The following is a 144,179-nucleotide window of genomic DNA, read 5'->3' as shown; positions in this document are numbered from 1 at the left end:
GGCATCACCCTTCCGTCTTCATAGTCTGTGTTTCTTGGAATTGGATTTATTGACATTTCTTTTGCTTCTGTCCATCTCATGTTTCCAAATCTTGATTTCCTTTTGCTTTTTTGTGCCTATGAAGTGGGATATTACAGCCAACAAAGACCACTCTCTCCCTTTAGATGGAGTCCAGAGTTCCAGCCTACATCTTATAAGTACTTATTAATACTAAAAAAACTGACCCACCCACATAAACTTCAAAGTACCTCAGTGTACATAACTTCAAGTTATCGGAGATCCAGGCTGTGTTGACCTTTTTCTGGCTGTGTTTTAGGATAATGAGCAATCCAGAGACCTGGGATATTGGCTTAACACTAGCAGAAGAGAACAAGTCTACCAGCCCACTTTCTGGAAAGATTGACTTGACCATATTGCCTGTTTTATTGGCGCTTCCTTATTCAATACAAGACCAGGGTAAGCTAAACGAACCTAAGAACTTAACATCTCAGCAATTACAACCTTGCAAAAAAGTCCAACATGGACCCACAACATTCTTAAATGGCATTTCAATAAACTAATTGAATAAACTAACAATGATTTTATAGATACATTTGATGGCACTACAATGAGGAGAGTATGTACTTTGAATGTCCTTCTGAAACTGTGGATGGTGTTGTGCTGACCTATTGCAACTCTTTTATCAGTTTCTCTTGGCCTCAAGTCCACAGATTCAAAATATTTTATGAGGACTGAGGGATAGCTTTTAACCATGGGACATAAGTTGTATAAAGTGAAAGAAAGAATCTAGGTTTTGCAATCTGGTCAACTTGGATTGAATTATGTCTGTGACCTTGGGAGGGTTACTGAGCACCCCTGGCTGATAAAATGGTGTAACAATAATAACCTTGTATGATTGATATGGGGTCATATAATTTAAAGGCTAAGAGAGAAAGCTAATTGGAAACTAGCAGGAAAACTAGTTGGTTCAAATCTTGGTTCTCCCATTTATTCAGTGTCCAGCCCTGAGTAAAGTAATTTCTTAAAGCCACAGTTTCTTAATGCATCTCAACTTCTTACTATATCAATGAGAATAATAAAAGCACTTACAGTTTTAGTTTGTGAAATTAGAATAAGGTAAAGTTGTTGGCAGAGTGTCTGGCATATGGGATATGCTTAATTTATTTATTTAGCTGTTAATTAACTTAGCAGTCACTGAGTTTTATGTAAGATGAAGCATATAAATGTCAGGAAGAGAGTAGGAAATAAAAAAATTTCTCCATTGTGAACTGAATCCATAACTTGCTCCAGAGACATTATGCGTTTCCTGATCTTTTGACATCTCCAATATTAGTGTAGGAAGAATTGGAATGGGTGACAACTGAGGCTATGAGAGTGGTCTAGACTGAGAGGCAATGGCGGTCAGAACCAGAACCACTTCAGAAATGGGTCAGAAGGTGGGAGCGTATAATACTCTACACACAAAATGCTCTTGAGTTACTGATTGATGGGGCGGGGAGGGGGACAAAGACAGTTTAAAAAAATTAAAACCCTAAAACTTTGGGTGACAGTAACAGTAAAAACAAGTGCCAGAATGAAAGGAAGAGATTTTGAGAGGCAAGAAGGCAAATCTGGGTTTGGATGGCTGAGACTTGACAAGACATCCAGGTGGCAAAGTCTAGTGCACAGTGAGAAATGGGGAGCTCAGGTTTTGCAGAGAAGTAGGGCAAAACAGAGAGATACAGGAAGTGCCCGTTTTGGTCCAATAGCAGAAATCAAGGAATTTGATGAGTTACAAGAAGGAGAGCAAAGAGCAAGAATAAGCCTGGATGACAGGCCCATGGGGAACACCTACTTTTAGGAAGGGACAAAGGAAGGAGGCCCAGAAAAGACTGTTACTAAGAAGAAGAAGAATTAGAAGTATTAGGAGAGTAGGAAGAGAGAACTCCAAGAAGATCAGTTATATAAAGGTTGTAGAGATGCTAAAATGGTTAAGAATTGAGTTAAGGCTTTGTAACTTGAACGTGAATACTTTCTTAAGAATGGTAGAAGGCATATGCCAGAGACAGTGGGGGTACTACAGGGTTGATGGGATGTGGCAAAGGCAGTGGCCATTCCGTATCTGCTCCCCCATCCATAGTGAGAGTTTGCATTGGTCACAGGGACAGGACTCCATTTTCAGGCTGGGTGTGTCCTAGGACTGCGTCTGGCAGCTGGGAATAACCATCTGACTCAGTTCTGTTCGGTGGGGTGGGAGATGTGAGATGTCCTATTTCCCCATTTGTGCACTCAGAGGGGACAGTCATACATTCCTTTGTCTGGTTCCCTTCCTAGTAGCTGTGTAACAGACATGGTGGACAGAGCTGCAGCAGCCACCTTGAGCCCACGGACTGAAGCTCCATGTCAAAGATGGCAATCTTATAAAAGACATTGGGTCCTTGATAGTCCTTGATAGTCAAATCATCCCTTGACTCCTTCATTTCAGATGATTGAGGGGAAATAAATTCCCACCTCATATTTACTATTCATGTCATGGTTAGAACAGCAGAAACCTGTATTCTAACTACTATACTGATTATAGACTCCAAAAGGCTATGATTTAGACACTTTCTTCTACTGTGGCTAAGATAAATATCAACATATTTGTGTAAAATCAGAAAGCAGATCTTTACTGGCTGGCCTGGGGGACATGGTATGGTGACCTGTTTCTATTTTCTGACTCTCTGTTATGGGTTGAATCATGGCCCCCCAAACAGTGTGTATCTTTAAAAAAATATGCCACATAAAGGGATACACACAAGGAGAACACAGCATGAACGCGAAGGCAGAGATTTGAGTGTTGTGTCTACAAGCCAAGGAATCCCAGAAGATTGCAAGTAAACCGCCAGAATCCAGTTGAGAGGCATGAAGCAGATTCCCCCTCACATCTCTCAGAACAAAGCAACCTGCTGACACTTTGATCTTGGACTTCTAGCCTCCAGGACAGTGAGCCAACAAATTAGTGTTGTTTAAACCATCTAACACCTGGCGTTTTGTTATGTCAGTCCTAGGAGACGAGTGCACTGGCCAATGGATTAGTTTGCACCCTATAGACACCTGTCAGATGAGATCCTTGGGTGCCTTCCAGTTTAGAAGACATAGTCATTATGTCTGTTCTTTACTCTTTGGGACAATATGGTCATTTTATGGCAACTGGTCTCATCTCTCATTGGTTGCCTGCGAGTGTCACCTGTCACCGTCACCATCAAAGACTATATAGTAAATTCTGAAACTAATTTACATATCATAAAAAGCCAAATGACTCAGCTATGATGCAGCTCTAACTCAAATTTGATGGAGAATAAACATTCCATATTTTTGGAAATTGATCTTTTATGGGTTGTGGATGAGACCATGAATATCTATTATATAAGATGACAGAATCAGGACAAATATAATTACGCATGTTTATTCTCACTTCTTATTGAACTACATTGGTTTTTTCCCCTCTCCAATTTATCATGCAAGTGTTATTAGCTCTGAAGCAAATGAAGGACATGTCAGTAGAGCGTCTTTCTGTTTACATGGTGGCAAAGCTAGCAAGGAATCATAACATACTTTAGGAATTTGGCAGTGCTAGTTTTAAATCAAGGCAGAAGATGATCTTTACCATGTATTAGAGAGGTGTTGCAAAAAGTAGTAGCCGTGAATTTTTATTCTCAATGAATAATTGACTTAATGTTTACGTAAATATTTCCTCTTTTAAGAAATGCTTTGAAGATTACTGAAGAGAAATCTCATGTTTGGAGGGATCTTATTTTCTTGGACTTAACAAAGTAGTATCTCAAAATCCACGTTTTACATAAAATCAACTGGGACCCGTTGGGAAGTTTCCTCCTGGTTGGGTGCCATGAAACCCACCCATAGGAGTCTGATAATCTCCACCATGGTAGGAACATCGTGAGAATGCCGTCATGATTACAAGCTCAGACTGTCATAGGGGCGCCTGGGTGGCTCAGGTGGTTAAGCATCTGACTTCGGCTCAGGTCATGATCTCACGGTTCATGGGTTCAGGCCCCGCATCAGACTCTATGCTGACAGCTCAGAGACTGGAACCTGCTTCAGATTCTGTCTTTCCCTTTCTCTCTCCCCTTCCCGCATTTGCACTGTCTCTCTCTCTCTCTTTAAAAAATAAATAAACATTAAAAAATTTTTTAAAAAAGGTTAGACTGTCATTGAACGTTTTGAGACTTTAGGACAAAATATTATGGAAAATTTGAAACGTACAAATACAGAGAATAGTACATTAATACCCCATATATTTCAGCATTTGGCTTCAGAAATTATAAACAGCTTGCTCTTTGTGTTTTATTTCTCCCTTCACATTTTGCTGGGTGGGACTGGGGTCGAGCTGGACTATTTTCCTTATAAAATTTTAGCATATTTCTCCAACAAATATATTTTTTTCATTTACTTAACCAGAAGGTCACTCTCCTATCTTAACAAAGTTGACAATAACCTCTTAATTTCAGCTAATAGTCCGTGGTCAAATGTTCCTGACTGTCTAAAAAATACCTTTTTAGGGGTGCCTGGGTGGCTCAGTCAGTTAAGCAGCAGACTTCAGCTCAGGTCATGATCTCATGGTTTGCGGGTTCAAACCCCGTGTCGGGCTCTATGCTGACAGCTCAGAGCCTGGAGCCTGCTTCGGATTCTGTTATCTCCCTCTCTCTCTGCCCCTCCCTTGCCTGCATGCTCTCTCTCCCTCAGAAATAAGCATTATAAAAAAGAATGAAAAATCCCTTTTTATAGTGGGTTTGTTTAATCAGGGCCCAAGCAAGTTCTGCACATAGCATTTATTAATCTCTTCAGTCACACTTAATATATAACCTCTCTCTTCATACCATACTCTTTTTCAAGCTGTTTAAGAAACCATGGTATCTAATAGATTTTCCTACATTATGACCTTTCGCATCTTTATGATGTGTTTTAGCTTATTCCTCTACCCTTCCTGTTTCCTGGAAACATTAGCTCTAAATGCTTGACTAGATTCAAATTAATTTTTTTTTTCTTTAGGCAAGAATACTTTTTCGGGTGGGCTCTTTAATTCCTAGTTCCTAAAACAGGAGATATATAATGTCTGGGTGTCTCATTCAAGTTAGGATTGACCTGACTTTCAGGAGTCGTCAGGCTGATCCATTCATTATAAAAGTCCCTGTCAACCTTTGAGCTTTGGGTTTCCACAGGCAAAAATCATTGCTAATCAGATCCATTATTTCTTTAGGGATTACAAAATAGTAGTTTTCTTTTTTTTTGATAACTTTATTGAGATATAATTGACAAGTAAACTTGTAATATATTAAAAATGTCTAACGTGATGATTTGGTGTATGTATATATTCTGAAAAGATTCCCAGCATTGAGTTCATTAACACACATCGCCTCACATATGTACTTTTTTTTTTCTTTTTTGGTGAGGACACAAGTTCTACTCTTAGCAAATTTCGACCATGCCACACAGTACCATCAACTATAGTCACCATGTTTTTCACTAGATCCTCAGACCTTGTGTATAACTTATAATCACCATTCTACTCCCTGTTTCTGTGTTTGACTTTTTTTTTTTTTTAAGACTCCATGTTGGGGTGCCCAGATGGCTCAGTTGGTTAAGTGTCCAACTTTGACTCAGGTCATGATCTCATGGTTCGTGGGTTTGAGCCCCACGTCGGGTTCTGTGCTTATGGCTCAGAGCCTGGAGCCTGCTTCAGATTCTGTGTCTCTCTCTCGCTGCCCCTCCCCCCACTTGAACCCTGTCTCTCTGTCTCTCAAAAATGAATAAACATTACAAATTAAAAAAAAAAAAAGATTCCATGTAGAAGTGATACCGTATGGTATTTGTCTTTGGCCTATTTCACTTAAAATAATGCCCTCCAGGTCCATTCATGTTGTTGTCAATGGCAGGATTTCCTTCTTTCTCATGGTTGAACAATATCCCATTGTATATTTAAACCACATCTTTTCATCCATTCATCCATTGATGGACACTTCAATATTCTTCCATATCTTGGCTGTTGTGAATAAGACAATAAATATGAGAGGTCACCTATCTTTGTGATATCATCTTTTCATTTCTTTTAGATATATACTCAGAAGTATGATTGCTGGATCACACAGTAGGTCCATGTTTGATCTGTTGAGGAACTTCCATACTGTTTTCCATAGTGGCCACACTAGTTTACATTCCCACTACGAGTGTGTAAGGATTCCCTTTTCCGCACATCCTTGTTACCACATTCTCTCTTGTCTTTTTGAGGCTAGCCATTCTGACTGGTGTGAGGTGATATCTTTTTGTGGTTTTGATTTGCATTTCCTTGATAATTAGTGATGTTGAACCTCTTTTCATGTACCTGTTGGCCATTTACATGTCTTCTTTGGAAAAAGATCGACTCGATTCCTCTACCCATTTTTAAATTAAATTGTTTTCGTTTTTGTTATTGTTGATAAGTTGTATAAGTGTTTATATATTTTGGATTATTAACCCTTCATCAGATATATGGTTTGTAAATATTTTCTCCCATTCAGTACGTTGCCCTTTCATTTTCTTGATAGTTTCTTTTGCTGTATAGGAGCAGTTTGATGCAATTCCACATATTTATTCTCATTTTTGTGCCTTTGCGTTTGGGTTCAGATCCAAAAAAATCATTGCCAAGACTGATGTCAAAGAGCTTATTGCCAATATGTTGCATTTTTATACACCAATAATGAAGCAGTAGAAAGAAAATTTAGGAAAATAATCCCATTTACAATTGCACCAAAAATAATACGATACCTAGGAATAAACATAACCAAAGAGGTGAAAGATGTATGCTCTGAAAAATATAAAACACTGATGAAAGAAATTGAAGATAACACAAAGAAATGGAAAAAAATCCCATGCTCATGGCTTAGAACAAATATTGTTAACATGTCTGTACTACTCAAAACAATCTACACATTTAATGCAATCCCTATCAAAATACCACCAGCGTTTTTCACAGAACTAGAGCAAGCCATTCTAAAATTTGTGTGAAACCACAAAAGAGCATGAATAGCCAAAAAAAAAAAAAAAATCCTGAAAAAGAAAAGCTAGTTTAGAGGCATCACAATTCCAGACTTCAAGTTATACTACAAATCTATAGTGATCGAAACAGTATGGTACTGGCACAAAAATAGACACACAGATCAATGGAATAGAATAGAAAACACAGAAATGGCCCCACAACTATATGGTCAATTAATCTTCAACAAAGCAGAAAAGCAGTGGGAAGAGGACAACCTCTTCAACAAATGGTTGAAGAATGCAGAAGAATGAAACTGGACCCCTTTCTTACACCAAACACAAAACAAAACCAAAATGGATTAAAGACCTGAATGTGAGACCTAAAACCATAAAAATCCTAGGAAAGAACCCAAGCAGTAACTTCTTTGACATTGGTCATAGCAACTTCTTTCTAGATAGGTCTCCTAGGGCAAGGGAAGTAAAAGCAAAAAGAAACTACTGGAACTTCGTCAAAATAAAAAGCTTTTGCACAGTGAAAGAAATAATCAACAACACTCAAAGGCCACCTGAGGAATGGGAGAAGGGCTTTCAAATAATGTATCTGATAAAGGGTTAGTACCCAAAATATATAAGCAACCTATAAAACAGAACACCTCCCCAAGTGAATAATCCAATTAAAAAATGGGCAGAAGACACGAACAGACATTTCTCCAAAAAAAGGCATTCAGATGGGCAACAGATACGTGACAAGATGTTCATTGTCACTTACCCTCAGGGAAATGCAAATCAAAACCACAATGAGATACCACCTCATACCTGTCAGAATGGCTAAAGTCAACAACACACGAAAAAACAGGTGTTGGTGAGGATGGAGAGGAAAAGGAACCCTCGTGCACTGTCGGTGGGAAGGCAAACTGGTGTAGCCACTCTGGAAAACAGGATGGCGGTTCCTCAAACAGTTAAAAATAGAACCCACCCTACAATCCAGCAATTGCACTACTAGGTATTTATCCAAAAAATACAAAACACTAATTCAAAGGCATACATGCACCCTGATGTTTATAGTAGCATTATTTACAATAGCCAAGATATGGAAGCAGCCCAAGTGTCCATCAATCGAGAATGGATAAAGAAGATGTGGTGTATATACACAAGGGAACATTATTCAGCCATCAAAACGAATGAAATCTTGCCATTTGCAACAACATGGATGGACCTAGGGCGTATTACGCTAAGCGAATTCAGTCAGTCAGAGAAAGACAAATACCATAGGATTTCACTCATACGTGGAATTGAAGAAATAAAACAAATGAGCACAGGGAACCAAAGAGAGGGGCAAACCACAAAACAGACTCTCAACTACAGAGAAGAAACTGATGGTTACCAGATTCCAGGAACCAGGTTACCAGAGTTCAGGGGGATGGGGGAAACGGGTGATGGGGATGAAGGAGAGCACCTGTCGTGATGAGCACCGGGTGATGTAGGGAAGTGTGGAATCACTATTTTGTACACCTGAAACTACTACTACACTGTATGTTAACTGGAATTAAAAAAAAAAAAAGACCTATGAAGTAATTATGGGAAAACACAAACATCTGCTGGTGGTTAATGCTGGATACATAGGTATCCATTATGTTATTATTGTTTTCATTTTTTCTAGATGTTTGCGGTACTTCACTGACATTTGTAAGAAGAGCGCAACAGGCGGAGGTTAGCGTGACCGTGAGGATGGGGGGAGGGAAGGAGGGACTCAAAGTAAGACTTCAGATTTGGGTGGCAGTGCACTTGCCACGTGAGAATCAGGGATGAGCTGGTGGATGACAGCAGCACTTCTGGGTCCATAATATTTATTTATTTATTTTTTGAGAGCGAGAAAGAGAGAGTAAGACAGCGTACGAGTGGGGGAGAGGCAGAGAGAATCTCAACCGGGCTCCGCGCTCAGTGCCGAGCCCAACGTGGGGCTCGATCCCACGACCCCGGGATCATGGCCCGAGCTGAAATCAAGAGCCGGACCCTCAACAGACTGAACCACCCAGGTGCCCCGTTGAGCGCATGATATTTAAAATTCTGGCTGGGTTTCATCGACCGGTGCCCCAAAGCCCACTGGAAATGCTCATTCTGACATTATCGGTAGTTTGGAGAAGAAAAGTAGCAGGATGTTGTTTAAGGGTTTCACCTCAGCTTTTCCTGAAGCACTTTTAGAGCGACAGATTAGAAGCTGAAAAACCCGGGGGTTGGGGGTGGGGGGGAAGAACATAGAAAAACCATAGAAAATTCCCGAAAAAGCAATGTTAAGGACGGGACCTGCCATTGAACTCGCAATTGGTACCTGATTGTCTTCAAAGCCAAGGGGTAAAAAGCCTTGGCACGTGCAGGTAGTGGCTGTGGGGCAAGAACATCTGGAGGACTGGGCCATTCTGGGCCAACAGAGCAGGATTTCCTGGACAGTAGGTCCGCAGTGCCACCTACTGGGGAAGACAGGAAACGGTGCAAAGCCCGTAAAAATATGTCCCACGACACACGGAGGAAATCTTTTGTTTTTTACTTAAGACCACATAATTTAACCAGATAATTTAGCTGCACTTACCTGATGATATATGTTTTTGTTTTTGTTTTTGTTTTTTTTGCGACAGAAATCACGAGTGGAGGAGGGGCAGAGAGACAAGGGCAGAGAGAGAGAGAATCCCAAGCAGGCTCTTCACTGCCCTGACGCAGGGCTTGAACTCATGAAACGTGAGATCGTGACCTAGGCCGAAATCAAGAGTCAGACACTCAATTGACTGAGCCACCCAGACGCCCCTTACCTTATGATATTTTAATAGGTGAAGGCTTTTGAGAAGCTTTTACACCATTTGTAATCTAATATGAACAAGAATCATGAGTAGGTGGTCAACACATGTTGAATCATGGTTTAATTTTTGTAAATTATTATTTTAAGTGATAGAGTTGAAGATTAAGAACCCCAAACCCCCAACCCCAAAGTGTACTTCTGATGCCCTTCTAATCACAAGAATGTTGGTTTTAGGAGGTAAGCAAGTCTGGGAGGGAGAAGAAAAAGGCAAGCGACGTTTGGCAAGGGTCTCTTGGGTTTTGCTCCAAAGTGCTGTTCCCAGGACTGTTTCTATCAGTGTCAGGAAAGAGTCCCATGATCTGGTAAGTTTGGGAACTACTGTGTACTAATCCCTTTCTCACTGACTCACAGGGCACATTAGAATAGTAGAGGTTTTTAGATTCTCTGAAGGCAAGAACTCTGTTTAATGCTAATTCAATGTTTCCTAAACTTAGTAGAACACGACTTCTTTATTTTAAAGCATTTCCGATTTGGGGCTCTCACGTGCCAGATACAGTGCTAGGTGCTTGGTATACATTAGCTGATTTACACCTCATTACAGCCTGTGATTTGACAGAGAGGAAGATGCTGAGAGCCGAGGGGACTTTTGCAGTGCACATTTTTAGCGGCAGTGCAGGAACTGAAACCCAGGCCTGCCTGACACCTGAGCGGAGGCTGTCCCCAACGTTGCCACATGGCCTCCTGACACAACATTGTGGTTTCACATGGCCGAGGGCAGGCTCTTCTGCTTGGCAAGGGGTGGGGTGGTCACAAGAGCCCCCATTTTCAGCTGGCCTTTCTCTGGGGTGAGCACTTGAAACGGTCCTCTTGGAGAAGCAAATGATTTGCTTCTCCTGGACATTAGACATCGCAGCCTGCCTGTGACAAACGTGCTTTGTCACTCCTCACGAACTCAGCCGGCTCTTTCCAAAGCTGGCCTCATTTTGCAGGATACCTGGTGAGAAAGGATGTCTCTAGGGGATTGGTAGTTTGCACACCATGCATCGGCTCTGGTTCCTTCCCAGGGCTGTACCGGGCTTGGGTTTTGTAGCCCTGAAAGCAGAATTTATAGCTGAATTCTCCGAGATTCAGAGTTCAAAGACATCTCCTGCGGGGATCATGGATTTTGTACGTTACCAACAAGGCACGGTTGGGAGAGAACAGACAGTTCCAGAAGGTCACCTGTCCAGAAGCTATTTTGAGGCAGACTATTTTGGGTGCTTTATATATGAAAGTTGAATGAGAGCAGGCCTTTCAATCTCTGTGTCCTCACACGTGCAGAGGAAGCAAACGTACCTCGTTCCTCAGGCTGGACTGAGTCCCAAAGGGGATCTCAAAGGCCTTCATTCTCTCATTCCAAATTGTTGTCAGCCCATGATACTCAACAAACACCACCGCATAAAACACAGCTGACCGTTTGTCGACGTGGTAGAGGAAACCTCTGTGTCTGACCCATGTTTTAGAAAATATTTTGGGTCCCCTCCCCCTGACTTCAAATGGTAGATTCAAAAGAAGGCGAATTTAGGAAGTTTGAGGACACAGGGGGAAATCTCAGACTTTTTACGTGGATCAGAAATATGATTACGACATGGGGCGCCTGGGTGGCTTAGTCGGTTGAGTGTCTGACTTCGGCTCGGGTCGTGATCTCATGGTTTGTGGGTTCGAGCCCCGCGTCGGGCTCTGTGCTGACAGCTCAGAGCCTGGAGCCTGCCTCGGGTTCTGTGTCTCCCTTGCTCTCTGCCCCTTCACCACTCATGCTCTGTCTCTCTCTCTCTCAAAAAAAAAAAAAAAAAAGAAATATGATCATTGCATTGGACGTCCATACACTGGACGACAGAGTAGTGAACTGCCCTGGGAGCCCCCACACCAAGGTCAAAGCTCCAGGGCTGGAGGGCAAGCCTCCCCAGGTCTCTTTGCGTGAGGAGACCAGGCGCTCAGAGGAAGAGAAAATTAACTCTTGGACTTTGGCTTCTCCACAGGACCCCTCTCAGTTTTAGGGGAGCCATGTAATTTTTTTTAACGTTTATTTTTGAGAGAGACAGAGCACGAGCAGGGGAGGGGCAGAGAGAGAGGGAGGCCCAGGGCCTGACGTGGGGCTCGAACGCACAAACCTCGAGACCCTGACCTGAGCTGACGTCGGACGCTCAACCGACTGAGCCACCCAGGCGCCCCAGGGGAGTCATTGAAACACCAAACCTAAGCCTCCTCCTTACTCTGCTTGTAGAGACGCAATAAGATATTTGAGTAGTAGAGAGCGTATTCTAGTAACCATTTCATGACTCCGTGTGGTTGAGGACTCCTTGGCTGCCCCCCGATGTTGCTGGTTACTAAGGGAAACGCAGCTCCCTGGCTTCTGGTGTGTGAGCGCAGTCCGTTGGCCTCTGTCGCTCTGGGACCTGCCACCCTCGCATATCCTAGCGCGTGCAGCTCTGTGACCGCCTCTCCTATGTCAGCCCTGGCCTGTGGGGGAGAGCCACGAGTACATTCTTTACGGCGTGTGCTCTGGGCCGTCCGCTGCCGGGGCTTTTGGACGCACAGTCTCTCCAGCGGGCATGCTGCCTGTCTGTACCTTTTAATTTCCTCTACCATTTTTCAGGGCAACTCAGGCATTTCTGCTTCAATCAGAGCGGGCCATCATTTTCTCCAGGCCCTCAAGAGTCACCTGTTACGTGCACGGGGATATTATCCAGTCAAAAAACCAAAAAAAAAGCAGAGAATCCTGCTCTTTGCCACAACATGGATGGGGCTGGAGGGTTTTATGCTAAGTGAGATGAGCCAGACAAGAGAAAGACAAACGCTGCTAGATCTCATTTCCGTGTGGAATCCACACACACACAGAAAGGGACTTACGGACACAGAGAGCAGACTGGCGGTTGCAAGGGCTGGAGGGTGGGGGCTGGGCTGAATGAGTGGATGTGGTGGAAAGGCACAGGGTTCCACTCGGGAGAGAGGTAAGCGTCGAGCGCGGCATGGTGACCCTGGTTAGCCACACCGTGTCGCAGATTTCAAAGGTGCCAAGAGGTTTGATCTTCAAGGTTCTCGCTGCGAGAAAAACATTGGAAGGATGGGAGGCGATGGATGCGAAACCAGGCTTCCCGTGCGATCCTGTCACGATGTCAACAAGCACCAATTCATGGCGTGGGCCTTAAAGTAATGCAATGTGGCGTGTCAAGAAAAATGTCGTCGGAATCAGGCAGAAAAATGCCCCGGCCCGGCCCCAAAGACGGCTGTGTCCTCATCCCTGGAGCCCGCGTGTTACCTTACTCTGCAAAAGGAACTTGGCAGCTGTGACCAAGGACCTTAATGTAATTAAGATCAAGGATGGGGGAGCGGGCCTCAGCTATCCAGGTGTACCTCCGTGTAATCACAAGCGTCCCTATTAGGGAAAGACGGAAGGGGGCGGCCAGGGAGCGAGACTGAAGGTACCGTACGAGGAGGGGGGGCCACAAGCCAAAGAAGGCCAGCAGCCTCTAGAAGCTGGAGAAGACGAGGAAGCAGACTTCCGCCCTGTCTCCAGAAGGAACACAGCTTTGCCAACATCTGGATTTTAGCAAGATCCGTTTTGGCCTCCTGACCTCCACAGCTGCAAGACCCGAAATGTGTGTTGTTTTAAGCCACTAGAGCTCGTGATAATTTGCAGCAGCAGAGAACGAATACGGCCTGTGCCGGTGAGTGTGCCCCTTCCTGAGGGATCAATCCAACCCCACGGGTCCCCCTTCGTGTCTGCCTCTGTCTGCCGGGTCATTTTTGCCATGCCTGCTGGGGATATAACTTCTTTCCTCTCTTATCAGCCCCAGCATGCGTGAAGCATGAGTTAGGCTGGAGTGGACGTCCCTGTTGGCCAGGCAGTCAGGAGACGGGGTGGAGCACTGCCTTAGGGGGACATCTGTTGCCTTGTGGACAAACTTCCCCCAGCGTCTTCCCATCCTGGGGAGATGCTAGTTCTCCTGCGGAGGGGCGGGCCGCTTCGGCAAGCTTTTGGTGGGGGTGGTGGGGTGTCTGCAGAGCCAAGATCCTTGGGGGCATCCATTCCATATTCCAGGGTCCCGTATTTTCCCGGCCAGAGCCATGGTTTTAGCTTAACTGTCCTATTTTGGCTGAGTATTTATTTATTTTTTTTAAATTTTTTTCTTAATGTTTTTATTTATTTTGAGACAGAGAGAGACAGAGCATGAACAGGGGAGGGGCAGAGAGAGAGGGAGACACAGAATCCGAAGCGGGCTCCAGGCTCTGAGCCATCAGCACAGAGCCCGATGCGGGGCTCGAACTCACGAACCGCAGGATCATGACCTGAGCCGAAGTCGGACGCTCAACTGACTGAGCCACCCAGGCGCCCCTTGGCTGAGTATTTAAATGTGAATATGGAGGGGCGCCTGGGTGGCGCAGTCGGTTAAGCGTCCGACTTCAGCCAGGTCACGATCTCGCGGTCCGTGAGTTCGAGCCCCGCGTCGGGCTCTGGGCTGATGGCTCAGAGCCTGGAGCCTGTTTCCGATTCTGTGTCTCCCTCTCTCTCTGCCCCTCCCCCGTTCATGCTCTGTCTCTCTCTGTCCCAAAAATAAATAAACATTGAAAAAAAAAATTTTTAAATGTGAATATGGATAGGCGCTGGAGTCCTGCAGCTTTCGCTATCAGGTTCTGAATATGGCCCTCTGCTGTTTGGCTTTTCCGCTGCAAGATAGAAGCCACCCGCAGAGGCCCTCGGGTTCTCTCACTGAGCCTGGAGCCCTTTCACACCACCCGTGCGGCCTTAATACAGCCTGGGAATGACTAAGCCACTCCCCTCGTCTTTGCAAGAGTTTTTCCCAAACACCCGAGTCCTTGTATGTTGAAGGCGTTCCCTTCCGCCAGGGCTTTTCCCCCGCTTATCCCCGGTGGCATCTTTAGGGATTAGGCTGCCAGCGGTGCAAAGGACTCCGTTGCATTAAGGATGGGGTTGTCCCTGCCGGCGAGATCATGAGAGAGCCGTCCTGAAACCTGACCACATAGCCTCTTTTCTCAGACACTTCTGGTGTCACCTGTGTCATCCGAGAGGCAGATGGCCAAAGATTAGACAGGCAAGAGGTCATCCCTTGAGGATGCAGGGAGGGCGCGGAAGCAGGTTGGAGAAGCTTCAGGCTGCAGGGCGGATCTGGCATTGGTGAAGGGAGAGTAGCTGAGGATTCACAGACCCAGTGCCTTCCTGAGAAAGTCTAGGTAGGGCTGATGGGGGATCTCCGAGCAAAGCTTGCTTGATAGGTGACATCCACGCTAGGCAGGGACGGTCCTGTCCCAGTGCCCCTGCTGTGCTCACTGTGAGGGTGACACCCAGAGAAAGTGTGGCTTGCTGTCAACTATGTGGTAGACCCAACTGTGGCGGGTCCTCCCTTAAAGGAGGTGTGAGTGGCACCCCTCCGTGGCCTTGGAACGGTCGATAACGTCAGTTCCTGAGTGAAGCTGCGAACATTTGAAACTTGACAGAGTCGCTTATTAGCTATGGGATCAATTTCCGTAAGCCCTCGTTGTCATGTCCGAAATCGTGAGTTCATAAGAACTATCTCATGGGCGAGCTGTGAGGCTGGAGTGGGTGACTACGTGTGAAATGGGTCGGACACCAGTGGGCACACAGAGGGGACATCAGAAACGGTAGCTGAACAAATCAACAAACCAGGACGGTGGCTGGAGAACCTGTTTTCCCATTTGAGCCTACCTATTGTGCTAGGAAATGCTGTAGGGTGTGCACCCTTTCCTCTTGATACACGTGACAAATGATTAGTAAGAGGCCCCTAGGCACCCCCATAACACTTGGCTGACCTTGGGATGCCACCTTCACTCAGGAGTGTTCTGTGAATTCTCTGCAAGCCTCGCAAGCTTGACAGGTGTGGTTACCGCATGGTCCCTTTCACCGCGTTCCCCTTGTGTCCGGGAACTCGGATTCTAATGGGGAGACACAACCATAGGAGGAATAATCACAATGCAAGGCAAGATGGAGAGAATGAGCAAAGGGGGAATGAAACAGGCCGAGGTAGTAAGAGGAAGGCATTCTCCCAATGACGGGATCAGGGAGTCCTTTAAAGGGGAGACTTTATTGTATTTGAGTTGCACCCTAAAGCGGGACGTAACTTTCGAAAAGTGGGAATAGCTAAAAAGATAAGAGGGATGGGAAGGGACGTAGACGTGGGGGAGACACTCGAGCCAGAAGATGTCGCTGGTGGAGAAGCAGAAGAAGCTTGTCCTGGGGGTTTTGAAGAGGTGAGTCCTAGAGCCGGTGCAGCGTGGGAGCAAAGAAAATAGGACAGAAGACACCTTTCGCCAAGATCACTGTGGACTTTCTATCTGAATGCCCTTCAAAGTCACTGGGGAGATACAACAAATGAATTCCTTAGAAGCTGTTTCTTGAATGGCTGTGAGAGTGAATTGAAGAGTTGGGTTTTATCAGGGAAGAACAGGCAAGGGGGTGCTGGACATAGTTCTTGTCTGGAAACGGTTCCCCCGTTTGTAGCATAAACTACAGATGGAAGGTGGGAGAATCCCTGGCCAGATGGGAGATGCCATCCGCCTCCTCCGATGAACTATGTTCATGGGTTTAGGATGCGGCAAACCCAAGCCGGTTTTCAAGATAAGCTATCTTACTGCACAGAAAATGTTCACTGTCCTCATTTTCGAAGTTAAATCTTGCTAAATTAGATTCCACATTTCTTTACTTGGTTAAGCATAGGACTGTAAGAATAATTTAATCGTGAATGCCTCAGGATCGTCATGGCAGGCATTAATTATGATGCTGGGCTGTATGGAGTAAAACATTTAGAGTTTAAAGTGTGTCAGACTGGGTCACCTGGGTGGCTCCATCAGAGTTAAGCGTCTGACTCTTGATTTTGGCTCCTAAGCAGGCTCCAGGCTCCGAGCTATCAACACAGAGCCCGACGCAGGGCTCGAACTCACGGACCACAAGATCATGACCGGAGCTGAAGTCGGATGCTCAACCAACTGAGACAGGTGCCCCCCCAAATTAATATTATTAATTCTTCTTTTGCCTCCTTTCTGCTGCCGAGTCTTGATAAAGGGCATTTCTATTATGGTCAGTTAATTATGGAAAGATTAATTGGTGGATCTTCTGTAAGATGTGGCTTCTAGCCTCAGCCCTGTCCCCAAGTAGTTATTTTATTTTTGGCATCATGTAACTTCCTCACCCTAATTTCCACCCGACGGAGAACACTTGTTACGTCCGATTCCCTTTCTTCAATTGAAGTCTGTTCAGCAAGACAAAGGGCCTCCAGGTCAGAATTCCCCAGGCTGGTCCAAAGTGTCTAAGTGTCATTAGCCAAGGTGACCACTGGATGTCACACTTGATCTAAGTTGCCACACACACACAACGTCCCGTGCACGTTGGCTTGGACACTCTCAGGCTTTTAGGAGTTGAGTAGACCTTAGCGATCTTTGAAACCACAGTCAGTGGCCGGCGGCTGGCAAGTTTTATTTCGCGTACGCTTTATTGTTTTTCAGCTTCAATGGAACTTGAATTCGTTAAGACTCTGTCCTATTCTCCAGAGTCCTCCTTGGGCCCTAAACTCACTTGGGTTATTACCCAGCAGATTCCTCAAGGCAATAAAGGGGGGAGCACCCGGTCTCACTTTACAGGGAAGGTGACTGACCCCCAAGACACCTTCACAGTTTGACCGAGGACACAGGTTAAATTCATAGTAAACGTGGGACGGGAACTGCTGTCACTCGACTCCCAGGTTGGCCTCTGGCATTGAGCCTGGCGCTTGAGAGATATATCAAGATTATGCACCTTTAGGATATTTTTATAGTGCAGAAGCAGATGAGATCATTATGTAGCTGAAGCTCTCTCCTAACCTCCGTCCAATCCACAAGCTTCAGAAAACTTTGGCTGTCACATTGGCATTCTATCGGATGTTTTCTCTCGTGCATTTTATTGGGGGTTGGGGCTGTGGTTGGACATTGGAACGTGTTTCCCAGGGCACTTAGCAGAGATACATCAGGCTAACAATAAAGTCCACAGCCTCTAACAGGAAACCAGTAAGACAAGTCAAGGGTCACGATTTATCCCAGCTCTTATCGGAAAAAGCAAGCCAACAGACCTCACTCTGAGTACTAATAAGTTACAATGTAACCGCACACACACGTTTAGATTTTCATAACTACCAGAGGGAGGATAGGCTAATGTTGCTCACATTCTACCCATTGCCTTTGGAAAGAGCAGGTCAGAGAGGGTCACGATCCCTCAAAGTTCGACTTCCCCGGTCGTGTTCTCGTTAGAAGAGCAGAAGGTTATTTCTGGGATTGTCTCAGCAGAACTGCAAGCCTGCAGGACTACTGAGATAAGAGTAAATCAGGCTTGCCCTGAAAATGTTTCACCGCCCAGGGCACCTGTCCCTGGATTCTGCTAAGTGTGGGGAGGTTATGGTCCCTTCCGTGGGGACCAGAAATACGGACGGTGGGCCATGCCTGTGTCTTCAGTTGGTGGGAGTTTTGAAGGTTCATAAGAAAGCACGCTGGCAGTCTCTTTAAAGTCTGGTTTGCAGAATCTCGATGTCAAGGAGTAAAGAGCGTACTGTAGCCTTTAGAAGGGGAACAAATATTAAAGAGCATCACGTCCAATCACTTCAGATCACAGATCATACTCACAAAGCCAACCACTGCAGCCAAGATGATGAACACAGCCATCCCCCTTCAACGTTTTCTGCTGCTGTCTGGCCACCCATCCGTCTTCTCTCCCCCAGGCAGCCACAGATCTGCTTTCTCTCACTGTACAAGGGTCTCCATATTCTGGAACCTTACATAAATGGAAGCACACAGCGTGTACTCTCTTTTCGTTTGGCTTCCTTCACATGGCATACTTCCTTCGAGATGCCTCTGTCATAACACTTATCAATAATTCATCCTACTTACTGCTGGGCAACATTCCTTGTATAAATGAACCATAATTTCTTTATCCATTTATTCACCTTGTTAATAAATGGGTTTTTTCCAGTTATCAGCTACTACAAATAAAGCTGCTATGAACATTCACGTTTAGGTCTTCCTATGGGTATAGGCTTTTGTTTCTCTTGGGTCAATACCTAGGGAGAGAGGGGCGCCTCGGTGGCTCAGTCAGTTAAGCGTCCCAACTCCTGATTTCTGCTCAGGTCATGATCTCACGGTTCATGAGTTTGAACCCCATGTCGGGCACTGTGCTGACAGCGTGGAGCCTGCTTGGGATTCTCTCTCTCCCTCTCTCTCTCTGCCCCTCCCCTGTTTGTGCTCTCTTTCTCTCTCACAATAAACAAATAAACGTTAGAGAAATACCTAGGTATAGAATAGCTAGATCATATGATAGGCATGTATTTAACTTAAAAAAAAAACAGCTTTATGGAGTTATATTGGATATATAGTACACTGGGCATATTTAAATGACAAAGTTTGATAAGTTTCAGCATATTTATATACCTGTGAAAGCATCACCACATTTAAGATAGTAAACGTATCGATCACTCAGAAACATTTCCTGGTGCTCCTTTGTAATCCTCCTTCCCTTCCCAACCTCAAACCCAGGCAACCTCTGACGTGTTTTCTGTCAAAAGAGAGTAGTTTGGGGGCGCCTGGGTGGTGCAGTCGGTTAAGCGTCCGACTTCAGCCAGGTCACGATCTCGCGGTCCGTGAGTTCGAGCCCCGCGTCAGGCTCTGGGCTGATGGCTCAGAGCCTGGAGCCTGTTTCCGATTCTGTGTCTCCCTCTCTCTCTGCCCCTCCCCCGTTCATGCTCTGTCTCTCTCTGTCCCAAAAATAAATAAACGTTGAAAAAAAAAAAAAGAGAGTAGTTTGTATTTTCTAGAATTTTAGAGAATGAAGGAATATGGTGTGTGCCATTCTGTGTTTGGCATCTTTCATCCAATGTAATTATTTTTAAATTCATCCATGTTGTAGCAAATAAATAGTTCATTCCTTTTTTAAAAAAAAAATATTTTGAGAGAGCAAGAGAGTGAGCAGGGGAGGGATAGAGAGAGAGGGAGAGAGAATCCCATGCAGGCTCCACCTTGTCAGCACAGAACCCGATGCGGGGCTTACAAACCGTGAGACCATGGCCTGAGCCAAAATCCAGAGTCGGGTGGCTTAACAGACTGAGCCACCTGGGCACCCCATCATTCCTCTTTCTTGATAAGTCACATTCCATTAAATGGGTGGGTTTTTGGCTGTGACAGAGAAAGCCGGTAGGAACAGTCATGTACAAGTTTTTGAATGAAAAGAAGCTTTCATTTATCTCTGGCGGGTCATTTGGTGAGTGTGCATTCCAACTCTTGCACATGCTTTCCACACTTGGTATGGTCTGTCTTTTTTTTTTTAAATTTTTTAAAATGTTTTTATTTATCTTTGAGACAGAGCATGAGCAGGGGAGGGGCAGAGAAAGAGGGAGACACAGAATCCAAAGCAGGCTCCAGGCTCTGAGCTGGCAGCACAGAGCCCAACGTGGGGCTCGAACTCACGGACTGTGAGATCATGACCTGAGCCGAAGTCGGACGATTAACCGACTGAGCCACCCAGGTGCCCCGGGATGGTCTGTCCTTAATCTCAGCTATTCTCCTACATGTACGGAGCTCTCTCTCATGGTCTTTGCATTTCCCTGATGGGGAAATGATATTGAGTATCGATAATGATATTGAGTATTTTTAAATGTGTTTATTTGCCATCTGTACATGCTTTGGTCAAGTGTCCATTAACGTCTTTTGCTTATTTTTTATCAGATTGTTTTCTTTGTGTTAAGTTTTGAGAATTCTTTACATATTCTGGACACATGTTCTTTGTAAGATACCTGCTTTGCAAAGATTTTTCTCCTCGTCTATGGCTTATTTCACCTTCTCTTGTAGACCAGAAGTTTTTGATTTTGAGATTCAATTTATCAATTTGTTCTTTTATGGACTATGCTTTTGGTATTGTATCTAAGAAATATTTGCTTATCCTAGGGTCACAAAAATTTCCCTTATTATTTATTGCCAGAAATATTTTTATTTTTTAATGTTGACTTATTTTTGAGACAGAGCCAGAGCACAAGCAGGAGAAGAGCTGAGAGAGAGGGAGACACAGAACTTGAAGCAGGCTCCAGGTTCTAAGCTGTCAGCACAGAGCCTGATGTAGGGCTTGAACTCGCAGAGTGTGAGATCATGACCTGAGCCAAAGTCGGACGTTTCACTAACTGAGCCACCCAGGTGCCCCATGAGCATAAGGTTTTAAAGTTTCTTTGTCTAAAAATATTCCTTCCTTTTCAATTCTCTAGACGAGTTTATATAGAATTGATATTTCTTCCTTAAATATCTGGCAGAATTCATCAGTATAGCCATTGAGACATGATGTTTTCTTTGTGGGGATGTTTTTATCTACAAGCTTAATTTGTTTAAAAGCCATTGGACTATTCATGCTATCTATTTCTTCTTGATTAGACTTTGGCAATTTGTGTCTGTCAAGGAACTTACTCATTTTGTAAACTGCTCAATTTCTTTTAATATATTTGTTCATAATTTTCCTTTGTTATCTTTTTAATATCTATAGAATGTGTGGTGTATTAGTAACTTGTTGTCTTTTCTCCTCTTTTTCTGATCAGTTTGGCTAGAGGCTTACTAATCTTACTAATCTTTGATTTATCAAAGAAATAACTTTTGGTTTCATTGATTTTCTTTGTTGTTTTCCTGGGTTTTATTACATTGATTTTCATGCTCATCTTTATTATTTCTTTTCTTCTGCATGTTTTCATTTGCCCTCTTTTTCTATATTAAAAAAAAAGATTTGAGACTTTCTTTCTAATATATATAGTGCTATAAGTACTCCTTTGTGGTATCCCGGATATTTTGATATACTGAGTTTTCCTTTACGTTCAGTTCAACATATGTTCTAAATTTTTTCTTTGACTGAGCCAACCAGGCACCCTTTTCCAGATAGTGTTTCTGTTACCGGTTTTCAGTTTGATTCTATTGTGATCAGAATATACTCTGTATGGCTAGGATTCTTTTAAGTTCTCTGAGATTTCTTTTACGGCCCCAAATAAGGTCTATCTTGGTAAATATTCTGTGTACATTTGAAAGGAATATTTGCTTCATAAATTATTGAGAATAGTATTCCCATCTCCAACCATAATCAGGCATTTTTTTATTCTCCTTTTAATTCCCTCAGTTTTTGCTTCATGTATTTTGAAGTTCTATTATTAAGTGTACAAACATTTAAGATTGTTCTGTCTTCTTCAAATTAGCTCCTTTATCATTAGGAAATAGACTTCTTTATTCCTGGCCATGATCTTTAACATGTCTTTTTGAGTTTTATTGTTGTTGTTGTTGTTGTTTTCTGAGTACGTGTAGCCTGGGGTGAAAGTGGAATTTATGTCCATTAATACACACATTTAGCAATTTCCCTTCCCCGCTCTACTTTCTGAGATTTCTCTTATGTTCTGTCTCCTGGGACTCCTTTGCCTCATCTCTTTGGCTAACAGGATGTGTTTCTCTCAGAGTTCTGTCTTCCTGTGTTCTCATGCAGCTCTGCATGGCTGGGTCTGCTCTCTGGGTGAAGTGGCAAGGGAAAAGAGTGAAAATGAGGATTCTTTCCACACTCTTCCTCCTCTGCCTGGATACTAGAATCTTCTCTGGGGTCTCTGTGCTGCTGCCACTGCCGCTGCCCCCTTGCAAGGAGGTCAGGGGTGGGCAAGACAGGGAGAGAGAAAAGGAGGCTAAAAAAGGAAAAAATAAAGTCAGTCCTCCACCCTCCCCCGCCCTGCTGGGTTCTTCCTTTCTTGGGCCTCTGGTCAGAAAAGGAGATTTCTCTTGGACGTTTTAGTGTTCATACTTGTAAAATTTCATTACCCTGAGGTTAAATCCTAAGAGATAAAGGAGAAAAAAAACCCCACCAGGAAAGCTCACTATCATTATGGATCGATCTTCAAGTTTTGACTTTTCACCTCAAGCTGCCTGCTAGAATTTTCTATTGCCATCAGCGGGAGAAATCGACTGCAGTTGGATTGCTTGTTTGTACAGCACCAGAAGGCTGTGCGCCTGATTTTTACTTGTTCCTTAGAGAAGGGAACCCAGACATTTCCATCAGCATCCTGTGTCCTGTGTGTAGAGTTTTGTAATGATAATGGCTTCTATTTATTTGGTTCTTACCATGCCAAACACTGTGATGAGTATCCTAATGTACATTATCTCAAAAAATTCGGATCATAACCCTATGAAAGAGATATTGTAGCTTCTCTTTAATGGATGAGGAAAGCGAATCAAGTGGATTAAGTTTTTCCCATGTTCCCAACAGTTGGTAGTTGGCAGAGCAGACTCCATTCTGACTGGCTCCAAAGCCCGTGCTCTTAGCCATTCTGCAAGTTCGCATGGGATTAAAAAGAACAATTGGGGCTATGTGGAACTGGACTCTGAACGGCAGAGCAGCCGGTCTCAGTACACAAACGCAAGCATGAAAGAAAAAAAAAATTATTTTTCTGTAACCTAACTTGATTTTTTCCTGAGCTTCCATCTCCGGGGGGGCAGGTACAAGCAAAAACTCGCCCACATTCGTCCTTCCGTTGTTGAGATTGTGCAACAATCATTGGTGTCCTACAGAGTAGTGGGGATGAATCCAGATTCCCTGCGTTCTTAGTTTTTCAGATCTCTTTCTTCTCTCTCTCCCTGTCCGCATTCTATTTGGGGGATGAGAGCATGCCTTCTTCCCCTCGCTTTTCCACGGTACTCTGTCTCTACCATAAATCACGTTCTCCCGGTCTTTCGCTTCCTCCCCAAACCCTGTAAATTCTTTGAATTGCTAAGGCATTTGGAAGACCAGAGCCAGAAAGGCTTGTGTGGACTCTGTTTGATGTTTGGCCAGATACTTTCATTGAAGCAGTGATAGATGGGCTTGCTGAGGAAAGAGGAAAATACAGTGAGAATAGAAGTAAGTTGATATCTTTCCTTCTCTTTCCATGCCTTCCCTTCCCCTTCTTCATTTCCTCTCTCCCTCCTTCCCTCCCTCCCTTCTCTCCCTCCTCCCGTCCCTCCCTCCTCTTCTGCTTCCCTGGGTCCTTCACTCTCTCGCTTCATCCCTCCCTCCCTCCCTTCCTTCCTTTCTTCTTCCCACCCCATCAGCATTTGTGAGCACCTCCTGCGAGGTATGTACAACTTCCTTGGCTTTTATTCTCCTCAGCATCGAGCATATGCTCCTGCATACTGACAACAGCAAGTTATTCATAAGCTCAAAAATTGGGTTGGTTTCGCAGGGTGATGCATGCCAACGTTGAACGACTCTATTATACACCTGAAACTAGTCTAACACTGTATCTTAACTAACTGGAATTAAAATAAAAACTTAAAAAAATTGGGTTGGTTCCTCTGACTTTGCATAAGAGCCTCGGTGACTCTGCTGATAAACACATTGGCATTTGCTGTAACTTTATAGCTTTTTTGCTGTTGTAGCCGTTATCTGCTGTTCACAGCAGATTATCCTGAAGCTTAGCAAATTTAAAATACATTTATTATCTCATGACTCCTGTGGGGTGGACATCTGGGTGTAACGTAGCTCGGTCCTGGGCTTCAAGACTCTCTCCTCATCTGTGATCGCTATGCTAGGCCCAGCTGTGGTCCGTCAGGGCTCCACTGAGGCAGGACCTGCTTCCAAAGCCCAGTCATGCCGTTGTGGGCAGCCCTTGGTTCACAGCCTGTCGGCTGCAGGCTGCCTCCAGTTCCCTGCCCCACGGCCCTTTCCATAGCACGGCTCCTGGCGTGGCAGCTGGCTTGACCGGAGTGAGCGAACGAGACCCAGAGAGAGGCCAGTGAGATGGGGAGCATCATCTGTTACAACCTGATCTTAGAAGAGATGCCCCGCATTCTAGTCATCAGAGGCAGTCACGGCCAGCTCCGGCCTGTCTTTACAGAAGAAGATTATACAATGGTGTGAAGATGGGACCCGTGGAACCATCCCCACCACAGATGCACCTTCAACGGGTTATGAGACTTTGAGAAATTCTGAGCTAAACGAACAGTTCCCCTTTCGTTTGGGAAGGGAGGGGTTCCAAGCCCAGTGCCAGATGATCTCATGTGCCATACTTCGTTTCACCCTCGCACCTTTCCTGTGTTGTAAATACTTGTGGCAAGCTCTGTTGGTTCTCCTCAGCGTTCATCATTCCATTCTTTCATAGAAAAATACCTCTTTATGGTGGCCCAGATAAGGACTACATTTCACATCCTCTCATGTGCCTAAGCTCTGCCCAATGGGACGTAAGCCAGCGTGAAGCGTGGCAACTTCCAGTGCATCTCCTTAAGGGAAAGCTGCTTAGCTGTCCTTTCCTCTCTTTGTTTCTATCTTCTTCTTTCCTTCTACCGGGATGTACGTGCCATCATCTTAGACCATGAGATGGAGATCCTACAAGTAAGGAGACAAGAAGAAAGACTTTCTGTTCGTAACCCTGTGAAGGCTTCTGCCAGCTTTGTACTACTTTTGGGACTTTTGGGGCCAGTGACAACAAGTTGTTGCCTTATTTAAACTGCTGCCATTTTGGATACTGTCACTGGCAGCCAAACCCAGTCCCAGCTAATTTGGAATTTGGTACTTAGAAGGGGGGTGCTACCTGTAACAAAAGTCAAAATACGCGGTGTTGGCTTAGGGCAGGGTTGGCAAACTTGTCCTAAAGGGACAGATGGTAACTATTTTAGGCTCAGTGGGCCACCTAGGGTCTTGTCACAGATTTTCCCTTTATATTTAAGCAACCTTTTAAAGTGTAAAAAATGTCTTGGCTCAGTCCTTTAAAAAGATAACAACCGTTCTTAGCTCAAGGACCAACAACAACAACAACAAAAAACCAGGTAGCTGGATCTGGCCTTTGAAGGATAGTTTGTGACCTCTGTTCTTTTCCATTAGGGATCAGCACCTGCCCCCAGGGCAAATGTCGACCTCAGAGCCCACTGACCTTTCTGGAGTCACGTTTTCTTATCATTTGTAGTTTCTGGGTATTTCTCTTGTTTTCTTTATTGATCGGAAAGTAATGCACTTCATTGTTGAAAGTTCCCTTTACCCTCAGAAGATGCAGCGGAGGGAACTTTTATCAGAGATGCAAATGTAAGGAGATCACCAAAAGGATACCTGCTTTTATAGGTCATGACTGTTTAGGTATTGACTCAAGAAGAATAAAGCTGTAGTTTTCAGGAAAGAGAAAATAAATCGGCGACTCAGGCTGGTACTTATTAAAACTTTATGAGGTTACGTGAAAATTCAATCGAAATCATCTTGTCATCTTGAAGGTACACTAGTCATCACAATACTGCATTACTTCTTAGTTCCTGTCATTCACGACTGTAAGGCACCGGCTCTGTTGCATTTACATCTTCGAAGCCAGTGATCACTGTCCTGATGAATGGATGTTGTCATTTCACTTAGTATATTCAGATAGATCCGGGTCCTATAGGATATGGTACTCAAAGTACAAAAACAAGCGCTCTATGCACATTCTTTAATACTGTTTCTGTTTCTCCTTTTCTTTGGTACCTCAGCTAACTAACGTCACATAAATCAGGTCGATGGTACCAAAAAGGAAAAGAAGCAAGAGATTGTGTAACACCTGGAAACTAGAAACACAGCTTGCTGACGGCATTCTCTTTGTTGGGAGGAGGTAACGATATCTGGCTGTCATGCAGTCAGAGAAATGAGAAAGCAAGAACTCGGGAAGGAATAGAAACAAAAATACCAATAATTGCACTAAATATTTAAATTTTTTTTTTCCAACGTTTATTTATTTTTGGGACAGAGAGAGACAGAGCATGAACGGGGGAGGGGCAGAGAGAGAGGGAGACACAGAATCGGAAACAGGCTCCAGGCTCTGAGCCATCAGCCCAGAGCCTGACGCGGGGCTCGAACTCCCGGACCGCGAGATCGTGACCTGGCTGAAGTCGGATGCTTACCCGACTGCGCCACCCAGGCGCCCCTGCACTAAATATTTAAACCAGTGATAATGATGGATTGATGTAAAGAGACTCATCTGCGGCTCTTGTCCCAAGATCCCCCAAATCTCTTAGGAATTACAGGAAAAAGTGCCAAATTTCAAAATAAAATTGCCGTTTGAAAAGAGCATGTATCCTGCATTGCAAATCATCTCTTGCAAACCATATAGGTGTAGCTCAGGCTTGTTCAAAAGGTTTTTGAATTGTCTAAACACGAGTATGTTTAGAATCCAGAAATAGTTAATAACAAACTGTTTTCAAGTGAATAACAAAGTCTGTCTACCTGTTCTTTAACATCAGAAATCAGTGGGTGAACTTGGCAATTCCACGTTTCAAAGCATGTGTTTTTGTTTTGTTTTGTGTTTTATAAAACTGCCTGTGTCATGTGCTGGTGAGGATGTACAGCAACTAGAACTCTTTTGGTTTTTTTTTTTAAGATTCTATTTTTAAGTAATTTCTACACCCAAAGTGGGGCTTGAACTCACAACCCTGAGATCAAGAAGCATGTGTTTCACTGACTAAGATAGCCAGGTGCCCTTGTTGACGTCTGTTTTAAATCTTCTGCACTGCTAACGAAGATTGTTGCCTCTTGTTTTTTGCACTATCTTTGATATTTCTCCCGGGAAAGAGCTTTGAAAACTCATTTTACTTAAATCGCAATTATAACAGGTCAAGGGTGAAAGTCATCTTTGCCAAGGCTTGCAGCACCCACCTTGTATTTGACACTAATGGCTGAAACTTAAAATTGAGAACAGGGTTGATTTAATTTGGGGGATTCCAACTAAGTGAAAAAAGCTACCAACTGGTGAACTTCAGTGCAATTACACTCAGTTTGTAAACATGCAGAGGATGCGTCACGGGACCGTGTACTGTGCTGTGGAAATACACACACACCCATTCATAGTTTCCGGCAGAGGAGAAGGTGCATAATAAATACAGACGAATCATCCATTCTGTGAAATACAGGCCTGTGGTTTATAGCAATAGAGATTATAATTTGTTTAATTCTTACTATCAGCGAAGAAAATGAGAGAGTAAAAGGAAGTTCTATAAAAAGGAAAGTATCTGTCACTATTCTTCTCCATTAAGAAATATTCAACACTTTATATGAGATTATATGAGGATAGTTCATGAGCAACAGTAATGTCGACGTGAGAGGCAGATATTTGAGCAAATCTGTAAAACATGGAAGGGAAAAAGCAGCGTGCCTTTTACGAGGAAGGCTGACGTTGGAAGTCCTTCCTGGTTTGCAGCATAAGGAGTTTGGTTTAAGGAAGAAAGGAACCGCCAAATCCTCCAAAACCCTCCCAATGCCCTACCTTTCATCTTGTTCCCTGTCCCATCTGGCCCCAGTGGCAGAGCTCAGGACCCAGAGCCCAGGGGCTTGGGGAGGACGACCAGGACCAGAAAGGGGTTGGTGGTGGGGTCACTGGGTGGGGAGTGGATTGAGGGTAATCATAAATGAGAGGACGACACGTTTCTCTCGCTTTCTCTCTGCTTCTACCTCCGTCAGAAAGAAGTCAGTTGGGCATTTTCCTTTAACGTGCACCTGTTCTGGAGAGGATAAAGCCAATTCTATAAGATTAAAAAAAAAAAAAAAGGAACGACAAGAAAAGAAAAGGAGCCAACAAGATGAGGTCACTGTATAATTTGTTGTCTAAACTGGGACACATTTGTGAGTCTGAAGGGTTATTGTTAATATTGATAAACAGGGCTGTCCTGGCAAACAGAACATACTGTCATCCCAGAGGGACATAGTTAACCCCGAGTGGGGTTGATGTTCTTCAGTCTCCAAGAAGTCTCTGAAGGCAGCTTATTTTCTTTAAAGTGCTGTTTCTTGGCACCTCCCCTTCCCTTAGACAAAGTAAGGAGAATGCGAGGAATATTCTTCTTGATTTCTCTCCCCAAATGGGAGAACAGTGGGAGGAGGGAGGTATAGAAGGGTTCTAGATCTCATTCCAGGCATGTTCGAATGAATGGGGGCTTCTGGTTTCCAGGCAAATGAGTGAATTATTTTTCACTTCCGGATTGTTTACCAGTTTCTTTTCACTATTAGCTGAAGTATAAGGCTTTCTTTTTCTCTTTTCTACAAAACTGAGGTGACCTGGGAATGCCTAAAGTTCACATTCTCCCATCAGTGAGTGTATGTGTTCAAGATACGCACTGTTCTCCCTATTAAACTCACACATTCTACTTCCTGTAGAAATATTGTAAGAAAAACCTGGCTTGTAAAATGGACATTCTCTGTAGAATTTTCTGTAGAATTCGGTACAAAATTCTGTATGAATTTTCTGTTGAAAAAAGTTTTTGTATGTTCTACTCCATAAGCAAAGCGATCTGGCATGGAGGTCAGAAAGTCTCATTTCTCTGATGGTTTTACTCATTAGAGCAGGACATGCTTGGCTTTGTCCTAACATTGGCAAAGACAAACATCGATCCTGGTGGATACATGACATTTTCTATAACTATGTTCTTATAAAGCTTGAAGCATTTTCAAGACGTCACTAGAATGAAGTAGAATTTCAACATCATATTTGGTGATCAGTTCAACAAAAAGCAGTAGGTAACTATTCCATGTCAGGTAGGAATATTGGGTCCCTAGTTTCTCTGTCTTCCAAGAAGTACATTGAAACTCCCAAATTTTGCCGTTAATGTTTTCTTGTAAAAGTATTTACCACAAAGTTTACTGTAAGTGTCATACTTGAAGCTCGGTTTTGTCTTGGACAGAGGTATTTATATATAGGTAAAAATGTATCCCCAAGATGTAAAAAGATATAAGTTGTTTCGTCTCCTGGGTGTTTCTGTACGAATGAAGTCAAGGAGGTGATGAATGACCATGACCTTGTGTGAACCCTGGGGCACACTGCTCACTGTTAGTTGTAAGTTATTTGGGGGAAATCTTGGCTGGTCCTGGAGCTATGCAACATTACTATATTTTATCAAACTTTGTAGCTTTGGATACAAAGACAATTTACTCCAAATACTGTCTTTACTGACTCTTCTTCTTGAAAAGCCACCCTGGAGAATCTCCCTGTCCCCATGGATTCAAACTGTGACCCAGTTGTCCAAGGCAGAACTAGAAAACAGTCATTTAAAACATATTGTGAAAATGGACATAAATCAAAAATTACGTTGAGGCAATATTTATGAAAAGCTAATCAATGTGAATGGGAGGTTGCGTTTACAAAAACTTTTAAGTAAAACTAAACCTAATTTCCTGCATAATGATTACATAGCCATAATAGCTATTAAATTACATAGCTATTAATACATAGCTATAATTTGACCTCCATTCACCATTAGAAAGTCCAGGACCTGTGGTTTGTTAGATATTTTTTGAAGTCAATGTTTTTTTTAACATGAGGTAGCTTTCTAGCAGCATTTTGGGTGCTTTTATGCCAACACAGTGTGGTCTGGCATGATACCAGGTTTGGGCACAGGTGGGAGGCAAGAACTGGCTATGTAGGAAAACTGTATCTTGCTACAGGTAAAGATGGTCTTCTAGTTACAGTAATGGGGTGGGAGAGAAATATAGCAATTGGAGAATAAGCAGCACTCTTATGGGAAAGAGAATAGATATCTAATCTCACTACTGTACCATTTCTCGTGAGTAACGGTGGTTAATTTTAATTTTCACTAAGCTATTAAGTACCAAAACTTAGAAACTCAATTCTAATTTACTAGATGCTCCTAAATGATTGGTTTGGTACTCTGTTACCATTTGGTTGGTTTACTCATGTTAGTTTCTTCTGTGAAGAGTCTTTTCTAGGAAATAAGAAAGCAAGAAGTAACAAAAAATAGATTTGATGCACAAGGTACAATAGGTATTAAACAGGTGCTAATTTCTGACGTCCAAAAACATCAACATCATGTGAAGTAAACCTGTGGTCCCACACTTGATTTTTAAACATCTCATTTTTTTAAAGTTCCAAACTCATTATAGCTGGAGCTGTTCTACATGACTCAATTTGGGCAAAGTCAATACACATGGCACTACAGACACATTGATACCTTCTACGAATAGGTTCTAATGGAATTCAAAGTATTCTCTCGATTTTACTAGAATGAAGTAAAATTTCAGCAAAAAGTAAAACCATAGTTATTGCTTGAATACAATCCATCCTTACGAGGTAAATGTACGAATACCTGTGTTTCCTTGGTGTTCAAGTGGCAATTCTCAATACTTTGCTATTTTTGTATGTTTAGGCTTCTCTTCTTAGCCGTTAAAAAACTCATTATGATTTCACCCAGAATAATGATTTTTCTCATAAAAAGATTCCTGTGGTTAACTGTTCATTTTGATTAAATTTAAAACTCCTCTGGATGAAACCTTCTATTTTGCATTGACGAGACATGTAGAAGGAATCTTTTCTATTTTCAGAGATTTTAAAGAACATTAAAACTTTTGCTCTTGGAGTTTGGAATGCTTTTTTGGACTCAGTGGGAATTTGCCTGCCCCAATGTAATTATTCTTTTTGAGTATAAAAGCAGGTCTGTCCAGGAATGTAGATTTGGACCTCAAAATTGCTTATGGAGGAATTTTTCACTTCCTCATTTTTAAAACTAGTTTGGTCCAAAAGTTAGTTTGAAGCCAGTATGAATTATATTCAAATTTGTACTTTTTATGAGACGAATATGTGTAAAAATATGATTTGGCTATTTAGAGAAATTTTTCTTGCATTTTTCTATTTAATGAAAAAGAAATAAAAAAGGAAGACATTAAGGGTTGAAGACATGGTTGAAATGGAAAGATTATGGCCATTCCCAAAGTTAGTTGCACATTGAAATCACCTGAGATTTTTAAAAAGTACCGAGAATATCACCCCGTGGTATCCTTTTGTTTTTTTTCCCAACGTTTATTTTATTTTTGGGACAGAGAGAAACAGAGCATGAACGGGGGAGGGGCAGAGAGAGAGGGAGACACAGAATCGGAAACAGGCTCCAGGCTCTGAGGCATCAGCCCAGAGCCTGACGTGGGGCTCGAACTCACGGACCGCGAGATCGTGACCTGGCTGAAGTCGGACGCTTAACCGACTGCGCCACCCAGGCGCCCCACCCCGTGGTATTCTAATGTAATCCATATGAGGCGCCATCTTGGTAAAGGCATTCTGAAAAGCCTTCTGGGTGTTTCTGATGTGCAGTTAAGTTTGGGAGCCACTATCCTAGGGAATATGAGGATCAAAATGTAAAGTTGAAAGCACCGGGTCTTTCAGAGTGAGCTTAGCCTTGAGGCCTTTGATACCTGATTAGAATTAACAGAACTGAAAGGTTACGAGGACTTTTAACTCTTATTGGAATTTAGCTGATTTTGATTGGAATCTGGGCTGATTTTGGATCCCAGGATCCCATTCAAGAGTTGACCAATGGTTCTGTTCTATGTTTTCATGTGTATGTCTTCCTTTGAGTCCTGTAGAATTTTTACCAGGGCCAAAGGATTTTTTTAAATGGCAATTCTGGTACTGTAGGTCTTAAACCACTAATGAGACTGAAACAGTAGTGATAGGTGTTTGGAGTTCAGAGCTGGGTTATTTCTATTTTGATACAGACGCAGTCATTTACATGTATGGCAAGAAAGTAGAGCTTTCTGCTCCCTCCATCCTGGTTTTTTGTAGCACCCGTATCCCTAGAAGATGTTCCTGGAGAGAGGCCTGAAGCCCTCGAGGATTTTGGTAAACAGCACCCTGGCTGGGTGTCTAAGAATCAGCTTCTGATCAATCGGCAGTGGTGGGTGTAAGGTTTCTGTGCTGAGTTTGAGACCAAAGGGCTCAGACACGGTAAAGCTGTCCGATACTTGTTGAAAACAGAAGGGAGGAAAGGTAGAGGATTTGTGGGCAGATTTCATGCGAGTGGGTGAGACAGTCCAAGGCTGACCCCACGTCAATATAACAGTCTCTGAATGCCGGACGGTGGACTGGATGCTGCAAAAAGTCCAAAGAAATGAGAGTGGATCTTCACTCCTCTGTTTGAAAAGACTTCACAGCCCCTTTGCTGAGTATGAAAAAGCATCACAAGTGATGATCGGTAGATCTGATGCGCCTTTTTATGGTATTAGGCACGAGCCACGTGAGACAGATATGAAAACAAATCAATGTGAACAAGCGAAAAGTTTACAAGGAGAAGTCCTTTAACGCTGGGGTGATTACTGTGTTGGGGACCATTGGCAAGGATGGGGGTTCCAGGGAAGGAGAGGTGCGGGCCGATGAGTTTAGTAAACAGTGGGCCCGGGTTCATTTTATCGTTACCTGCAGCACATCACGCTTACTTCTAGGAGGTCCCCAGGGGTCAAGGGGGCCACGAAGATGCTGACCTAGGACAGACTGACCCGGGGCATTTTTTGGATGGAAGTGATGCTGACCCCATCAGACCTTGGGCAGTCTTTCACGGACCCCAGCCTGAGGACATACCCCACGTGGCGGGCAATGCGAACGCCTTTCAAAGAGCGTCCTCCCCCGCCCCCACCCTGCCTGTTTGTGACTCTCTGTGTCACGGAAGCAGCTGTGAGCCCAGGTTAAGACTCTGGAATTCACATGGCTTTCTTTGTTGTTTCTGGCCCAGGTCTGCTGACCCCTGAACGCTTGCTGGTTAATAGGTCTCTCTTTACACTGTCAGGGTTCAGAAACCCATCACCAGGTCCCTCAGGAGCCTGGGAGAAACGACTGTTGGGACAATGGTTCTTTAGCTTTCTGTTAGACAAAAGTCTGCTTGACATTTGATTTCACTGGGAATACAGCCTCCTATCATGATTCTACAATTAGTATACACTAACCAGTCTCGGGCAAGGCATCGCTTTAGGAAAAGTATTACTTGTGATCGTAAGGAAACTGAGTGAGAGGTTTATTTCTTCCGGATAGAGTTGTATGTGTCTTATTCTTAAGTTAAAAGAAAGATATCTTCAGAAGGCTCCATATCCATCCCCTCGGGCAGTCACTGCAAAAGTGGGGTAGACCTCATACGTCGTATACGCTGCTAAGTCTTGTCCAAGGGTCACCGCTTGCTTGAGCTGGGCCGCGGACACAGGCGCAGTTGCGTTAGGGACAGCGTATCCTGGAGAAGGAGGCAGAGAGAGCTTCAGCAAAGGCATCTGGGTGTCCTCCCTTTTGGTTAACTGTCTTCTTTTTGGGATATGAAAGTTTGACGTCGCTTAAAGCCAAAAGTTTAATACGTCCCTCTAAAAAAGTGAACTCCTGGGGCACCCGGGTGGCTCAGTCGGTTACGCGTCCGACTTGGGCTCCGGTCTTGACCTCGCGGTGTGTGAGCTCAAGTCCCGCGCCAGGCTGTCTGCTGTCAGCCCAGAGCCTGCTTTGGATCCTCTGTCCCCTTTCCCTCTGCCCCTCTCCCACTCTCTCTCTCTCTCACAAATCCACATTAAAAGAAATTAAAAAGGGAACTCAGGAGACATAATATCTAGACTCAGTGACTTAGGGGACAGTGTTCCTCGAAGCGAGGTCAACTATGTGTGCCCGATCCACTTCATGCTTGCAGAATCGGAAACACCAGAGATGGAGTCCGAGAAACAGAAACTTAACAGGGTGCTGAGTTAATTACACTTGAGACTTGGGTCTTTATCAGAGGGTCGCAAAATTTACAAAGGAGGAGAGGTGATTGAGAGGTCGGCAGGGCTGGAGGAGTGGGGGCTCTCTGGGTCTGATTTTGTGCCCCCACCCCCATCTGAGTGAAATGTTAAAAACTCATTGCTTTTGTCCAAGAAGGACGTATAGGGAGTAGGTAGACCGGTGGAAAAAATACTGAGCGTTTTCGCGTATTTCTACGTAAGACCGTGAAAGCAAATATGTGGGCTGTTTACATTTAGACCCGACCGTGAAGGGCAAAGATCATCTTGCCTCACCAACAAGCTGTCTGGAGGCCACGATGCTTGTCCTCACCCTCAGACAACTAAGGGGTTTGAGTGGTGAGGAGGCCATCACGGGCAGTCACATTAATATCACTTCTGGCTGATTGACATCCACGTTTAGAGAAAACAGCTATTACCTAAAAGCAGTGTTTCTCTGTTAACGTTTTAGATCAAAATTAAACCGTTTCTGAGAAGACCCAAAAAGTGTGCAGGTGACAAGAAAAAGGGAAAAATATACTTAAGCAACAAACGGGGACCTGAAAAAAAAAAAAAAGAAAAGAAAAAGAAAAAGCCCATTTGGTTTATGTGCCGTGGCCGTCATCCCAACCCCAGACACATTGATTTCTTTCTGGTGGCTTCTCAGGAAGTGGTGGCAGGAAACTGGCTGGACTGTTTTTTTAAAAATTAAATCCACTCCTTGGCTTGAACACTTTGGCCAGTAATGCTGACTAAGGCACGACTGAAGTTCGGTCTGTTTTCCAACGAGATGAGAAATGTGTTACCGATTACTTCCCTGACTTTGGAAATAGTATTTCTAAATAAGTGAGTAAGAAATACACATGTGTGAAGAGAGCGTGTGCATGTGTGCGTGCGTGTGTGTGGTGTAGGTTCTATTTTAGGGATTTTGAACTGTCTTCTTCAACTTGGCTAATTTCCCAAGTGCAAGAGTATTTGGAATTTAAACAGATTCTTCCCTTGTGACCCATTATTCTTTGCTTGACTCCACAGCAAAGTTATAAGAGAGGCTCTCAGATTCTCAGGCATCCCCAAGACAACTCTCATGCCCTAAATATTTTTTACTTCTTGTGGGAGCAAACAGAAGTGAGGACAAGAGCAAACGTTCTTAGGTAAAAGCAAATCTTTTGCAATGTGCAACTGGAAAATTCTGACAGTGGCTCATTTGTTTTTACAGTACATTATTTAAGTGGCTTTGGGGTGCAGCTGTCCACAAGACAGGGGCTGAGCCTTCTCCCAGAACCGAGAAGCCGTGGCACAGGACCCCCAGGAGACTGACATATCAACACCCTGTTGTGTGGGAAGCGAGCACGGGCCTGATGGCCCCAGCGCAGGCCAGGGGACCTGCCCTGTGCATTAGCAGCTGTGGTCTTGGCAATCTCGTGGAGAGATCTTCTCCACGTTCTACAGAACAAAGCTGGCATTGAGGTTACATTCACCGGTTGCAACCTTGCTTGCCAGAATGGAAAACACATTCGCAACTTTTGAGAAACAAAAGAAAATCAGAATGGGCCCAGGTGTTATGTTAGTGAGCAACAGACAGTTCTCACGCCTGTATGTGCCCAATATACAAATGAATGAATGGATTGACAGAAATGCCCTATTTCTGGGTCCAGTCAGATCTCTTAATTTGTCTTAAGGGAGGTATGCCAATGCAGTGACTCATGACCAATTTCTTCAAAAGAAATGAACTTTTATTTGCTAAAACTGAATGGAGTTACTCAACCTAACTGTTAAGGAAAAATTTCCAGAACAAATTTGTCGTCTGGTTTCTTTGAATCTCTAGAGGGTTCACTTTTTAATTGTTAGCATTGGTTGTAGGTACATAATAAATGGGGAAAAGTCTTTTAAATGTGACCCTGGAGGCGTGTCGATCTACAGACAGGCTTTATTCTGAGCAAACAGTGCACTCCAGACCAAAATTATAGAGCAGATTTGGGGCGCCTGGGTGGCGCAGTCGGTTAAGCGTCCGACTTCAGCCAGGTCACGATCTCGCGGTCCGTGAGTTCGAGCCCCGCGTCGGGCTCTGGGCTGATGGCTCGGAGCCTGGAGCCTGTTTCCGATTCTGTGTCTCCCTCTCTCTCTGCCCCTCCCCCGTTCATGCTCTGTCTCTCTCTGTCCCAAAAAAATAAATAAACGTTGAAAAAAAAATTAAAAAAAAAATTATAGAGCAGATAAAATGAGGGCTGATTATCCACATATTGAAAGGATCTCGATCTGTCTCTGACTCTCTCTTGCACACAGAGTTTTTGACTTAAAATAACTTAAGAAATGCATGGTCTACACGATTCTTCCAGAAAGCAAAGCAATGAAAGTCAAGTTGAGTTGAAGATGAGAAAAGTGCAGATACTCCAAGGGCTCCTTAAAAGCCAGTTGACCTTGGCCAAATTACTTCATCATCCCTGTCCTTGGTTCCTTCAGCTCACAATGGGCATTATGCCACAACCTACCTCTGGCGGGGTCCTGAGCGTCACTGATAGAACATACAGCATGCGGAGCATTTAGGTAAGCACCTGGTGTGCCCTGAGCGTTCGAGTGAACATCAGCTCTTAATAGGCCATTCCAACCTCTCTCACTAAAAGTGAAAACCCAAGCCGACCAGATGCAGAGGCTGGCTCTTTCGAGATCATGCTGCTACTCAAGCTGAGCTGAGCCTCGCCCCCGCTCCTCCCCCCCTCCCCCCACTCCTCTCTGTCCTACCTGGATGGTCCACTCACCTGGAGAGCGTCTTTGGTCACAGATGGTGTAAGTCAGATTTCTTGTGGGTGGGGGTCATAAAGAGCTCTAAGGGTCCATGGTCCCAAGGGAGGGTTTCCCAAACACGCTGGGTGGGCTGCCGTGTCCGGCACAATTTTCCGTACCTGGGAAAGCAGCGGCGGCCGTGGGGGCGGTGGGGGCCTCGGCCCCGTCGGTGGGGATGCCCAGGGTGTGGAGGGTGTGCTCTGCCGCGTAGGTCTTGGCTTCGTCCACGTAGGCACTTAGCTTCGGAGGCGTGAAGGGGTGGCTGCAAGACATATCCAGTCGGGGCAGGCATTTAAATTTGGGGTGCTGAGGGCTGAGATGGGAGCAAAGCTCTGTCACTGTTAGTGTTTGCAGATGAGCGGGTAGTGGGGTTTTGTGTGCGTGGTTTTCATTCTCTTTGCATTTAAGACTTGTACGTGTGTGTGTGTGCAGGGAGATTTGTGACCTGACCCAGGACCTCAGCGGTGGGTACGACATTCCTGGGGCACACGCCTAATGCACCACATGGCTGTTCTACTGCGCACGTGAACCAGGAAAGTTCCTAAAACGTGCAGAGACGCGGGCTTGAGGCGGGGATACCCACTCCCAGAGAGGATCTTTGATCCAAAATTTAAGGGACCACGCGCCGTGTCATGATGTACAACGTGGCAATTTCCCGTGGTTCAGCCTGAACGCTGCACAGGTAAAAGAGGGGCGATAGTTTTCATTTCCGTTACATTTTACATCTGAAGTTCTTCATTGGTGGATGAGGCTATGCAGTCTTCATTGTCTGTTTGAAACGTGGGGCCTTTGAGAGGCTGGCACCTCTATCCCCCTACACGACTGGACGTTTGTGTTTAATGAAAATTGAGTAGGCAGTACACTGAAATATTTAGCTTATATACATAGTGACAACGTAGGGGCACCTGAGTTGCCTAGTGGGTTCAGCATCCAAATCTTGACGTCGGCTCAGGTCGTGATCTCACAGTTCGTGGGATCAAGCCCCGTGTCAGGCTCTGTGCTGACCGCATGGAGCCTACTTGGGATTCTCTCGCTCTCTCTCTCTCTCTCTCTCTCTCCCCCTCTCTCCCCCTCTCTTTCTGCCCCTCTCCTGCTCACGCACACCTTCTGTCTCTCTCAAAATAAATAAACGTTTTCAAAAAAAGATAGTGACAAAATACACTCAATTTACTGGAGACTCGTACTCTAAAAATCTTAGAAAATTAGGAATTTGGAGATGTTACGCACATGGCAGGATTCTGGCTGGCCAGGGCAGGAATGGTTATTTTGTATAAGAATAGTTGCCGTTGATCTTGTCCAATGGCTGAGTGCAGCTGATATACCGGTTGTCCCCAGTTATTTTTCTGACAAATTTCTTCTAATATCTATGAGAGTTAAAACAAAAAAAAAAGTGATTTTCCTTCCAATTGTCGTATTTGCACTATTTCCTCAGCTTTCAGGGTTTTAAACTCTAATCTTCAGTGTTGAAGCTAATGTAAGAAAATATAAAACGCCACATGGTTTAATGACTCATACAATTTAAGACGAACTCAACTTGAACTCCATTTAAAATGTTACATCTATTAATTCACGAAAATCGTTTTCACGCCATTTATTCTAATATGTTTTTAGTTCAGTCCATTAGCCATAACTTTTTCTTCTTCTTTTTTTTACCCATAGCTTAATTCTATGATTTGTTGGATGTATTTATTCCATTAAAGAAAAACTGACATTTCAGCACTGTGCGGCTGGATTTCCTCACTACCCTCAATCCTTCTGTCTACAGTGGTTTAGAGAAAATAACCTAAGAATATATTCCTACTTCATGTCGTTTGTCGTAGGGTTTTAACTTTACATTTTCGTAAAAATCAAGGTAAAAAGTTTAATGGGTTACTAGTTACTGGGATTACAACTGCTGACTGTATGGGACAGTCCTTGTCTCTCTGCTCCTGGTGGGCGTTCGTGACTCCACCGTGGAACTGTTAAGGCTCCAACTCTGTTGGTTTGGGTTGGCACAGCCTTTAGTGTCTAAGCTGTAGTTGTAGAGATTCAGAGACAAATTAAAGAACTTTCGTTAGTTGCTAGAGATGGTTCCTTACATATTACTATAAACCACGACCAACTTCTGATCTGGGTTGAATACAAGAAGGAGAGATTGTCCCTCACGCTATGAGCTATAGCTCATAGAACTATGACATGGAATTTATAACAATTACTATTTTTTATTTTCTTAAAAGATTTCCAAGTATCTTAGTTCTTTAATAAGGTGCCTTATTTTAAATTTTAACCCAAGATAGATTGGATGACAAGCTTTAGTGTTTTCTGAGCAAGGCTTCATCATGATTTTATTACAATTAATTTTATTACAATTAATTGGCTTATGTGTCAGCTGTCTCTTACTGGATTGCCATATGAGTTTTGATGGCAAAGACCGTATTATATTCTTTTTTCCATCCCCAGCACCTAACGCAATACGTGGTGCGTGATACATGGCCAATAAATGGCTTTTGAATAAACAAATGGTTGCTGTTTACCACTCTGATAGGCATCTTTATTTTTAACGGCCTGGGTAAGGATAGCAGCAACCTTAGATGAACTAATGTGGATGTGTAAGACAACCATCAATCCTGCAAAAATAGTACTCAGGATGAGCTGTTAGAAAACCAAGTTTCCTACTTGCTTGCAATCATAAGGCCTACTTCCATTAACTTGGGGGCTTATACCTTTGGGCCTGGAGTAGGAATGTTTCCTTTAGGGTCAGACTGTACCTCTGAACAACCGGTTACTGGTTCCTTAGCCAGTGTCTCTACAGGGAGACCATCAGAGGTACTGTACACCCACGGGCTAAGGGTTAACACATCCTGTTTTGTTTTATTTTTACCCCTGTTATTCATTTTCCATACTGGAACAGCTTGTATAACTTTTAATTTTCCAATAATAAAAACCACAGCCTCAAGCAGAAACATGGAGCTGTGGAATGAGAGCATTAAAAATTCCCCATAATCACCGCCCAACTATAATTATTGTAGAAGACTTAATTGGATAGGAGTGATGGCATCTCATAGTTAATATGGGTAATGATATCACCATCGGTAGCGTGGTTTTACCTCTTAAACATAGTGTTTCTGGGGCGTCTGGGTGGCTCAGTAGGTTAAGTGTCCAACTTTGGCTCAGGTCACGATCTCACGGTTTGTGGGTTCGAGTCCGCATCGGGCTCTGTGCTGACAGCTCAGAGCTTGGAACCTGCTTTGGATTCTGTGTCTCCTTCTCTCCCTGCCCCTCTCCCACTCACCTCTGTCTCTCTCTCTCTCTCTCTCTCTCTCTCTCTCTGTCTCAAAAATAAATAAACATTAAAGAACCCCACAGTGTTTCCAATAAAGGATGTCCTTTATTGGCACATAAGAGTGGTCTATTCATTCCCTGTCACGAATACTCTCCATTAGCCTACTCCCACACAGTAGGCATTTATCTTGAGTCAGGGTCTTTGCTGCACTTTATTTGCATTTAAGGTATTGGTTAATAATTCTTAGTAGGATCTTCGTTTTCCAGTTGTTCAGATTATTTAGGGTGTCAAACTTCATTTTTAAGAAGAAGAGTGAAATGGGACAGTGACACTCAACGGCGGGGCATTCTCTCATTGTGTCGATTGGCCGCTTTATCTATGTAAACAAAACAAAACGAGCAGTGGCCCAAGTAGGGATCAAGTCAAATCATTTGACGAAAGGTGTACGAAGGTCTTTGGCCTAACTTAAGGAAACTATCTCCGGAATAACATTACCTACCTGGGGAGCAAGTTTAATTCCCTGGGGTTTTAAAGTGACAGGATTCATTGGGGTGAGCTCCATCCCAGGTAAAAGGTCGTAGAGTTTGTCTTCTCTCTTGTCTCCCTTGACCTGGTATCCACGACCCAGGCCTGTGTAGGTCAAATAGCCACGGCCACCTAGTCTTCTTACTCCCGCAGCCCCTACAGGTACATTCATGTAAATTTCTAGGAATGTAAGAAGGCATTAAACTGAATCAAACCACCAGAAAATCACCCTGAATCTTACTGAAATGGAAAAGTTAGCCCAAGTCCCATTGATTACCGCCCTGACGATGCACAGAAAACTCTAGGATTCTGATGTAATGAAACTCAACAAAAGGTAGGGGTCGCCACAGGTGTGTTTTTGTGTGTTTTCTTTTTGACTGGGGAAGAAAGCAATCTTATCAAAGCCATCATCACTAAGTACACGAGCAACTTTAAAACTTTGGTACAGAGAAAAATTTTGCAACTTCTGTCTGCAGTTAACCTTTTGTTTATATTTTTCTATAGGCTAATAAATGTTGGGAAGGCATTTATTTCAAGATCCCAGCGTGTTATGACCACATGTATTAAAATAAGAGTTGCATTTTTATCTTCGATCAGGAAATCAGAAATGAATTCTAGCTTCCCCAATAGTTCCGTCCCCAGTGATCAGTCGGGAAATGGAACATTGAGAAAACAGGTTTTTAAGTTCGCTATTTTCTGTTTCATGGCCTGTCAATGTGAGGCTTAAATTCCCATTGAGTTTCATTAATAGATTCCTTTTGATTTTTTGTTTTGCTGTGTTGCCACTTTGATTTCCTACTGATGGCATAAAGTTGATAAAAAAAATTAAATTGATTACCCTTCATCCATGAATCTCATTCATTGATTTCCTTTCTTGTTATAAGGTATTTTTTTTCCCTTGGAGTGGAGTTTGTTTTTTTCCTACATTACAACTGGTTGCCAATTTATATTTAACGTATGCATTATTTAATAATAGGATTTCAGATTACAAATTTGTAATATTTTAATGACATAATTTGCCACCACATAGATAGATTATACCGGAGGAAAACCTGATGATTTCCTTAGCATTATAATCTTGGGTAGAGTGATTTTATGATGATTATGGAAATTTTAAGGCTGTTGAAGACTAGGGATCTTAGGATGGCCAACTCAGTTTTCCTGAAAAATAGTAAAACACAGTAAGAGGATAGTTTCCACAGTAATCTGACATGCCCCTTTGCTTCTAACTAAAACCCAAGGATGGGATTTAAATACACAGTTTGTTGTCAAGTTGCCCAGAATGGTTTCATATTTGCAAGACAGAACTGGGATTCTTTTGGCATTAACTACATCCTAGCAGGACCATTCTGAAGGATCCCATTAGGCAGAGACAAACTAGTTGACTAGAAATTTAAAAAAATGCTTTCCTTTTCATCTCTCTTGCTTGAACTGAGCCCAGAACACTGCTTGAACATTTGGAACTCTTATAGGATTACATAGGAAAGATTTATCGTTTAGTAGTCAGTCTTTTTTCTATTTGGACCTTATTATTTAGTTCCCCATATCCTGGAGAAATAAGTTGATTTCCTCACTAGTGTGGCTTTTTAGAAGGCATAGCACATAATCCTGGGGGGAGGTCAAATGAAAGCATGTCATGTGTCTCTTAGAACATGTTTATGATAATTTGATTTATATACGAATAGGCCCCTGAGTCGCCCTCAAAGGCACATGTGCCTTGACGTGTTTTTGCTATTTGACATAACTGGTTTTCATTGGCCCATCCTAGCTTTCATTTGTAAATTTTCTAATGAGTCACAAATGACTGCAATATGGTGGTGGTCCAATGATGAGGGAGAAGCTAACTATTTACTCTGTACAAACTTTATGCACCCATGCGAAGACCAAATGTATGCATTAGACTCCTTTGTGCTATGTCCTGACCAAGTTTTTCCAATAACCAGTTGTAATGTGAAAAAAGATTTTTATGAGAGGACAACTATTGATATAATAATATTTGATTTTTCATGAACAATTTTCCAGTCCTTTTCTCCCGGTGGACCCATCCAATTTGTCTAAGGCTATTGCAATACAAATCATTTGAAATTGTAGAGTTATTCCAGGGCAAGAGCTGATGAGCATTACCTCTAACAGAAGGGGCTCGGATAATGGCCCTGTTGCCAAGATGTCCTTTAGTGGCTGGGAAATGAAGGCTGGGAATTGCTGTATAGGCCTGAGGGGCATAGAAGACAGGAGCTCCAAGGTAGGTTGTGGTGGGATCGTAAACATGGCCCAAAGAGTAGGTGTAATCTCCTTGCAGCATGGCGCCCCTTCCGCCCGTGCCTCGGGTGTACCTAACGTAACTGTCCTTGTCCACTGGTTTGGCTAGGGTCACTTCAATGGGGGATCCATCTAGCACCTGTTGTAGAGAGCAAAGAAGAAACAACATCAGAAGATATAAAGGCAACCCAGTGCGGCTGAGCCCTAGTCTCCTGAGCGTTAGTCAATTTGCTGCTCTGTTCGCTGTTTCGCTTACACATACCTTGTCTCTTTATCGGTTCACGTTTGTGGGTCAGTTGAGTTTTCCTGAGTCGTTTTGTTGGTACATTGCACATAATATGCACCAGGTTTCACAGTGACAAACTGACCACTGTCTTCTGACATACAGGTTATAAATTATGTGAATACAGTCATTGCAACAGAGAGTTATGTGATATTTTTATGAGATATATATGTTTTAAATTACATGTTATGTAATTCTAAGAAATTTTAGGTTAATAATGGGTGGAACATAATCTTTACTACTTAGCACAGCACAAAGAAGGTGAAAGGAAACCAATAAAGAAATCTTATCAGTTGTTAGCATGTTGGCATGGGCAGCCTAGTCAGGTCGTTCCAGCTGCCAGCCAGCTAAATAGCTCACTTCTTCCTCTTTTTTTAATGTTTTGTTTGTTTTTGAGAGAGAGAGAGAGCTAGAGCATGACCGGGGAGGGGCAGAGAAAGGGGGACAGAGGATCCAAAGCGGGCTCTGCGCTGATACGCTGATCGTATGAGCCTGACGTGGGGCTTGAACTCATGAAACGTGACATCATGACCTGAGGTGAAGTCAGACACTCAGTTCATCCCCTTTCTCTCTAAATAGGTTTCCTTTCCTGGCTTCCCCTACAGTATCATCCTGATCCCCCATATTGAAAACCAGCCAATGGCTCCTGCTCACTCCGACATCCAATCAGTTCCTGGATGTTTTCAATTCATGCCCCATAGCCCTACGTGGAGATTTCTCCTACTTTCCTTTCCCGCCCTCCTTCAAGCCCTTATTCAAAATAAGAGAGAGAGAATGGGGGAGGGAAGGGCAGCGAAAGGAGAGAGAGAGAGAGAGAGAGGGAGAACCTTCAGCAGGCTCCATTGTCAGCGTGGAGCCCAATGTGGGACTTGATCCCATGACCCCGGGATCATGACCTGAGCTGAAATCAAGAGTTGGATGCTCAACTGATTGAGCCACCCAGGTGCCCCAAGACATAACATCTTTAAAAAATATACCTAGCTTATCTAGCTGTAAAATTTGGGAACAATTTGAGCCTTTTTCCATCGTAATTATTTCAATGTAATTATTAGCGTTTAATTTATGACTGTCTCTTCTCAGCACTCATCATGTATCCTCAGGAATGTTCTCAAATGGAGAAACTGACCTATGAATTGTTTTCAGAGTAATAACAGCTTTACGGCACTAAATGTGATCGTCGATAAAGATGAGGTGGTGATTTGCTTCATGGACGTGTATTTAAATCCGCATGAATTTCTGCTTTGCAGTTTTTGCATTTTGGAGTCAGTACTTTGTCTCCTCCAGGACTCAAGCATGTCTGTGGACCCCAGATCGGCCCCTAAGCCCAGCCCCCCGTGACCGATGAACCTGCTCTGGGAGGTACTCCCTTAGCTGCTGGCCGTGTCCTTCGGACAAACACCCCTGCTTCCTTCTCCCAAGGAGACCTGCTCTGTCCAGTCCTCTCTCTCTGAGGTTTCCTGTGATGTCTCCCGCCCCTTGTCGCCTTGACCCCAGGGGTGCGGTGACCCTCAGCTCCTCCACTCTTCTGCTTCCCCTTCCCTGCACTCACACTTCTGTACTTAGCCCCTTTGCCAGCTGGCTGCTGTGAGGACTGACTGGTGCAAAGCCCGACAGGTGACGCAGCCCTGCGTGCATCATGTTCTAACTGAATCGCTCTGCTTTCGCCTTCCTTAGTCACTTCTTGCGCTTTCCAAATTCTGTGCCTCGGAAACCGCCTCTCCATTTCCATGTGTTTTGATTTGGGAAATCTGCCCAATTTTTATGGCTTCTTATAGTTACCTTCTTCCCATCTCCACAAAGATTTTCTGATTCTGAATGGCTCATTCCTCCTTCCTTTGGATATACTCACCACTTTTTATGTGTGTATATATATGTGTGTGTGTGTGTGTGTGTATATATATACATATATACACATACATATATATATACACACATACACATACATATATATACATATATATACACATATACATATATATATGCATATATACACATCTATATAATATATATATGAAACTTATTTGGCTGAACTATGAAAGATGTGTGTGTACTTATCTTATATACATATACATATATATACACATACATGTGTATACATACATGTGTATACATATATATACATACACATATGTATACACATATACATATACACATATACATATATATACACATATACATATACACATACATATATATACACACATACACATATTTACACACATATATAATATATATATGAAACTTCTTTGGCTGAACTATGAAAGATGTGTGTGTACTTATTCCTCTGGTAGACTTTTAGCTTGCTGACAAGTATCTTTGGGGTTTTTTTTTGTATCCCAGACATTATTTAGCAAGATAAGTGGTCTATAGAAACGTTTTAGTGTTTTTTTTAAAATATTTTAAAAATTTTATTTATTTTTGAGAGAGAGAGAGAGAGAGAGAGTGTGAGCAGGGGACGGAAAGAGAGAGGGGGAGACACAGAATCCAAAGCAGGCTCCAGGCACTGAGCTGTCAGCACAGAGCCCGACGCAGGGCTTGAACTCACAAACTGCGAGATCATGACCTGAGCTGGAGTTGGACACTCAACTGGCTGAGCCACCCAGGTGCCCCAAAGGGTTTTAATGTTTTTTGCATTGATAAGTAAATATTATATTGGTTTCTATTTACAAGTCAGGAGAAAGGACTTAGAAACTAGCTTTTTCCTGGACCTTATTCTTGGCCAGGTGAAGAGACCCAAAGCCTTCCAGAGTAGGGAGATCAAAACTCTGAAGGCGGACTGACAGCAGTGACCTTGACATCTTTTCTGGTCATCAGCCTCCAAAATACTGCACTACTGAGGTGATAATCTCTCAAAGTAATGACAGAAAGTTGCACCTGAGAAAAACACCTTGAAATAACCTACACCAATACTCCAATCCCCCACTTGGGAAGGAAGTTGAGGGGCAGTGACTTGTTCAAATCAGCCCAAATTAGAGACAGGGCCGGACACAGGAGCCACATCTCCATGGTGTTTTCCGTCGCTGACTCTTCTGTTCATCTTCAATGGATCGAGGCAGTCACGTTAGAGGTAGAGAAAGCCTGAGTGACACAGACTTGTGGGATCGTTCTTTTGAACAAAATTTCCATACCAAACTTGGGTGGGACTTGTGTGTGTGTGTGTGTGTGTATGTGTGTGTGCACGCACATTGTCCTATATTACCTTTCCATTTAAAGCTTTCATTGCCTCAACTGCATCCTCTCGACTGCTGAAATGCACAAAAGCATAGTCGCGGATTTTCTTTACCCTCTCTACAGCACCTGTAAACAGAGAGAAAGTAGCCCCATTAGCAACCTTGAGACAACACCAAGAATGGTACATTTTAGCATTTGGCTTCCAAGAGTATTTGATTTTTTTTTGAGACTTATTATTTAGGTTAAGTTCTCCTTGAGAATGTTTGCTATGTCCAGGTTTACAATTGTACACATTCAGTAGAAGCTTTTGTTTGTAATTTTTTTATATCACCTATATTCTTCCATATTATTATAGATTTGTGTTTTCCACTTCCTAGATTATAAGACCTTTAAGAGTAGAAGCATTGTCTTATTTTATCTCTATATAATGTAAACAATAGTAACTTATACTTGGTAAAATATTTTTTCAATTGTTTTGAACTATTGGTCATCCTATAAATATATATTTAGGCGATTACCTTATAAAATTTTATGGCTTTTCCCCTAGACAAATATTTTATTTCTTTTGATTTATGTAGTACAACTTTAGAATTAGGAGAGACTTTAGCAATGCTTTACTTTAAGCTTTTAGAGATTCACTTGACCTTGGGTGCCTGGGTGGCTCAGTCAGTTAAGTGTCCAACTCTTGGTTTTGGCTCAGATCACGATCTTGCAGTTTGTGGGTTCGAGCCCCGCATCAGGCTTTGTGCTGACAGTGTTGAGCCTGCTTGGGATTCTCTCTCTCTGTCTCTCTGTTCCCTTCCCCCCTTGCTCTCTGTCTCTCAAAATAAATAAACTTAAAAATATTAAAAAAAATAAAAATTCACTTGACCTTAATTTATTTTTAACTTAAAGATTAGGAATCTAAGGTTCCAACAAGGAAGGTGAGCTTGTAAGGGTTCACACAGCTAGGAACTGGAACTCTGATCTCTTAACTGCTTCTCTGATAGTCTTTTGATTAAAAAAAAAAAGGTAGTTTCTGAAAGAACATTTGAAAACCAAGATAGTTCTTTCCCTGCTGTTCATAATATCTACATGTTGGAAGCAATGTAGATATCCAAGAATTCTCCCTTGAGGAACATCTTTTATAGAAGCACTCCTATATGCAAAAGGATCATATATGAGGACGTTAGCTCTCACTGTTGTGGTAGCGAAAATAAAACAACTTAAAGTCCATTCTCCTGAGAGTGATTAAATCTGGTACATTCACATCAAATGAAATAAGTCTTTAGGGGCACCTGGGCGGCTCAGTTGGTTAAGCGTCCAGCTCTTGGTTTCGGCTCAGGTCGTGATCCCACAGTTTGCAGGATGGAGCCCACATCCCACTGTCTGTGCTGACGGTGTGGAGGCTGCTTGGGATTCTCTGTCTCTCCCTTTCTCTCTGCCCCTCCCCCAACCCTCTCTCTCAAACAAAAAAAAAAAAAAAAAAAAAGAAATGAGTCTTTAAAGAGAAAAGATAGACCTATGTATGCTTACACGGAAAGATTTAAGACCTGTGAAATTCAAAAATTTGTAAAATAGTAAGTATAATTTTGTAACATTTATGTTTTCAAAATCCCAACCCATATATATGTACAGAGAAATATGGATACACACACACACACACATACACACACAGAGAAAGAGAGCTGGAAACCAAACTGTTAATTCAGGTTATGTAAGGAATGGGGAGAAAATTTGCAGAGAATAAAGGGGACTTTCACATGTTAATTTATATTCTTTGGTATTTTACAAACATGTGCAATGTTTATTTCTATTGTTTGTGTAATAAAAAAATAACAAATCAACCTGACCTATTTTAATGTAGAGAGACTGCTGCAGGTCCTAATGGCAACATGAAAATAAAAAAGAAAGAAACGTTTTACCAACACGGTTGAACCTTATATTTTACCTTGATTATGAAAATGTTGTTAGAGAATATTGTTGCCTACTCAGTTTTAAAAATAGAAGTTTCGGGGCACCTGGGTGGCTCAGTCAGTTAAGCGTGTGACTTCGGCTCAGGCCATGATCTTGCGGTTCGTGAGTTCGAGTCCCGCGTCCGGCTCTGTGCTGACAGCTCAGAGTCTGGAGCCCGCTTCACAGTCTGTGTCTCCCTCTCTCTTCCCCTTCCCCACTTGCACTCTGTCTCTCAAAAATAAATAAACATTAAAAAAAATTTTAAATAGAAGTTTCACCTAGAGTGAAGGTAAAATGGAAACTTCTTTGACATTAACTTGTTAGTAGTTTAGCGTGACGACTGTCCTCTTTTAGTGACACTCACGTGGGTGTGTCTTGAGAGATACAGTTTCTTCTCCTCTCCTTAAGTTCCCAGACATCACACAGGATGGGACACTTTCCCAGGGGGGCCCAGAAGAGGACACGAGGGTTCTCCTTTTGTCGCCTCCCTATCAAAGCTCAGTCATCTATCCTATCAGATTCAAGGTCACAAAGACAGTTAGACGTTTTACTCTGCCACGTGGTTCAACGGCTATATGTTATCTTCTTTTGGAACAATGGTAGGGCTGTATTGTCAGGATGATGTAAAACCATCATGGCCCTCTCTCTTCCCTCTGCATCCAGCCCTTGACTTCTTCTGGCAAAGGGTGTAGAGAGCAGAATTGTCCGGCTCGGCGGAGAACGTACATAAAGGCAATTGAGACCACGAAGCATGGGACACGTAATTCCCTGAATTTCCAGCACACTGTCTTCATTCCTCCAGGGTCGGGGAGGGTAATTTTCATGACGTAGCCCCATGGCTTGTCCTGGTGACTGAGAAGTCAAAGGTGGGCCGATAAGGACCTGTGTCTTTCCAGTCTTTGCTCTACGTTCTCCAGTTCTGTCCTTCATCTGGGCTCCACTAGACTGGTAGCCCCCCGAGAACAAGACCTCCTTTGGGGCCACCTCGGTACTGTCTTCACCTAGGTCCTACCTCCTCCCTTGTGTACAGAGGATGCTCTATAAATAGACATGGGACGAACGAATATTACTAGTCAATTCGCACACCAACTTCCGTCGTTCCTATTAGGTGGCATTTCAGATGACAATGAATCTAAATGTCCTCAAATTCTGTTCGTAGACAAGGAAACAGACTGGCATTTTTGAGCAATACTGTTCAGCTGCACCTGATTTTGGAAATGTTACTGTATGAAAATATAGCTCCATGAAACAAATTTGAGCGTGTGAGCTTGGTTTTCTCTACAATGGTATTGACCACCTGGCTTATTATCGTATGCCCCTTCTTTAGTGTAGAGGAGTTTGTTTACTGATTGATCATCATCTGGCAGAGGGTGGAGGAAAACAAAATGCCCGTGGTCATCGTCAGCAATGGTGAAAAGACTCTGAAGTCCTAATACGGGGAATTAGAAAAATAGTACTCTGAAGAGCAGCACATCAAGTACCTGAAGAGAAACACACCTGGGATCCCAAGGAAGATTATCAGAGGGGTGTGGTTCTCCAAGTGTGGTCTTCTGACCAGCAAGTATCAGCCTAGGTCCACCCTGGACCCATGACTCAGCAACCATGGGGCGGGGGAGTGGGGATGGGGTGAGGTGGCCAGCAGTCTGTTTTCACAAGCCCCTCCTGCGGATTCTGATGCTAAACTGTTTTAGAGAAATCAGATTTTGTAGAATGACTATAATTGGAATTTCCGCGCATACCCTTAGGCTACGCTGGGGAAGAACATACATTTTCAGCCCCAGTTCCTGTTCTGATTGTCATTGATCTCTCTGAGTGGCAGTACAATATTTCCAGGCTAATCAGGGTTAAAACAAGACGGTCAAATATTTGCCAGGAATATTCGGGCTTTTCCGAGGGACCCAAACTTTAAATAGGATTTTTAAAGCATTATTTTCCTGTTTCTCCCCATATATTTTCCGAGAGAAGTATAAACACACCCTTTCCACTGGAAAATAAACCAGTTCAGCTCTGACTTTTTATTCCTAATACAGCAGATGTCTGCTAGTTATCCATCCCGTATAATTCATATTCTCTTGTGGAGTGCCAAGAAGCCGCCACACATCATTATAGAGCCCTGAGTTGTGCCATCAGAGGGAGAGAGGTGGAGAGGGAGAGAGCGCTAGCATTTATTATCTTCATTATAACTAGTAGGACAAAAAAGCAAACAAAAAAAGGTCGTGTTTTAATTAGATCAAAAAATACCATGTACAGCTATCATCACCGTCCATTTCTAGAACCGTCTTATGAACCCCGACTGAAACGCTGTGTCTATGAAATAATTATTTCTGAATCCTTTGTCCCCTGTCCCTGGGTAACCACCATTCTGCACTCTGTCTCTACGAATGTGACGACTTTAGGTACCTCATATAACTGGCATCAGACGGCGTACGACCTTTTGACTGTCTTGTTTCACTGGGATAAGGTCTCCGAGGTTCATTCAAGTTGCGCGTTTCAACACTCCCGTACGGTTTAGGTCTGAGTGTTGTTCCACTGCTGGTAATCGTATGTTCGTTAGTACCCAGCATGTAGTTTTCCACAGAGGCGGCACCAGTTTTGTATTTCCAGCTACAGGGCACATGGTTCTAATTGCCCCACAAACTCCCCGACGTTTCTGTGTCTTCTTCTTCTTGTTCGATTACTACTGCTACTCTTGCTATCTTGGGAGGCAGGAAATGGCTTTGGATTACATTTTCCCGGTGCATAGCGAGGGATGTTGAGCATCTTTTAATGGGCTTATGGGCTATGTGTATGTGGTAATTGGACAATAGCGTTTTGTGGACAAATATATAGTTGAAGTTTTACTTGTCTTAATTTTTAGCTGTTGACTTATTGGCGCACTTGATATACTTGGGATGTCGACCCTTTATCGGCTATATTGTTTGCGGGTGTCTTCTCTTATTCTGTGGGTTGCTTTTGCAGTGTTGAAAGTGTCCCTTGATGCACTTTTTAATTTGCGTATAGTTCATTTAATCTATTTTTCTTTGTTGCTTCTACTTTTAATACCATCCAAGAATTTATTGCCAAATCCAATGTCCATGAAGCTTTGCCCTGTATGTTCCTCTAGTGTTTTTATAATACTAGCTTTGTTTTGATCAGTCTCTGATCCCTTTTGATTTAACTTTATACCTCATATCAATCCAGTCCAAGTGTGTTATTTGCATGTGGACGTGCCATTCTCTCAATACAATTTATTGAAAAGATTGGGAAAAAAAGTATTGAATAAAAATAAGAAGGTCGGAAGTCAACACAAAGCGGGAGCCGCATCTACACACGCACGTCTCATTGCTCTGCCCACAAATGCGTCAACTTTCGTATCTCAGCTCACGCTTTACTCCTCTTAAACACGAGTCTCTCTGCGCCACAAGGGCGGGCTGTCATTGCTGTTATTCTTCTGGAGTATCTTGAACTCCTCCCACACACACCTCACACCTGTTCACTCCTCCCACAGTGCCTGGCACATAGGAGCTACTGAAGTAATGACAGTTGAATGAATGAGTGAATGAATGCAGTAAGGATGGGGCATGGAGGTCACAGAGTTGCGAAGAACATGGTCTTGGCCAGACCTGGACTCTAATCTGGGATTTGCCCCTTGCTAGTTGTATGACCCTGAGCATGCTACTTAACAGCTCTGGGTTCTGGTTTTCTCATTTTTACGATGGGAGTGACAGAGTAACCTATATCCTGGAGTCATGGTGCCGAATAAATGACACGTGCTGGGAAAGTGCCCGTGGCAATGCCTGGAGCATAAGTGAGCAGTCAGCAGCCAACCACTTGCAGTCTCTATGTTAGTATTGGACTCACAGCTGGTGGTATGGGGCCACACCATTATACTAGAATGGCAGGAAGTGGACAGAATTCCTGAAGGCTGGCAAACGAAGAATCTGGTGAATCTTTCAAAAGCGAGAAGTGGCATCCTTACTAATTATCTTCAGAACAAATCATCAGCTTATTCTATTACACCTGACATGGCACCCAGAGTTGGCAACAGGAACACACGAGGGGAACGTTCTCCAGCCGACTTAACATGATAGCACCATGGCTCATGCTTATCAACAAAGTAGAGAATTACTACCTGGAGACAGAAACATTTTAATTTATGGAAAGGTGTTCCCACAGTGATAAACTTAGCCAGAACGTGTCCCAAAACATGCTAATTCCACAAGATGATTAGCCAAAAAAACGAGATCTGTACTCCAAAAATTTGGGAAATGAGGCATCCTATATCTCTTCCTTTGGATACTTTCAAAGCATATTAGAAGGTTAAGGACTCTGATAAGTCCCACAATGAAAAAAAAATCTGTTTGATGTTGGTGAAGTTGTTGTTTACAAATTTATTTGACCATGGGTCTCTTTTATCAGAAGCATCTACTAACAGTCCATAGAATTAATGTTCCACAGAGCTGGCTTTGGGAAATGATTATTTGGACATTGTTTGGTGAGATGTTTTACTGTCTCACTGTTATAGTTCCCATATGAGAAAAAAGTGATAAGGATTGAATCTCATGGTTCAGTTCCTTCTTCCTCCTCTTCACCCAAATGAGTCTCCTGGAATTAATTCTTACCTCCCTCCTTATGTACCTAAAGTCACAATCATGTTGCATTAGACCAGTGGTCTTTCACTGGGGGCAATTTTTCCCTCCAGGGTAAATGTCTGGAGACATTTTTGATTATTACATCTTGCGACTGGCATCTAGTGGATAGAGGTGTGGGATGCTGTTAAAATTCCTATAATGTGCAGGACAGAGTCCCATGACCAAGAATTATATGGCCTAAACCATCAAGAGTACTGAGGCCGAGAAGCCCTGCCTCAGATCCAGAGTTATGGCCATGCATTCATCAACACAGTCAATAGTTAGTGAGTGTCTACTATGACCTGGCACAGAGATAAGGGCTAAGGAGACAATAGAAGCTAAAAAACTCTCTTGGAATTTATAGTTTAGTGAAGGCAATGTGTGTTAATTAAGGCATCACACAGATAATTGTAAAATTATAATGTTGATCAATGTTATGGACCACATGTCCCTATTTTCTGATCCAAGGTTGAAATATGGTGTTTGTAGTCCTCATGCAGTTATGAGAGTGCCACACGAAGCCTGCCCTGTTTAAAGTTATGAGAAGTCATCTCAAGCCTAAGTGTTTTCAGAGCACATTTCAAAACAGTCATCTTGTATGGTATGTCCCACCTGGTTTAATATTGTTGAATTCTTTCTCAATCATCTCTTCAGAAGTAGACAGCATCAGGTTTCTCACATACAGGATTTTCACCGAAGACATTGTGTCTTCGTCAACTTCTACTTCTGGTTCTGCCCAGTCTACTGCGATAGGATGTCCCCATAACTGAATTCTTCCTGTTCAAAAGGATCACAGGTATGATTAGTTATATAGAAACCGGGACAATGCCATCTCGGTTCACTGAGATGGCCTTTTAACTTCAGCGGATGCTTATGGTCTTGACTGAACACGAAGACAAATATTAAAAGAGGTGGATACTGATTTCAAGAAACATTCCAAATAAATGGAAGAGCTGACTAGAAGGGACTTCTGTGTGACAGATGGTTTATAGTGATAATTGCATACAAAGGGAACCGGGATGTGGTTTGAAATGGTGCAGAAATGAGGCCACGATGGGCAGGTTTGGGTCTTTGAACAGCTCTCACGGGGAAAGTAAGTCTTTGAAAGTGAGATGGCAGAAGAAGAGAAGGGAAACAATGGATTTAGGGCTTGGACATAGAGTCTGACTTCATGAAGCATTAAGGTCATTAGGGAGTATGTCTGCTGCTTCTAGAATCTGCGTGACCAGGCGCCACCACCGAGCAGTCTAAAAACCCGTGCTGTGTGGGCAGGAGTGAGCAGGGCTCAGGCAACCCTGGTTTGCTCTCTGTCCCTTATGCTTGGTCAGGGCTCCAATCATCTGTGTTCATGCCTAGTTCTCTGGCTGCACATGGGCAACTTGGGAATTGGCAGAAACATTCTTGATCCCGATTGAGAAGACAAAGAGTAATGGAAGGGTCTATGATGAGAAACTGAACTCTTTTTAAAGGGGTAGTTGTTCCCCATGACTACGTATATTTTTGTATTTCTACAGTTGCAATTTATTGAGTGTCTTGCACTATATACTGTGTTTTCCATATGCTACCTTGGTTCCCGCTCACAGTAACTCTCTGGGGGAGGGGAGTGACTGTCTCGATTTTACAGAAGAGGAAATGAGCTTTAGAGGGATGACTAACTTGCCCAGACCCACTTCACTTCTTCATGGCTCCTTTGTGTTTTGGGGTTACCCAGCCCTGGACCCCTACACAGGGCAGAGCCCAGCTGAAGTGATGGGGGGTCAACTCAACTTCTAAATTTGATTGGAAGTCTTGTGTGTTTTTTATTAGTTGTTTTGGAACAAGCTACAGCCTGGAAGCAATAAAAAGCTTGAGAGAACACAATCAGAAATTCTCAGTGTTGGTAAGGGTTCAGTTGTTCAATTATTATTCCACATGGGAGGCAATTATTTTCAATCAAAAGGCATCTTTTTATTCTTTGGAAAGCAGTTAGTGAAACCATCTGTGGCACTGACTCCCTGAAACCCAAACAAAAAAGAGATACATTTACATGAGTTAGCTAATCCCAGAGGGGCTGGTTCTTGTGGGACCCCAGTGGCTAGCTATCTGCCCTGCATCCCAGGGGATAGTTTTATTCATCCCTCTCTTCCCTCTTCTTCCCTCTGCTCCCTTCTATTCCTTCCCCTTCCTTTTCCTTTCACTCCTTTTGCTTTGTTTTCCTTCCCTTTCTTTGCTTTACATAGTCCTTGCTGACTGTCCTAGCCCAAGATCCCCCTGGTTTCTGCAGCTGAGGGCTTCTCAGCGTTGGCCTCAGACTGTAAGGGCTTTGAGAAATACCCAACCTGAGTCCCACTCATTGTTGAGCTGGACCCAATTCCTTTCCACTTGCAACACTGGACTGTTAAGTTTTCAGAATTGTGTGAGCCAGTGGATGTCATCTTGGTAGTTTGAAATCAGCCACAGTGGGACTGTTAATACCATGGGAATCTACACATACTACAAGGCAGGACTTTGGATTTTCTCTGGGAGTTGCCTGTTAAAGATTGACCAGCTCAGGGGCGCCTGGGTGGCTCAGTTGGTTGAGCATCTGACTCTTGATTTCAGCTTGGGTTATGATTTCACGATTCATGAGATCAAGCCCTGCATTGGCTTCCACCCTGTTAATGCTATTAGCTTGGGACTCTCTCTCTCCCTCCCTCTCTCTCTCTCTCTCTCTCTCTCTGCCCCTCCTCTGCTTACACTCTTTCTCTCTCTCTCAAAATAAATAAACCTAAGTTTAAAAAAAAAGATTGACCAGCTCATCACTGACCCCAGGACTCTCCTTCCCAAATTTGATATGAGTGGTCCGGGTTTCAGGATTCTTAAAATCACCTCAGTTAATTCAGCCAAAGTTGAGAACACTGCTCTAGCCTTCCTGTCCTGGAACTACAGTCTGCCTTCAGCTGGCCTGAAAATCTGCAGAAGGCTGAAGTGGACAGAAATGAGAGGAGGTACGGTAAGCAGTGATCTCAAACATCCCCCTGCAAGTCAGTGTTGCAGAGGGATTTGGAAACATGTCCTCTGAAGCCAGACAAGTTCAAACATCAGATCGCCATCCTGGCTAGGACACCACCTTCCTAACCATCAATCTCTTCATTTATAAAATTGTGATAATCAAAGTCACTACCCAGTGCTGTTGTGAAAATAAAAGATGATACACATAAGGGACTTTTTTGTTTGGTCTCTTTTCTTGTGTGTCTAGTTTCCTCAGAGTGTGCACTCTTTGAGTGAAATAGTTAGGTTTGATTTTTTTTTTTAAGAATTTCCTTCAGAAGAGAGCAAAGCATATTGTAGAGTCTTAGTAAATGCTCCCATGCTGAGCATGGTTTCCACGTGTACTTGTTGACTTCCCATACAGGTGATGGCCAGAACCCTTCCTTGTAGGATTTAGCACTGGATCGTGAAACTAGCTCCACTACAAGATCATCTGGAAAACTGAAAACACCAGTGCCCCAGAGAAGCAGATTCAGCTGAGGAGAGATTGATTTGGTTTCTGGTACTGTTTAAAAGCGTCCTCAGGTTATTCAGATCTGCGGTCCATGAGGGACAGTCATTGACTTAGATTGCAGGTTCTCAGACTCATGGTCTCGGAAGCATAGCATCTTGGGAACTTGTTACGAAGGCAAATTGGCAGACGCCATACCTGACCTTCTGACTCCGGAACCCTGGAGGTGGGGCCTGGTTAGCTGCACTTTGACAAACCCTCCAGGTGGTCCCCGTGCAGGCTGACGCTAGGGCTTTCCTCAGAGTATCCTTTGAATGTTCTGCTGGCCTCTCAGTTGGATGCAATGACTTTGTTTGACACACGCCTCCGCAAACTTGCAATGTCCAGAGAGGGCTGCTGCTGTCGCCTGGGAAGGTAGGTGGCGGGAAGGCAATACATCGTGTTTGACAGCAATTTTCTGTCTGTCTCTAAGTCTGAATCAACGAAGAAGGAAAAGCTTCTTGTGGTCCTTTCTTATCACGTTTAGTAAAGATCTCCTTCTTTCAGACTAGGCCCTCCAGAGGATGGTCAGTGACTGAAATCCTCTGTTGTTGACTGTATGGTGAGGTAATAGGTAGAGTGTCCAAAGGGGCAGTAGACTGCGCAGGTAGAGAGAAGCACTTTCATGGGTCGATATGCTCTTTTCTTTGAGGACGGGAAGTTGAGGAGATATTCTAGTTCTTTAGGAACACTGGCTCCTGAAAACTATCTTTCTCCCATTTTGGACCGTCTTTCACTGCTGTGCTCCCCAACCCCCTTGGGACAGAGTGGCACCATTCAGTCTCTCCACACATAGAGATCAAATTCCTACTATTGGCAAGAATTGTAGAAAAGATGACCTGATATTTGGAAACAGTGACCTGAGGGTAATGTTCAGGATGGAGTAGGCAGATGGTGGGGTACGTCCAGAAGAACAGAGCAGGAAGAATAATCTCGAGTGTTTGAAAACAGTCTATGTTTGGGAATAAATGTTTTGAGACTCTACGGGTAGTCTGAGGTCAGTATGGATACAAGGAACTTTTTCGTGGCAGAACTGTTGAACAGAGAAGAGTTGAAGAAGACACCAGAGATGAAGTTCAGGTCACCAAAAGGCTAAGGGTGCCTCATGAGGAGGGCCTGCGATTCTCTGTGCCTGGGTGGCCCAGGTCTGACCATCGGGTGGTGACGGAGTAGTGAAAGGAAGCATCGACATTAAAAATGCCCATCTCTCTAAAGGACTCAGCAAATTTGGGGGCTGTTTCCTATCTTTTCCCTTATAAGCTGCCTCCATGAAAATATGGATAAAAAGTCTTCCCCAAGATCAGAAGCCGTCTTCCAATTTTGCAAACTTCTAGAGGGTGAATGCTCTCATTGAGTTAATACTTGTTTATGTTCTGAAGTATAGTTGATACCCATGTTACCCTAGTGCCAGGGGCAAAACATAGTGACCGGACAACTCTACGTGTTGACGTTGCGCTCACCACAAGTGTCGCTATCATGGCCCCATACAATACCATTGACTACAACGTCGTTACAGTACCATTGACTACATTCCGACTCTGTACCTTTCGTCCCTGTGACTTCATCATGGCTTGTTTGTAAGGATGTGTATGTGGACAATGTAAATCTAGGTGGTGGTGGTTTTGTCTTTAATTCTCATGGCTTTTCCATGGTGTTCAAGAGAAGAGTTGATTCCAATGTGTCCACTCTGGCATTCTTGAAATCCTCTCATTTTAGTATTGATTCCTCTTAATACCTTACTTTGTGTAGATTTTGGTGACTATTTTAGAATGAGCAGAGGACTTTCAACAATTTACCCTAAGCTGATCTGACTGAGGGAGGGCCTTGTTGGAGTCTTTTAATCTCTGGAATTGGTGGCTGTTGCCCAAACAGGACCCACCCTGTGGTTGTAGCACCTACTAGGTACCTTTCTGTGGAGGGCTGTTATTTCTACCCCACCCCCCAGCCCCACATTAGACACTGAGGAGTCACGGTATGAGTTCATGTCACTTAATTGCCATCAGGCTAATGTGTCGCTTGTAGGCTTATTCTACATTGTAATGGACAACCTCCTCCATTTCTAGTAAGCCTGACAACAGCATCTGTATAGAAAAATAACGTATATATTCACTTTTGAGAAGATTCCTCACTTTAACACCTTGTTACAGGGCTGCTGCAGCTCCTAGCTCTGGAAGTACCCAGGGCAAGTGCATTAGACTAAGGGCATGTTTTCCAGAACCCATTCTGTGAAAACTTCAGGGAGCTTAGTCTACGGTAACATAGATAAGAAGGGGAAGGGAGTTAGGATAGCGCAGAAGCAAAGCTCCAGAGCAAGCCAACCACACCCAGCAGATACCTCCTCTGCAGGGCACACAGCAGCCTGAGGCAGAGCAGAGGAACCTTCTCTTTGGGGAGGGGATGCCAACCTGGCAGCAGCTTCCTTCGGGCCATGGCAGCTGTCCGATGACTCTCGTACTCCACAAAGGCAAAGCCCCGGTTTCTGGTTTTATCTGCGGCGCTCGGGTAGACAATGACGTCGACGACTCCCTCGGTGACCTTTTTCATCTCCGCTAAGATCTCTTCTCGCTTTTTGGTCTTGGGGATCCCCCCGACAAACAACCGGCAGTTGTCCACACTGGCACACACCCCTAAGAGACGCCCATTTCTGCAAAAATAATGAATGAATGAATGAATGAATGGCATTCTGCTTGGCAAGAATCTGTGTGATTGAGGTTTAAGAAGTTGAAGACACGAGGGGCCCCTGGGTGGCTCAGTCGGTTAAGCATCCGACTTCAGCTCATGTCATGATCTCACAATTTGTGGGTTTAAGCCCCATGTTGGGCTCTGTGCTGACAGCTCAGAGCCTGGAGCCTGTGTCGGATTCTGTGTCTCCCATTCTCTCTCTCTCTCTGCCCTTCTCCTGCTCATGCTCTGTCTCTCAAAAATAAATAAATGTTAAAAAAAATTTTTTTAAATATAAATAGCTCTTTAAAAGCTAAGTCCACCTTGGGGTGCCTGGGTGGCTTAGTCGGTTGAGCGTCCAACTTCGGCTCAGGTCATGATCTCGCGGTCTGTGAGTTGGAGCCCCGCGTCGGGCTCTGTGCTGACGGCTCGGGGCCTGGAGCCTGCTTCCGATTCTGTGTCTCCCTCTCTCTCTGCCCCTCCCCCATTTGTGCTCGCTCTCTCTCTCCCTCTCTCAAAAATAAATAATCATTAAAATTTTTTTCCAAAAAAAAAAAAAAAAAAAAAAGAAGAAGTTGAAGACATGTGAGCATGGACCTGATAAGTCCTGCAGATGTGACATGTTTGGTCTTCATAGTGTTTTCTCACCACCCAGGATAATTCCCAATACTGGGGCTGCTGCACCTTGGCCCACGTTGCTCACACTGCCTGCCTGGGTGGGGATGGTCATGAACTTGCAAACCTGGCTGCTCCCTGTCCTCGCCAGCCCAACGGGGAAGCTATTCTGACACGCCTTAGAAATTTTCACATAGCATCTTACTTGGCCTATGCTAAACCTGTGATATGGGCAGAACAGGTGCTGTTTCCATTTTCCAGATGAAAAACTCGAGGCTCCTAGAAATTAAGTGGTTTGCTTAAGATGGTAGAGATCTTAAGGGAGGAAATTGGCCTCTGGACTCTCCGTTCAGTTCCTCTTTCTTCTCTATGGTGTTGCTGATTAGCAAGTTAATGTTCATCTCCACTGGCAGAGTGCAGATTAAGCTTTTCTGGGGGGGACATTTGGGGAAATGTGTCAGAAATCTTTTGTATATGATTTGGGGGCACATAGTGCCCCTTCTGGGAGTGTCTTTAGGGAAGAGTTGAACACCAACATTTTTGTGTAAGGATATTCACTGCTATTACTTAAAATAGTCCCCAGATTGGAAATAATCAAAATATCCCAGCGTCCAGGACCGGTGTAAGGCCTCTTGGCTGAGACGATAGCGACTCTGAGGTTGGACGTTTCCTCCTTGTGCACCATAACAGGCTTGTCACCCTGGGTTCTTCCTCACTAAATCCTAATGACCACCGTTAGGCCATCTAAAAATGCCTCTTCATCTTTCTAAATGTCCCTTTGGGTGAATGCTTCTGCTCCTGGCTGAGAATCACTGGTGAACAAGAGACGGGCATTTATACCGTAGAATGCTTGAAAGTCATTATGGGTAGTAATGTAGAAGGGTATTTATTGGTTAAAAAAACGGCTCACAATATGCTGCTGGCTTCAAAATAGATGGCAAAATACATATATGAGGAGACCATTTTGATGGACACGGTTCTGAAAACCTAGGAAGGCAATAAAGAGCCAACATAGTGATTATCTCGGGGCAACGGGATTACGGAGGAATGGTTTGCACGTTAATGTTTTTTTTTTTTTTTTTTTTTTTTTTTTTTTTTTTTTTTTTGGCTTTTGCTATTTGTTTTTTTTTTCTTTTCTTTTTTTTTTTTTTTAAATTTTTTTTTTCAACGTTTATTTATTTTTGGGACAGAGAGAGACAAAGCATGAACGGGAGAGGGGCAGAGAGAGAGGGAGACACAGAATCGGAAACAGGCTCCAGGCTCTGAGCCATCAGCCCATAGCCTGACGCGGGGCTCGAACTCACGGACCGCGAGATCGTGACCTGGCTGAAGTCGGACGCTTAACCGACTGCGCCACCCAGGCGCCCCGACTTTTGCTATTTGTTGTATATCAGGCTGTGTGACTTTTCTAATAACAGGAAGTTATTAAAAATGGGTAAAGTTCCATTAACAGAAATGACTTGTGCATCATGAGCAGAGGCGCTCAGCTGGGTGAGTGGGGGGTGTTGCTCTGCTTTCTGGGAGCTGGTGGTGTTGAGTCCTGTGCAGGTGCTGTCACCGGGACGGGGGCCCTGCCCTGCTGTCCTCCATGCTTTGCTGAAGAGCTGAGGACCCAGTATCAGAGGTGTGACAGGTCCATTACGGTCTGGTGGACATTGCCCCAGGAATGTGGTTTTTCCCGGGGGTGGGGGGGGGGAGGGAAGGGTGGATAAAGTAATCTTCAGGATTTTTGTTTTTGTTTCGCTTGCTTACCTTCAACCCCCCTCTATTCCAAGATACTATTTCTTTAGAAAGTCTCTTCTTTTTGAGGGAGGGCCAGTCAGGTGTCAGTGGCCAGCAGGTGGAGCCTGGAGCCTCCGTGTCCTAGTTTTAAATCTGTGTGGTTTGTCCTGCACTTTCCCAGCGCTGCTTGGAGATGAAAAGCCACCTCTCACAAGCTGAGGGCATGGCTTTCATGTCTCTAGAAGCCAGGCATGAGACAAATCTCCGTGAATATTTGCTGAGGAGGAGGATGATACGACAATTGTGGGTCTTTTCCGCATAAAGAACCTTATCGATCCCCTGAGAAAGGGTGGCTAAGAGCCAGTTGAAGTTTATCCTTCTCTGCAAGAAAGGTTCTCTCTCTGGCAGGACTGATCCAAGGCAGAGCGGGAGCAGGTGAGGACGGCTCTAGGGTATCTATTCTTCGGCTTCATATTCTATTTATCCCACACCGTGATTTTTAAAGTACCTCTGTGCCTTCCCCTTGCTTCTGGCATCCAACCTGAACTTTGACTTTCACCAGCTTTCTCTTTCCTGATGCTTTATAATATTCCTCTTCCTCCTCCCCCTCCTCCTCCCCCTCCTCTCCCTCCTCCTCCTGTCTGCTGTAATCATCAGCAAACTCTCATAGAGCATGTGATCTGTGCCAGGCACTGAGCTTCGCTGCATGGTCTATTTATGTTTCACGATGCCCCCATGGGGTAAGTATCGTTTTACCTCTTTTATAGTTGAAGACCCTGAAGGTCACAGAGAATTCTGTTACGGGTCAGGGACTGTAATGGATCGATTGTGTTCATTATTCATAGCCTCTCTCTCTTCCCAAAGCACGGACAGGTCCCAGGGTGGAACAACGTGTTGAGACCCGTCGACATCCGCCTCAACTTCAAAGCTATTTTGGGGATAACTCTTGCTCTTAAGATGTCTAGGCTCCATGAAAGAGCAAGGAGTGGGGACTCTTCCGATCCCCGGATCCCTGTGGCTGGAATATTTAAAAGTTACATTAAAATAGAGCTTGGGGGCGCCTGGGTGGTGCAGTCGGTTAAGCGTCCGACTTCAGCCAGGTCACGATCTCGCGGTCCGTGGGTTCGAGCCCCGCGTCAGGCTCTGGGCTGATGGCTCAGAGCCTGGAGCCTGTTTCCGATTCTGTGTCTCCCTCTCTCTCTGCCCCTCCCCCGTTCATGCTCTGTCTCTCTCTGTCCCAAAAATAAATAAACGTTGAAAAAAAAAAAATTTAAAATAGAGCTTGCTGTGGCCCTGTCCAAAACAGTTCAGGCGTGCATTATTTTCCGCGACAGATGCCAAGAACACGTGAGTAATTATGTGCCGATGGTAAAACTTGCTGCACGAGGTTCCAGGATTTCTCCAAAGGCACCTGTGCTCTGATTGCCTGGTTCCCATGCCAGACAACCCTCCACATTCCAGACAGAACTCTTTGGGATCCGTGGAGGCATGTGCGGAACTTCCTGGATACCTTCCTCCAAACTCCGGTTCCAGGCTCTGACCTTGAGATGGGGTGGCTGGGCTGTTACAGTTGCCAATCCAGTCAATCTCTCGGCAGCTGGAGAGTTTTAAGAAAAATGACCCGGTAATTGATTTTACAGAATTATGAGGATAATATGTGACTTATTTGGGGCGTAGAGGAAGGAAGTGAGGGAAAAGATAATTGTAGGAAATCTACTCTCTATTCACGTCTAGGATGACAATAATTTTCAGAGGCAGAGAGGAAATCAATGAAAACTGCATCTTGGAATTGATGAATGTGCTAATATGTAAGAGTTCTGTCATTTATTGACCTATTACCAAGTTCTACACACTGGGGTAAACATTGAAAAATCTTTAGAGCATCCCCACAATAACACCTGTGAAATGAGGACTCATATCACCACTTTAGGGAGGAGGACATTGAGGCTCGGAGAGGTTATGTCACTTGCTGGCACTCAGGCGAAGCCTGTCTGACCCCAAAGCTATTACTTTTCAACGGTTCCACTAATCTTTCTTCCAGGTGGCCCAGGACTTCCTTTATGAGAGGATTCAGGACAGTTCCCTCTCTACGTGAAGGTGTTAGAACTCCGTTTCGTGACGCTAGTCATATTTCCAGCCGATAAAAGCCAATTATTGATTGCACAGGGCCAATTGTGCCCTGGAACCTTCCACTGGTCCCGTGATTTGCAACATCACCTATGTTTGGCTGGCTCTGTGACCTCTGTCCTGACTCTGATATCATGCAGACGATCACCTCTTCAACCGCTCCCCTGAGACGTCTCGCATGAATCTCGAATGTAAATCTGCCCCAACTCAGCTCTTCATGTGTCCAGCAGGGTATTCTCTCTTTCTTTCCCATCTCAGTGACTCTATCTCATCCACAGATACTGGGACCCACATCTTAGCTTTCTTCCCTGAATTCGAACATCGCTTGCACTCTCAATCCAATATGGAGCCCGTCTTGTCTGTGCAACCTCCAGAAGGTATCCCAGATTCGGCTTCTCTGAGAACCTGCACTGTTGGCCCCTGTACACCTGCCATCATCTGTCATCCAGACCTAAATGAGTCTCCCGCTGCAGCTTCCCCCTTTCCATCTTTGCCTACCTGTTACTTCACCCAACAGCCAGAGTTCTGGTTTAAAAAGCACGGACCTAGTGAAATGTTTTCCCCTTTTTATTAGAATAAAAGCTAAATTTTGAATCGCGGTGTATAAGGCTCTCCAACTGCATCGGCTTCAACTCTCCCGTCTGTTTCCACCTCCTCGGTGCTGTTCTCTAACACACTGAGCTTGTTCCCACTTGGGAAACGTTGCCCTTGGTGTTCTTATTCTCTGGAATCGTCTTCCTCCAGGTCTGGCTGTGACGGCTGACTCTTCCCATTCAAGTTGCACGTACAGTTTTACTTTTCCCGGAGGGCAGGTTCTTAAGGACACCAAGTTAGAGTAGCCATTTCCTCACAGGTGGTTTTATTTTTTCACTCTTAATTTATCTTTTGAATGTAGTTGACACACAATGTGACATGGCATTCAAGTGCTATGAAAGCCCAGGGTGCCGTGCTCACCACAAGCATAGCCACCGTCTGTCACCATAAGATGCCGTTATAGTACCATCATACCCTATGCTGTGACCTTCACCCCTGTGACTTATTCACTCCGTGACTGGAAGCCTGTGTCTCCCCCTGCCTATCACCCATTTTGTTCAGCTCCCCCAACCCCGGCAACCATCGCTTTGCTCTCTGTGTTTGTAGGTCTGGTTCTGCTTTTTGTTTGTTGCGTTTGCTTTCTTCGAGTCCACTTATGACTGTCCTACTCTTAAACAATCTGCGTCCATTTGCTTACAGGGAAGGGTATCCTGATATTTCCAATGTGTTGAACAGTGCCCAGCACATATTTATGCAGATCCGTTGTCTGCTTCATTTTCCATCAGGAGAGGTGGGTCTTACCTAATTTCGTAGTTGTTAAGTTGTTTGATGGCGTCCTTGGCTTCTTGTCTATTTGAGAAAGTTACAAATGCATACCCTCGATTGTTGCCATTAAAATCCATCATCATCCGCATTTCATAAATTTTACCCATCTGCAGGGAAAAGAGAGAGAGAGAGAGAGAGAGAGTCCAGTTTGTCTATTTGTCCTTCCAAGTGAAAACACACCAACACAACGTTTTCTGAAGTCTTACCTCTGCTATGTTTGACATTTGCATCCCGTGTGGAACACTTTGCATAGTTTCATGCTGGGTTCAGATCTGCTATCTGACTCACGGGCAAAGTCAAGTTACATAAAGAAAACGTGTACACGTGGCATTTCAGCCTGACTTAACAGAGTATGTTTTCAACGGAGTAAATGGCCCTTCATCATTTAGTTATCTGTGGATCTATCCCCCATCCCAGGGACCTGAAAACGCGTTTGTCCTCAGAAGGACAATGTCTTGACAGATTTGTCCTTGCCCTCTACATTGCCTCTGAAGTTTCCATAGTTTTCTCTTTCCTTGGTCATACTCCACCACTGATGTTTAAAACAAAAACCCAGATGCTCATTTGAAACCTTGCTGAGCTGATTTCTTAGCTGTCTTTCTGCCACCATGATCTCAAGATGTACAGGGAAGATGTGATTTAGAGGACAATCTGGGGATTCCTGTTGTTTTTTTCATCTGTAGGCTGAAGGTCGGTGCTAGTCTTACGTGACTGGCCCAACGTCAGGACCTCCACAGTAGGAGGACACTCACCGTATCCCTCTGGCCTCAGATCTTTTGCTTTGCCTATAAACTATTCCTTCTTGCTACCACAAATCTTCTCTGGCAAGCCAGGCTCAGTAATTTATTATTGCTGGCTGCTGTACGATGAGTGACCCTAACAGGCCAGGCATATACAGGGAGAAGAGGTGTCATAAATGTGTGCGACTACCCTGGTGGTTGGTTACCCCTTGGAACTGCCTCCTTCCCATTTTCAGGTTCAGGATCTAAGATTCTTACCGGATTAAATCCCCATAGTTTGGGCACATGCCAAATGAGATTGTTTGTACAAAATTAGGAATGATTCCGAAACTGAGGCTGACTTACACATCCAAGTGATTTTGGCATTTAGAGAAAGGAATTTTTTCTAAATTTTCTATGGGGCACTTGGGTGGCTCAGTCGGTTAAGTGTCCGACTTTGTCTCGGGTCATGATCTCACGGCATGAGTTTGAGCCCCACGCCGGGCTCTGTGCTGACGGCTCAGAACCTAGAGCCTGCTTCGGATTCTGTGTCTCCCTCTCTTTCTGCCCCTCCCCCGTTCATGCTCTGTCTCTCTCTGTCCCAAAAATAAATAAACGTTGAAAAAAAAAATTAAAAAAAAAATTTAACTTTTCTAGGAATGGGGCTGTTGAAACACCACTTGGTAAAATAATAAAAATAAAATTTAATTTGTGTCCTCCCTGTAAGTTTGGGTGTAGTAACAGCATATCGCTTGGAATTAAAACTGAGGAAATGTATTCCTTAGCTATATAATGACTTTGAGAAACTACGTTATTAATCTTGTTGATGCCTTAGGGCAGACAAATTCAAACCTGTAGAAGGAAATTTCATTCTGAATCACTATGTATGGATACACCTTTGAGCCACGACAAGTGCACGCATTCTTTAAATGCAAAGGGTATACTTTTTAAAACTGGATTAAAATGTCAAGTTGGAGAAGTATCTTATTCTGGAAGGTTGTTGTAGTATTATTATAGACTGATAGCTAACTCCATATGTCTGTGCCATTTCAGATCAAAGATCAGAATTTGAAAGTTAGCAGCAGCAGTTCAAGCTGTCAGTCAAGGAAGAGCTACATCAAGTCAGTGGCATTAGGGGGACAACCACTCACAGGAAGATTTTAACTTTGTCCATGTTGAGAAACAGCAGTTGGAAGAGACACCATCACTGACCAAGAACGAGTGTGAAACAAAGTGTGGAGTATTTTCCCCTTGAAAGATAAAAAAATAAATAAATAAATTTGGACTCACTTTTTCACATAATGGTATAAGTTCATCCTCAAAAAGGTCTCGTGGAAGTTTCCCAATAAAAATCTCACAGCCCCTTTCTGGGGGTGCAGCATCCCAGCCAGGTGGAGGTCCACCATATTTTCTTTGCCCGTTTTCCTGCAAATCCAGGGTGGATTGTACGAGGGAGAGAAGAAAACAATAAGACCTTTAGTTTGAGTGCCTCAGTTATTTTCAACATCATGATAAGGAACAGATTTATCATTGACAAGTAATAGCTGGTCAGAGGATAAAATCAAGGTCCTTTACGTGGATTTTAATACCATGCTCTGTGCTTCAGCAACTTGCTTGCAATAAGCGTCATGAAAATGTGTCAAGCGCTGGACAGATATTATTATTGTTGTTCACACTCACCAATGCCTGACCATCGAAGGATTGGACAATAATTTCAATCTGAGGCTCTGCTGTAACCTGGAGTCTGTGGGGTGGCAGTAAGGGTTCTGGAGTTGGGCTGCCTGGCTCTATGACTCACTAGCTATAGGGCTTTGGGCAAATGGCTTAACTTCTTGGAACCTCAGTTTTCTCATATACAAAGTGGGGATAATATTGATTTTTGATTAAGGGAGATAATACATCAAATATGCATGGCACCGTTCTCGGCATCTCATAGCCAATAGTGATGAATTCTCTTCTTGTCTCCCTGAATTCGGGCCCTCTCGTTGGCCAAGGGAGGGAGGCCATGGGAGCTCCTACATAGAAACATTGTGGATTATCGTTTGAAGGTGTGGATTGGCTAATTTTGGGGGTAGCTAGTGAGAAACTTAAATCTGTTTTCAAAGCTGACAGGATGGTGAGAGGGGTTTACTAATGTTGGATCTCTTTGTGGGGAACAGTGCTGTTCTCAGTCCAAATAGAATTTCCTACTCCTCCTCCTCCCTCCTCTTCCTCCTCCTCTTCCTCCTCCTCCCCCTCCTCCTCCTCCTCTTCCTCCTCCTTTTGGCTTTGTCTTAACTAACCCTTGTTGAAACCAACCAACCCTTGGCCTTCTTTGGGAAGGAGTAGTTCTGGTTCTTTTCTTTACTAGACATTAGATATTAAAGATAGCATTACTGTCTTTATTTTTCCAGAAGTTAAAGACTGGAAAGCAACTTCAGGGGCCCCATGTGAAGTGTGGGCCTGGTCCACCACTGCTGACCTGGGATAGTGTATTTGCTGGGGAGGGTCTTCTTATTCCCACTTAGGCAAAGTCAGAGATCTTTGTCTTTACACCTTATTATGATTTTTGGAGAAAGGTGAATATAGGGGACGGAATGACAGTATTCATTGCTAACTTCTACAAGTGATACTTTAAGAAGTTTTAAACTATAAGAAGTTTTAAACTATAAAATGGCATACGTTGTTGGAGAAAACAGTAACGTAGAAGAGGAAAAACACAGTAAATATATAAGGTAAAAAGAAACGTTTCCCAGTGCATCACCCTACCCATCTATAGAAGCAGTTAGTGTTAAGTTTTTTGCGTTTCCAAATATTTTTCCACGTAGATTCTTAAAAGTCAGATGTTAGTTGTTTAAAGACCTTGTTTTACACGATTGTTTAAAATCAAAAGTAAAGTGGCCGCTAGTTTCACCGTTAAATCTTTCTGTATCCCAACTTGAGACTTCCTCAATTATTTTATAAGTATTAGCACAAAGGCTTTTGGATCACAACGTAAATTACATCTCTGGTTGTGATCACTTTTTTATTCCTAATTTATATCATGTTGCTTTCAATTAAAAAAAAGGGCGTCGGATGGGTGTTCTACCTTTGCCTTGATTATTTTATGCTTCTGACAACTGGGTGTTTCTTTTACTAAGTATTTAAACATTTGCCTCAAGAGTTCTTATCCTTTTTTCCTTCCCCTATATTTTTGCAGAATCATCTAGCAGCAAAACATTTACATCACTGAGAAATGAAATATTTTATACTTATAGGGAGAAAAAAACTCCTTAAGAATTCAGTGAGCTGTATCTTAACCAAGGATTTATTGACAAATACGAAGTTGATATTTTCAGAGATATATTAAAAACTTCTATTTATTTCTTGTCTAACAGAAACCTATACGGCACTTGCTATGTACCAGACACTGTCGTAACCCTTAAAGAACGTCACAGGTTCAGGACCATGGCTCTCCTCGTTTTACCCAAAACACTGAAGCCTAGGCAGATTAAGTAATTTGCTGAGGTCACATGGTTGGGAAGAGGCAAAGTTGGCATTTGAACCCAGGCAGTCTGGTTTCAGAGACCATCAGCCTTATCCCCACATTTTGCCTTGTTATATGGAAGCTTAATCATTTATAACAGATCCATACCTTTAAACACTCATTTAAGAAAAAAAAATCAGCATGCTGTTAAATTGCAAGCTCTCTGCTGCATTTAAAATCCTTTCCAATTTCCAATCATTTTATTACACAAATTTTGGAAGGACATATCTAATATCTGTTGCCTATAAGGGGGCATATTTCTTTCACCAAAGTAAAATCCACCTTCTTGGTTTGACCCTCACCATTTGGTTGTTGATGATCCCTTGGGGGCGATTTCTGTGTATGTTAAATGCCTAGAGGTCTAGTCGATGGATTATTGGAATACACAGCATAAATTTGGTAGTATTTTTATTCTTCAGGTTGAAGAAACCCAACTTTTATCCCATAATACTAAAGTGGCGATTCCAGAATTTCTGATCTGGCAGGCTTTGTCTGACAGTTGGAAAATAAATAGGCAACCAACAGATTGACCTTTAAAATTTTCCCTTCAACTTTCTTTCTTGCTATAATTGCTAAAAATATCACTGAACTATTTTGTGGACATCACGTGCATGGGAGGCTTCATCTGCTTATGAGCCAAGATGACTGCACAGGAGAGCTTATTGTCTTTCTATGGTTTCTATGAACACTTGAAAAAAATTCCCCAAGGATATTTTTGGGGATCACAGAGTCTGGCTGGTTCAGAGACACCTCAAAGTTCATGCCTGGGGGAGATCTGTTCTACCCACCACCCACTGGACTTGGAATACACCAGGCTGGAAGTCTAGACCAATTTAAGACCACGCTGGGCGTTAGTCATGGTATTAGAATAGCTGTCCATTACTCAGAAAGGACAGTTGGGAGCTGTATTGTCGGTATTTTTGGCACTGTTTTTATAGTTAAGGAGTTTAAAATAGATAAAGCCCGCTTATAATGGCTCTTTCCCCGACTGGCTGATGTCCTTCTCAGGGGACACATTTCCTCAGCACAAAAGTATTAATAGTTCCGAGAGAGAGAATATAGGTTTTTGTTTTTCTTGAGAGGATGTTCATTAAACTCTGGGAACCTGTACGTTTCTAATGGAAGATCTGGAAACCACTTACTGTCTGTTGTAACGCATACATACATAGAAACCTTCAACTAGGTAAATGACAAATTGAAGACCTAATTCTAACTATAAATCCAGGGGGCTGAATTCACATATTGGATGCTGAGCCTACCTAGTCATTCAGTTTATATATCAAGAGTATTTGAAAGTTCCTCTGTCACAGATTTTAAATCTTTCATTATGGAACCATAGAGTCTTTAAGAAATGATGTATACCATCTTGAGTGAAACCACTCACACTTTCATAAATGATTGTAGGCAATGAATCTTAGCATGAGGTCAATTAGGCTGAGTTCATTTTGACCACCTGGCATCTGCTCTTTTCGTACATCTGGGGAATCTGAGCAAAATTGCATTTTCCTACAAGAGTTAAGAAAGGCCAGATACTTGTCATTCCAAATTCTTTTGCAGCTGGGACAGTCATGGTTACAATAAAGTGAACTTGAATTCTGGTGTAGGAATCATACTGGTGCAAACTTATAATGTCGAGCACCCATAATATATTTTCTTATTATTCCAGATTTGTGTTGTGGTTTCCTAAAACCATACTTCCTAAAAACCTTAACCCCCCCCCCCCCCAAAAGCTTACTCTTAAATCTAGTTCTCCAAATTTATAAACAAACACTCTTTTAGTAAACTTCTTTCCTGCATAATCGGCAGGAGTTGACTTCTGTTATTTACACACAATAGTAGCAGGAAAAAAAAAAAATCCCACAACACTTAACCCTAATTGAGTTACTTTGCTAAGTATGGGCTTTCCATGTATTAACTCGCTTAATCTCAACAAACCCAACAGGATGATAGCATTCATTTTAGAGATGAAAAATCCAAGGCACAGACTGTGTCCCAAGTCACTCAAGCTGTAAGTTACAAAGACAAAATTTGAATCCTAAACCCTATGCCTGTGATGATATTTTTCTTTGGTTTTTATATTAACCCAATATGCTCATTTTACAGATGAGGAAATTGAGACCAGAGATACTACAGGGCTCACCTAAAGTCACACTGGTTTAATTTCTTGCAGAAAACACTAGTCTGAGGGTCCAATAATTCTCACTCTGGTGAATTTCATGGGACATATACTGTTAACAGTCACGAAAGCATTTTTCTCATAATTCTTCATGTTGCACTATGCCTACTTTTTTCACTCAGCTTCGCCAGATCTAGAGACCAGATGGTTTGTTGTCTCCTCTTAGTGAGCCCATTTATAAACTGGAAGGAGATTAATTAATAAACCTTCTTACAGTCTTCTTCTTTTTTTTAATTTCCTGAACAGTAATTTTAATTCCTTGAATGATTCTTTGGAAATGATCTGTAATCCTCATCGTGGTTGCCTTTAGTCCTTTGTTTTTTCTTGCCAAGGGGAAGAAATTGTGTACGGTCCCTTACTAAACTATTTTCAGATGTTCTCTTGCCCATTTTCCAATTGCTGATGTTTATATTTATTTCTGTTCCTGTTAGCTCAGGTGCTGGACGGTCCACTCAGGCTTGGTGGCATTTGTAGCCTTTGCAAGCATGCCAGTCACCGGGGCCATGGCCAGAGCACTGGTTCAGAGGCCAGACTCTTGTAGACAGTTCTCAACAGTCAATGTCAGTGTATCAAGAACATCTTTCGGGACTGCATCTTTTGAAGTTTATGACTTAATACCGTGTGTTCCCAGTTATTTGTAAGATTGAATAAAGTTATTAGGCATTATTTCTATTCCCACCTATATAGCACCTATATATCTCCTATGTCATAGGGTTCAAGGCAAATGTAAGAGTACTTAAATGAGATGCACCCAAAGGATCCTCTTAGATGTGATTTCACTTTTGGTCTGCTTATGACCTTTCTGTTGTCTGAGGACAGCAGATGGTGATGTGGGGAGCACTCATTTTGTTGATTCTATATAAAGATAATCATCTGTTTGTGTTTTAATTATTCACTCTCACAACTTGACATCAGTGACTTCAGGTTGGTAAAATCTATTTTAGGCTGAGAAATTTTAGGGAGCAGAGTTTTTTAAATTTATATACCGTTGATGGGGCGCCTGGGTGGCGCAGTCGGTTAAGCGTCCGACTTCAGCCAGGTCACGATCTCACGGTCCGGGAGTTCGAGCCCCGCGTCAGGCTCTGGGCTGATGGCTCAGAGCCTGGAGCCTGTTTCCGATTCTGTGTCTCCCTCTCTCTCTGCCCCTCCCCCGTTCATGCTCTGTCTCTCTCTGTCCCAAAAATAAATAAATGTTGAAAAAAAAAATTAAAAAAAAATTTATATACCGTTGAATTTGACATGACCCTTATTAGTTACATATTGGTTCTTAATTTTTTAATACTTTTTTTTGAGAGAAAGAGTGTGAGTCGGGGAGGGGCAGAGAGTGGGAGAGAGAATCCCAAGCAGGCTCCATGCTGTTATCACAGAGCCCGATTTGGGGCTCTATCTCATGACCGTGAGATCATGACCTGAGCAGAAATCAAGAGTTGATGCTTCACTGACTGAGCTATCCAGGTGTCCCCCACGCCCCCCACCAATTATTAGCTATATTTTTTACAGCCCTTTAAAAGCATGCTCAATATGAATGTCAGGTATTACTTTTCTACAAATAGAGCAGTAATAATTGTGATGTAAGGGCTGAATAAATGGGATGTAGCAATTGACAGAAAGCGAAACCACATCTGGAAACCGAGAGGAAAAGCTAAAGTAGGGATATAATAAGCAAGTACAAATTGAACTTTCTCCTCACACAGCTTTGTGTTTCTGAAAATGTGGTGTGTGGGATATTACGTAGTTTACAGGCCGATGTTTTATCTCAGGAGGCACTTTATTGTACATGAGAAAACATGTAATTATATGAAACCTGTGGCTTTTCTGTTTACGTAAGTGAGAGAAAGTTTACTTCTAAACTTAACTTGAATAGAAATGGCTGATTCAATAAATTCTGACTAATATTCTTGGTGGCGTGCATTCATGGCAAAGATCACAAAAAGAATCACAAATCGATTTTGGCTCTTGGAAACTTACCTCACTCTCCGCGGAGTCCTTATGTTTGATCGTACAAAAAAATATATATGCTACAGTTCTCCCATGAAAATGACTTTCTTAGCAAATTAGGAATCACGTTCTTGTTTCACTTGGAAAAGCTGACTTTTGAAGGCCTGTTGCCTAGCAAAACACTCCTAATGTCATCTCAGGTTACTTGTCGTCTTACGGAGGCAGAACTAATTGACATTATCAAGTGCTGCATTTAATAACCTGTAATAATTTCCTTTTCCCTTGAAGGATTACATGTGGCAAACCATTCTTTTGGAATTCAGCAACTCACTATTTGAAGCATTCGAAAGCCAACAGCCCTTTAAACATACCTTGTATCTTGTAAAGCTTTTTATAATACACGTTTCTGGCCAATTTCATGGGAATAGTCAATTCAAGAACATCCTTATGAAAATTTCGAAATCAGAAAAACTTTTTGGAGTGTGTCTGCCTTTACTAAGAGGAAAAGTAAAATGCCAACTCACTTCTAAGACCCTGCGTTCACATTTTGCAACAAAATCCACCTAATGATGGACCCCACAGCACTTGTTTGTGTGACACCAGATTCACTGTGCTCACGCCTCCATCTGGCTCCAGGCACGTGCGTGGACACACTGCTGAAATCTATAAGAACCTCTTGATCCCATCCAAGAAATAACTGGGTGACAGCTTTGGTGATTCCTTTATCCTTTTTGGGCTTTTACCTTTCAGAACGTGTGATTTATTCAATAGGCCCAATTATAGATTCAGTTCGCCTTTTTGAATTGAGTAATATTCCAGTAGACGGAGATCTGGTTACATTATACAAAGCTGTCCACATTACAGATGAAGACATTGGTCCACATGCAGGTGAAGAACGTTGGTTTGAGTGACCGACCTCTTATCCTGTCCTACCTGGTTCAACGTATGCCAAGAATGTCACCTAATGCATTTGTTTTTTGGCACGAGAGGAATTTTATACAGTAATTATTCTCCTTACCAAATTCCCCGTGAATTTTAATTTCTGGCAAGCTGAGGGATTTGAGAAGACACGTAGCCTTTCCTGACTTTAAAGTCTTTGTTTATAAAAGAACAGGGCTGACTGGGTGATGGCAAAAGTCTTGTGAGGGTGATAGAATGCTCCTGAAAGGAGGCTACCCTGACTCCACAGTTCAATGTGGGACAATGTCCAGAGGATGTTTTGTGAGTTAGTCAAAAGGACCCTTAAAGGGAATGCTGTGGAAATTTAAAGAATCAATGTCTTTCTGATTGCATGTCTGCTTGATACCTATTCTATTACTTAAAGACTTTCTTTGCATCGGTTTCTTTTTCTTTTTCTTTCTTTCTTTTTTTTTTAAACAACTTTTTTTTTTCAACGTTTATTTATTTTTGGGACAGAGAGAGACAGAGCATGAACAGGGGAGGGGCAGAGAGAGAGGGAGACACAGAATCGGAAACAGGCTCCAGGCTCTGAGCCATCAGCCCAGAGCCTGACGTGGGGCTCGAACTCACGGACCGGGAGATCGTGACCTGGCTGAAGTCAGACGCTTAACCGACTGTGCCACCCAGGCGCCCCACGGTTTCTTTTTCTTAAAGAAGCTTAGGCAAAAAAGAAAACCTAGATCATTCTTATAAGTGAAATAGCAAGATCCTTTCGCACAACTGGAAGGTAATTATGAAAACAACTGTACACGAGGGAAATCATGATCACATTGTCGCTCGGCTTGTTGTCTAAAACCTCTGAGCCCGAGTCCTGTCCTCGGTGTTTAAGAAAAGATCAGCAGGGGCTGGGGAGGGGTTTAAGACGTACCTCCAACAACTAACTCCTCCTATCAGAAAGCCTGAAGGAGGACGGAAACTACAGTTGACCTTGGACCACTGGGGGTTTGAACTGCGCCGGTCCACTTAGGTGCAGATTTTTTACGGTTCTGTAAATATATGTTCTCTTCCTTATGATTTTCTTAACATCTTCTGTCTAGCTTTATTGTAAGAGTACTGGGTATATATATATAATATATCGTATTAATTGGTGTTAATCGACCTTTTATGGTCAGCAGTAGGCTGTTAGTGATTAAGTTGGGGGGAGTTAAAAGTTATAGGCAGAGTTTTGACTGTGTGTCAGGGGTCAGCACCCAACCCCCACACTGTTCAAGCATCAGCTGTAGAATAATTCCTACCCTGAGATTCAGTCACGTAATGCTGTGTCAAGGCTCCAATGACTGCATGTTGTGTGAGCTGCCTTTTTTAGTCCTTGCCTATGTTGGAAAGCTATCTTTGTTTTTTTTGTTTTTTTTTTTTTTTCAACGTTTATTTACTTTTGGGACAGAGAGAGACAGAGCATGAACGGGGGAGGGGCAGAGAGAGAGGGAGACACAGAATTGGAAACAGGCTCCAGGCTCTGAGCCATCAGCCCAGAGCCCGATGCGGGGCTCGAACTCACGGACCGCGAGATCGTGACCTGGCTGAAGTCGGACGCTTAACCGACTGCGCCACCCAGGCGCCCCTGGAAAGCTATCTTTGAATCTCATGACAAACTCTCAGTTTCTTTAAGTGAAGAGTCACTTATTTTTGGTTCACTATTAAACATACTTATTTTGAGGAGCACCTGGGTGGCTCAGTTGGCTAAGTGTCTGACTTTGGCTCAGGTCACGATCTCACGGTGCATGAGATCAAGCCCTGCATCAGGCTCTGTGCTGATGCCTCGGAGCCTGGAGCTTCCTTCGGATACTGTGTTTCCCTCTCTCTCTACCCTTCCCTACTTGCACTCTGTCTCTTTCTCTCTCTCAAAAATAAATAAACATTAAAAATAATTTTGAAATATTTATTTTGATAACCCTTAATACTTGTTTTGATCAGTATTAAAGAAACAATAATTTGAGAAGTCCTGAAGTTGCCTACAAGTGAAGTCCATAGTCCCAAAGAGCTGTCCATGCTTCTATATATTTGAGTCATGAAGTTCACACCTATTTTTACTTGGAAAACCCCATGTGCTTGTAGTTTAAGGAAAAACACCATCAGACGTAGTTTCCAAAGATTTTGAACCTTATATTGAAGAGCTCATAAATAACCAATCCTCTTTGAAGCTATTTGAGGAGAATTTCATTGATGTCTGCAAATAACTTCGGGAATGCATTTCTATTTCTCAGAATCCTGAGGTTCCTGTCACCTGTCAGGCATACGTTTTCCTCAGAAAGATTCATGGGACTATTGTGTCATTTGGAGTCTGCCATACCATGCTGTGGCACTTGTGGTTCATAGAAGCAAAGCTTCTTAGGAGTTTCAAAGTTGGTCTGTGGGTGGCTGGGGTGAGAAGCTTAGGGAAATGTGTGTCTGTGATGATAAACTGGCCCCATCCTGTTCTCAGGCTTAGTCTCCCTATTTCAAGAATTAGTATTAACACACTTGGTGAATGACTTATGTCCTTGGATAGCCGGGACATGAGCAGGTGGTCACAGGCACTGGAAGGAAAAAGTAGGACCTGGGAGCTATATTTTACCATGAAGTCAAATTCCTATTCCTGTCCCCAGGACTTTGTGTGGTGGCTGGGAAGGAATGCCAATGCCACAGTGTTTTCCCAGCTGCCCCTCTTGGTGCTAATCTGGATGAAGCCAATTGTAAACACTGGGATCCTGAGTTGCTTATTTCCATTGCATTATTCATAAGAAAAAAATTGCAACTTAAGAACTACCCAAGTAAAAGGACTAAAGTACGTCATACAAAACCAGAGAGATGAAGGGAGTTATTTTGGGGGCATCCTTAGAGAGGGATGGTATCCCAATCCTATTTATATTTGATCTAACACTATCCTTTCCAACTTAGGACTTGTACCTTTATGTGAGTTTTGTTGAGGAGGTGAACAAATTATAATTAAGATATACGGCTGTATTGAAAGTCCATGTAAGAGAATATGCACCATGAGCAAAGTTCGAGGGGTGGGAATTAAGCTGTATTTTGTCCCTAGTGTGAGGGACCTGTTCCCAGGAACCCAGGCTCATGGCTGATTAACAGAGGGGAAGGACAGAGTCCACTCATTTCTCTAATTTATCTGGTGTAATCTTACTGGGTCTTCGAAAGTAAGATGCACTGATGTCTTGCCTGTTCAAAAGTGCTGTGCATTTTATAAATGTTTTGGTTCAGTCGTCCTGCCCAAGTGGTCCCCTCTGCCAAGGATGGTATTTTCTCTGGCTCCTTGCAAGGTTTGTTTTTGTTGGCACACGTCTTCCAAGTCCCGGCATCAGTGTCCTCTTGCTTGAAGAGGGTCACCTGCCATTCTCTGGCACACGACCGGTTTATGATACCTGTGGCTTTTAACGTGATCTGTGATTATTTGGTTTCTCCGTTATTTTCTGCCTGTCCCTTGAGAATAACCTTTATGAAGGCAGGACCCATGTCCCTCTTTGTGGAGTCAATGAGCGAATGAGGGCTCAAGCTGGAGCTGGCGGGGGTGGGTAGGAGACATAGGCGCCACCTGCTTCTTTTCAGGACATTTAGACACTCATCTGTGTTACGGGGAATTTTCTTAAAAAATAAACTGCGGATTTGCCTCTAAAACAAAGTACTAGAGTAAGCATTAGAGTCGGGGGCAGCAAACTTTTTCTGTCAAGGGCCAGATAGTTGATAATTTTGGCTTTTTAAAAGACAACCCTTTAAAAATGTGAAAAATCATTCGTAGGCTGAGATTATGGCAAAAACAGGCAGGAGCCAAATTTGAGTCATGGGTCCAGTTTGCTGACCTCTGGATCATGTTTCTACTGAATTGCATAACCCTGGGGCTTGTTTTCTGACTGCAGAATGAAAGGGTTGGACTATATCAATATTAAGCCAATTTCAAACATACAAAGATTTGAAAGACCAGCCTGATGAACCCAGGTATTACTATCCTGCACCTTTAATAATGAGGTTTTCTCCATGAAATTTCCCCAAGTTTTCTACTGCTAATGGAATGCTGCTTAGAACATTTCCCCACTTCATGAGACTTTTTCCCCTTATAATAAAAATCGTCCATACCCACTATAGAAAGTTTGGGGCGGGGGGGGGGGGAGGGGGGGGGAAACATCAGGCAAGAAAAATTTACCCTAATCAGAGATTACATTTTATTACTTTTCAGGGTTTTTACCATGTGTAAATAATCTCTCAGAATCTTATTTGGAAGCTGTATACAGATTTGCGTTCTGATTTTTAGGTAAACATTCGTGTTTGGACATTTCTCCAAGACTTTCTTTGAAAGCATAGTTTTACATGACTATATAACTGGTAAATGGAAGGGTGATCATATTTTCTGTGAGCGGTAATATTTTATTGGACATTATATATCTAACTTTCAACATTATACATTTCACTATGAGGAACATCCCTATGTATAAATATTGGTCCTCACTCATTAGGTCAGGGGATGGTCTGTTTTATCACTCTGTACAGAAAGGTAATGCCCACAGCTGTATTCCTCACTCAATGCATTTTTAATTTTGGATAAACTTTCATTGCAACAACATTCTATGCATTTTAGGTCAGACACTACATCTTATACTTCTGTAACCCCAAGGCCTTCCACTTGCGCATTGTATTCAATAGTAAGGACTAAGGAAACAAAAACTAACAACAAATAAAATGCTTTATGTGTGCTAAAAACAGTCATTAGATTAGGAATGTGATGGGGGGACGCCCAGTGGCTCAGTGAGGCGTCCAACTCGTGGTTTCAGCTCAGGTCATGACCTCACAGTTTGGGGGTTCAAGCCCCACGTTGGGTTCAGCACTGCTGGTGCAGAGCCTGCTTGAGATTCTCTCTCTTCCTCTCTCTCTCTCTCTCTCTCTCTCTCTCTGCCCCTCCTGCACACTCTTTGTCTCAAATATAAGTAAACATTAAAAAAAGAAAATAGATTATCAATAGGGTAGTTGAACAAACAGTGCTAATCCACACCATATTTTGAACTATTTAAAAATAATATAAAAGTATGGGAATACATGATAAACGTAAGTATTTATAAGTAATATCATATCAAGTATCCTACTTTAAAAAATATTCAGGGGTGCCTGGGTGTCTCAGTGGGTTAAGTGTCAGGCTTTAGCTCAGGTCATGATCTTGTGGTTTGTGAGTTCGAGCTCTGCGTGGGGCTCTGTGCTGATGGCTCGGAGCCTGGAGCCTGCTTTGGAGTCTGTGTACCCCCTCTCTCTCTGCCCTTCCCTGCTCACACTCTGTCTCTCTCTTTCTGTCAAAAATAATAAACACTTAAAAAAATTAAAAAATATTCAGACTACTTGAGGGCAATCTTTATTAAATGTTTTAATTTTAATAGAATTAAAATTGATGTAAACTGATTGCACCTTGGGCAGGAAGTTTTCTGCAAACGCTCATCTATGAAAACATAATATCTTTCTGGTGTTATAGAGAAAATTCCAGGTGGGAGGACCATCACATGCCAGAGTTTATGACCCACATTATTAATGCATTCTTGAAGAAAGGGTCATCATAATCTGATTTCTTTTCTTTGACTCTCAAAAACATATTTGTTTTGGGAAATTTGGCAAGTTCAGTTAAGAATGAAAAAGTAGGGGGGTAGAAAGCACCTCATGCAATGCCATTGTCTGGAGACACAGGGTGCCTGCAAGGAAACAGCCAGCATACTTTCTTCCAAAATATTTCCACTCAGCCCTAACGCAAGTGTGAAGTTGAGAGTTTAACTCGTCACCATCACACAGACTACTAAATGCAGGGGACCGCATGAACTTCCTTGTATTCTCTGAGATACTTTGATAAAATTTTCAGCTATCGATATCCAAAGATGTGCTTTGCGATATCTTTTTTTGTTTTAAACAAGCGGGTGTTTTCAAACCCTCAAAGGCGCAAGGTGTTGTATCAGTTGGGATAGAAAAGACTGGCTCGTGTTATTAAGTAACCTGCAAAATTCTATTTTTGACAGCTGTATTTGTCCTGCCGGTGATAAGAGAGCACCAATTAGTCACCCCCTGGCTTTTGAGTTCTTGTTTTGCAAGTATTCAATGTTCCATCCCACAGGCTGCAAAGATCCAACAAAAAGAAATCCTCCAAAAATCTAACTGGCAGGCACCATAAAATTTTAAATGGCCCTTTTGTGGGTATGCTCCCTGAATTGTAGTCAGATGTTTCTTTATCTTAAGTTCTTGTGCAGGGATTTTTATTGTCATATTTTATTATTTTCTAAAACATTTATTTTTGAGAGAGAGAGTGTGTGAGAGAGTGTAAGTGGGGGAGGGGCAGAGTGAGAGAGGGGGGCAGAGGATCAAAAGCAGGCTCCACGCTAACAGCAAAGAGGCTGACGTGGGGGCTCAAACCCGCAAACTGCAAGATCATGGCCTGGCCGAAGTCAGATGCTTAACCAACTGAGCCACCCAGAGACAGCACCCCGTGCAGAGACTTAAAAAAGGAAATCTGTTCACTCTTGTGTGGATCCTGAGAAACTTAACAGAAGACCATGGGGGAGGGGAAGGGAAAAAAATAGTTAGGGAGGGAGCCAAACCATAAGAGACTCTGAAAAACAGAATAAACTGAGGGTTGATGGGGGGTGGCAGGGAGAGACGGGTGGGTGACGGGCATTGAGGAGGGCACCTGTTGGGATGAGCACTGGGCGTTGTATGGAAACCAGTTTGACAATAAATTTCATCTTAAAAACATAAAAAAAGAAAGCTGATGTTGCCCTCTGTTTTTGAAGGCGGAAGTACGGAGAAGGTTGGAGGGTCTCCCCTAAGTCCCAAAGCGCCGAGGCTGTGCCTCCAACGTGCTGTTCTCCTCTTCCAGTCACTTACTCCAGTCTGCTGACCAGCGACTGGATTGAACAGATACCAGGATTGCAGCGTCGTGACCAGCAGCTTTGGGGTAAGACCTAGCCAGTATTCTGGAAATTAAGGCCAAGAGTAAATAAGGGATGTGTGGAAGATCGTACACCTGCTATGTGGCCAAGAATAGGTTAAACCACAGGTTTCCAACTTGAGGTCTTGAGTGGCTTCCTGCACTTTGCAGCCAAAATCAGGAGAGCTCTTCCAATTCACTCAACACGGTTGTCATGTACGTATTTAGAGCCTGATCAGAGGCTTTTGATTGGGAGAGCTCGACTTGGCAATTCTAGGTTTTACATTACGGAAGAATTTCTGACCCAAGAGTCATTCTGCTAACACAGAAATAGCATTACCTAGAGTGAATCATGTTACCAAGTTTAGGCTCAACAAAATATTGTTTGCATGCCTTGGCATGCTAATCGCTAAAATCTCAATCATAAAGATAATATTATAACAGCTCTTAGTTCTGTATAATCTTGCCAGAAGTTCTGGCCAATAGCCGTAGAATTATAGCCTGTAAATCGTGGGCAAGCTACCAAATCAATCGTGCCTTGTTTTCCTTATCTGGACACTGGAGATGATCACATTGTCGTTGTAAGCACCCACCTGCCCCCTCCCCTCCGCTTCGATCCCTTCCTCCTGCTCCAGCTCGGAGTCAGCAGGTGTAGTTCGCAGACTGGCATGGGAAGTTAGGCTTCAGAATGCACAGAGGAAGAAAGCGGGAAGCACCCTGTACCCTGACATGCTTGCGAAGGGAAGTAGCTATAACTTGGAAGTTTCTCTCATACTGCACCAGACCTATTATTATTGAGTGGAACTTTTTTTATTACCTGAAAGTTACCAGAAAAGTCATGAGGCTTGCCCTGAATTTCACTTGGGGGAAAAGGACGGACCAGGGCTTAGAATAACATTGAACAGACAATGTACATTGTTTTGTGATCAGTTCTCATCAAGTTCTGCTTGTTGAATGTAATGATTATATATTCATCGTTTTATTTAATAATTTTCTTCAACGCATTTAGGTTTACGATGTTGAGGTGTTGTAAATAATGCCACCCTCGACAGGTTTATAGACATTCGTAGCATTATATTTGGACCTGTACAGATTCACTTCCAGAAGAGGAACATCCTTATACATAAATATTAAGAAATTGGGGTACTTGGGGGGCTCAGTTGGTTAAGCGTCAGACTTTGGCTCGGGTCATGATTCTGCGGTTTATGAGTTTGAGCCCCGCGTCGGGCTCTGTGCTGACAACTCGGAGCCTGGCGCCTGCTTCGGATTCTGTGTCTCCCTCTCTCTCTCTCTGCCCCTCCCCTGCTCACACTGTCTCTCTCTCTCTTTCTCTCTCTCAAAAATAAAAATAAACATTACAAAAAAAGAATTTGCTTTCAAAAGGGTACCACCACTCTCTTTGCATGAGTGTTCCAGATACAAAGAAAGTAAAAAGAAAAACTTAAATATTTTTGGTAACATTTCAACATAACTACACGTAGTACACTTGGCAACAATCTGACAAAGGAATATGTAATAAAAGGACGCAGCATATTTAATTGTTATCCATATGAAATTTGTATTCCGTGAAAGCACGTGGGTTTGGTTAAGTTAGAAAAGCATGTGGGTGATAGAGTACAGCTGGGAATGAAAATGCATTGTCTGACGGTAAAAATGGCAACATTTTTTCTTCAAATAAGATAATTAATATCCCTAACACTAGTTTTCAATCTGTCATAACCTCTCTGAAGGAGGCTTTCATAGAAACCATGATCTATAGATAATTCTTAATGATCACTGTCTGTAAACAACCAGTTCTAAGACTTTTTTGTTTTTCCTTCTGCTGGAGATGGGGAGAAATTATTACGTACTGTGAACTTGGTTGGGTAGCTGTTATGAGAAAACATCATGGAACAGCTAGGATGACCCAACGGTCAGTCCTGGGACCCCACATCTACATCTTCCCGCATCCCCAGTAGGGAGCTTCTCTGGAAACAGGCTAGTCCTGGGAGAGTTTGCTCTCTGCGGATTCTTGAATCACTGGTGTGGGTCTGCTTCACAGAAAGCATTGGGTGGTAGACACCAATGGCCTTTTCAGAGACCAAAGCGATCTTTCAGAGCTGCGATAGTCTCTCTGACTGTGAACCCGGATTCTGCCTTCAAATGACCGGTGAAGGTTAAGCTGATAACCCAGAGTAGAAAAGACCATCACCATCCAGGGTCACCTACAACCCTGAAATGACGTGGCTTCTTCCCCCCCAGGAAGGAACATCCGTCAACAGTTACACGACCGACCGTTCACATTTTGCACCTTAGGACCACGAATATTCCCACCATTCAGTGGATTCAGTGGTAGGTCTCAGCAGATATCACGAGAAGCTCCTACCTGGACCAAGCTATATCCTGTGCGCTGGACCAATGCGCGAAGGGCTGCTTCCTTCTGGGTTCCGCTCAATCCATCCCCGGATTTGTGATTTGATTCCATTGAGAGTGATTATCGGCAAAAAATCAGGTTAATTAGGGTTGCTCACTGAAACCAAATTTAAGATAAATTAAGTAAATTACTGTTACCAAGTCCAAACTTGTCCTTCTCATGAAGGACATCTTCAGGAAACATTCTCTATAAATAAGCCATTAAGGTTAGAGCCACAAACAGCCACACACGAACACGACTGGTTAGATGTCCTCCTTAAAGAGTTTCGTTTTTTTTTTAAATATTCAATTTTAGTTGGAATTTAGAAATCACAAATGAGTAATACCCCTTCTCCAATCAGTAGATCTCAATGCAATTATTTTAGGATGTCACCATATGCTCAAAAACAAATTATTATGTCAATTAAAAATATGCAGAATGGGGGTGCCTGGGTGACTCAGTGGGTTAAACGTCTGACTTCGGCTCAGGTAATGATCTCACAGTTTGTGGGTTCAAGCCCCGTGTTGGGCTCTGTGCTGACAGCTCGGAGCCCGGTGCCTGCTTTGGATTCTGTGTCTCCTCCTCTTTCTCTACCCCTTCCCCCCTCATGCTCTCTCTCTCTCTCTCTCTCTCTCTCTGTCTCTCTCTCTGTCTCTTAAGAATGAATAAATTAAAAAAAAATTAAATATGCAGAATGGTCCTTGCAGATCATCTATCGCTTAGACCACCAGGGAGAGGACACGAAGCCCTTTGCGAAAAATCTAAGAGATTATGAAAGCCTATGTATGTGCATGCTTATGTAGGTGTGAAGGTGGAATTTCAGACTTTTATTGTCTATACTTTTTATTTGGGAACCAAGTTTGAACTCCATTCCAAATGTGATAATTGCTCATTAGAGGTTCACAGGGTAAGGGTGTGGCCATCTCGAATGGTCCAGGCTGTGGTAGCAGGAGGCCCTGGAGGCTCCCGTGTGCTGAGGGCCATACGCTGATCTGCTGGCTTGGCGTGAGGGCTCAGTGAAGGTTCCGTGCTGGGCTTTCCCTCTGCTTACTGGGCTTTGCCAATGGGGACAGAAGAAGTGTGCTTTACAGTGATTTGAATCACGTGTAGACTGAACGCCATTCGCGATGGGCCCTTCAAAAACTTTTCCGTGCTATGCACTGAGATTGCCTACACTACTTTGGGTGGTCATTTAAGGGTTCAGAATGAAGGTGCCGTTGATAACATATGGAACGAGTACAAAATTGGGTGAAAAGGGAAGCTGCAGGCATCATGTCGATAAACTACAGATTCACAGAATTCTCTTAAGGTAATAACTAATAGACAAGCATCATCTAGCAGCTTCTAGAAAGCAATACTTGCAAGAAAATGTAGAAAGCCAAAGGAAAAATGAGATCCCAGAGCGACTATTCGTCAGCTGTTACAGGGACAGAGCAATTTCATGCTTGGCATAAAAGCACGGCCATTGCTGCCCTGGACTCTTCTAGTAATTCTTGCTTGCGTCTAACCCGGGTCAACCCCAATTTTACTTTTTCATTCTCTCAAGCAGTATTTAGTCAGTGCTGTCTGCACACCAGCTTCACCCCCTGCCCAGCTTTAAGGCCCCTTGTATTAGTGAAGTGCGTTAAGTTAACGTACCAGTTTCCGTCGCGATCCTTTGTGAAAGGCAGTGTTCCCCCCTCCCCCCGCCGACTCCTGCAGTCCTAACTTTGTATCATGGCAAAGACAAATTAGAAACTAGTTTTCTAATAGTGGTGACTTGGGACATGTAGCTTTCCTGACACTTTTATCATATAAATAACCGTTTTAGGGATGCTACACAGTGGGGATAAAAGGAGACCCGTATTTGCTTTATAATTCTACCTGAATGCTGACTACAGTTATGTTAACTGTCTTTTCTTCAGGATACTCTCAACAACCCCCCCCCCACAACTGCACCCCTGTGCTGGATTGAACCCACAAAAGCAGAGAGGCCCACGGGTGGACTGGGGTCCGGTGATATCAGCCACATTTGTCATCATATCTTATGGATGTCTGAAGGCCAAGCCTACAGTCTTGTGGATTTGTAGATTTGCTCGTTGCCGACCTTCATGTTTTCCAGCAAAAAATAACAGTTTGTGGTGAAATGACAAGTTTTATTTGCAAAGCCTACCTTTAGTTTGGTTAATTATTAGTCAAGATAATTGAAGACACTTTTCTGTTACAAAGGTCTTTTGGTCACGTGAACTCACTCTGACATGATTGAGAAAATCTGTAGAACATCGCAATATAGTGTCACGACTTTGGAAGTCAGGTCAGGGCGCAAAAATAGAATTCAGAATTTGCTACAAGAGACATCCAGTCTTCCATGTTTATTTCCCAAAAACAATCCCCTTTCCCAACACTGACCTAACCTGAAGGCTGAACTTGGAGCCCAGATAAATATTTCTTTAAGCAAGTCAAACTTCTCTTAAATCTGGTCAATTTGGAAGAAAGATGGCATAGTGCATTTTCTAATTAACATCTTGTAACTGTTCCGATCTGAGACCACTGAATTTTGAAAGAGTAGTTCCCCAAGTAATTTATGGATGCGAGAGGATTAAAACCTATACATGGCAGGCATGAGGAACATTGCAGTAAAGGAGAGCACTCATGAGTACTAAGTATATGAATATACTTCTCAATAAGTAAGAATTGCTTATTTATTAAAATGTTTACTGAGTACCTACAATCATGCAAGATTTTTTCGAGACACTAGGAAAATAGCAGAGAACAAAACAAACCCATCTCCCCTCAAAACTTCACAGAGTTTTCTAGAGGGTGAGAGAGGTCATAAACAAGTAACACACAGTGTGCTGGTGCTAATTTCTGAGGAGAAAAAAAAAAAGGGAAAAGGGATACAAAGTGTGTGTGTGTTGGTGGAGAAGGTGAAATGTTAGCGTGATCCTGACGGGGGGAATTTGGGGAGAGACCTGGTGACGTGAAGGATGTGTTTGGGGGAGACCATTCCAGGCGGAAGGCCTGTGAGCATAAGGACCCTGAGGTGGGAGCTTGTTGGCGGAGAAGAGGAGAGGCTGGGGCTGAGTGAATGAGAGCAGAAATGGGAGTTATGAGAGAGATGATGGTGGCCCAGGCCACAAAGGATTTTGTAGGTCACAGGGAGGACTTTGGCTTTTGCTCTAAGATATGAAGCCAGAGGATCAACAAGATGTTTAACAGGGTCGTTCCAACATGGAAGGGAGTCGGGCAGGGCTGGGACTGAGCTGGGTAATGCAAACATGTTAGTCCTGTTTTTATGAACGTGTTTGTGATTTTGTTCATTGTGATGCTTTTGGCATGGATTCTGATTTTAAAAGATCTTGCATTAAAACATCACTTGGTCTGACATGTGAGTTTTTCTGACGTTGCATGTGAGGTAGTGCCTGAATCACCTCGTGCTTGTCAGCAGAAGGCTCATGGGGAGGAGGAAGGAGACCAGTCAGAAACCATTGTACCTTCAGGGCAAGAGGGAGTCGTGGCTTCAGCCAAGAGTGGTGAGGAGGGGCCAGGTCTTGGATGTATTTTACAGGTGCATTGGACGCATCATGGGAGAAAAACAAGATGAGTCAAGGATGCCATCCAGTGTTCTGGCTTGGGCAACCGGAAGAATAGAACTGTTCTCAGCTCAGATGGGGAAGAACAGATCTGCGGAAGGTCAGGAGCTCCATCATAGGCATGCCTATCTGGAGATGCCCATTAGACAGCCCCATTGAGAGGCTGAGTGGACAGTCAGATACATGAGCCGGAATTTTCTGGGAGAGTTCCAGGCAGGAGACGTCAGCTGGGAAGCTGTCTCCCTAGAGGTGATACTGAAGCTGTGAAGTTGAGTGAGATCATGTACAAGCTAAGTGTAGAAAGTAGGTCCAAGGACTGATCTCTAGAGCACTCCAACTTTTGGAAGTCAGGAAGACCAGGAGTAACCTGCAAAGGAGAATGACCTGGAACAGAGAATGGCAGAAGGGGAACCAGATGAAGGAGGTGGATGGAAAGCCAAAAAAAGAAAGGATTTTGAGAACAGATGAGTGACGAGGTGTCTGTGTCCTACCAAGTCAAGTAGGGTGAAGCCCAAATAGGGATGTCGACCCTGGAGCTAGACATCTGGAGTCAAATCCTCATTCTGCCTCTCACTATGAGAGGAAGAAAAGAACTGGAAAGTTCTTTAACCTCTTGGTGTCCATGCGTTCTCAACTCAGAAAGCAATAGTATTTCTCTCAGGGTTGTTGTATTACATGAGTAATTAAGTTGAAAGAGTTTTGGAAGAGTTCCTGGCACATAGTGAGAATGAGATTAGCGTCAGGCACAGATATCTATGATTTTAAAAAATGAGAAAGGGAGAGATGGCATAGTCACCAGGCACTTCAACTTCTCAGGATCTGCAGTAAGACATTCCACAGTTTCTTGGAAAAGCATTGTTACCTAGATGTTAACAGCTGAGAGGAGAATGGGGCAATGGATGGAAGTCAGATGGAGAGAGGTCACCATCACCATTACAGGCAAGAATGGGGGGTCCCCATCACTGCCTCAGTGTGGTAGGGAGCACGAGGGGAGAATACGCCAGCCCAGGGCTTGGTTTACACCTGGCCTGGGGCAAGTGCTCCAACATGACTTGCAATTACCACCCATGACTCCTGCTGGAGGAGAGCAGCAGAGTGCCCAATAAGTTATCTATTATGTTATTTTAATTGTTATTATCATTAATCTCTAATTCTATGGGGTAGCATTTCAAAATCTCTTTCTGGGAAGATATAGTCCTGGGTCTTCAACATGATTAATGGTCCCTCCAGGACTAGATTCCCTTCTGGCATCCCACCGGGGGCTGCCATGTTTTCTCACACTTGTTGGCTCCCTGCTTGGAATGCCATTCCTTTCCCTTGCCTTCCCACACCTAAGCTTCACTGCATTGGCCCTGTTATCCTTCCAGACTGGATTGAAATGTCTGATGTGATCCTTCCTTTGATACCCTCTCTTGGGTAACAGTACCACCCCCTTAATGCTCTCAAGAAAGTCTCTATATCCCTGTACTGTTGCACATAATCTTTCAATTATCTGCTTACATGGCTGTCTTGCTCACCACATTGTGAGTGCCCTGAGCATAAAGACTGTGCTGTATTCACCTTTCTGTGCCCAGAAGGCTCAGCCTGGCACTTTGCTAAGTGCTCAATAAGTAACTTGTAGAACCAACGGAAGACCTTGGGTGAGCATTTTGTAAATGACAATAACCTACACTTGATCTGAAGTAAAATGAATCTGCCTCAAATCTCCTACCACTTATTATTCTTCTGGTTCCCATCACTTCCAGAAAGTTCTACCCTGGGCTAAATTTGCTTTTTGTGAGAAATTGATGTCAGTGTTTTCACTGCATTTATGAACATGTTATCATCTTTGGGAGAGAGACCAGAAGAGTAAAACTGAAGAAGAGTACAAAGGGATTGAAAAACAGAGTTGACATTTCAATTCACTTTTCTTCTTTTCAATGCCTTTCTGGTTTTATATTTGCAATATTGGCGACGATTTGATCCAGACAAGAAGGGCCTAGAAGTTATTGAGGGTTCAAGATTTCTGCCTTCCCGAAAGTCACAGGTTGATTGGAATAAACACCTCCCCTCCTCACTTGGTTGAGATTTTTCAATAGAAATTTCCAGAGTGCACCGTTGGGCAAGGTCAGAGCTTGCTGTCCCTGGCTCTTGACCCTGGTGGCCTCAGGTGCCAGTGGGTCCTGGCTCAGGGAAGGTGGCAAGGAGACAAAGATAAGGAGACAGAGGCATGAGATAAGCAGGTTGGGAAGCAAAATCTGACTTTTCTGCATCTACAGCTGTGAGGGGCATACACAGCAGGCTGCCCTTTCTATATAACCCTCATCTCTCAAGAAGAAAAGCCTCTGTAAAGATTGAACATGTCAATCAGGCTCACATAGAGAACCAAATTGTGGAAGGAAAAAGCACGAAGGGATTTGAGGTGACAGTTGTCCGATTTGCCCAAAGGTCCCGCAGTGTTGGAGGTAAGCACTCTCTTGGAACATGAGTTGGCAGCTATGGCAACAGAGAAAGGGGGAAAACAAGTTTGTTTTTTTGAAATAGTAAGTTAGGCAAGACAAAGGTAAGAAGTGCATGGTGGAGAGCGCACTGATCACGCGGGAAGAGTAGCTTGGAAAGGCAAAAGCAGCCGCGGTAGGGTAGTAAGAGGCTGAGAAGAACAAAATGGAGAGCAAGGATAAAGACAGGGGTTAAAGTGAGTGGGTTTCTTGGTTTGCAAACTAAACGAAGTCATTATCCTCCATTTCAACCAAAAGGGCAACAGGTATGAACGTCATATCCGCTTCATGCCAGGCACTACGGTAGAGGGTTTACTCAGGAAATGGAGTAGTTTGGGTAATGGTCTAGTTTCTGGACACGTGTCATGGACTTTTTCCAAAGAAGAGGAAGAAGGACACTGTGTGGAAGGACAGACGCTTTCTGACCTGGTAAGCAGAGTCAGAGGTGTTCTTTGGGACCTGGGCGAGCAACGTGCCCCGTGTGCATTTCCTGCCAGTGGGTTCCCCTGGGACCTCTCCAGACCCACGCCAGGCCTCCCCAGCGTTTGGTTGTGCACCCGGGTCACATGACGTTGGCTGGACGTGACCCTTACGCAGCATGCAAGTTGGACACGCGGTTTTATCGTGAGTTTCAGCCATTCAGTATCTCCTGGGAATTTTACACAGAAGGAGTCCCAGACTGTATTGAAATGGTTTGTGCCGGACAGATGACCAAAGTTGACGTATTTGCTTAATGACGCTACATTAAGGTTACCGTGCATCACTTGATAACGAAACAGAAACTAGTTCTCATATTCTCCTTGGAAATACTTACAATCGGTCTTAGGTTTCCTGGGAAGTGGATTCAGGTAAGAGCTCGTTAGTCGGCCACGCATCCCAAACCAGAGCAAAATTAATAGAGAATGCGCATATGTCAAATTCCAAAATGTAGCCATAAAAACATCCCGCCAAGTCCCAAGATGTGGCGTCTTATTTTTAAGAATCAATAAAAATAAAAACCAGCTAAAAAATTAAACCAGAACCCCTTCTAGGTTATTAAGTCATTAGTAATGAATCATGCATTAATTTGGGCCTGGCCAATTTGGGCCGAGGCAAGGCTTAAAGTAGAGAAAAATAAAAGTTGTTCATAATAGATACGTTAGCTTAGAATTATCGAAAAAATCCTCCTCATGTATTAGGTTACACGTCTTCAGAGAAAGACAAGCTTGCATGGCAATTGCTGTCCTGCCACCAATGATTTAACTTTTCTAAGGCCCTGGTTCCTGTTCCAAGAGCAGGAGTACGTACGGATGCCTAACTTGAAGTTAAAAGTTGTCTTTTAGGGGCGCCTGGGTGGCGCAGTCGGTTAAGCGTCCGACTTCAGCCAGGTCACGATCTCGCGGTCCGTGAGTTCGAGCCCCGCGTCAGGCTCTGGGCTGATGGCTCAGAGCCTGGAGCCTGTTTCCGATTCTGTGTCTCCCTCTCTCTCTGCCCCTCCCCCGTTCATGCTCTGTCTCTCTCTGTCCCAAAAATAAATAAACGTTGAAAAAAAAAATTTAACAAATATAAAAAAAAATAAAAAAAAAAGTTGTCTTTTAGCAAAGGCTTGAACATCTCAGAGAATGGATATGGAGCGCCTAGTAGAGTGCTGGGGATACAGGAAATGCTCACTGAATATTTCCTTCTCGTTCCTTCTCTGCTGCTCTGGGTGACTTATCTCAGCATCATCTGTGGTCCTCTGCATGGCTAGTCTCCCTCTAGAAACTGTCCAAGGTAAAGAGAATGCAGTATTGAATGTGTTATCTTGACCTCTTTCATGTTGCTTTCGTAGTTGATCTATTTTTTTTAAAATGTTTTTTCAACGTTTATTTATTTTTGGGACAGAGAGAGACAGAGCATGAACGGGGGAGGGGCAGAGAGAGAGGGAGACACAGAATTGGAAACAGGCTCCAGGCTCCGAGCCATCAGCCCAGAGCCCGACGCGGGGCTCGAAATCACGGACCGCGAGATCGTGACCTGGCTGAAGTCGGACGCTTTACCGACTGCGCCACCCAGGCGCCCCTATTTTTTTTTTTTAATGTTTACTTGAGACAGAGAGAGAGAGAGAGAGAGAGAGCACAAGTTGTGGAGGGGCACAGAGAGAGGGAGACACAGAATCCAAAGCAAGCTCCAGGCTCTGAGCTGTCAGTACGGAGCCTGACATGGGGCTTGAACTCATGGACCACAAGATCATGACCTGAGCTGCAGTCGGATGCTTAGCTGATGAGCCACCCAGGTGCCCCAATAATTGATTACTTATTTCATGTATTTATTGTCACTTCTCGGAAAAATCCTGAAGGTATTCAGTGTGTGTGTGTGTGTGTGTGTGTGTGTGTGGTCATACAACTTGTTAGTGTTATAATGAAAATTTGACACAACTTAAATATTAGTGATTAAGAAATATTTGAATGAATAGTGCAGTGCAGCTAATAAAACTGATATTCTAGTACAATATTTACTTTAGACAGATATTTGTGAAATAGAATTGAGTAGTCTACAAAACAGCAGGTGTAGTCTGATTTCATTTGTGCTTTCATATTCATAAGGAATTATAAAAGGCTAACTGGTTATGCTTGGGTGGTAGGTTAACAGATTGGTTTAACGTTCTCATTTGACTATTTTTAACTTTCTACAATATACAGCTCTTACTCTAATAATTAAAAAATAAATGATACTAATAAATGAAGGTCAATGGAAACAAATCATCAAAAATAAAGATGCAGTCAAGATTCTATTCTGAGGAAACTGGTGATCATTATTTAGAAAAAAAAAATACTGGAAATTACTACAAGCGTCCAACTAAAGAGACCAGAGAAAGAACGAAGTAGACTTTATGAAATCAGAAGGAATCCAAGTAAAAGGAAATCAGTGAGACAGAAAAATCTGTAGACTTGATAAATGTAAGAGCTCATCGAAAAGGTTGGTAAATTAGCACCTCTGGCCAACCTTGATGAAGTGAAAGGGAGAACCATATTTTAAAAACAGGAGGGAAAAATGGATAGAATCACAGGCAGAGAGACTTTTAAAGAAGAAAATGTTTTTATCAATACACTGACAAATATGGTAAAGTAGCCAATTACCTAGTAAACTCAAGGGTAAAATAAAAATTTGAATAGGCTGATAACCACACGCTGTAATGAAAAAATTCAGTGTCTTTCTCCTAAATAACACAAGATCCAGATGGTTTTCTTGGGCAAGTTTTAGAACTCATTTAAGAAACAAGTAATTCTTTGACTATATAAAGCCTTATAAAACAGAAAATAATGCAAAACTGATACTAAATCCATCAATAATTTCATATCTCTGATACAAAGCCAGACAGAGATATCACAAAATAGAAAGCTCTAGACCCCAACATCACGTATAAATCTAAACACGGACTACAAACAGCAGAGCATCAAAATACTAATATACCATAGACACAATGGATTTCTTACAAAAACACAAAGACTGTTCAACTTCAGGGATTCTTATTAGTTTGATCCACATCAGTGATGAAGAAAAAAACATGATCATCCCAGTAAATGTAAAACTAGCACTCCCTTAAATTCAACACCTACTATTGGTTTAGAAAAATGACCCAACTCTTCAAGTTAGCAGTAGAATAAAACATACTTAAGTTGATGGAGAGCACGAGAAACATACAGAATAGTGAAACACCGCAATCACTCACCCTCATCAAAAGTAAGTGAATCGAGTATGCAGGGCAGTTAGAACAAAGGCATACTACAAGAACAGTTACAAAAACTAGTTCCTCAATGAAGCAGAGATGGCAAGTGAAATGAGAGAATCTGAACCATATAAACAAAATTTGTAAAAATATAATGTGGACTATCCACAATCGGTATGAAGAAAATGACAAAATTACATTGAAGGCTCTAATGCCTGGACACACAAAAGTGTTATTCTCGAAAGATATCCATTCTCCCCAAATTATTAATGTAGTGCAATACCAATTTAAGACCCAATAAAATTATTTTTAATTGCCACATTGAGTCTAACATTGATCAGGCAGGAAAACCATTCAGGAAGTACCACAACATGTACTAAATGTATAGTATTCCTGGGAACCAGCCTTAATTAACAGTTAAAATTAAAACGGGCACAGAAATAGACAAATAGGTGAATGGAGTGGCAGAAAAAAAGTCTAGACCTTTGGTTTTGTTTATATTTGAATTTGCCACTAGGTGTTATTTCAAAGGCTAGATCGTAGACACTTGGAGAAAAAAGTAAAGTTGGCTTACCATCTAACAGCATATAGCCAAATTTTAAGTGGATTAATGAAAAAACCTTTAAAAGCACTGTATAACTACTAGACGACAAGATGGAACATTTTTATACTCTTGTGATGCAGAAGGGCTTCTGAATCAGGCATATCAACAGCCATAAATGAAAAGACTAACAGATTTGGCTATGTAAAAATTACAAATATCTGTAACAGTACGAGAAAGTTAAAAAGCCATAGATAGGAAGAAAATGATTGCTATTTTTATACAATAGACCGAGAATCAGTATCTTTAATATACAAAGAGTGCTTTTAGTTCAATAATAAAGAGAGTCTCGCATCAGTGGGCAAATGACCAAGGGCAGGAGCAGTTAATTCACAGAAAAAAGAAAAATCATTTGTAAGCTTATTTAAATACTCATCAGAACCAAAAAGTTAAAATAAAACAAAAACACAAGATACCTTGTTTTTGCCTATTATGTTGCAAAATTTGAAAAGATTTTAAATAATGAATAGAGCTAACATGTATCGAGCATTTCTATGTTTCAAAAACTTTAAACCGAATTCATTTACTGCTCATAAAAACTCAGTGGGGTAGGTAGTATCATTCCTATGACGGGTAATAAACCAAGTTAGAGAGATCGGTTAATGTATCCGAGGTCACCCAGGTGACAAGGGACAGACCCATCATTTGAATATGCTGGGGCTAGAGTCTGGGCTCTTTATCACTATATTCACCTTAAAAAAAAATAGGTGAATGGTGCAGAAGGAGGAGGGAGATTATAAAACCTCCCCAGCTTCTCCTTAAGAGTCTTTGTAAGAAACCTGGTGACACCACAATGCAACTGATGAGGCAGATACTGTGGGGTTGTGTCTTCTTCCGCTTCCACAGGGACAGATGGTTTTGGTCACCTAAAGCACCAGGGTAACTTGGCCTGTTTGCTGAAAAGAAAAGGAGCTTTTATCATCTAAGTAGTGCTGTGGGTAGACTGTGTGATGATTCACTTGGATACATGCAGGATCCGATCTCCTTTGGACATGGTCCAAAATGGATACATGGTCATTGCCAGCTCTCTGCGATGCACTTGGTCACACATACCTGCCCCGAAACCTTATCCCTCATGCTTCTGGGCAGAACATGGAGCCTTCATAGATGACCAGGTGATGTATCACTTGGCAGGATGTGACTTGAATTCCATGTTAATTTCCCTTCTTAAAGTGTGGGTTCCTTCTTCCCATTGACCTTTACTCTTCTGGGTTGTAGACCGCCAGAGGGAGTCGGCTATGAGCCACATGTCTGACGTAGCCCGGCAATGGTTAACAGACACAAGTACAACTATTTTGGGAGCAGGGCCTCCTCTCTGTCCCTCTGTCTCCATCTTCAAATGTCCACCTGCATCCTCTTTTCCTTTTCCTATCCCTTACTCTCTCTTTAATCCCTTTATTTTGTTCTCTCTCCTTCTTTGGTGACAACCCTGGCCAAAGAAACTGCTGATTCCACCTGGAAGGTACATCCTACTTTAAAAAAAAAAAATGTTTTTATTTATTTATTTTGAGAGAGAGAGGGATAGAAAGTAAGCAGGGGAGGGGCAGAGAGAGAGGATCCCAAGCAGGCTCACACTGTCAGCACAGACCCGGCATGGGTTTGTGATCCCACAAACTGTGAGATAAAGACCTGAGCCGAAATCAAGAGTCAGATGCTCAACCGACTGAGCCCCCCAGGCACCCCAGGTACATCCTGCTTTTAAGACAAGGTGTTGGGGCGCCTGGGTGGCGCAGTCGGTTAAGCGTCCGACTTCAGCCAGGTCACGATCTCGCGGTCCATGAGTTCGAGCCCCGCGTCGGGCTCTGGGCTGATGGCTCAGAGCCTGGAGCCTGTTTCTGATTCTGTGTCTCCCTCTCTCTCTGACCCTCCCCCGTTCACGCTCTGTCTCTCTCTGTCCCAAAAAAATAAATAAACGTTGAAAAAAAAAAATTAAAAAAAAAAAAAAAAGACAAGGTGTTAACAGCTATAGAGAGGCAGTGCTGGTGGAGGCTACTTTGTCAAGAGATGGTTATTTTTGCAAAGATGCTTTGGGCCAGCTGATACTTTGATGATTGTTTGTTGATGTTTAAATCTATCCATCATCTTATTTGGAGTCATTTGAAACACTACATAGAGTAACTTAAAACGGCAAAACCTAAGATACAGGGGAAATTGTACTGTCGTAAAAATATTTATGGGGAAAATGAAACGATACTAGAGAAAGTTCAGTTGGAACGAGTGATTTAAAATTATCAGAGAAAATCAATAAGGAGATGTACAATAGTCAAATGATTATATTGTGATTTATGTGTGTTCCTTGTCTATATAGATATGTGTATACATATGTATCTATACACATACACACCTGGACTGAATTTCAGCATTATAAATATGCATGGGGTGAGAAGGTATGTTTTTTTTCAAATTTTTTAAAAGTTTTTTTATTTTTGAGAGAGAGAGAGAGAACAGGGGAGGGGCAGAGAGAGAGCAAGAAAGAGAATCCTAAGCAGGCTCCACACTGTCAGTATGGAACCTGATGCGGGTCTCAAACTCAGTAACCGCAAGACCATGAGCGGAGCCAAAACCAAGAGTCAGATGCTTAACCGACTGGGCCGCCCAGGTGCCCCACTTCTTGTTATTTTTTTAAGCACTAATTCCAAACCAGGAATCAGACACAATCTCAGTTGAGAAGAACAAGTTCCCCAAACTCTTGGGAAAGTTAAGCACGTCCATCTGGCCCACAGATGATCATTCTTGCAACACCGGTCCTGACATCTAGATATTCTTTTTCGTTTTGTTTGAGGGAAAAGTAATTTCACATAGACAATATATTTTCACTTAAAAAGTACATTTGAAATTGCATAATTTGTGCTCCAATGGAAACACCTCCTGTTTTTTTTTTTTTTTTAAAGCGTATTCTTAAGGAGATATAATAGAGGTACATTTGACCTGCTTGAAAACACATTACCCATTTCTTTGCTTACGATGCCCTTCAAGTACCAACACGAAGCCATTAAATCCCCGGGCTTTAGCCTGAAACTGTAAATTACACAAGGAAATGCAGGTGAGGAAGCATTAACCTATGCATGTTTTGTCAAAATAGGACTTTGAGATTGAACTGCAACTTTCCTGAATTTTAGCGAGTCCTATTTGCTCCCTTAAATCTCGCCCTCCTCAATTTTTTATCATGCTCTGAGAAACAGCTTCTCTGTAATATTCTCAGAGGAAGTGTCTGGTTTGAATGAATTCCTTCATCGTGACTTGAGAAGGAGGGCCCCAGACTTAAAATATTGTACCGCGATACAACATACTCCAAACTGGCCCAGAGAAAGTCATTTGAGAATTGCTCTAGCCAGGTTGAGTTGACAACAGAGAAGTCATGCTGGGGGAGGGACAGAAGGACTCCCTGCCTCTGGCTTGACGTTATAATCACGTGTACCTGGGATGCATCCTCCCCACCCTGGAGGGACCAGATTCACCCGGTCTGGAGCGGGGCCCCGGAAATGGGATGATGTAAGCCTCCAAAGTGACACTGATTGGCCGCTGAGTTTGAAACTGTTGCATTAAACTCTAGTCCATCCATGTTAAATGTCAAAACAAAAACATGGGCAGCAATGGAATTTACCCCACCTGGCAAATAGACGGGATAGACGTCACATTAAGACAATTGTATTAAAGAGAAGAAAACCCTATAAAAGAAAGGTAGAGAGTAGATCATAGGTGAAAAAAGGGGGATGGTTCCAAATTTTCTCTAATAATTATTGACATTTGCATCCTTTCTGATGAATAAATCTTTTCCTAAGCTAGTATTTAGAAATAAAACCTTTGAAATGCCTCCCTCCCCCAAACTATGTTCTTACTAGATTCTGGCTCAAGTGGTTTGCTTTCAACTGTTTCCATGAGGACTGGCCAATGAGGTACTTATATTCCCACTGTGGCTCGCATGTGGAGAGGAAGCAGAAGTGAGACCAAACGGATGGAGAGTGGGCAATGAGGAAAGAGGCTGGGAGGAGACCAAAGGAGGGAGGCGCTGAGCCAGGGTAACAGGGGAACCCCCTCTGCAGGTCCAGAATCACTCCTGCTGATACCCTGAAAGCCTCTTTCTCTGGAACAGGAAGTCTGATCTTGGCTTTTTTCCTGCCTTGAATACATGTATATTCTCACCTGTTGCTCGTCTTGTACTCCTCCCCTCATCTCCCACCTCTTGTTCCGTTACTGGACTCAACCTGAGCTCACGGTGTACAATGCATGAGGCCTCACCTCTTTCTGGCTGCCTCAGTCTTCTTGAAAGATCCCTTGCAATATTCTCCTGCTCAAAAGCCCTCATTGGCCTCGTCGCAGACTACAGAGGAGGAATCCATTCCCCCAGCCTGACTTCTGTGCCTGCTGTAACCTGGCCCTAAGTCTACTTTCCTGGTCATGTTCCAGGGCAAGTCCAGAGTATCTATTCTGTGCTTCTCCCACACACGCCAGTTGCTTCTTAGGTTCTTTGTTCCTCTTTGCCATTTGCCTTGCGCCTAGTTCCCCGCTTCCTTTCACAGTCTTCCTGGCCGAGACAAACCCAAGCTCCCTCTGAGTGCGTGCCGTTATATGGGTATACGTGTATGAATGCACAAATGTGTGTGTGTAGACATGGGTGTGTACATACACACAAGTGTGACTCAACTCCTGGCTGCCAGTGTCGGTAGTGTGCCATCGCCCAGGAGACTTCTCCGTACACCCCTTTCCTTTTGTAACTGACCCTGACCCCATCATTTTGTTTTATTGTTTTTTATTTATTTTATTTATTTTTTTTTTATTTTTTTATTTTTTAATTTTTTTTTTCTCAACGTTTTTATTTTATTTTTGGGACAGAGAGAGACAGAGCATGAACGGGGGAGGGGCAGAGAGAGAGGGAGACACAGAATCGGAAACAGGCTCCAGGCTCTGAGCTATCAGCCCAGAGCCCGACGCGGGGCTTGAACTCACTGACCGCGAGATCGTGACCTGGCTGAAGTCGGACGCTTAACCGACTGCGCCACCCAGGCGCCCCATGTTTTTTATTTATTTTAGAGAGAGAGAGATAGAGAGACAGAGAGGGAGAGAGAGAACGAGTGGGGGAGGGGCAGAGAGAGAGAGAGGGAGACACAGAATCCGAAGCAGGCTCCAGGCTCTGAGCTGTCAGCACAGAGCCCGATGCCGGGCTCAAACCCACGGACTGCGAGATCATGACCTGAGCCAAAGGCAGATGTGTAACCGACTGAGCCCCCCAGGGGCCCCATGAGCCCACCACTTCTTTACAAATCCTTCAGCCTTGGCTCAGCTTGGATGAGAATATCAGAAACTCTGAGAGAGAGGTCTTCCAACATGACCTCTGGTCGGTAATGCTGAAGACTGAGAGATGAACAAGTCTTTCAATCCAAAAATGATCTGAGAAAACTTGAATAGTAGGTGGGAATCACATGTGCAAGAGGAGGGAGGGGTGATGGGGGAAGAAATGGAGAGCTTTGCAATCAGACAACATAGGAACTCTTGACGCCATTAAGTTTCTACTGTATTGGCTGATTTTACGCGTCAACTGGACGGGGCCATAGGGCGCCCTGACATTTGGCCAAATATTATTCCGGGTGTGTCTGTAAAGGTCTTTCTGGTTGAGATTAAGTTTAAATGGTAGACTGAGTAAAGCCCCTCCCCATTTGGTGGTGGGTCTCATCCAATCAGTTGAAGACCAGAATTGAACAGAAAGCTTAAGTAGGAGGGAACCCCACCTTCCCGGAACATCAATCTTTTCTGGACCTCAGACTTGAGCTGAAACCCTGGCTCTTGTGTCTCATGTCTGCCGGCTTTCAGACTGGAAGTACACATCATCTGTCCTGGGTCTCCAGCTTGCCAACTTCAGGGCTTGGGGCTTCTCTGCCTCCATAATCATGCGAGTCAACCACTTACAAGTAAGTGGAAGATAGATACATCTTAGAGGTGCTAGTAACTAGTACTAGTATCTTAAGGTACCAGAATAATGACAAGAACAAAACTGCTTTTGTATATGCACTGAAATTCCAATTGGAATACCAGCTCTGTTTCTCCAGAGAACACTGGCTAATACACATACACATATGGTTTCAGTGCTGTCACGTTTCTAGTAACCGTAAGATTAGGCTGCAGATGACTATTGTGTCCTCTTCACTCAGTAATGATACCCAACTCTTCCCACCATGCCTGACCCTCTTAAAGATCCCCGGGAAAGACGACGGGCAGACTTTAGAAATTCTAGAGTGGCCTTAGAAGAACAGAATTTCTTTGCCCATATGTTTAATTTCTAAGTTGACGTCCACATTGGGAAAGTGGTAATCACAGCATGTGATGTAGATGTTTTTCAGCCTAAAAGCGGATGTTTATTCAATAGCTCTGGGACCAATTATTTGTGCGGCAGATTATAGGGGCCTGACGAGCTGTGAACACTATATTTCATTCATTCTTGGACTCATGTTATGATGTCTCTTCTTTCCAGTTGAGATTGTCCTTTTGAACTTAATTGCTGCATCTGGTTTCCTCAGACCAATTTGGAACAATTAGGTCGAACACTCAATTCTCACCATGACTGCCAAGCACTGATTAATAAAATATGTTTGGTCCTTGAGTGAAGCTTACAAAAATCCAACTATCTAAAGCTCTATATGGCAGTAACCCTGAGGCAATCTGATGCTTGTAATGAAAGATAGCCTTATGTTTCCTTTCAAAAAATTAGATTATGGAAGTTCTGATTTTATGCAACTTACATGCCATGGTATAAATTGTCTGTACTAAGTTCTTTGTCCTTATTTCTATTCAGCCACTGAGGTCTGACATTTTTCTGTCTCTTAATTAATTAAATGATTAATTAATTCCCATGGCCATTAATTAGCATGTATGCAACCATCATTTCATACCTGGATTTTGTCTTACCATGACCTCTGGCCTTTTTTCTAACTCTAACATCCTCTGCATAGCACTCGTTAATGTTCTCAACCATTTTGTTATGACATTTTCCTACTCAAACACTTCCCATGGTCCCTATTCTACAACTCTATCAACCTATGTCATCGCCTGCCAAATGCACCCAACTTCATATTTCCAGTGTATAGCTTCTCTCTACTCAGACCAGCCCAGAAGCTTAGGAGTCAGGAGAAGAATCGAGACAGGGACTCTAGGGGACAGAGGTATACATGAAAACAGCATGGACGGTGGAGAAGTTGAGTGTAGCTGGGATGTTGAAAGTTGAGTGTAGCTGGAATGTTGAAAGTTGAGTGTAGCTGGAATGTTGAAAGTTGAGTGTAGTTGGAATGTTGAAAGTTGAGTGTAGTTGGAACGTTGAATGCAAGTGGCGTGGAGGGGATCAGGTTTGGTAGTGACAACAGGTACGGCCAGTGAGGCAGGCAAGAATGAAACCAATACTGGCACGATGGAGTTTTCTGGGCTTCTTATGAATTCGGCATGGAAGAATTCCAACAGGTTCCCGTGTACTTTAGGAAGATGATTCTGCCAGTGTTGCGGACAATGTATTAGAGGCAGAAAGAGTAGTCTGGGGACCTGTGGGGAAAAAAGAAGTGTCCAGCTATGGCCGGCAGCATGGGCGAAGAGATGGAGAACCAGAGCCTTCCCAGGGACGGACACGCATCTTTCAGCTCTAGGCCCGAGCACGGAGCCTGACACTTAGTAGACACTTCATCACACGTATCTGCTGAGCTGAACGGAAACTTCCTATAGCCTCTCTGACTACTCCAGACTTTGTTCTCTCTGTCCTAACTTTCTAGTTTCACCACATGATGACAAAATACACAGTATTTTGCCCTTTGTTGTTTATTATCGATTCCCAGGTTGGAGGGTGGCATAGTCGGCAAACCAAGGGATCATGGGTTTGGACCAACTCAGTTTCCAATGTTGGAGCTCTACCCTTAAGAGCTTTGTAAACTTTGGTCAGGTTGTTTAACCCGATCCCAGTGTCTTCATTTTGAAATTGGGGATCATGATGCCTACCTCATCGTGTAGCTATAGTGAGGCAAAAAGCTGGGACAAGTACACGGCACAGACTTTGGTACATGGCGCTCCATGACATTTTTCTTTACCTCTTCTACGTCTTGCTCTCCCCAGTCAGGTGCCTCTTTTATTCCACAGACAATATTATGAATCTGTTATGTGCATAGCAATGTGTTTGGTCTGCAAACTGAAAAATAAATAGGATACCTTTCTTGCCCTTCAGGATCCCCTAGTAAATAGTATTCATTTTTCCAGCAAAGTGAGAGACTGCGGGGAAGGGAGACATTAATAATCTGGGGCCTGGGATGGGAGGTCTAGGGAAACCCTTCATGGGCCCCTTGAAGTGATAGGGACAATAGTACTTCTTTGTGTCCAGCACAGCATCTAGAAGAATGCTGAGCTCAAGCAAGGGGTCAACCAGTCAGCCCCAGTGGACAGAGTAACACAGTAATCCCAAGGGATTACCTCTTCCTGACCCTCTACCCACCATTCCTCTTTAGTTTTTACTTATTTTTAATTTTTTTTAATGTTTATTTATTTTTGGGAGAGAGAGAGAGAGAGAAAGAGTGTGTGTATGTGAGCAGAGGCAGGGGAGGGGCAGAGAGAGAGGGAGAGACACAGAACTCGAAGCGGGATCTAGGCTCTGTGCTGTCAGCACAGAGCCCGACGCAGGGATCGAACTCGTGAACTGTGAGATCATGACCTGAGCTGAAGTCGGACGCTCAACTGACTGAGCCACCCACGCACCCCAACCCACCATTCCTCTTAAAGTAGATGCTAATCCCTAACCCCCTCCTTACCAGTCCCGATGCTCCGTTTGGCCCCTGCCCCCATAACTTTCTCTGTTGCCCTGCCTTTGCCGGGGGGGGGGGGTGACTGATTTGGCAACAGGTTGTCTTCTTTCAGGCCTTCATTTTTGTCACATTAATAACTACGCTATTCTTCAATCTGCATCGTCGTGAGTGGCTTTGAGCACCGATGGGTTCTTGGTTGTAAGGATGCAAATAAAAAAGGCCAAGAGGCTCGCACTCTGGTGTGAAGTTCACGTTTCTATTCCACTTCCTTGATAATTAGCCAGGTTCCTTCAAATCATTTTATACTGACTTAATTAGGAGCCCCTGCCCGTGATGGAGAACATCTCTGCCTTGGAGAAGCAGCAACAGTGTCAGGGAGAAATTGTCCCTAATTTGCTCCACAGGCCAGTGGCGAGGAGAGTGTTTTCTGAGTCGCCCGACCTCCGGTCTAAATAACTTTCTACAGGTTGACCCCAGGGCCCATCTCTCTCTCTCTCTCTCTCTCTCTCTAGTCATTTTGTTCTAGGAAAGCGCTGCATCATCAACCCAGGAATGAGATGATTATTATAGATGCCACAGGCCAGGTTTGTGCGCACCTGCTTGCTATCGTACTAAGCACTTCGCGTGTAATTTCTGATCTCATCCCCAAGGTAACCGTGATTTTACAGGAGAGGAAACAGGCACAGGGAAGTTAAACCACTTGCTGTAGGTCACGTTGCTGGGAAATGGTGGGGCCGGGATTCAAGCCCAGCCACTCTGGGTCTCCAGCCCCCGGCTTTAGCAGTGCCACTGTCTTCTCTTTGCTCTATGCTGTGCGTGAATCTGTCCGTTAGACCACCATGTTTTGGGGAATGCTTTGAAATACTGAAGTTCTAAATTATTATTACGGGAAGTAGTTGGCTTTGCAGCTTGTTTGGAAAGGCAAATGAAAGTAAGAGTTTCTAGACAGGATAGGTTTTTCTCCTACCTTAAAATACCCTAAAGGGCCACATAATAGCAATTCTTGGAAGATTCCAATTCTAGTCAATGCCCCTGTATTACATATCTGTTCTGTAGTGAGGGAGAGACGTGGGGGAAATTCCTATCTGGTAAGCATGATGCTCAAATGTATGTAATAATAATTCAACATTAATATACAGATGCTTCCTCAAAGTTCAAATAGCTGCCCTACAAATACTTACATTCTCCTCTGGTTCCCTAGGACACTTCCATCCTTGGCCATTTCTCTCCTACATGTCTCCTTTCCTATCATCACAACCTACTTGTCCTAAATGCCGTTCCTGCAAGGCTTTACCGAGCTAGTTAATTTGCTAAGTGATTTTAGGCTAACGTGTTCCTGAATGTGAACACCTCTAAGTGTCCCTATCATTCATACCCTGTATCCCGAGTAATTTGTATTCTACTCTGGAAACATAGTCTTATTATCCTAAATGAATAATTCTATTGAGGCTGGTGGGCCTGCTATTTGGGAACATTTGGTCTCAATTTAAAGCTCCAAACTAGGTCAGTTTAAATATGGGACTCCCTTAGCATTTACAGACCTAGCAGCCCAGTTATTCTGTCCCTGGGGAGAAGAGTGTGTCCCCCAGCTGGGAGGCGCCCGTCTTGAGACACAAGCAGAATGTGGGCCTCGGGCAGGCATGTCATTAGGACAATTACCCTGCAGTACTGCAAACCCCTCGCTGCGCTCCTGGTGCCCGTGCCTGCGCCTTTCTTCTGTGGTCTGGGCCTGGCCCTCTCACTGGGTCACAAAAGGGGTCTCCTTCAACTGAGTCTCTGGCTGCGTCCGTCTGGGAGTCTGGGCCTCGTGAGGAGGGTGGGACTCAGAGAGAAGGCCATTTTCCTCCCAACCACGGGGGCCTGTTAGTCTGCCTCCCGGGATTCGTGGAGAGAGTCAGGCTGAATATAGGGGCGGTGCAGCGAGGGCTCCTATAAGGCGCAGGGCCTGCCTGAGGGTTGGGGGTCTGCACTTGGGTTCTTACCCTAACAGGAAAATGTCTTTTACCCTTGGGAAACTCCTTTAGCTTTTCTCTGTCCAAAAACGGACCTCCAAAATTTAGTTGTAGTTCCAAGATTCAGCGTTTCTCTGTGCTCCCTTCATGCTCTGTTTTCAGAGCGCTCTGTGCCGGCCGGTTGGAGCTCACTCCTGTTTCCACCGCTTTTTGTTTTACTTTATTTTATTTTACCTATTTTTTTTAATGTTTTTATTTTGTTTTAGAGAGAGAGAGAGAAAGAGAGAACGAGCAAGCAGGGTTGGGACAGAGAGAGAAGGAGACACAGAATCTGAAGCAGGCCCCAGGCTCTGAGCTGTCAGTGTGGAGCCCGACCTGGGGCTGGAACCCACGAACCGTGAGATCATGACCTGAGCCGAAGTCAGACACTCAACCGACTGAGCCCCCCAGGCGCCCCTCCACCGCTTTTTAGCCTTGTGCAGCCTTGGGTACGTTTCTCCACATTCCTAAGCCTTGGCTTCTTTATTGGATGAACCGCATAGCAATAGCACCTATTGCACAGAATTCCACAGGGTCGAATGAGTTAGTGTATGTGCCCCGCACGTGGCAGGAGCCCATATGGCAGGAGCTAAGAGCTATTATTCATATTGTTACCATCACAATAGGGTCCTGACTGGTTGGCCATAAATGCCCGCCTTGGGAGGCACTGCTGGGGATCTTCAGGAAAGAGGGTTCCCGACAGTCACTTCGATGGGCTGACGTCCCCCCTCCACGGTATCAGAGCCTGTTCTCTGACTTCCACGGCAAGTAATCAAAACTATTAAGTTTAAATAAATCCAAGAAGCCAATCTGCTTCAGGCAGAAGGTCCCAGCTAGAAAGATGGGCAGCCAACTCAGTCCCAGCATCAAAGCTGGATGGAAGAGTGCTGAAGATGAGTTGAGGGGGATGAAAACCGGTCACCTTGACGCATGATGTCCTGCCAGTGTCCTGCCAGTGTCCGTTATTCCCCTCACCTTCCACGGGGATTCTCTTTACTTTTTTTATGTTTATTTAGCTTTGAGACAGAACCAGAGCACGAGTGGGGGAGGGGCAGAGAGAGAGGGAGACAGAATCCTCAGCAGGCTCCAGAACGGAGCTGTCGGCGGCACCGAGCCCGATGTGGGGTTCAAACCCACGAACTGCGAGATCGTGACCTAAGCCGAAGTCAGATGCATAACTGACTGAGCCACCCAGGCGCCCTATTTATCTGCTTTTGAGAGGGAGGGAGAGCACAAGCAGAGGAGGGGCAGAGAGAGAGAGAGGGAGACACAGAATCCGAAGCAGGCTCCAGAACTGAGCTGTCAGCACAGAGCCCGACATGGGGCTCGAACCCACAACCATGAGATAGGACCTGAGTCGAAGTCAGACGCCTAACTGACTGAGCCACCCAGGTGCCACCTTTCCACAGGGATTCTTATCTTTTCTGCCTAGTTTCATCTAGGCTCTTAGTTAACTCAGCATTGGGTCAGTTACATCCAGTACGGAGGTGAAACCTCCATACGTAATCCGCCCTCTGCTGTGGGAGCCCAGCTCGGCTGCTAAACTCTAGTGGCCATGTTGCAGCCTCCTTGCTCTGTACAACTGGAAAAATGAGCAATGACTCGGTGACCTGGAAGAAAGCAGGTGTGCTGAATTGACAGTGAAGAGATGTGGCACTAGAAAAAGTCCAAATGCTTCTGTATAAAGTGTTTTGTAAACTAGAATATTCTATAGAAATAAGGTATTACAGTAGGTAATTCTGCCATGTAAGTGTTCTTTGAATCATTTGGGCATCCCAAAACAATGATCATTTTTTAACCGCTGGAAGAAGAGAAGGAATCACTGTATCACTGAAGGCGGGGGTTTACTGAATGGCAAACCAGTTTGGCCACTCTGTTGTTCCATGCGGCCAAATTGTCGTGTGCTAATTCTCTTAGCCATGTTATTGCCGGGGGCGCAGCCCTACACCTAACCTTGCAAACTGGAGGGGGTTAGGTTAGTCCTTATTCTTGCCTTCCTCTTAATATTACCAGGGATGGAACCCTACTGGAATAAACAAACCTGGAAAATACTTTCCATATGATTGTTAATACCTACACATATAAAATTCCAGGTACGTATCTGTGTAAGGGAAAAAAAAGGTAAGTTTATATATCTTTAAAAAAATCAAATTAAAGGGGTGCCAGGGTGGCTCAGTCGGTTGAGCATATGACTCTTGATTTTAACGCAGGTCATGATCTCATGGTTCGTGAGTTCAAGCCCCATGTCGGGCTCTGCGCTGGTGGTGGGGAGGCTTGTTGAGATTTTCTCTCTCTCTCTCTCTCTCAATCCCTCTCTGCCCTGTCCCCCTCCCCCAAAATAGATAGATAAACTTAAAAAAAACATCAAATTAGCAAACTCAAGATACCAGCATGTTTTCGTCAAGGCAGCCATTTTTATAAAAGGAGATCTCTAAATTTTCGGTTTGGGTGAATCAAAAATACTCCACACAAAACCTTAATTTGTTAAATTAAGACTTCTACATAGTTCTTAAAGCTGAGGTCCTCGTTGGACTGGGGTGGATGGGCTAAACTGATTAAATGAGCTCTCCTGATCCCATCAGCAGGACATTTTACAGCCGCCTGGACCCTACAGGGATGCTTCTCCTTCTCTGGATGCTTTCTGGGGGGGGGGGTGGGGACTGTTAGAACTGCACTTTAGAGGAGCCTGGTTACTGTTTCCATGAGTAAGATCAAATGGTGTTTACCCTCCGTCGATCAATACCGTCTTGTTTGAACGGATTGAGTCACTTAGAGACACATAAGGTAATGAAAACGATTGCGCAATGGTACCCAGCGTCCTACCCCGCTCGCCGAGGGATGACAGTATTTTAAGAGCCAGTTCCCGAAACCGACGTGTCACATTGACTGGCCGTGTGGCGAAATGAACACCCGCTTGGGACCGGATGCCCTGTGGGTTGCTCTGCCAAGGGCCCTGGGCTTTTAGCTGAGCGTTTCCTTGAGCAACCTTCTCTAAAACAAAAGGATACTCTGCTCTGTTGCCGTTGCTGCTGTCTGTGTAGAATAAAAGAAAGTCAGCGGGTTTGTTTTTTGTTTTTTGTTTTTGTCTTTTTGTCCGAATAGATAGAATATGGTTACCATTGGTGGCTGATCAGAACTTTATCGTTTGTGTACAGTTTTCGATCGAAAGCGTATCAGTACAGTCTAAACAAAGAGCAGCTGAGTGGGGCGAGTTTCAGGAAATTTTGCTGGAGGTTGTTACAAACAGAGACATGGGAAGAGGACCGCGTTTTGCTGAATTCCTACCGCGTGCCCCGGATGGTGCCTGAACCGTTTGGCTATGTCATCTTGTCAAACCCTCGCTAAATTCTGTGGGGTGGGTCCTACTCTCCTTGCACACTTGAGGAATCTGAGCCCAGGGAAGTTAAGTAGTGGGCCCGAGGCCACACAGCGAGGGGAGCTCGGGAACAGGCCTTCCGAGCAAGCTCTGTCAGAGGAAGAGCCTGGTGTTCCTTCTGTAATGAATTTGGAAAGTCTCGAAGAGAGGCATGGTCTTGTTTGTTGGGAGATTGCTAGGCTCTCAGGTCCCTCGGATGGTTTCAGCCGGTTCCGGGTTTAGGGGCTGCAAAAATGTTTGTTCTTTCTCAATCTGTGTTCTCAAGAATACCATTTCTGAGACATGTCAGTAGATGTTTCCGAGTGATGTTCTGTTACAGATGAAGCTCAGGAAGCAAAATACCACCCACCCCTAGATGCTCACCAGAAACGGATATGTTGACATGCGCAGTAAATGCCTAGCCCCCCGGCAAGTACAATTACAATGGTTTACTAACTGGGTGATGTCGAGCCTGGTAGGTAACTAATCTGTGCTCAATTTTCTCATTAGTAAAATGTTATAATAGTGTCTTACCTTCCATGGCTGTTTTGACAATAATGTAGATAAACAGGAGTGGACTGGGTGATACGGTGCTTAAGAAACGTCTGCAATTATTATTACTGCAAACATTCATGTGATAACATTCACCTGCTTTAACCTAACTACCTTTCCTCAACTTGACATTGGGGTTACTTCTGGGGGAGGGCACATTTATTAACATCCACTGAATACAGCGTAGGACATGTTGTATTTGAGACAACACAAAGTCAACTTGGGATTAGCCCACTGAAAAATAGTAACTAAATATTCAGTAATAATAACAATAAACAACAACAACAACTATTCAGTGTTTCCCTATCCATCGTGTCAGTTCATATTTGCCGACTGTTTTTCTTTCTTTTCCTTTCTTTTTGACAATTCTCTTCCCCCTTCCCTTACACCTGATAAATAGTGAGTTGGAATAGTAAAACGTGAGAATGGTCTCAAATGGGCAGTATTAACATGATTCTGGAAAAGATGGCCCTGAAAAGTCATCTAGTCACTCATGTCTATTAGCCCGTCTTTGGCAGGGGAAGGCCTCAGCTCCCCAACAAGTAAGCCCTCTCGTTATCTCCAGATCTACGTTCCTACTGTTTATACCTCAGCACATATTACCGAGGATGCTTCAGACCAGACCAACACATCTTTGGAGCTTCGAAATCATAACGAAAGCTGAGTCCGTCAATGTGTGTTTTGCGAAACACTAATCGGGCACCATGCACAAAAATGTTCTGTTCCTCGCCTCCCGGGAGATACCCAATGCACGTCTGACAAGTCCTACTGCAAATACACCTGTTTAACTTGGAGCCCCATTTCTCCTTCACATTTATTTTAACCATCATGGCACAAGAGTAATTCCATCAGAGTTTAAGAGATTTCTGGTAGGAATGGATATTCCTGGTAAGTGCTCTGACTGCCATCTTTCTTTAGAGAAAGTCGCATCATATTTTGGTTGTGAATCATCTTTTTGGGGTGAACGGAATGATCATGTGAAAATATATCTGCTGCGGCACTTGCCCAAACCATCCCCAAAGGAAAAGCTCTAATAATCGTCTATCCCCAAGGCTGAGGTTTAACACACTCAAAGCCAACTGTTTTTGTTTTGTTTTTTGTTTTTTTCTGTTTTGCTAGAATGAAAAGCAAATAGCTTAGGCTGTTCCTTTGGTGAGAGGTAGGATCCTGGCAAAAGACACAGCGAGAATTGACCAAGGTGATTTTGTGTGGGTTTCTTTTCTGTGGGGTTTTGCATTTTAGATTTTGGTTTTCGGTGGTTGTGAAGGATAAGAGAGAGGGAAGGAGAGACTTGAACACACAAAATCTCAAGTATAGTAGGGATTGTGATCTACACAGAGAACTCAGAATCTGCTGGTGATGTTAATGCTATTTCTCCTGTAATTACATTTTTTTAAATGTTTCTGGGGGTCCTAGGATCAGGACAGCCAACCACAGTTCTCCCAGCTGTCTGGCTACTGCTAAATATACTTCTCCGACACATCAGCCCTGCACTTGAACCTAAAGCGGTAAATCTACTTCGAAGCTTCAGAATTTGATTAAACCAAGTAGTGGAAGATGGCTGCCATTTCATTCTGAGATCATATGATGGTCCCAATCTGTTCTTTGGTTTTCGGGTTGCTCCGTTCATATGAAAACAGCCAGAAAGCACCCTGAATTAGGCTCTAGGGTCGAAGAGGGCAGAAGCTGTTCTCACTGCATTCCCATGGAGCCACCCTGCACAGTTTCCCAGAGCCGAAGAAGAAAAAGCAAAACACATGCACCGTACCTGAGCGATTTCAGAGATCCCCACCCGGAAAAGGTTTCCTTGATTATGGCGAGTTCAACGTGTCACTCTGGTTATGCCCTAATCATCATATCAAACTCCAAAGGTTCAGTGGCTTTAGGTTTGGTTTACAATTGCTGGGAGTTAAACTTTAACCCGCCCTGTCCCTTGCATCCATGCAGCCCTTTGACCGGATAATTGGGTCACCGCAGCCCAGCAGAGTCGACAACACGACCGTGAGCATTTGTTCACAGCATCAAGATACGTTTTGCACGAAACACCAGTGGCGTGAATATGATTTTGAGGCCGTTTTCGTGAGTTGCGTATTGAAAAGAGTGGAAATCTCTGCAGTGTGCATAATGGGGCTTTTATTTACGTTAGCTCCCTTGTTTTCTGTTGCATCAAAATGACATTAAGTCTAAGGTATATTTGGGAGAAACTTTTTTTTTTTTTTTTTTTTTTTTTTTTACACTTTTTATACCACTGTGGTACACGGAGTAAAGTGTGGCATTTCGGGTCAAGCATGTAGATACGTGTCGGCTTACAAGGAGAAACTACACAAAGCGTTTGTATAACCAAGCAAGTAGGGTCCGATGGGTTGGGGAAACACGCTTCTTTTTACAATAGCTGCTCATCTCCACCTTAAGAGGGCACGGTTACTGCGGACGCACAGCGATGAGCCATGTACTGTGTCCTCTGAGATCTGAAGCTGTTATTCATGGCTTGAAATCTCAGTGGTAACTGCATTTCTTTTCTGGAGAAATTTTTTTTATTAAAAAAAGTTGTTTAGGGGCGCCTGGGTGGCGCAGTCGGTTAAGCGTCCGACTTCAGCCAGGTCACGATCTCGCGGTCCGTGAGTTCGAGCCCCGCGTCAGGCTCTGGGCTGATGGCTCAGAGCCTGGAGCCTGTTTCCGATTCTGTGTCTCCCTCTCTCTCTGCCCCTCCCCCGTTCATGCTCTGTCTCTCTCTGTCCCAAAAATAAATAAACGTTGAAAAAAAAAAAGTTGTTTAATGTTTCTTTCTCTTTGAGAGAAGGTCAAAGCATGAGCGGGGAGGGGCAGAGAGAGAGAGAGAGGGAGACACAGAATCCGAAGCAGGCGCCAGGCTCCCAGCTGCCAGTGTGGAGGCGGATGCGGGGCTCGAAGCGATGAACCGTGGCGTCGTGACCTGAGCCGAAGTCAGATGCTTAATCAACTGAGCCACCCGGGTGCCCCAAGCATCTAACTCTTGATTTTGGCTCAGGTCATGATCTCACGGTGCAGGAGTTCGAGCCCCATATCAGACTCTGCGCTGACAGAGCAGAGCCTGCTTGGGATTCTCTCTCTCTCCCTCTCTCCCTCTCTCTGCTCCTCCCCCTCTTTTTCTCTCTCTCAAAATAAATAAATTAAAAAAAAATTAAAAGCAAAAACACCACAAAACCAAAGCCCTCCGAATTTTGAGTAAAATTTGGCTTCTAAGCCACAGACCTCCAAACCAGATTTAGAGGCTACCCTCGCTTGGCTCCAGTTCAAGTAAGAGAAGTCTAATTTTCCGGGGTGACAACACAAGTTTTGCCCTGGAGTTGTGCCCTGGGACTGGGCTCTGGGGGAAGCACTCATGCTCCAGGAAGCCACACAGCTGCACGAGGGACACATCCCCGGACAACCCTAGGGGTGCACCCCCTCCGAGCTGTGTCCCTGGAGTTTCCCGGGGAAAGCTCAGTCCGGGTTTGCACGGTTCCCGAGCGAGTGGGGGATCCTTACCATGCGTTTGCGGAGAACTGTGGGGGAGATGTCAGTCCAGGGACAGTTTCCTTCGCTGTTTTGTGTGGCAGGTGCCTGAGGTAGGTGCAAAATGGAGACGTGGAGGGAAGAGCCCTGGGGTTTCAGGTATCTCGTGGAAACAGAAAAACACAGCAGGTAAAAGATGGCATTGATGAACTAGTTATAAAAAAAATTGGCTTCTCATGTGAGGGGTCCTGGCATTCAACAGGACAGGGCTGTGCTCATGGGAGACCAAAGGGTTTGAAAAATCAGTTAAAATAGCCCTGAAATCTGATAATTAGATTGGCCAATTGACATATTAGCCAGAAGACCAAAGGCAGTAATGAATTGGGTGGCATTAGGATGTTGCTGGAAAGTTTTTCCTTTTTTATTTCCTAAATCCTATCTCCTTGCTGTGATAGGGATATAGCGGTCTGTAGCAAAGAGGGAAATCATAGACAATCTCTTTCTGGAGGGTACTTAAGGGGGCAGTCTGTGGCCCTGGGACCAAGGGAAGCCACACTTGTGACCCTGATCCCATCAGCCCAACCAAGGGAAATAACTGTACCCGGAATGGCGGGGGTTAGCCCTTCTGGGCCCTCGTTCTCTTAGGAGGGACAAAGCCATAAGCAAATAAACCGTTACACGGTGTGAACAAAAAGCAAATCGGTTTCAGTAGTGGCTGGTGAATAGTTGGTCATCTGTCTCTTCTACAGTCACCCAGGACCTACTAAGCATCGTGTTACATGGGTGGTTATTTAAAATGCAGGTTGATGCTTCGGATTCTGTGTCTCCCTCTCTCTGCCCCTCCCCTGTTCATGCTCTGTCTCTCTCCGTCTCAAAAATAAATAAACATTAAAAAAAAAATAAAAAAAAAATAAAAAAAAATAAAATGCAGGTTGAGTCTCTTAGCAGGCTGTCAAATCATTAACCTGGGCCGTGGCCAACATTAAAGCAGAAGAGAAACTGTCAGGTGAATTGTACGCAGAAGGGGTACGTTCATGAAACGTTGGTTTCAGGTGCGTGTGTTTGTGGGCATGTGTGTATTGCTTATGATGAAAAATTTACACTAAGGCACAATATTCAAAGCTTCAAAATAATATGTTAGTTTTCAGGGGTTCAGTGGTTGACCAACCAGATGTAGAGTATACTCATTAAAATTTTTTTTTAACGTTTTATTTATTTTTGAGACAGGAAGAGACAGAGCATGAACAGGGGAGGGTCAGAGAGAGGAGACACAGAATCTGAAACAGGCTCCAGGCTCTGAGCCGTCAGCACAGAGCCCGACGCGGGGCTCAAACTCACAGACTGAGAGATCATGACCTGAGCCGAAGTCGGCCGCTCAACCGACTGAGCCACCCAGGCGCCCCTAGAGTATACTCATTAAGCAAATACTCCCCACAACACTCCACTAAAGGATAGTTGGAATAAGTATTACAAAGGAGGAGTACAGGATGCTAAACGCAGCATTAGACACAGGTGGAACTGGGGAGGGGGGACTGAGGAAAGTCTTCCAGAATGTCTGAGACCAGAAGGGGGAGGGCACGAAGGTGGGCATTAGGGCAGGTGGAAGCAACACAGTGGATGCCATGAGTTTGAATGACTTTGGCACAAATAACTGATAGAGGCCAGGTGTGAGGGGGAGAAAGAGGCTGGAGCCCAGTAAGTGGCACCGGGGACCTTCAGTGCTACCCCGGGCAAGGGGGAGTCCCTAGAAGGGTTTTAAGAAAGTGAACCATGTGATCGATTTGTGTATTTGGGGTGTAGAGTTGAGAGCAAATTGTTGGGGAATAACAGTGCCTGCCTCTCTCCTTTTTTTAAGTCAAAATATGTTTGTCTTAGAATTATTTACACATATATATATTTGTATAAATTATATACATTATAAATATAAATACTCATATATACAAATAAGAGAGATTTGGATTCGAGGCAGGAGAAGCATCTGACAGACCATTTGGAGAGAAGGTGGCAGGTGATGGGGGTTGATCAGGGTGCTGGCAACAGAGCAAGAATGGAGAGACGAAGGAAGAGACGTGCATAGCTGTCTGCGATCGGTCCATAGTAGGTGCTCATTAAACGGTAGTTGTCATTTGCATGTGAATTTCTTGGCTTGTGGATTCTAACTGATCTTGCCTGTAATATCCAACTGTCTTCGCCACCCAGCAGAGCTGGCATATTTAGGTAAAAATCATTGATTGTTTATTGATGGCGTAGGTAAAACATAAAATTGTCAAAAACTTCAAAGCCAAAGATTACCAAGACCTAGAATTTTCCCTTCTGGCCACAACCCCTCCCTCTCCTACCTCAGTGAAAGATTTCTTTACTGTCGTCAACTTCCTAGGAACTCCAAGTACATTTTGGAAGGGGGTATTTAATGAACTGGAATGGAGTGTTCTAGAAAATGAAAGGGCCATGCCAGACACACTACACAGGGCAAGCGTCTTATTCTCTTTCCTGGTCCGATGTGTGGGAAGAGCTCTGAGCAAGGAGCTGGTGCTTGGGGAAACCAGTGCTAACGTCGTCCCTCGGGAGCTCTGTCACCTTGAGCAAGCTTCTGCCCCTTGTGTGGGTCTCCGTGTCCTCACCTTTGATGAGGACAGCATCTCCCTCAGGATTATGGAGAGGGTCAGATGAGTTGGCATGCGTGAAACTGATTTGAAAATAACAGGGTGCCGTCAGAGCAGAGTGGAATCGTTACAGAGCAAGTTAAACCTGCATCCTCAAGGCTGTGTCAGGGGAACGTCTTCATCTGTGAAATAAGGACTTCTAGAATGTAAGCCTGCTCCTTCAGAGATGCGCGGCACTTTGAGCCTAAAAGCTCGGTGCTTATTGTTACCGCCTGCGAGACGGGAAGAGGGCGGCACTGAATTCACAAGGTTAGAATCCGTCTGTTCTCTAGCGTCCCATCTCAGGATTTTAGACCTTGTGAAACGTATTGGTTTTGTAACTACAGCCATCTAGTGTTGATTGATTAAAACATGCACATGCTCGCGGACATACACACACATGAATGCAGGTGCACACACACACACACACACACACACACTCCTTTGTTTTGGGCTCTAGGAAATTGCATTTTGTTCTCCTGACACCTTTGAACGGTATTTTCACTGTGCCCTAGTTGTAGGGTGAAATGACTCGAGAAAGTATCTGAAGTCTAGGTTCCCTCTAAAAATCATGGAAGCGAGTGGGATACTCCATACTCTGTCTTTTCCACGTGAGTGGAGGGGCGCCTGGGCAGCCCAGTCGGGTAAGCGATGGCTCTCGATTTCAGTTCAGGTCATGATCTCATGGTTCGTGGGTTTGAGCCCTGTGTTGGGCTCTGTGCTGACAGTGCAGAGACTGCTTGGGTTTTTCTCTCTCCATATCTCTCTCTCTCTCTCTCTGCCCCTCCCCCCCAAGTAAATAAATAAACATTAAAAAAATGCATAAACATGAGTATCCTCCTCATGTCAGTCCCTGTTTCTTCTCATAGTCAGTCTTAGGTTTCATGAATGATCTTGAAATTAGAGTTTCCAAATGTCTCATTGTGTTTTTTTTTTTAAAGCAATGTTGAGTTCATCCCCAAAGCAAAAGCAAATATTAATTTTTGTAAAAGAACAATTTTAGAAAAAATTCGATCACCAATCTGGTGATTTTCTTTATTAATATCAGAAAACACCAATCATTGGTGATTGGCTCACACACGAGTGAGCAGGGGAGAGGCAGAGAGAGAGGGAGACACGGAATCTGAAGCAGGTTCCAGGCTCTGAGCTGTCAGCACAGAGCCCAACGCGGGGCTCGAACCCACGAGCTGTGAGATCATGACCTGAGCCGAAGTCGAATGCTCAACTGACTGAGCCACCCAGGCGCTCCATAGAAGTTCTGTTTTGTTTCTGTTTTGTTACTTTTCTTCGTCTTAAGTTCCGTCTTTTATTTCATAAACATGATGAGCATATTTCTTTTATAGCCCGTATGTGATCATTACAGTCTAGGAAGCGATTAGCAGTCGAATTCTTCTCTTTGTTGTTTCTGTGGACCCTCTCTAAAGATGCCACGTGCCCACATAGTTTGCCACTTTAGGTCGTGGGGTTATGTGCAATAGAAGCTTTTTATATGTGGGAATCCTGGATCTGAGTTTGCCAGCTGGGTGGTGAGGGAGCGTCACTCCAGAGAGGCTCTACGTGGGCTTTCTCTGGGACACATTTCTGTCTTGACTTTCTTACCTCGGGATTTCTGAGACTGCAGGGTATAGATGAGACATGTGGACGTGTGTGTGTGTTTCTGTGTAAGTATATATATTTTATAAAGAGATGTAGATACACCTTATAGCTATCTTAAGATGGGCGTAAGGAAAGGGCAGTGGTTAAAAACAGGAGAAATTTGATCTCATTCAGAGGGAAGATTGAGACAGACAAATTCCATTTTCATTTCCCTTCGCCAGGGGGCAAACATTTTCCAGTTTACATTTCATTTTGGGTGGTGCAGCTCATTTAAGAGTCCTGGCTCCCTTACTTTTTTTTTTTAACGCTCCTTAAACTTACATTCCTTCCTGTAAGTTCAGCTAGGCATTTACGTGAACATTCTATTTTCTATCCGCATCTCCACATCTTTTAGTGGAAATTATATTAATTTGAATATATTAATTAATTTGAATTAAGTTTTGATTCTTATAATAGGAAGCCCCAAATAGCAGTGATATAAACAGGATAAATGTTTATTTCTTTTTTAAAATGTTTGCTTATTTTTGAGACGGAGAGACAGAGTGCAGGTAGGGGAGGAGCAGAGAGAGAGAGAGGGAGACACAGAATCTGAAGCAGGTTCCAGCCTCTGAGCTGTCAGCACAGAGCTGACACGGGGCTCGAACTCCTGAGCTGTGAGATCATGACCTGAGCCAAAGTCAGACACTTAACCGACTGAGCCACCTAGGTGCCCCTATATACATATATTTTTTAAAAAATGTTTATTTTGAGAGAGAGAGAGAGAATGGGGGAGAGGCAGAGAGAGAGGGAGACAGAGAATCTCAAGCAGGCTCTACACCATCAGCACAGAGCCCAGTGCTGGACTCGAACTCATGAGATCGTGACCTGGGCCAAAATCAGGAGTCAGAAGCTTAACAGACTGAGCCACCCAGGTGCCCCATTATATAAAATAAGTCAAAGGAGGCAATGAGGGGTAGCAGGGGGCCTATGGGATTTTATCAGGGACTCCTTCCTGTCCTCAGCTGCAATGTGACCCTCATTTTCATACACTGGGGTCCTGCTTGAGCTCATCAGGACAGATGAAATCCAGAGGGTAGGGTCAAGAGAGGGGTTAGAGGTCGTGTCCCTCTCTTAAGGGAGACTCTCCTCAAAGTCCCACTCGACAATTCTGGCCACGTCCCACTGGTCCAAATTTGGTCTTCTGGTCTCCCAGATTGTATGTAGGGGGACTCTTCTTCCGAGGCTGCCCCAAGTAAGACAAGGTTCTTTTACGACGAGGACAGAGTCGAGGTGGACAACCAGTCTTTTCCATAATGAGAAGTTTCTCAAGATGTCTAGCCTGCAGGATTGTGGCTCTAGGAACGATTTTCATTGAATACTTATATCACACTTGATACTGGGGTCATTGGAGCTGGTGGGCGTGGTCTCCGCTCTCGTGGGACTTTAATCCCAAGGGATATATTGTCATACACATAATAACTTCATCTCTAGGGAGACGTTTCATGTCTCTGAGTCTCCGTTTTCTTCTCTGCATCCGCCTAAGGACTGTTGTGATGGTTAATTTCGTATGTCAACTTGGCTAGGCTATGGTCCCCAGGTATTTGGTCAAACGTTATTCTAGATGTCACTGTGAGGATATTTTTAGGTGAGAGGAGCATTTGAATCAGTAGACTTTGAGGAAAGCAGATCACTCTCCATAATGCAGCCTGCTTGTGGGCTCCCACTGGGGCTCCTCCCTTGGGCTCCTCCCTGGGGCTCCTGCCTGCTGGTTTCCCCTGCAGACTATGGACTTGCCATGGCTCCAAGATCACATGAGCCAATTCCTTAAAATCTCTCTCTCTGTGTATATGTATATTTGGGCACACACACATACATGTATACACGTATATTATAAATTTTTTTTTTCAACGTTTATTTATTTTTGGGACAGAGAGAGACAGAGCATGAACGGGGGAGGGGCAGAGAGAGAGGGAGACACAGAATCGGAAACAGGCTCCAGGCTCTGAGCCATCAGCCCAGAGCCCGACGCGGGGCTCGAACTCACGGACCGCGAGATCGTGACCTGGCTGAAGTCGGACGCTTAACCGACTGCGCCACCCAGGCGCCCCTACACGTATATTATATACATGTAATTCTAATTATGTTTATACACACACACACACACACACACACACACACACAATCTTATTGGCTCTGAAACAGAACCATGACTGATACAGTTTTATAGATCATGGAATACACAAGGTGAGAGGAGGTCTAGATCCTGTTGTACAGGGGTAGAGAAGGTGAAGTGTTAAAGCTATGCGCACTGTTCTCTGAAGCCTCACCAAGTACGAGCAGGCACTGAAAAAGTAGGGAACTGGGCCAGGCACCTTATTACTAGAGAGTGAGGAAACCCAGCATCCAGGGGACAAGCTAGGTAAGCACCACCAGCCCGTCCTCACACAACGCCCCCACTCGTGTGCATGCACACCCACACGCTCACATGTCCACACTCATGCACATACACACACACACCAGAGGCAGGCTAATATAAAACTTACCTTAGAAATTTGATGATAATAAAACAGAGACGATAAAGTTAAAAATTAAACAACTGAGGTCCAAAAGCATCTGAAAAGCGACAACTCCGTGCTGTAGCAGCCACATTTTGAATATAGAATTTCCAAGAATTATTACCCTCAGACGTACTTGATAGAAATTAGCACTCACCAGAGAAAATAGGTTACCATGAAAAAAAGAAATGATGGGCAGCTAGAAATATTTCAGTACTGCTTGCATTCTGATAATAAGAATGTATTTAGGCATCACTTATAATAGTAATTAGTTTTAAAGCAAAATCTACATACTGCTATGGGTAAAGTGTTCGCTAAATAGATTGCTGAAGAAATACTAAAAGTGAACTTGTTGTGTTGGAATGGAATTGGGTCAAGAAAAGAGAAGGACAGGAGTGCTTACTTTATGTATTTATTTTTGAGAGAGAGAAAGAGAGTGGGGGGAGGGAAGAGAGAGAGAGAGAGAGAGAGAGAGGGTGAGAGAGAGAGAATATGAGTAGGGGAGGGGCAGAGGGAGAGGGAGAGAGGGAATCCTAAGGAGGCACCACGCTCTGTACAGAGCCTGAGGAAGGCTCCATCCCACCACTCTGGGATCATGATCTGGGCCCAAATCAAGAGTCAGACACTTGACCGACTGAACCACCCAGTCGTGCTTACTTTAAATTTTGTTCCGGTCCCAGGAATGGCGGTCTCTCTACTGAGCCTGGAAGAAGGGTATTCCCCTTTACTACCTGGGTGGTCATCATACCATTAAAGTGGTAACTTCCCTTCCAGCAGCAGAACTCTGTGATTCTTCCATAATCTGAGTTCCTGAAGGCCAAGTGTGCAGGTGGGGCTGAAGCCATGGCACGTGGGGAGCTCAGAGTCAGAAGCCCCCATCCACAGGAAGATGAGAGGCCATGAAATCTGGAGAGTCTGTAATCTGAACCTCTCTTTTTACAACTGAGGAAATTGAGAAAGAGGTGACTGGGGAGGCTGGTGGAAGGAAAAACGACTCCCACACTTGAATTCCTATTTTGGAACCTAGTGGGTTCTGGGTTTCAGCTGGGGGGTCTGGGTGGGACTCATGGGAATGACATGGCGGACTGTTGATGTCTGGTAGGGTGGTCTAGTTCCTGAGCCAGATGTCCTGCCTCCATAAAATCTAGCTCTCTCACTCGCTAGCTGTGAAATCTTGGTGAAATTACGTAAGTTCTTGATGCTTAATTTCCTTCTCTCTGAAATGGGGCATTTTGAGAAAAATTATATAAACATTTAACCGTTGTCAGGCATGCTCTCAAGTACTCAGTGGATGTTAGCTTTAGATCATTGAAGTAAAACGTGAGCTCCAGTGGTTTAATTCACCATCCAGAAAGGTTTACTAGTGAAGCGGGAAGGGAAGGGTTCCTTTATACTGTTGTTTGACAGAAATATAAAAGGGACACTGTCAGGGCTCATGGTGTATACAGTTTGTGTCAAAACACAGAGTGTGCCTGGTGTTCAGGAAGGTGCTATTATGCCTGAGCCCTGGCGTGAGAGAAGGCGCCTTGTGGTATAAAATGCAGAACAGGTTGTGTTTGCTTTGGCCAGCGAGAATATTTTGGGATTTTGTTGCTGGAAAAATTTTGGCCTGTCCACACAAATTACTTCTAACCCATTAACTTCACACATCGGAGCACCACTGAAAATAGAACGACCAAATTTTACAACCTCCCCCAATACTGTTCACTCAGTTGGAAAACGAGCTCCATGTTAATGGAAGTTTCTTTGGATTTGTTTGCAGCAAAACAGACATTCAACCAAAACACCAGTTAAAGGCACATTTAATTTGGCAAGACCTACTTTGCTGAGTTCCTTTGAGTTCAAACATCTGACTGCTAACTGTGCCTGAGAGTTGTTTTAAGTTTTTCTTCCTTTCCTTTCCTTTCCTTTCCTTTCCTTTCCTTTCCTTTCCTTTCCTTTCCTTCCTTCCTTCTTTCCCACCCTACTTCCCTCCTTTCTTTCTCTTTCTTTTATTTCTCATCCTTTCCTTTCTTTTCTTTCTCCTTCCTTTCTCCTTCCTTCCTTCCTTCTTTTTTTCTTTCTTTCTTAATTTTTAGAAGGAAAGTAGATTGACATTTTTTCCATCCTGTGAACTTTTCGCATTCTCCTATAACTGGCTAGTACAGGCCTTTATTAAGATTTTTTTTTTAATATATGAAATTCATTGTCAAATTAGTTTCCATACAACACCCAGTGCTCATCCCAAAAAATGCCCTCTTCAATGCCCATCGCCTACCCTCCCCTCCCTCCCACCCCCTGTCAACCCTCAGTTTGTTCTCAGTTTTTAACAGTCTCTTATGCTTTGGCTCTCTCTCCCACTCTAACCTCTTTTGTTTTTTCCTTCCCCTCCCCAGGGGTTTCTGTTAAGTTTCTCAGGATCCACATAAGAGTGAAAACATATGGCATCTGTCTTTCTCTGTATGGCTTATTTCACTTAGCATCACACTCTCCAGTTCCATCCACATTGTTACAAAGGGCCATATTTCATTCTTTCTCATTGCCATGTAGTATTCCATTGTGCATATAAACCACAATTTCTTTATCCATTCATCAGTTGATGGGCATTTAGGCTTTTTCCACAATTTGGCTATTGTTGAGAGTGCTGCTATAAACATTGGGGTACAAGTGCCCCTATGTATCAGCACTCCTGTATCCCTTGGGTAAATTCCTAGCAGTGCTATTGCTGGGTCATAGGGTAGGTCTTTTTTTAATTTTTTTGAGGAACCTCCACACTGTTTTCCAGAGTAGCTGCACCAATTTGCATTCCCACCAACAGTGCAAGAGGGTTCCTGTTTCTCCACATCCTCGCCAGCATCTGTAGACTTCTGATTTGTTCATTTTAGCCACTCTGACTGGTGTGAGGTGATAACTCAGTGTGGTTTTGATTTGAATTTCCCTGATGAGGAGTGACATTGAGCATCTTCTCATGTGCCTGTTGGCCATCCGGATGTCTTCTTTAGAGAAGTGTCTATTCATGTTTTCTGCCCATTTCTTGACTGGATTATTTGTTTCTCAGGTGTGGAGTTTGGTGAGCTCTTTATAGATTTTGGATACTAGCCCTTTGTCCGATATGTCATTTGCAAATATCTTTTCCCATTCCATTGGTTGTCTTTTACTTTTGTTGATTGTTTCCTTTGCAGTGCAGAAGCTTTTTATCTTCATGAGGTCCCAATAGTTCCTTTTTGCTTTTAATTCTCTTGCCATTGCAGATATGTCAAGTAAGAAATTGTTGCAGCTGAGGTCAGAGAGGTTTTTTCCTGCTTTCCCCTCTAGGGTTTTGATGGTTTCCTGTCTCACATTCAGGTGCCTTATCCATTTTGAGTTTATTTTTGTGAATGGTGTAAGAAAGTGGCCTAGTTTCATCCTTCTGCATGTTGCCGTCCAGTTCTCCCAGCACCATTTGGTAAAGAGACTGTCTTTTTTCCATTGGATATTCTTTCCTGCTTTGTCAAAGATGAGTTGGCCATACTTTTGTGGGTCCAATTCTGGAGTCTCTATTCTATTCTGTTGGTCTACGTGTCTGTTTTTGTGCCAATACCATGCTGTCTTGATGATTATAGCTTTGTAGTAGAGGCTAAAGTCTGGGATTGTGATGCCTCCCACTTTGGTCTTCTTCAATATTACTTTGGCAATTCGGGGCCTTTTGTGGTTCCATATGAATTTTAGGATTCCTTGTGCTAGCTTCGACAAGAATGCTGGTGCAATTTTGATTGGGATTGCATTGAATGTGAAGATAGCTTTGGGCAGTATTGACATTTTGACATATTTATTCTTCCAACCCATGAGCATGGAATGTTTTTCCATTTCTTTGTATCTTCTTCAATTTCCTTTGTAAGCTTTCTATAGTTTTCAGCATACAGATTTTTTACATCTTTGGTTAGATTTATTCTTAGGTATTTTATGCTTCTTAGTGCAATTGTGAATGGGATCAGTTTCTTTATTTGTCTTTCTGTTGCTTCATTATTAGTGTATAAGAATGCAACTGATTTCTGTATGTTGATTTTGTATCCTGCGACTTTGCTGAATTCATGCATCAGTTCTAGCAGACCTTTCGTGGAGTCTGTCGGGTTTTCCATGTATAATATCATGTCATCTGCAAAAAGTGAAAGCTTGACTTCATCATTGCCAATTTTGATGCCTTTGATTTCCTTTTGTTGTCTGATTGCTGATGCTAGCACTTCCCACACTATGTTAAACAACAGCGGTGAGCGTGGACATCTCTGTCGTGTTCCTGATCTCAGGGAGAAAGCTCTCGGTTTTTCCCCATTGAGGATGATATTAGCTGTGGGCTTTTCATAAATGGCTTTTATGATGTTTAAGTATCTTCCTTCTATCCCAACTTTCTCGAGGGTTTTTATTAAGAAAGGATGCTGAATTTTGTCAAATGCTTTTTCTGCATCGATTGACAGGATCATATGGTTCTTATCTTTTCTTTTATTAATGTGATGTATCACGTTGATTGATTTGCAAATGTTGAACCAGCCCTGCATCCCAGGAATGATTCCTACTTGATCATGGTGAATAATTCTTTTTATATGCTGTTGTATTCGATTTGCTAGTATCTTATTGAGAATTTTTGCATCCATATTCATCAGGGATATTGGCCTGTAGTTCTCTTTTTTTACTGGGTCTCTGTCTGGTTTAGGAATCAAAATAACACTGGCTTCATAGAATGAGTCTGGAAGTTTTCCTTCCCTTTCTATTTTTTGGAATAGCTTGAGAAGGATAGGTATTATCTCTGCTTTAAGTATCTGGTAGAATTCCCCCTGGGAAGCCATCTGGTCCTGGACTCTTATTTGTTGGGAGATTTTTGATAACTGATTCAACTTCTTTGCTGATTATGGGTCTGTTCAAGCTTTCTATTTCCTCCTGTTTGAGTTTTGGAAGTGTGTGGGTGCTTAGGAATTTGTCCATTTCTTCCCGGTTGTCCAGTTTTTTGGCATATAATTTTTCATAGTATTCCCTGATAATTGCTTGTATTTCTGAGGGATTGGTTGTAATAATTCCATTTTCGTTCATGGTTTTATCTATTTGGGTTATCTCCCTTTTCTTTTTGAGAAGCCTGGCTAGAGGTTTATCAATTTTGTTTATTTTTCAAAAACCAACTCTTGGTTTCATTGATCTGCTCTACAGTTTTTTTAGATTCTATACTGTTTATTTCTGCTCTGATCTTTATTATTTCTCTTCTTCTGCTGGGTTTGGGGTGTCTTTGCTGCTCTGCTTCTATTTCCTTTAGGTGTGCTGTTAGATTTTGTATTTGGGATTTTTCTTGTTTCTTGAGATAGGCCTGGATTGCAATGTATTTTCCTCTCAGGAGTGCCTTCACTGCATCCCAAAGCATTTGGATTATTGTATTTTCATTTTCATTTGTTTCCATATATTTTTTAATTTCTTCTCTAATTGCCTGGTTGACCCACTCATTCTTCAGTAGGGTGTTCTTTAACCTCCATGCTTTTGGAGGTTTTCCAGAGTTTTTCCTGTGGTTGATTTCAAGCTTCATAGCATTGTGTTCTGAAAGTATGCATGGTATGATCTCAATTCTTGTATACTTCTGAAGGGCTGTTTTGTGACCCAGTATGTGATCTATGTTGGAGAATGTTCCATGTGCACTCGAGAAGAAAGTATATTCTGTTGCTTTGGGATGCAGAGTTCTAAATATATCTGTCAAGTCCATCTGATCCAATGTATCATTCGGGGCCCTTGTTTCTTTATTGACCATGTGTCTAGATGATCTATCCATTGTTGTAAGTGGAGTATTCAAGTCCCCTGCAATTACCACATTCTTATCAATAAGGTTGCTTATGTTTGTGAGTAATTGTTTTATATATTTGGGGGCTCCCGTATTCGGCGCATAGACATTTATAATTGTTAATTCTTCTTGATGGATAGACCCTGTAATTATTATATAATGCCCTTCTTTATCTCTTGTTACAGCCTTTAATTTAAAGTCTAGTTTGTCTGATATAAGTATGGCTACTCCAGCTTTCTTTTGACTTCCAGTAGCATGATAGGTAGTTCTCCATCCCCTCACTTTCCATCTGAAAGTGTCCTCAGGTCTAAAATGAGTCTCTTGTAGATAGCAAATAGATGGGTCTTGTTTTTTTATCCTGATACCCTATGTCTTTTGGTTGGTGCATTTAGTCCATTTACATTCAGTGTTATTATAGAATGATATGGGTTTTAGAGTCATTGTGATGTCTGTAGGTTTCATGCTTGTAGCGATGTCTCTGGTACTTTGTCTCACAGGATCCCCCTTAGGATCTCTTGCAGGGCTGGTTTAGTGGTGATGAATTCTTTCAGTTTTTGTTTGTTTGGGAAGACTTTTATCTCTCCTTCTATTCTAAATGACAGATTTACTGGATAGAGGATTCTCAGCTGCATATTTTTTCTGTTCATCACGTTGAAGATTTCCTGCCATTCCTTTCTGGCCTGTCAAGTTTCAGTAGAGAGATCCATCACGAGTCTTATCGGTCTCCCTTTATATGTTAGAGCATGTTTATCCTTTGTTGTTTTCAGAATTTTCTCTTTATCCTTGTATTTTGCCAGTTTCACTATGATATGTTGTGCAGAACATCGATTCAAGTTACGTCTGAAGGGAGTTCTCTGTGCCTCTTGGATTTCAATGCCTGTTTCCTTCCCCAGATCAGGGAAGTTCTCAGCTATTATTTCTTCAAGTACACCTTCAGCACCTTTCCCTCTCTCTTCCTCCTCTGGAATACCAATTATGTGTAGATTATTTCTCTTTAGTGCATCACTTAGTTCTCTAATTTTCCACTCATACTCCTGGATTTTTTTATCTCTCTTTTTCTCAGCTTCTTCTTTTTCCATAATTTTATCATCTAGTTCACCTATTCTCTCCTCTGCCTCTTCAATCCGAGCTGTGGTCATCTCCATTTTATTTTGCAGCTTGTTTATAGCATTCTTTAGCTCCTCCTGGCTGTTCCTTAGTCCCTTGATCTCTGTAGCAATAGATTCTCTGCTGTCCTTTATACTGTTTTCAAGCCCAGTGATTAATTTTATGACTATCATTCTAAATTCACTTTCTGTTATATTGTTTAAATCGTTTTTGATCAGTTCATTAGCTGTTGTTATTTCCTGGAGGTTCTTTTGAGCGGAATTCTTCCATTTCGTCATTTTGGATAGTCCCTGGAGGGGTGCGGACCTGCAGGGCACTTCCCCTGTGCTGTGGTGTATAACTGGAGTTGGTGGGCGGAGTCGCAGTCCGACCTGATGTCTGCCCCCGGCCCACCACTGGGGCCACAGTCAGACTGGTGTGTGCCTTCTCTTCCCCTCTCCTAGGGGCGGGATTCCCTGTGGGGTGGCGTGGCCCATCTGGGCTACTTGCACACTGCCAGGCTTGTGGTGCTGGGGATCTGGCGTATTAGCTGGGGTGGGTAGGCAAGGTGCACGGGGGCAGAAGGGGCAGGCTTAGCTCGCTTCTCCTTAGGTGATCCACTTCAGGAGGGGCCCTGTGGCACTGGGAGGGAGTCAGACCCACCGGAGAGGTGGGTCCGCAGAAGCACAGCGTTGGGTGTTTGCACGGTGCAAGCCAGTTCCCTGGCAGGAACTGGTTCCCTTTGGGATTTTGGCTGGGGGTTGGGCGAGGGAGATGGCGCTGGTGAGTGCCTTTGTTCCCTGCCGAGCTGCGCTCTGTCTTCCGGGGCTCAACAACTCTCCCTCCCATTGTCCTCCAGCCCTCCCATTCTCCGAGCAGAGCTGTTAGCTTATAACCTTCTAGATGTCAAGTTCTGCTTGCTGTCGGAACACACTCCATCTGGCCCCCTCCACTTTTGCAAGCCAGACTTGGGGGCTCTGCTTGGCTGGCGGGCCACCCCTCCGCCCCAGCTCCCTCCCGCCAGTCCATGGAGCACGCACCGCCTCTCCGTCCTTCCTACCCTCTTCCGTGGGTCTCTCGTCTGCACTTGGCTCCGGAGACTCCGTTCTGCTGGTTTCTGGTGGTTTTCTGGGTTAGTTAGGCAGGTGTCAGTACAGGCCTTTAAAAATGATTCCAACCCGTTAGGAAATATCCTGTGTCATAGAAAATAAACAATGATTCTGAGTTAGATAGAAAAAGCAGGGAGCCAGCTCTGGCAGGTGTGCCACAGAATCTCTGAACCTTAGTTTCTTCATATGTAAAATGGGAGTTTGTGTACTTACCTTCAGAAGTGCTATAAGGAGTAAGGATTTTGTCTGAGGACCTTACTGCCACGCTGCACACACTAGCATTTAATACATGTGAGTTTCCTTCATAGGCTGATGGGCTAAGGGTGGCATTTTGGAGGAAGCAGTCATGCTCAGGGTGGGACATGATCCCCTCCCCCAGGCAATGGCCCTTGGCAAGCCTGACTCAGATGAGTGACTCCAGTAATGAGTGGTACAGATTTTTCGCTAAGGAAGGAGATCCTTTAAAAAAAAAAAAAAAGAAAAGTACATCTTAGAATTAAAGCATTAGCTGCTCTTTAATGAGCCCAGATTCAGCTCTTCCAATGCTGCCTCAGGAGAACCATTTATAAATGCAAAAACAGAAGTCAGAAGTCAAATCGAGCAATTTCCTGCTCTACCCACTTCCATACAACCTCTCTTTAGGAGCCCTGTTTAAAACGCTTTCAAGGGGTGCCTGGGTGGCTCGGTCGGTTAAGCGTCCGACTTCGGCTCAGGTCATGATCTCATGGTCCGTGAGTTTGAGCCCCGCATCAGGCTCTGTGCTGACAGCTCAGAGCCTGGAGCCTGTTTCAGATTCTGTGTCTCCCTCTCTCTCTGCCCCTCCCCTGTTCATGCTCTGTCTCTCTGTCTCAAAAATAAATAAACGTTAAAAAAAATTTAAAAAGAAAATAAAATGCTTTTAAAAGAACACTTATTAAAGGTTAGAATGGGTGCATTCCAGATTTTTTTTTTTACAAACGTGTCCTTAAACTTTATTTTTAGAACAGTTTTAAAGGTACAGAAAGGTTGTAAAGACAGTATGTTCCCAGATATCCGGTACCCAGTTTTCTTATTATTAACATCTTCTATTCATCTAGCACATGTATTACAATTAGTGAACCAGTTTTGATAGGTTGTTTCTAATGAAAATCAGTACTTCATTCGGACCTTAAATTTTACCCAATGTTCTGTCCATCCCAGGAGCCCATCAGGGGATACTATATTGCATTTACTCATCTTGTCTCCTACAGTGCTTGGCTAGGACGTTTTTTCAGACTTCCCTTGTTTTTTGATGACCTTGGTAGTCTTGAGGCACACGGATAAAGAATTTTGTAGAATGTTCTTTCGTTAAAATTTATCTCAAGTTTTTCTCACGATTAGACTGGGGTGATGGATTTGGGGAAGATCTCAGAGGTACCGTGCTGTTTGAATTGCATTGTTTCAGAAATACATGCTGTCGGCATGATTTCTGACTGTGGGTGTTAATGTTGGTCCCCTGGCTGAAGTGTGTTCAACAGGTTTTCTGTACTGGAAAGTTACTGTTTTTGTTTTAATTTAAGAGAGAGCGAGACAGACAGACAGCACAAGCAGGGCGAGGGGCAGAGAGAGAGAGAATCCCAAGCAGACTCCTGAGGTCAGCTCAGAACCTAATGAGGGGCTCAAACTCACGAACCAGGAGATCATGACCTGAGTGGAAATCAAGAGTTCAGATGCTTACCAACTGAGCCCCCCAGGAGTCCCTGTAAATTACTCTTTATTTTCTCCTTTGTAAATTGCACTCTCCGGAAAGGTCTCCACACACAGTCCACACTCAAGGATCAGGAATTATGTTCCTTCTCCTTCAGAGTTACTTTGTTTGGAATCCTGCATGGGAGATGTGTCTCTGCTCCCCTCTTCACTCACTCATTCATTCATTTATATCCGTATGGACTCGTGAATATTTATTTACACTTTGGGTTATCATCTGATACTATTTTCTTGCTCATAATTGTTCCAGGTTTGGCTGTTGGAAACCCTTTCCAAAGAGTCAGTTGCTCTTTTGAAGTATAGTTTTCACAGTTAATTCGTTAATCTAATGTAGTTTTCTGCACAAAACTAGAAACTTGATGAGGGCAGGGTGTGTGTCTAATTTTGATTGTTTACCTCTGTATACCTAGGACTTAGAGGAATACTATGTTCCTGAAATATAGTACGTGCTCAATGGATATGGAGTGGAGAGATACAACGATGAATGGGTCAAAGAATGTGTCAGACACTGTGCAAGGCACATCACATGCACCATTCCTAAACTTCAAAGTAATTCTGAAGAGAAGGCATTATTCCCCATTTTATAAGTACGCCCAAGGTCGCACAGCCCATAAGCAAGAGCTTGAACCCAAGATTGCCTATTTTATTTACATAGGCAGCCCTGAATATTGCTGCTGAGAAAAATGTCAAGGCTTTCCAAAAAGTCAAATTACAAGGTTATATTCATGTGTCCGTAATCATTACCATTATCATTATTTCTTTCCTTGTCTCTTTCTCTTTCTTTATATTTATATACAACCAGGTACTGTCTGTTGTTGTCAATGGAACCCAAAGAATTGGTATAAATCTCAAGAAAGTATTTAAATTTTTTCAATCCTTGCTTCAGTGTGTAAATGATGCATCCTCCAACCATTTCTCACATATCCCAGTTTGCATGAGAAATTCCACATTTTGACTAAGCGACATATGTAAATCAATGCAAGTGACTCTGATATACTGGTGAGAGTTGAATAAAGCACCCTTCTGACCTTCACGGAAAGGCTCATTTGGGACCCTGGGCTTTATTTTATCACTTTGTAAATTAGTGACAGTGGGCAGTGAGGTATCACGGAAAGTAAATAGGCTTAGGGGATGGAAAGACCAGGTTTGACACATGGCTCTGCCATCGTCCCGCCAGAGACCTCACGTAAGTTCCCTAACACTTGCAAGCCTCAGTTTTCCCCTTCATAAACCAATGATATTTAAAGCAGTCACCTCATAAGTGAAGATTAAGTGGGGCATTGGGTATTAAGGGTATAATACAGTGCCTGTCACAGGGAACTCAGCACATGATCGTTATTTTTTGGGTTTTTTTTTGTCATTATTATTGTTCCCTTTCTTCTCAGGAGATCAGAGTATATTTGGGTGGTTTTTTTTAAGTGTTTTATTTTAATGGAGGACTGGTAGGGAATATAGAGAGACAAGCTGAGGACTCATTAACTGCACACAACTGATTTTGGAGGATGTGTAATTTCAAGATAAGCCCCTATTTTTCTTGAAAACATATTGTTAGCTTGAATATATTTATTCTCAAATTGTAATCTGAATTATAAAGATTGCTTCTAGGCTCTGTTCAACTGGCACCCCTCACACTCTGTGATAAACACGTCGCATGCCTTTTTAAGTGACCCTGAACATAGACCATCCTTTACTGCACTTACTTAAGAACATTGTATTCTATACTCAAGGGGGGGGGGGGCTCGAACTCACAACCCTGAGATCAAGAGTCTTATGCTCTACCAACTGAACCAGCCAGGAATTCAAGGAAAAAAAAAAAAAAAAAAAACAGATGAACACAAGGGAGGGGGGAAAAAGAGGGAAGAAAACCATAAAAATCCTTCTAAGGGACAGAGAACAAACGGAGGGTTGATGGAAGGATGTGATGGGGGATGGACTAGATGGGTGATCGTATTAAGGAGGACACCTGTCGGGATGAGCACTGGGCATTGTGCGTTAGTGGTGAACCACTGAACTCCTGAAACCAATATGGTGCTGTATGTTAACTAACTAGAGTTTAAATAAAAATTTGAAAGGAAAAAAATATAGGAAAATAAGGGTTTTGGGGGGGAAGAAGAACATGGTATTTTAAACCAGTGATATCAAACTCCTCTTTGTATGGTGGCAGATAATGAAAACGCTCTTCAGTCAGGTTGGGTGTGTTGGAGAGGGAATTATAATGTGACTATAATGCCTGTTGCCACCAGTTTCTGTGTCCTCCAAGAATTGCTTTCTGGTACCGTGTAAAGTGTCACCAATGATCCATCATCCAAGCAGTAAATCACGGTTGCCTTACAGAATCCTGTTCTTGGCCCTACCTCTCCAGTTGTTTGACATGATTCTGTGACAGCAGGAGGGAGGGTGGCCTCCCCACGGTCATGTTCACACGTTGATGCTGGGGCGGTGCACTGTAACAATAGGGACGTGTGTCGGCCCATACACTGTATTGCAGCGATTCTAAGACGCCTATTTTCTACATTTTAATACTTCAACATACCTTAAACAATCATTGTTGGCCAGGCAGTAAGGGTGATGTGGTCATTGCCTGTACATGCGTATCAGTATTTGAAGAATGGTGTCACGGGGCTGGAGGAAAGTCCTGAAGGTAGTCGTGGACCATTCCTTTAAACAAAACAAAACAAAACACCATCACCAGTGGCCTTAATGGTACAGGAGAAGATAATATATGGAAAAACTAGATCCAAGGAAAGCCAGACTAAGGGTGAAGTTTTGAGATGACCTTGAATTGTCTTCCCTGCACCCTTTTATTATGTATAAAAAAGATATCTAATAAAAATCTATGCCCAAATAAGTCTAAAAGACCTATTTCAATAACAGAGTTTCAAAAAAATCTAAACGTGAGGCCCCTGAGTTGTTTAGTCGGTTAAGCATCCGACTCTTGATCTCAGGTCAGGTAATGATCTCACCATTGGGGTTATCAGATTGAGCCCCACATTGGGCTCTGCACTGACAGTGTGGAGCCTGTTTGAGATTCTCATTCTCTCCCTCTCTTTCTCTGCCACTCCCCTGCCTATGCTCTCTCTCTCTCTCTCTCTTTCTCTCTCTCAAGTAAAGAAACTTAAACCCAAATGTAAGAAAGCATTGTATCATGGGGATAGAGGTTTTTCTTAACAGTGCATAAAATAGTGGCATATCTTACAATGGCTGGTGTATTAGGTAATATGGCAGCTGGATGTCCTCAGGTAACATAGGCTTTTGGTTTGTTTTAGAACTTCTGGCTCCATTTTTCAGCCCACACTCCTGGTATATTACGTCAGCCTCATTATTGTAAGGTTGACTCAGGCCTCACATCCCTACAGAGCAAAATCCAGAGGAAGAGAAAGATCTTCATAGGTCTATTCTTCAGTCAACCGTTGTCTGTAGGGAAAAGCCATGCTTGGCTTAAGTCTGGCTTCATAAGTCAATTATTGGCAAAGGAGAATTACATTCTCACAATTAAGAGCAATCAGGGTCCCATCTGAAAACCACATGGGACCACTCACAATGGGGGAAAGGTAGAAAAATGTAGAAAGGCAGCTATGGCGTCCACTGCAAGGCTTTTCTTTCAAGTTGTGTTAAACCAACAGCACTGACGCACTTTTTTTTTTTTTTTTTTTTGTCAAGGTGCACTTTTAAAGTTAAATACTATTGTGGAAACCAAAATCTCTTCCCATTACCTGATTCAACAAGCATCAAATGTTCTGTTAAGTATCTGTACACAATGAAGTCTATCTGTAGTCACCATGTTTAAATAGCGGCAAAGTTGTAAAATGCTTTCTTGGAGCAAACACGTAGGGTATTTGTGATTTGTTTCTTAAAATATTCCAGTATGTGAATGTTCCCATAGTGTCACGAATGATACCAGCATTTCAGAGAATCAGAGTTGGGCGAGGATATTTTAGCCTAGTACCTGGGAAAATGAAACACTGCTCTTTAGGAAGGTGTTTGCTTAAAGTTGACTGGTCTCAGACAAGTGTTTTTCTAACCTGGGAGAGAGAAGAGTTGCCATTTTCTGGATTGGAGAAAAGAGATGGGATCTCTTCTATACCTGAGGTGTGTGTTTTCACTTATTATCTGTTTTACTTCTGGAAAATGACTCAAGGAGACACTGTTGGTGATTTGTAGGTAGAGAGAAGCAGGGTTTTTTTCCGCCCCCGAGACGATAGAATCTTAAATTTGTGGACAAAATGGTCAATTTCCTTATTCATCCCTGGGAGGGACAGTTGGAACTTCTGGGGTCTGGATGATGGGTTAGACGTTTTTGTTCCCCACTGTAGAGTTGGGAGCAGAGGTATCAGAAATGCCAGGAAAATAAGAGCAAAATCTCACTGGTGACCCAAAAGGGGATGTGAATGAATCCCACCTGGTTTTCCAGGAAGACATATTGACAGAGTCCTCAAGACCATAGACTCTGGTGTTAGACTTGGGTTTCAATTCACTTCTTTTTTAAAATTTTTCTCTAAATGTTTTATTTATTTTGGAGAGAGAGAGAGAGAGAGAGAGAGCGAGCTTTAGTGGGGGAGGGGCAGAGAGGGAGAGGGAGACACAGAATCCAAAGCAGGCTCCAGGCTCTGAGCTGTCAGCACAGAGCCCGACAGGGGGCTCAAACTCATGAACTGTGAGATCATGACTTCACCAGAAGCTGGACGCTTATCTGACTGAGCCCCCAGGCGGCCCAGGTATAATGTTCTGAATAGGCGAGAAGGGATGGACTCAAGGAGACAAACGGAAAAGACTGGAAGGAAGAGGGGTGTATTTCACTGTTTTTGTGAATTTAGTGTGCGTACAAGTGTGGGTTGTAGGAATCTTGTCAACAGGGCAGATGCTAACTCAGTGGGGCTGAGGTGGGGCCTCAGAGTCTGAATTTCTGACAAACTTCCTGGTGACGTCAAGGCTATGCTGTAGGGACTAGACTCTGCGTGTCAAGCTCTAGAGAAATTATTGAGTCAGACACTATAGGGATGGAATCAGGGGGCTGTATTTTTAGTAAGCCTCCCAGATGCTTATGAGGCATATCAAAGTTATAGAATATGCTGGGATTAATGAAAGAGGAAAGATAGAGATTTTAGGAAGTCCACAGGGACCAGCCGGGTTGGACTCAAGTCAAAGAGGCCAAGATTAATGTACAATAATGCTTAACTGGAATTCTGGGATCCTCTCATATAAGTTCTTATTCGACTGAGAACAAAATGATGCCTTCAGCAGATTCCAACCTGGCTAAACTTTGGATTGCTTAAAATGAGGAACTATATATCCCATCCAATTTAATGACTGCATATTTCCAGTCACCTTAACCCAAACGCCTCTGAACTTATTGGCAAATTCTGGAAACAAGTGGGAGAGTGTTCTAACACCTGGCACTGTTTTGTGAAGGACCGACTCTGTTTAACAAATGGAATTTGCATCCGTGGCGAAGTCATAGGGCCCTTATTGAAGATGATGAGAACGAGATAACCAGCTTGTGCTTTAGCTTCAATGAGCTTTTCTTTTTCATATTTGCAAATTAAATTTCTTTGCAAGGTTCTATTTAGACTGCAATATCGATGGCTTACTATTAATATTGAAGAGGAGAAAGGAACATGTAATTAATATTTTGTAGGTCTTTGGCCATGGGCCATGGCTACATACTATTTTTACACGACTTTAATGATGAGAAGGAGAGCACAGTCATTAAATCTCTAAAGTCAGCAGAGCTGGTGTCTCATGGATGGAATCTAAAATCACATTGCACTTAAGGTTCTGTGGAATAATAATATTCACCTAATAAGAACTTTATCGACTGATTGTATATCCATCACATCTGAAAGGGCTTCCGGCAGATTGAACAAATACCTGAGTGCCGTGTAAAGATACTCCAGTGGGTGCTGGGCACTGGGCAGAGGAGACATAAGACTTAAGGGTTGACTTCAAGTGCTTGCAGCCCCAGGAAGAAGAAAAGCCAGGCACCTGATGAAAGGTACAAAGGGTCGTATCTGACCCAAAGGGTAAGCAGAAGCCGGGGCTTTGTAGGGAGGTGGTGAGAGCACATGAATTACAGGCTTGATTGTGGAATTCAGCAACACTCTGCAAAATGTAAAACATGCTCTTAGACTCGCGTCTCCTAGACGGTGTGTACTGCCCGGGTGCTGCTCCAGGCCTTGTGGGTCTTGAAGCATGTGTAATTTTGTGGTTCCCTCTTTATGGGGGAAAAAAAAACACACCAGAAGGACCCAGGCAGGGGAGGGACACGGACACTGGAGTTTCATTAGCTTCATTGTAAACATGCCTCTGCTTAGAGCTGGGTGTGTTCATTAGCACCACTGTTCATAGCAAAAGACTGCACTAATCAAATTGTTTATTGGAGTGCTGGCTAAAGAAATGATGATAAATTTTATAATGCAATATTCTCCAGCTGCTGAAAAGGACAAAGGTGATCTGTCTATATGTATTGATAGAGCACAATCTCTAAGACACTATTAGGTGACAAAAGCCAAGTGCCGAATGGTGTGTATAGTGTGCTGTTATTATTTATTTATTTTTTAATATGAAATTTAGGGGCGCCTGGGTGGCGCAGTCAGTTAAGCGTCCGACTTCAGCCAGGTCACGATCTCGCGGTCCGTGAGTTTGAGCCCCGCGTCAGGCTCTGGGCTGATGGCTCAGAGCCTGGAGCCTGTTTCCGATTCTGTGTCTCCCTCTCTCTCTGCCCCTCCCCCGTTCATGCTCTGTCTCTCTCTGTCCCAAAAATAAATAAAACGTTGAAAAAAAATTTAATATGAAATTTATTGTCAAATTGGTTTCCATACAACACCCAGTGCTCATCCCAAGAGGTGCCCTCCTCAATGCCCATCACCCACTTTCCCTTCTCCCCCACCCCCCATCCACCCTCAGTTTGTTCTCAGTATTTAAGAGTCTTTTATGGTTTGCCTCCTTCCCTCTCTGTAACTTTTCCCACCCTCTTTCCCTCCCCCCTTGGTCTTCTGTTAAGTTTCTCAGGATCCACATTAAGAGTGAAAACATATGGTATCTGTCTTTCTCTGACTGACTTACTTCACTTAGCATAACACTCTCCAGTTCCATCCACATTGCTACAAAAGGCCATATTTCATTCTTTCTCATTGCCATGTAGTATTCCATTGTGTATATAAACCACAATTTCCTTATCCATTCATAAGTTGATGGATATTTAGGCTCTTTCCATAATTTGGCTACTGTTGAAAGTACTGCTATAGACATTGGGGTGCAAGTGCCCCTATGCATCAGCACTCCTGTATCCCTTGGGTAAATTCCTAGCAGTGCTACTGCTGGGTCATAGGGTAGATGTATTTTTAATATTTTGAGGAACCTCCACACTGTTTTCCAGAGAGCTACACCAGTTTGCATTCCCACCAACAGTGCAAGAGGGTTCCCATTTCTCCACATCCTCTCCAGAATCTATAGTCTCCTGATTTGTTCATTTTGGCCTCTCTGACTGGCGTGAGGTTTTGATTTGTATTTCCCTGATCAGGAGGGACGTTGGGCATCTTTTCATGTGCCTGTTGGCCATCTGGATGTCTTCTGTAGAGAAGTGTCTATTCATGTTTTCTGCCCATTTCTTCACTGATTATTTGTTTTTCGGGTGTGGAGTTTGGTGAGTTCTTTATAGATTTTGGATACTAGCCCCTTGTCCAGTATGTCATTTGCAAATATCTTTTCCCATTCCATTGGTTGTCTTTTACTTTTGTTGATTGTTTCCTTTGCAGTGCAGAAGATTTTTATCTTCATGAGGTCCCAATAGTTCCTTTTTGCTTTTAATTCCCTTGCCATTGCAGATGTGTCAAGTAAGAAATTGTTGCAGCTGAGGTCAGAGAGGTTTTTTCCTGCTTTCCCCTCTAGGGTTTTGATGGTTTCCTGTCTCACATTCAGGTGCCTTATCCATTTTGAGTTTATTTTTGTGAATGGTGTAAGAAAGTGGTCTAGTTTCATCCTTCTGCATGTTGCCGTCCAGTTCTCCCAGCACCATTTGGTAAAGAGACTGTCTTTTTTCCATTGGATATTCTTTCCTGCTTTGTCAAAGATGAGTTGGCCATACTTTTGTGGGTCCAATTCTGGAGTCTCTATTCTATTCTATTGGTCTACGTGTCTGTTTTTGTGCCAATACCATGCTGTCTTGATGATTACAGCTTTGTAGTAGAGGCTAAAGTCTGGGATTGTGATGCCTCCCGCTTTGGTCTTCTTCAAAATTACTTTGGCTATTCGGGGCCTTTTGTGGTTCCATATGAATTTTAGGATTCCTTGTTCTAGCTTCGACAAGAATGCTGGTGCAATTTTGATTGGGATTGCATTGAATGTGAAGATAGCTTTGGGCAGTATTGACATTTTGACAATATTTATTCTTCCAACCCATGAGCATGGAATGTTTTTCCATTTCTTTGTATCTTCTTCAATTTCCTTTGTAAGCTTTCTATAGTTTTCAGCATACAGATCTTTTACATCTTTGGTTAGATTTATTCTTAGGTATTTTATGCTTCTTAGTGCAATTGTGAATGGGATCAGTTTCTTTATTTGTCTTTCTGTTGCTTCATTATTAGTGTATAAGAATGCAACTGATTTCTGTACGTTGATTTTGTATCCTGCGACTTTGCTGAATTCATGCATCAGTTCTAGCAGACCTTTCGTGGAGTCTGTCGGGTTTTCCATGTATAATATCATGTCATCTGCAAAAAGTGAAAGCTTGACTTCATCATTGCCAATTTTGATGCCTTTGATTTCCTTTTGTTGTCTGATTGCTGATGCTAGCACTTCCCACACTATGTTAAACAACAGCGGTGAGCGTGGACATCTCTGTCGTGTTCCTGATCTCAGGGAGAAAGCTCTCGGTTTTTCCCCATTGAGGATGATATTAGCTGTGGGCTTTTCATAAATGGCTTTTATGATGTTTAAGTATCTTCCTTCTATCCCAACTTTCTCGAGGGTTTTTATTAAGAAAGGATGCTGAATTTTGTCAAATGCTTTTTCTGCATCGATTGACAGGATCATATGGTTCTTATCTTTTCTTTTATTAATGTGATGTATCACGTTGATTGATTTGCAAATGTTGAACCAGCCCTGCATCCCAGGAATGATTCCCACTTGATCATGGTGAATAATTCTTTTTATATGCTGTTGTATTCGATTTGCTAGTATCTTATTGAGAATTTTTGCATCCATATTCATCAGGGATATTGGCCTGTAGTTCTCTTTCTTTGCTGGGTCTCTGTCTGGTTTAGGAATCAAAGTAACACTGGCTTCATAGAATGAGTCTGGAAATTTTCCTCTCCTTTCTATTTTTTGGAACAGCTTGAGAAGGATAGGTATTATCTCTGCTTTAAATATCTGGTAGAATTCCCCCTGGGAAGCCATCTGGTCCTGGACTCTTATTTGTTGGGAGATTTTTGATAACTGATTCAACTTCTTTGCTGATTATGGGTCTGTTCAAGGTTTCTTTTTCTTCCTATTTGAGTTTTGGGAGTATGTGGGTGCTTAGGAATTTGTCCATTTCTTCCCGGTTGTCCAGTTTTTTGGCATATAATTTTTCATAGTATTCCCTGATAATTGCTTGTATTTCTGAGGGATTGGTTGTAATAATTCCATTTTCATTCATGGTTTTATCTATTTGGGTCATCTCCCTTTTCTTTTTGAGAAGCCTGGCTAGAGGTTTATCAATTTTGTTTATTTTTTCAAAAAAAAAACAGCTCTTGGTTTCATTGATCTGCTCTACAGATTTTTTTAGATTCTATACTGTTTATTTCTGCTCTGATCTTTATTATATCTTTTCCTTTCCTCGGTTTGAGGTTTCTTTTCTGTTCTGCTTCTATTTCCTTTAGGTGTGCTGTTAGATTTTGTATTTGGGATTTTTCTTGTTTCTTGAGATAGGCCTGGATTGCAGTGTATTTTCCTCTCGGGAAATACACCCTAAAGCATTTGGATTGTTGTATTTTCATTTTCATTTGTTTCCATATATTTTTAAATTTCTTCTCTAATTGCTTGGTTGAGCCATTCATTATTTAGTAGGGTGTTCTTTAACCTCCGTGCTTTTGGAGGTTTTCCAGAGTTTTTCCTGTGGTTGATTTCAAGCTTCATAGCATTGTGTTCTGAAAGTATGCATGGTATGATCTCAATTCTTGTATACTTCTGAAGGGCTGTTTTGTGACCCAGTATGTGATCTATGTTGGAGAATGTTCCATGTGCACTCGAGAAGAAAGTATATTCTGTTGCTTTGGGATGCAGGGTTCTAAATATATCTGTCAAGTCCATCTGATCCAATGTATCATTCGGGGCCCTTGTTTCTTTATTGATCCTGTGTCTAGATGATCTATCCATTGTTGTAAGTGGTGTGTTAAAATTCCCTGCAATTACCACATTCTTGTCAATAAGGTTGCTTATGTTTGTGAGTAATTGTTTTATATATTTGGGGGCTCCTGTGTTAGGTGCATAGACATTTATAATTGATAGCTCTTCCTGATGGATAGACCCTGTAATTATTACATAATGCCCCTCTTCATCTCTTGTTAGTCTTTCATTTAAAGTCTAGTTTGTCTGATATAAGATGGGTACTCCAGCTTTCTTTTGACTTCTAGTAGAATGGTAGTTCTCCATCCCCTCACTTTCAGTCTGAAGGTGTCCTCAGATCTAAAATAGCTCTCTTATAGACAGAAAATAGATGGGTCTTGTTTTGTTTTGTGTTTTTTTAATCCATTCTGATACCCTATGTCTTTTGGTCGAAGCATTTAGTCCATTTACATTCAGTGTTATTACTGAAAGAAATGGGTTTAGAGTCATTATGATGTCTGTAGGTTTCATGCTTGTAGTGATGTCTCTGGTCCTTTGTGGTCCTTGCAACACTTCACTCACAGAGTCCCCCTTAGGATCTCTTGTAGGGCTGATTTAGTGATGAATTCCTTCAGTTTTTGTTTGTTTGGTAAAACATTTATCTCTTCTTCTACTCTGAATTGCAGACTTACTGGGTAAAGGATTCTCGGCTGCATATTTTCTCTGTTCATCACATTGAAGATATCCTGCCATTCCTTTCTGGCCTGCCAAGTTTCAGTAGATAGGTCTGCCACTAGTCTTATGGGTCTCCCTTTGTAAGTTAGAGCCTGTTTATCCCTAGCTGCTTTCAGAATTTTCTCTTTATACCTGTATTTTGCCAGTTTTACTATGATATGTTGTGCAGAAGATCGATTCAAGTTACATCTGAAGGGAGTTCTCTGTGCCTCTTGGATTTCAATGCCTTTTTCCTTCCCCAGATCAGGGAAGTTCTCAGCTATGATTTGTTCAAGTGTACCTTCAACCCCTTTCTCTCTCTCTTCCTCTTCTGGAATTCCTATGATACAGATATTGTTTGTTTGCATCACTTAGTTCTCTAATTCTTCCCTCATACTCCTGCATTTTTTTTTTTATCTCTCTTTTCCTCAGCTTCCTCTTTTTCCATAATTTTATCTTCTAATTCACCCATTCTCTCCTCTGCCTCTTCAATCCCAGCTGTGGTCACCTCCTTTTACTCTGCAGCTCATTTATAGCATTTTTTAGCTCCTCATGACTATTTCTTAGTCCATTGATCTCTGTAGCAATAGATTCTCTGCTGTCCTCTATGCCCAGTGATTAATTTTATGACTATTATTCTAAATTCTTGTTCTGTTATATTGCTTAAATCGTTTTTGATCAATTCGTTAGCTGTTGCTACTTCCTGGAGTTTCTTTTGAGGAGAGTTCTCCTGTTTTGTCATTTTGGTTAGTCCCTGGAGTGGCGCAGAACTTTGGGGCACTTCCCCCGTGCTGCCCGGAGTAACTTGTATTGGTGGATGGGGCCACATTCAGACCCGATGTCTGTCCCCAGCCCACTGCTGGGGCCACAGTCAGGCTGGTGTGTACCTTATCTTCCCCTCTCCCAGGGGCAGGACTCACTGTGGAGTGGTGTGGCCCCTGTCTGGGCTGCTTGCACACCGCCAGGCTTGTGGTGCTGCTTCGGTGGGATCTGGTGTATTAGACAGGGTGGACCTGCAAGGTGCACGGGGCGGGAGGGGCAGGCTCAGCTTGCTTCGCCCTTGGTGGTCCCCTGCGGGAGGGGCCCTGCGGGACCGGGAGGGAGGCAGACCCGTCAGAGGGATGGATCCACAGAAGCGCAGCGTTGGGTGTGTGTGTGTGGTACAAGCAAGTTCCGTGATGGGGACTGGTTCCCTTTGGGGTTCTGGCTAGGGTATGGGCGAGGGAGGCAGCACTGGCCAGTGCCTTTGTTCCCCGGCAAGCTGAGCTCTGTCTTCTGGGGCTCAACACCTCTCCCTCCCAGCATCCTCTTGCCCTCCCGCTCTCCAAGCAGAGCTGCTGACTTTTAACGTTCCAGATGTTTAGTCCCGCTGGCTGTCAGAACTCCATCCAGCCCCTCCGCTTTTGCAAGCCAGACTCGGGGGCTCTGCTTTGCCAGGCGGGCTGCCCCTCCACCCTGGCTCCCTCCCACCAGTCCGTGGAGTGCCCACCATCTCTCTGCCCTTCCTACCCTCTTCTGTGGCCTCTATGCTTGGCTCTGGAGAGTCCATTCTGCTAGTCTTCTGGCGGTTTTCTGGGTGATTTAGGCAGGTGTGGGTGGAATCTAAGCGATCGGCAGAACAAGGTGAGGCCAGCGCCCTCCTACACCGCCATCTTCCCTCTCCCTATCTGCTGTTATTTATTTTAAAAATGGGGGACATGTACACACAGAGATCTACACACAGCGAATAGCTCCAGAACTGGCAGTGTTGTTGCCTCCGGGAAGGGGCGCATGGAGGGGAGTTGATGGCACAAGGAGAGGTACTTTTCCCTCACATCCTTTTGCATCGTTTGAAGGTTTACTCATGTGGGAAACAAAGGCAGAAGGAAATGGCAGATAAAATTGAATTTCCTTACAACCTGCAGCCCATTGACCGATACTCTATGCAGGCAGAGTAGAACATTCCTCCAGGAACTTCCCACTGTCTTAATGTTAACACTTGGCTAGAAGGAGAAACAACCTTAGTGGGACAATGGTCAGGCCTCCAGGATCCTGGGAGTCCTCTCTAGCACACGAAAGTCCTCTTGGAAAGAAACCTCCCTTTTTCTTCACCTCCCCTAACTCCCATGTGTACCACCAACCTCTCCTCACAACCCCTGGACAGCTCTTTCTGTGGATGGGTCCTGTCCCTGGGCTTTAATAAAACCACCTTTTTGCCCCAAAGACGTCTCAAAAATTCTCTCTTGGCCGATGGCTCCAAACCCCAACATTTTCCACATCATTTACCATGGGTACTTGTAACATGTTTGAAAATGAAAGTTAAAAGCAGCTATAACAACTAAAACAAGAGCATTTGAATCTGGGGCACCTGGTGATTCAGTCGGTCATGTGTCCGACTTTGGCTCCGGTCGTGATCTCATGGTTCAGGAGTTGGAGCCCCACCTCAGGCTCTGTGCCTACCTGCTTCGGATTCTGTGTCCCCCTCTCTCTGCCCCTCCCCCACTTGCGCTCTGTCTCTCTCAAAGATAAATAAACATTAAAAAGAAAAAAGAGTATTTGTGATGAGGGAGCATCAGGCAAGCCGACAGGCCACAAACACCCTGCCCCCCTCCAGCAACTGGGTGGGGACAAGCGTGATACTCCTCGGGCACTCCTGGCTGCCCAAGAACAAAGGAAAGGGGGGAAACAGATGGTAACCGATAGAGATCGCAGTCCTGCAGGACCTGAGTCTCCATCACCCCTCCGTAGTGATGTGGGGACAGGGGCAGGAGAAAATGGCAGATAGAACTAAGTTTCCTTATACCCTGAAGCCCATTGACTAACGCTTGAGGCCGGCAGAGCAAACGTTTCTCTGGGAACCCCCTGCTGTCTCAATGCTAATGCTTTGCTGGAAAGAAAACCACCCTAGCTTCTGGCCTCCACTGTCCTGGGAATCTTCTTTAGCATATGAAAATCTCACTGGAAACTTCCCCTGGACTTTACCTCCCCCAGTCTCTCCTCATGGTCCCCGGGCAGATCTTCCTGGCCACGGGTCCTGTCCCCGTGCTTCAGTAAAATCACCTTTTTGCACCAAAGACATCTTCGAGAATTTTTTCTTGGCCTTGGGCTCCGGACCCTACAGACCCCACTGTCACCCCCCAAAAACCTCATCATTTTAGTCAGGCCTTGAAAGGAACCAGCATGAAGATCTGTTTGGCCCTTGTAGGGGGTGAAGGTGGGTCCCACTGTTGAAGAAGCTCTTTCACGGGGGCGCTGGGGGCCACATCACGGAGGACACTGCCCCCCGCCCCCCGAAAGTAACTGTGTTTTGCAGATACTCCTCTGGCAGTGTTGGCGGGATGGATTGGAGTCAGGAGGCCGATTCTGAGCCCCCGGTCACTGTGGACTCCCAGGAGGCCTACAGCGAGCGTCTCGGCAGTGATTTGCGAGCAAGAGGATAGGCAGAAAGGGCAGGGTGGAAGAGACGGAAAGAGGGACTCCTGTGAGTCAGGGGGCGCGTTAGCTCTAGAGGGAAGCGTGATGCAGAAAAGGACCCCAAGGGACTGAGGAAATAAGGCCGACATAGAAAGGAAGAGTAGTGCCCAGGGGTGCGTTCTGAGAGGTTTTTGTCAGAGGGTTGGCAGTACGCGTGAGTTCTCTTACTAAAACTTTACCCATGTGGGGAAGCTCCTGTCGCCATCAGCCCATCACAACTTCTTCCCTCTTCTCCCGATGCCCTGGGGAAGGAAAAGTCTTCTCAGGAGCTCTGGCTTTGGTGAGAAACCTCATCAGAGGTTCTCACACCTTAGGTCCTGGAAATAGGAAGGGAAGCATAGGGCTCATTGGGCCACATGGAGGTGAAGTTCGTTGTGCACCCCAGGGAGGCAGGAATGGGGGTGGGAACGGGGTGTGGGGAGCAGGCCGCTCTCAGGGCTCTGGGGGAGCTCCTCCCAGAAGTTGAATAAATGGCACCTGTAAGGCAGGATCTTCTCCCTAGGAACAGTTCCCTCACCCCTCAGCAAGTGATCCTGCCTTCCTGAGGAGGTTTCAAATTTTTTTTTAACTTTTTAGAGGGAGAGAGCAACTCAGCTCCACGCTCAGCCTGGAGCCCAACGTGGGGGTTGAGTGATCCCACAGCCCAGAGATCATGACCTGAGCCGACATCAAGAGTCAGAGGCTCAACCAACAGTGCCCACCCAGGTGCCCCAAATCTTTCAGTTAAAGACCGGGGTTTTTGTTCTTTGGAGGTTGGGATGAAAAGCGAATTCATCCCGGTTGTGGTAACTCAAGACTCTCGCTCACGTTGGGAGGCCAAGGGTGTCCTTTCTGGGGAACGTGTCTCCATGATTCTGTAACTGGGACTGTGTCCCATCAGACCGTGTGTCACCACAGAGGGGAGACAGAGAAGTAGAAATTGCATCAAAGGCTATCCCCCCGCTGTGCTTGGGGCTTAGTTTTTGGGGTACGAACCCACTGATCTGGGGCCGGCATGATGAATAAAGTTGCCTCCTGGACAGAAAAGCCTCGGTGTCCCGTCTCGCTGTGCGAGAATCCTCCTACAGGGTTGGCTTCGGTACAGTGTTACTCAAAA

General features: G+C 43.5%; 1 protein-coding gene across 2 annotated transcripts; it reads right to left on the bottom strand.

Annotated features, from left to right (window-relative positions):
• Window positions 1-33,562: 33,562 nt before the first annotated feature.
• Window positions 33,563-110,554, bottom strand: A1CF (APOBEC1 complementation factor). 2 transcript variants are annotated; one of them, XM_045439416.1, is made up of 12 exons: window positions 110,447-110,554; window positions 83,651-83,794; window positions 67,117-67,251; window positions 65,084-65,214; window positions 59,029-59,267; window positions 53,737-53,901; window positions 46,608-46,705; window positions 42,991-43,264; window positions 40,841-41,046; window positions 38,307-38,443; window positions 37,199-37,341; window positions 33,563-33,793 (listed from the first exon to the last, which is right to left on the bottom strand). In XM_045439416.1, exons 2-12 carry the CDS (start codon window positions 83,747-83,749, stop codon window positions 33,642-33,644), a joined length of 1,779 nt encoding a protein of 592 aa, XP_045295372.1. In that variant the 5' UTR covers window positions 83,750-83,794; window positions 110,447-110,554; the 3' UTR covers window positions 33,563-33,641. The 2 variants fall into 2 exon arrangements, with proteins under 2 accessions (XP_045295372.1, XP_045295374.1); XM_045439418.1 differs by having other exon boundaries at window positions 40,841-41,022.
• Window positions 110,555-144,179: the final 33,625 nt, after the last annotated feature.

This window comes from Leopardus geoffroyi, chromosome D2, assembly GCF_018350155.1.
Source record: "Leopardus geoffroyi isolate Oge1 chromosome D2, O.geoffroyi_Oge1_pat1.0, whole genome shotgun sequence".
Classification (NCBI taxonomy): Eukaryota; Metazoa; Chordata; class Mammalia; order Carnivora; family Felidae; genus Leopardus; species Leopardus geoffroyi.
The sequence above is the reverse complement of the archived record's forward strand: the minus strand, read 5'-3'. Positions and strand labels throughout refer to the sequence as shown.

What these genes read in the sequence shown, in the direction of transcription:
- A1CF (XM_045439416.1), bottom strand. Translation starts at nt 83,749, where the DNA reads ATGGAATCAAATCACAAATCCGGGGATGGATTGAGCGGAACCCAGAAG. An exon ending in CAGGATATAGCTTGGTCCAG is followed by an intron (nt 67,252 to 83,650) that starts GTAGGAGCTTCT and finishes CTGGATTTGCAG; the next exon opens with GAAAACGGGCAAAGAAAATA. An exon ending in TGAAAGCTTTAAATGGAAAG is followed by an intron (nt 43,265 to 46,607) that starts GTAATATAGGAC and finishes TCTCTACAACAG; the next exon opens with GTGCTAGATGGATCCCCCAT.